The following is a 144,179-nucleotide window of genomic DNA, read 5'->3' as shown; positions in this document are numbered from 1 at the left end:
CAATTTATCCTAAAATGTATTCTGCTATGATCATTTTTTTTTTAAAAAATATGCCATTAACACAGTGAAGGAAATGGATTAATATTTTTATAATCTTGGAGCCTTTCTAAGGATGTCATAAAATCAAAATGCTGCAAAACCTGATGAATTTGCCACATTAAAAAAAATAGATGCATGTAAAGCCAATGTAGCAAAAAAGAACTGGAAGCAATGTTTGCATGTCATATATCAGAAAAAGGCAAATGTCCCTAACATATGATATGCTTTTTAAAATTCAATATAAAAATCATGAATATAAAACAAGCAAAGGATATGAATAGGCAATTTTTTAAAATGATGTAAAAGACCAACCAACATATGGAAACACATTCAACCATGTTCATAACTGAATACACATTAAAATAATGTAGATAAATCGATTTTTTTTGTCCGTTGGCTTGACAAACATTTAAATACTTCTTAAGTTCTCTGACTGAGGTAGGTGTGAATAAATGGGCACTCCATATCCTAACAGAATGCATGCTGATAAAAAGTTGTCAAACTGGCAAGATGCATTAAAATTTACTTATGAATGGAAGTGATTTTCTTTCCAGGAATTTATTTTGCAGATATACTCCCCAAAGTGTACAAAGACACAATCCAATGGGTAAAAATCAATACATCTACATTATTTTAATTTGTAGTCAGTTACGAACATGGTTGAATGTCTTTCCATATGTTAGTTGGTCTTTTACATCATTTTTTCTTTAGCATTGTTTGTACATTTTTCATTGTTTATACATTTTTTACTTTAGCATTGTTCATAATAACAGAAATTTGGAAGTAGGCATAGAGAGCAATACTGTCAGCCATTGAAGAGTTATATTGGACCCACGCAACCGCAATACAGGATGGTTGAGCACGTTCTTAAGTGAAGAAAACGAGTTCCAAGTATACTTCTATACAAGTATAGAAGTATAGGATACTTCCAAGTGAGATTAAGGAAATGATCTATAATATTTAGGAGAGAAAGGGAATGTGTTGCTTAAATGAACTCTTCTTTGTCTCACAATCTTACTTGTAATTTCCAATTGTCCCCCATTCTGGGCTGTTTCAAAACCAATAACAATAAGTGACATGTTTCCCCATGTTCTAAACAGAAGTATCTTATTATCTAATTCAGAATTTGTGAAAAGGTGAACAAAGATCATATCTAATGACTCTTAGCTCATCCCCCACCTTCAATCTTTAAAAGGATATTAGATGTTGGTGAGAGTGAAAAAGAGGAAAAGGTGGTCATCTGTGATGGTGCACACCAGTAATCCCAGCTGCTCAGGAAGCTGAGGCAGGTGGATTGCAAGTTTGAGGTCCGTGTAGGCAACTTAGCAAGAGCCTATCTTAAAATAAAAAAGGTTGGTGATGTGGTAGAGCGTTAGAGTGTCCCAGGATACAATTCCCACCCTGATCCCCCTGCCACCCCAACACAGCCCCCCACCTCCTTCAAAAAAAAAAAAAAAAGAACAAAAGAAGAACTTGGTAAGTGTTGTGGCCTCCTAGCATTAGACCCCCTTGGGCTTGCCCTCCCTGTGAGACAGGCTGAATGGGATGTCAAGAGAGAGGAAAAGAAAGAGAAAACCTTGGAGGGAATGAGTGGCTCATTAGAAAGAAAAGGCATCTTACTCCCAGCCTAAATTCTGGAGTCTGGAAAAACTCAGAACTTATTCCACACTGTTCCTGCTACAGTGTAGTGAGAGAGGTGAGGGTGACCTGTGTTCCTTGGAACTCCGGCACAGAATGAGGTGCAGGCCTCTTACCCCCAAACCTAAAGGCCAAGGGGTGTCTAGAATGACCTGTTATGATGGAGCAAAAAGGCTGTGTTGGAAGCAAGCTGTCCTTCAAAGGTTCTGTGGGACAAAGATGCTGAGTTCTTCCATGGACCATACTATCACCACCCAAGAAGGCAGCCGCTCTCATGCCATCCAGAAAAACCTCACCCCAGAGTGCCGTCTGCTGGGGCAAAACAACCCCAACAGGCACATTTTGTGAGAGTTGGGGAATTGCAAAAATATAATCAAGGGAGAGTCATTAAGAGGCTTGGCTGAGAGATCTCCCACAATAACACTTCAGGGAACTGAGAGCACGGGTCCCTTATAGAGCAGAGGGAGTCTCTAAAAAGCCCACAAAACCATCTCAGGCAAGAAAAATAGAGCATTAGATATCCACCATCCAGAGGGCATAGATATCAGGTTACATGGTACTCATTGAGCAAGACCTTGTCCTTTACTTCTCCTCTTTCCCCCTCCCCCAGTCCTGGATGGACTGGCATTCAGTGGGAAAGAACCAAATACCATGCTCCTCTTTCTTATTGTAGGTTTCTGAACCAAGGCCAGGTCTAAGTTTGGGAATGGGGTAAAACTGTAAATGAGATGTGAGGAAGAAATTTTGATCTTGACAAATTGACCTTTTATATTCGCGTGAAGAGGTTGTCTGTCTTTTTTGTTTTTGTTTTTTAATCTAAACTGGTTTGGAAAAGCTTCAGGATCTGCACAAAATACTGCCCAAAGGCAGAGTGGGTTTAAAAAGCTTAAATAAAAGAAAGAATAAAGCTACATTTCTGAATTCACCCTCATTTAGTCTCACCCATTCAATATACCAGTTACATGTGCATAAAACGCTCTTACAAGGATAAACAAGAAACTCTTAAAGGTGTTTTCTAGAGGTGATGGAGCTAGGACATCACACCAGTGGGGGACTTCTTTATATTCATCCATACTTTTGGCATTTTTTTTTACTATAAACACAATTTACTAAAAACTTAAGCTATTTTAAATATGGAAATTCAACAAAATTTGTAGCCAGGTAAATTTATAAAAACTCTTCCCAAGGTATTTATAGTATCTTTTCCAGAATTCTCTCCTTCACCTTTCACACAGTTAACGACCACCTACTTTGCCTAAATAGCTAGTATTGGGTTGAATTCTCTTTCTAGTTGGCCCTATAGGGCACTAGAACCTTCTGGCAACTATCCATGTAAATGTGCTAAAGAGTGAACAGCCCAGAGAAGAAGACTCCATGGGTCAGTGCTGTGGTCAGTCATTCTTACCTAACGAGGAGCATCCCCCAGTGCATTTCTTAAGCCTTGAAAGTTGTCATCAGGACTGCTGATATATCAGTAAACAGGCTCAGGTCTAGAGAGTTCCATGTCTGTCACTGGGGTATTCATCCATCCATCCATTGTTGTTGACCAACACATTTTGGCACCTGGCATTATAATTGAGTACTATTTACTACATCATGTGGTAGAAAACAATTGATAATGCTAAAAGAAAAAAATAGAGAAATTGCTTTCAATAGTTATTTTTCTTAAGAATTATTTGTTTGAAGTCCGAATAGCAGTCATCATGAATACAAACAATAATAAATGCTGGAGAGGATGTGGCAGAAAAGGAATACTTGAATATTATTTTTGTATAAATTAATACAACCACTATGGAAATCAGTATGGAGGTTCATCAAAAGACTAGGAATAAAGCCTCCATATGACCCATATACCAGTACTCAGTATTTAACCTAAAGAATTACAATCATCATGCTACAGTGATATATGCATATCCATATTTATAGCAGCACAATTCACAATAGCCAAACTATGGAACCAGCCTAGGTGCCCATCAATGGACGAACATATAAACAAAATGTGGTATATTTACACAATAGAGTTTTATTCAGTCATAAAGAAAAATGAAATTATGCATATGTGGGAAAATGGGGGGAACTTGAATACATTATATTAAGTGAAATAAGCCAACATCATAAGGCCAAGGGTCATATTTTTTTCTCTCAGAGAGTAACAAAAAAGAAAATTAAGTTTTGCAGGATCTCTTAAAAAATCAAAGGGAGGTGAGTAGAATAGAGGAAAAGGACCAAAGGAGGGAAAAGGAAAGGGAAAGAGGAAATACTGGGGAATGATGTGGCCAAATTATATTGTTATATTGTGTGTATATACTAATACTAGCAATAAATCCCACCATTATGTACAACTATAATGCACCAATAAAAAAAAATGGGAAAAAAGAATTATTTGGTGTCAAGACAACAATGTAGATGTTCTATGTCCTTATGAACACCCATGAGTGTATAAAGGTAGCTTTTTGTCTTCAGAATAAATGCTCTAGAGTAGGCTGTGCACCTAATGGCACTGTCAAAGACATAAAAGAAATTCAGCAAAGGCCATGTTCTAAGGCCCTGGCTAGAAGGCCTCATGCCTTTGTGTGATAGTAACCAAAAAGAAAAAAAAAAATAGCCTATGTCAGTTTTGAAAACTTTATACCCCCTTTCCCTGGGGGGAATATTTATGTGTATAATTATATTAACTTCTTCAAAAGCTATGTTTAGAGAGCTTCATGTTTCAGGTTCAGGGAAAAACAACTAAGAAACCCTGTCCATGTTATCCAGGGAACCCTGAGGAGAACATGAGGACAAGTAGATCCTGTGTGGTGGCCTTGCCCACCCCTCCCCCATAGCTGTGAGATACCCTTTGGGGCCTTCACCTCAGAGGTGACCCAGGCCTCTCTGCATGTGAACACCACACTGAGATACCTGCCAGATGGGTATCCAGTACTACGGTTTCCAGAGCAAGAACCTTGGAAACCCAAGATATGAGAACAAGTGATGAGAAGGGCCAAATGGGCCACCTGCGAGTGAGCAGTGTAGGGACAGAAAGGCAAATATTATGCACTATTTTTGGCAGTAGCCCAAATTCAGACCCATGATCTGGATGACACAGGTCCCTGAGATCAGTGCAAGGCAACAGAGGAAAAAAGGTTACGGTAAGGGAAGGTAAAGAAAGGAGGGGGTCAAGAATTAGACTGCTTAAAAAACATAGGGAAGAAGAAGAAGGAGAAGGAGGAGAAAAGAAAAAGAAAAAAAACAAAGCAAGAAAGGAAGCAAGGAAGGGAGGGAACTTGAAATAGGCAACTTCTAGTTTGGCCAGGAAGTTGGCCTCTTTTTCCCATAAGGTCTCATAGTACCAAAGGCGTACGACTTGCTGGGTCATGCCATTGAGCCCCTATAGGCAGAGACATGACTAAGACGATCATTCATTAACGTGAATTTTGGAATGTGCATATAAAGACAACGGACAATGTAGATTCTAACAGTAGTTCTCTCTGGCTAGTTAAATATCACCACAAGACTGCCAGGAAGGGAAATTGCACAAGACTGAAATATAACAATTAATTAACAATGCAAAAGAACACACTCTGAAAGGTAAGGACAGGAAGCACTCCATAATCCTATAAATTATTCCTGCTTATTGAGTGCTAAAAGCACAAGTTCCAGACATATATAAATAATATATTCGTATAAATAATTGAAAACACACGGAAAATTACATAAGCAGGAACCAACTCTAAATTTAGCAGGGCCCCTGCCTTTTAGAACCCCTACACATTATGCTTCTCACTTAGCCCTAGCACAAGAGAAAATCAAGGTAAGAAATATTTCACTGTATCATATAGAACTGGCCATAGCATTACCATATCCTTTCTCTGGTTTTCAGTTTCCACACCAATAAATAAATAAATAACTGTGAAAAAATGAACTCTAAAATTTTTTCTAACTCTGACATATTATCTCCTTACTATAATACTCATTAATTTCAAGTCAGGCTTGCTTTTCTGTTTCTATTGAAAGATCCCCAGTGCACATGCTAATGTCCAAGCATCCCAAATACCTCTGAATTTCAGGTTTGTGAAATATGGTTTGACTTATCCCTAAGCAGCTCTTGCTCTAGTGACTTTGGCAATTGTGATTTGGTGCTTTTTAAGCTAAAGAATGACTATCTTCAGTCAAAAGATTATACTGTAAGTACAACTTTAGTTCACAAATTGGCTATTTATTTCTCCTCCTTGGGAAATTCGCTTGTTGTCTATTTCCTACAGAGGAAGATTTTACATGATGCCAAGAGCTCTGGTGTAAATGGGCTTCATTTTCTAAGTTGTGTGAAATGCAGAAGGAGCATGACTCCATGGTGTTCTTTCATCCAGCAAGGAAACAAACTATCAAGTAGCCACCAGAACCCCTGGTTAATAAGAAAAGGAAAAGTTAGGTGCAGTTGGAGTTTGGAAATAGCTTTCTTTCTCTATGCTTCTGTACAGACTCAGAGATAACACCTATTGTTTATCAAATATGGACCATGAGACAGGTACATATATTATCTTTGGTCTTGTGGTCATTAGGCAAAACAGATATTATCAGGAAACTGAATCTCAAAGGTTAAGTAATTGCCTGTGATCACATAAGAGACAGAAATAGGATTTAATCAGGGTCTCATCCGAATCCAAACCCAAAGTTCGTCTCTGGTGTTCTCACACTGGTTCTGAGCTCCTTCTCAAGCAACACACTGCAATGCTTAAGCCTGTGGGGCCTCAGGAACAGTATATCAGGATCTGAATCCTTGATCTAAAACTTGCTAGCTCTGAAGTCTTGCAAAATTTCTTAGCTTCCTTGACCCTTTGTTCTCTCATTTGTTGGTAGTAGCAATACTTACTGCATAAGGTGAAATGATGCTATATGGAATGATATAATATAATAAAGCAAGTACACACACTTGGCATATTCCTTGACAAAAATAAGCACTCAGAGCATGGTAGTTACTATTGTCTGACTGATTGACTGCCTTCCATTTATCTTTCTTTTTTTATATTTATTTTTTTAGTTGTAGTTGGACACAATACCTTTATTTGTCTATTTTTATGTGGTGCTAAGGATCAAACCCAGGGCCTTGCAAATGCTAGGCAAGTGCTCTATTGCTGAGCCACAACCCCAGCCTCCATTTCTCTTTCTCTGTCTCACTTTTCTATTTTATGGGGCGAGGGTTCAACAGGCTCTCACACATGCTGGGCAAGTGCTCTACAGCTGAGTTTCTGTTTTTATATTGTGATCCCTAGAAGCAGAATTACTTCAGATTCTGCACTGGAACAAGAGTCCTTGCAGGTGGTATCTATCAATAGTAGGTGTTTAATAAATGCTTGTTAGTTATCTCTTTCATTTGCCTAAGAATATATTCCCTGTGGACAAAGGGTATATGTGCTTTGCATTTGGGGGCCATGTATACTGGTAGTACCTTTTTTTTTTTTGGCCCCTTTGCCTCTTTGTGTGTGAATGAGTGTACACATGTACATTCAAATATATTTGTGTATATAGTCACAGCTTATCATTGTCCATTCATATCAGTTCTCCAGATATGTTTTATTCCAGGGTATCTCAAGTGATACAAAATAGCATTTTTGCCTTCAAAATTACTTACTAGTCAATTCCTAGCATCACAAAACAAACAAACAAAACTCTTTGAAAATTTCATTTGAACACTTGGTATGAGCACAATATATGTACTGTGAAAGTCATCAACATATAGATCTTGGAGAAAAAATGTCATATAGAGAAAAGAGGTGTGCACACGCATGTTTATGTGTGAGTGTTTAGTCAACTTTGTGTTACTGTGACTAAAACCTGACAAGAACAACTTAGAAGAGGAAATGTCTATTTTGGCTCACAATTTCAGAGGTTCAGTCCATGGTTAGTAGACACTGACTCCATTGCTCTGGGCCTGTGGTGGAGGCACAACATCATGGCGGAAGGGTGGGACAGAGAAAGGCAGCTCAGGACTTGGCACCAGGAAGCAGAGATTGAGCTCCACTCAGCAGGGACAAAATATAAATCCCAGAGGCATATTCCCAGTGACTTCCTTCCTCCAGCCACACCCTACCTGCCTACAGTTACTACTCACTTAATCCATATCAGTGTGTTAATCCACTGACTAAGTTACACCTCTCATAATCTAATCATTTCATCTCTGAAAATTCTTGCTTTGCCTCACACATGAGCTTTTGGGAAACACCTTCTATCTAAACCATAACAGTATCCCATACCATTTTTTTTATTATGTTGTTATGATGCTGTCAAGTTCATTAGTTAAAATTCTGAGAAGATAACAATGTGTTACATGGGGCTGGGGATGTGGCTCAAGCGGTAGCGCGCTCTCCTGGCATGCGTGCGGCCCGGGTTCGATCCTCAGCACCACATACCAACAAAGATGTTGTGTCCGCCGAGAACTAAAAAATAAATATTAAAAATTCTCCCTCTCTCTCTCTCTCTCTCTCTCTCTCTCTCTCCTCTTTCACTCTCTCTTTAAAAAAAAACAACAATGTGTTACAGTGTATCCATCTTATACTTAATACAGTGGTCACTCTGATTCTTAAGTAATATCTCTTCACTTGGGGTTAATGCAATTTAATCTTCACACTGGAACTTTGTCAGTGACTTTTTAAACTGTAGGTCTACAAGTTAAGGGACATTGCCCAAGTACAAATCAAAGCAAAAGTAAGGGCATAGACACAAAATTCAGAGCATTTTCCAAGTATGGAGTAAAACACATGTTCCTCCCACCTCTGACACTTTAAGTTTATGTGAAAATAACTATTTCAGAATCAAAGATGCTTCTCTATTACGTTTGTTTTTACCTGATGCTACAGTCTGGATGTTTTTGTCCCTCCAAATTTCATGTCAAATTTGAATCACTAGTGCAACAGTATTAAAAAGTGGGGCCTTTAGGAGGTTACTGGATCAGAGGGTCCTCTCTCAGGAATAGAATTAAGACCCTTTTAAAAGAGACTTCACACAGTATTGGGCCTTATTTGTTCTTCCATCTTCCACCAATCAAGGACTCAGTATTAAAGAAGCTACCTCAGAAGCAGAAAAACCCTTATCAAACTTGCCAGCACCTTGACTGTGGAATCTTCAGCCTCCAAAACTGTGAGAAATCAGTTTCAAATATTTGTAAATCATTTTGTCTCTGGTATTTTGTAACACCAGCATAAATGGACTAAGATACCTAGTAGAACAATAGTTCTATTCAACCACAATTAAGGATAATGCCTCTGCTATTGTCAAAGTACTTCTACCTTGTAGTGCTAGGTGATACCATACAAAGAGAAGAAATAAATTGTACTATAACTATCATGATTTCAAGCCTTTATTCATCCTTTTCTAATTTTTACATATTCCCCTTAAAGTAGACCAATAGTTTAAATCAATATAGAGCTCTATCATTTGCCATGTAAATTTATAACTATTGAAAACTAGATTGACAGATATGAAATTGAAATGTTTGATCATTTTTAACAAAATATATAGATATAGATATATAGATATAGACTTCAAAACATTTGAAAACTTCTGCTTTAAGATCTCTCTTGGAAAATCAATTGTATTATCTTAATTAGGAAGAATGAAGGTAACCTGGGATGAATGTTAAAATCAAAATGATTTTCAACTTAAATGTATCAAAGACTTAGGAATTAGACCAAACCAGAAGTTTTGCAACTGCTAGAAGAAAACATATGCTCAACACCCCAACATATAAGCATAGGAAATGAGTTTCTCAATAGGACTCCTAAAGCTCGGGAAATAATACCAAGAATTAATACATGGGATAGCATCAAATTAAAAGCTTCTGCACAGAAAAGTAAACAAGAGCCTGAAGCAAGAGCCTACAGAATGGGAAAAAAAATCTTTGCCAGCTACTTTTCCAACAGAGTATTAATATCCAGAATATATTTTTAAAAAACTTAACACCAAAACCCAAATAACTCAATCAATCAATAAGTAAAAGAACTAAACAGACACTTCTCAAGAGAAGAAGTACAAATGGTCAATAAATATATGAAACAATGTTCAATATCTTTAGCAATCAGGGAAATGCAAATCAAAACTACACTGAGATTTTATGCCACTCCAGTTAGAATGGCAACCATTAAGAATACAAACAATAATAATTGCTGGTGAGGATGAGGGAGGAAAAGGAACACTTCTATACTGTTGGTGGGACTGTAAATTAGTACAACCACTAGGGAGGAGAGTAAGGATGTTCCTCAAAAGACTAGAAATGGAACCACCATATGACCCAGCTACGCCACTCCTCAGTATTTATCCCAAAGACCTAAAATCAGCATACTGTACCAATGTTCATAGCAATACAATTCACAATAGTTAATCTATGGAACCAGACTAGGTGTCTGTCAAAAGATAAATAGATTAAAAAAATATGATATATATTCACAATGGAGTTTTGCTGAACTGTAAGAAGAATAAAAATGTGTAATTCGAAGGAAAATGGATGGAACTTGAGAGCATTATGTTAAACAAAATAAACCAGACTCAGTCAATGATCACATTTTTCTCTCATATATGGAAGCTAGAAAGAATAAAGGAAAAAAAGCAGGGAGAATCTTATGAAAATAGAGGGGATACCAGAGAGTAGAAAAAGAGGACAAGGGGGCTACAGGATGGGAGGGACAGGGAAGGTACGGGGAAATGAAATTACCAAATAATGTCCTGTGCATGTAGACACTTAACGATGAATCTCAATTATACAATTATGATGCACTCATAAAATTTTTTTAAAAATCAAATGACATCAAAAAGTGAGTCTAGGGGCTGGGGATGTGGCTCAAGCGGTAGCGCGCTCGCCTGGCATGCGTGCGGCCCGGGTTCGATCCTCAGCACCACATACCAACAAAGATGTTGTGTCCGCCAAGAACTAAAATAAATAAATAAATTCTCTCTCTCTCTCTCTCTCTCTCTCTCTCTCTCTCTCTCTCTGTCTGTCTCTCTCTCTCTCTCTCTCTCCCCCTCCCTTTCCTCTCTCTTAAAAAAAAAAAAAAAGTGAGTCTAACTCAAGTGAAAGTAGATACTTATGCCCTAAACTGACCAAGTTTGGATCTAAAAATCACTGGAAATGTTGAATGTTATAATATGTGGAACTCACTCTTAATACAGAATGACTTTTAGTGTTGAACCATGTCTTTAATACAAGGACAAAAATTTGCTTAAATCTCATGCAAAAGAAAAAGGGTTTAATGTGTTTTTGCTGAATGATATTTTCAGAAAAAAAAATTCTTTAGGAAGAAAACCTCCACTTATATCAAACTATCTAACCCCAATTGGCTACCATCACTGTGATTTCCTGATCTATGACCTCTTTGTCTCCAACTCCATGCTCTGATTGCAACTGTCACTGAGTCACACAGCCTGCTCCAGGCATGGAGCCAATTTGATTACAACAACTGCTTGTGTGACAGAGAAAGGTAGTTTTCAGGGCCCTAGCAAATGGTTCACCCAAGCTCCAGACTCTCGGGCATAAATTTTGCCTGTCATTCACAATATGGAAAATAAATATCCACCTAACCTAATAAACCAACAACCTGGAATACAAATGAACATGGAGTTCTATAACCAGGACACAGAAGGAATAACCAAACTGCTCACACTCTAGATTTCTAAAAAGCAGTCCTAAGTACAACCACTTTCCTCAAAAGCAAAATTTCCACATACTCAACACATTTGCAGTCTTATTTTTTTCCCAAGGTTACAATGTAACTTGCCACTTTTGAATCCCAGGTGTCGAGTCCATTGTATAGGCATAAAAAATATTTGACTGAAGTGGAATAAAAATAATTAAGACACTGAGAAGTAGAAAGTCACCTGCTACATAGCCTTAGTCACTCCAAAAGTTGCTAATTTGGTGGTGGAAAGTAGAAGGAGTGGGGAACCTAAATACCTTTTCAGTTTTGAAGTACCTATTTTAGTTTCATGAAAACTAAACCTGTTATTTTAAAGAATCAAATAACATGGTATTCTACTAATATAGTTAATACAATCAGAAATGGCATATGCAAAAAAAAATACCTTAACCATTATATCAATTATGCAGTATACCACTGTATTTCTTTTGTTTGCAGGGGGGTGGGGGGGGATACTTGTGATTGAACCCAGGGGTGCTTAACCACTGAACCACATCCCCATCCCTTTTTATGTTTTATTTTGAGACAGGGTCTCACAAAGTTGCTCAGTACCTTGCTAAATTCTAAGGTTGTCCTTGAACTTGGCAATCCTGCCTCAGCTTCCCCAGCCACTGGGATTACAGGCATGCACCACCACATCCATCATATTTATTTTCAAGTTTCTGTGTTGCCCTTCTTGGTTTAGATCTAAAACACAATCTGGTACATTAAAAATTATTCAACCTCCTAAAAAGCAGCAAAACTTTTACTACTTTTTTTTTCTTAATAGTTTCTTTGTTTCACTCACATAGTTTGCCCAATAAATCCTTATTAACTGAGAAAATAAGCACTTGTGTGAGAGTAAAAACTAGACAAATAATAATAGTAGCTGCAATATAATGAATACTTCTTAGTCTCCACTTCTATGCTAATGTTTTACATGCATTATTTAATTATCACAACAAAACTATAAGCTGTTATTATTCTTACTCCCTCTTAACAGATGAAGAAAGTCAGAGAGGTTAAGTAATTTGTTCAAGGTTACCTGACTAATAAGTAGTAGGGTAGATGTTCAGCCTAGGGCTCTTTGACCCAAAGGCCCAGTTCTCTCCGGATTCTACACAAGACAGAACCAAAACTCCAAGAGGAGCTTTCTTATTCTAATCAGTAATTTGGGTGGTCATTGAGACTCTCAGGGAGTACAAAAGAAGGATAAGATGGCCTAGACAAAGCCACTCTTTGGTAAATAAGTCAATTACAAAATAAGCAAAGTAGGTCTCTGTAAAGCCCAGCAAATATATCCCAGACCTGAACGAGTGTACTTTTTAGTCTTCACCACAGTCCTCCCTCTGGAATATTCCTCTCCCAGCTCAGCCAGCTTTTTCATGTTTTTGTTTTGCAGCTGGGGTGTCCCCCAGGGCATTCTGCTTTCCATAGATTTCTTGGCCTCTGTAGAAAGTTACTCTTCTTCCCTCTTAGTTAGCTGAGTCAAAGCTGGAATTTTTCAAAAAGTGTTCTAAGAAATGAAGGGAGAAAATGAAGCGGGAGGAGGAAGAAAAAGAGTAGGAAGAAAGGAGAACATATAAAGTTTAGGATGCAGTAAGAAAGAACATTTCAAACTATGCAAATTGTTTATGAATATCATTTTCTTTATTTTTTAGGTTTTTGTTTTGTTGGCTTGTTTTGTTTTCCAGTCCTAAGGAAAATTCTTTAAAAGTCCATTTATGTTTATTTAATTTTGTGGATTCAAAGATGTCTAGTTTCTTTCTTGGCCCTTGCCCCCACTTTCGCCCCACACACTGGGGATTGAACTGAGGGTCTCCTTGTTGAACTTGTAGCTCAGCATCACTGAGCTATACCCTCAGCTGTCTTGCTTTGCCTTTGATTGGCGTGGGGGTAGATGACAGCTAAGGTTTCTCTATGCCTATGATGCATAATTATTTAATTATGATAACACAATTAAAAGTGCTTTATCATCAGCTTTTTATAAAATAGAAAAATGGGATTCAGAAAAATGGAATACCTTTACTGAGAGTCCTGAGCTAGTCAGAGATAAGCAGAATTTCTGACCAAGCTCCCTTTCTCATAGTTGCACTTTGCAACCTCTAGAACTCTCCCTTTTCTTGCCCTAAGGCATCTCCTACCACTCAGTCCTTTTCATTCTTTCATGCCCTCATAATTTCTCTAATGGCTGAAGCAAATCTTAGTCTACCTAAGATCGAAGACTGAAGGTCACTGGAGATCCTCAGGGATTTGTATACATTTAACTGTATGGCCTTCGGCAAGTGCCTTCGCCTTTCTGGGGTAAGGTTTCCTCATCTATAGAAGAGAGATCATAATACTACCACTTTGTAGGGTGAGAATTAAATACATAAACATGAATTAAAGCTTTTAAAGCTATGCTTAGAACAAATAAACATTACATATATGTAAGCCTTTTATTAGGGAAGTTGTTAGTGGGAAGGAATAAGAAATTAGGTCTTCAACCCTCTTCCTAAAACATACCAGTACTTACTGAGTCACTCTTCTACCAATGGATCTGGTCCATGGTTTGGTAAAGGGCAAGGAAAAGCCAGGAAAAAAAAAAAAAAAAGAATACCTTGGAATTTCCAATGTCAATGCACTCTATTGTGTTTGCTTTTTTGAAGTAATATGTCATCTGGAAGAAAATAAATGCTGTGTTGGCTACTTTCTGAGTATGTACATTGCACTGAGCAAAACAGGAACTACAGATAAACAACTATTTATCTTGGGGCTGGGACAACCTCCAGAGATGGAAGTTAAATGCTTTCACAATACTCAGCCACAGTTTTCTGACAACTTTTGAGCCAATACAGATGTTATGAACATGCTCCCAAAGAAGGCATATTGAAATATAGTTCCAATATGAAGTATTATTACTCTAAATGGACTCTTCCTTTTGGAAAATGTTCTTTTTTTAGAGAGGTGATCATAAAGAGATGATAGATGATAGAAATAGATGGATCTATCTATGTAGGAGACAAAAAGAGGATGATACTATTTAGAGGGTGAGGAGACTTTTTAAAATGATATCACTTTTTAAAAACAAAGAGGAAATATAGATATACTCAAGCCTGTTTGCAATGACCTAAAAGATTTAAACGGGTCCTTTGGAAACAGGACTAATTATTTGGGAGATATGAGCTAGTTAAGAAAATTCAGCAAGTCTTTGAATTAAATAACCATACTTGAAGCATATTTCTGCTTAAAATTCACATGAAGCCTAACTTCTTTCTAACCTATAGAGCTTTCCAATTAGTTTTGAAATACTTTAAATGGGTCTGGGCAATTACACTTTTAACAAGTTCCTTTGTATGTAATTCTGATGCATACTAAAATGTGAAAACCATGGCATATCTTTTGGTGACCACTGTGTGTATATTATATTGACATACCTGTTAATGTATTATGTAGACATAATACAATATAGTTAATCAATCTCCTTTTCTTAAACATTTAGGTTCAATCTGAGTTTTTACCATTATAAATAATGATATGATGCACATCTTTAAAATAACAGCTAACAGGGGCTGGGGATGTGGTTCAGTGGCAGAATGCTTGCCTGGCACATACAAGGTCCTGGTTTGATTCCTAGCACTGTAAGAAAAAAAATTAAAATAATGACTTACATTTATTCTTTGTGCTGGCCACTATCCTACATATTATTTCCTTAGGATAAATTTTTAAGGAGAATTACTGAGATAAATTTTGTGGGTTTTTTGAGGGTTTTTGATGCCCTTTGCCAACTTGCTATTCCAGAAGATTTTCTCTGTGGACATTTTTTAGGTTAACTCCCCACTTATGAAATGGGAAAACACTGATGGTTATGTTCCATGGAGACCAGTATTCGGCTATCCACTCAGTAAAGTACTCTCCAACAGTGCCTTTTCCAAGAGACTTAGAAAAGATACAGCACAGTGTCCTGGCTCATGCATCAGATCTTAGCCACTATTGTTGCTAAAAGCAGCAGTCCTGAGTGGTTGTTTCCAGGAATGTCTATCCAGAATCTACCCACAGGGACTGTATGCTGTTTCTGGGAACTGGCACATTTCACATGCTGTCTCTTCTAGGGCCCATCAAGGCATAGCTATCTCTGGTAGTCAAGGGAACACAGGGCAGTATGGAAATGCTGGGTCCAAGATTTTTTTTTTAATAGAATCCAATAAGAAATGTTCTGACATTGGGGAGACACACACACACACACACACACACACACACACATGCAGTGCACTATGTGTCCAGGTAATAAAGTATAGTGCACTGGGTTTATGCAGTGAGCAAAAAGAAATATCTTTTCTTCCCATCCCTCTTTTCTTAGATTTTCACAGAATGAAATGTGTGGGAAACTCTGAACAATATGCATTACATGTTCGGAACATATGTTAGCCTTCTAATATGAGAAGGGACAGAAGAAATCACTTGGAAAGGTGGCATTTACCCATGGAAGGCCAGTGTGAGATGTTTTTTAGCTACCTAAATAGATTTTTAAAAAAATGACAGCAGCAGCCCATTACTATGCTAGTATTCAGAGACAAGCCCGCCTTGTTTTCAAGGAAATCTGGCTGATATAGAGAGTATCACTAGATCTCATAGGATCTGTGTATAAATAGTAAAATGCAGACTACTTACCTATGAACGAAGCACAGTGAAACCATTTGTTATTATGAAAATGTAGAATTTTGAAACTGGGATGAATGTTATATTTAATTGTCTTCTCAAATCTTTTTAAGAACATAGTAAGAGTATGGACTATAAATAATTCTAATGGAGATTGTCTAGTCTCCACTCTTATTTTACAAATTAGGAAGCTAAGTGAACTTCTAGACCTCACTTAACTAGAAAATGGAAAGTGGGATGTCTGACTATAAATCAAAATTCAATTTTCTTTTCTTCTTGGCTTTCCTAAACAACTCCCTAAGAATTTACAGTCTTTAAATACAAATGTTCTTCCTTGAGGCAAAGTAGTAAATACAATATCATAACTACTAAATAAAGGTGTTTATTTTTTTTCTCTCCACTTACAATGTGCCTCCAATGTGGTAAAAATATCTGTATCCCTTCAAAACTCTTGTACATGTTAACTGAATGTCTAGCATAGTAATCCCTTTTCATGTAGATTTTAGAAAAGCTTATGTCAGAATCAACTAGCATGTAGATAGAAATGCAATGAAGAGGCAGAGGGAATGAGATAGTTTCCTCAAGTTTTAAATAAGGAAAATTGGGAGCAATGATTATTAAATAAATAAATAAAAGAAGGAAGGAAGGAAGCTGTTTAGAGTTGGGTGTATAGTTAGTTTGTAGGACACTCACTTAACATGCAGGAGGTCCTGGATTTGATCCCTAGCGCGCGCACACACACAATTGCTTTTTAGAAGACCATCTGTTTGGTCTAAAAAGTAGTTTAGTAAGGATTAAAACTTGGTGCTGATGTTTACTGCAGCAGGCAACTGCAGTAAACATTTTGGGTGTGGCACTTAGTGAATGTGCAGTCAAAGTGTTTTGAATTAAAGCACAGAAGTCGAGCCCTCAGGACACCTGGACTCCAGCTCTGACTTTCTCACTAGCTTTGGTCTATCCACCTTTCTGAGCCTCAGCAGCAGCATCTATTACATGAAGGCCTTGAACTATATCATATCTTTGGTAGATATAGATACTGTTATCTGCCAAGTTCTGGCTTAACAAGGGACCTGCCCTCCTCTAATCTATCATTTATGTCATTACAATGAGACAACATCACTAACTATCACCTTGGTCACAACCTATGCCAGGTCAATAGAAGTGTTTTCCAAGGATTCATGAACTGGAGTTTAAAAGGTAGTGTCCATCTCTTTCTGGTGGCTGAAACTGTAACTGGTTGATAGCTGTTGGGTGTGTGGGAGACTCCCTACTGAAGTTAAGTTTCCATCTGGAGAGAACATCACGGAATCCCTTACCCAAACCCCTCCTCTCCGAAGGGCACCAAGCAGAAGACCGCCAAATTCAAAGGTTTTCTCAAGCAATCCCTGCAGGATACAGTGTCTACTCGAAGTTCCTGAGTCATCCTGCCAATCAGCACCCGCCTCATCGCCTATGCAACCCTTCTTAAGCCCAAACTTGCAAGCTCACGCTCTCTGCCCTTTTCCTCTCTACTCTTTGCCCTCTTCTCTTTCTTTCTCTCCTCTCTCTGCTCTTTCTCTTTCTCTCTGCCCTCCTTATCTTTTCTCTCTGCTCTCCATCTCTCCTTTTCTTCCCCTTCGGGCAGTCCCCCAATAAAATCTATTGGTTCAATATGTCTTGGGTGAGTTACTCGCCTTTCAATAGCCATCTTCTCCAATTTGATATAAGTAATATACATGTCAAAATGAGAAAGAAAGTAGTTACAGGAGAAGAGCAGAAAGGACAACTTTTAGATCCACAACTGGTTTAATCTGAGGCCCAGTATATCACTGTTCTTCATGTAATGAGACAGCAGAATCCTTACATTAAATTCCCCATTTAAAAAATTAAGTTAGTCATTTAGTCAATAAACTATTTACTAATTAAGATGAAAATAGTTATATATAATATATTATAATATCTCTTTCATTTATAAAAATGAAGATTTAAAGAACTGTGAAGGCCAAAGTGATGGTCCGATAGGAACATTTCTCCTTGGCAGGAAGCCATTTAACTGGAATAGAGTTGAAAAATAAAAGATGTTCTGCTGAAAGGAGATTTCCTAGAGTGGAAATCAAAGACATTTTTATTTAGGCCATCAGGGAGTTAAATGAAGTATCATCTTACCTAAATGTGAAAGTAAATCATAGAGAAATCAGACAGAATGGATAATACTTTCATAATCCCAAGAAAACTGAGAAAGACAGGCTCCCTTGTTATTATTTGAAATCTTGATATTTTACGCATCATGGATTTTTTGTATTAATTTTATTTTTTTAAAAATCATTGCATTAAAATATTATATCTTTATTACTGATATATTTGTCCACCATATTCCCCCCTTACACTGAATGTGAGACAAGTTCTACTCACCATTACCTCTGCTCCAGGCCTGAGACAAAAGATTCCATCCACAGAAAGAGTCAGAGCAAGAGTGTTGATAAGGGTTGGGGCTGTGGCTCAGAGGTAGAGCCCTTGCCTACCATGCGTGAGGCACTGGGTTTGATCCCCAGCACTACATACAAATAAAATAAAGATATTGTGTCCACCTATAACTAAAAAGTAAATATATTTTTAAAAAAGTGTTGGTAAGTGCCGCAGTCTTGGCTGGGCACAGAATCACGAGCCACCACACAGCTTTGTAGATTCAAACAGCAATTCTTTATTCCCGAACTCACACCGGCCTCCACACACGTTCTGGGGCAATCCCAGTTCTGCTGCCGCCCAATTCACCTACTCCACGAGGCTTATTTCCCAAAATGCTCTCTGAATCTCACGAGAGTTCAACAGGAGCTTAGGCAGCAGGAACGCCCTAATTCCAGCAGCAATAATCCTCAACATCGAACTTCCCTAAAATCCAAGGTCTTAAACTGGGAACGCCTTGTCTTAAACCGGGAACGCCCTAAACCCAAGGATTGGGATACTTCCTCAAACTGCAGGATACACCCTAATCCTGGATCCACCCTCGTCCTTGGGCAGGGTCACCTAACATGCAATGTCAACAGCGAAATTAACATGGGGTACGCTGGCAAGGAAATTTCCTACTTGGTAATGGCCCTCAGCAGGTAAGTGAAACGGTAGAAAATAATACAAGCTTTAGAAACATTCTAAGCCAAGTTAATCAAATAACTAAATTGTGTGTTTAAGTTTGGCTTCCTGCATGTAATTCATGCCCTCAAGATTCCCTCCTTCTGTAGTACTTTTGCAGTTTCAGTGGGTGACCCCAGTACATATTTTACTGAATAATTGCTATGGACAATGCACTGGGAAAGGATTAGAAACATATTTCCTTGAGACCCTGAGATTAACGCCTTTGTAATGAAATGCTAGGTAGCCTTCAATTTTGTGGTGTACATCTGCCTTGTCACACTGTTTTTTTATCCTGTTGGATGATGAAAGGGCAGAAGCCCCTCCCTCTTGCCACTTTGCACTATCCTGATGGATGAGGATCATATTCTGCAATCATCGTTGGGTCATTTGGTTTTACGTGAGTCTGAAGGAGATTGTCATCTGATACTGATCTGATATGAAGCTACTATTGAGCTACTCTCTGAAGAAGCATGGCCAGGTTTCTGAGTTTGACACATACAGCAAAAAATACTCTATTATTCCATTGGTCTTGGAAGTGGGTAGAAGAATCCCAAGAGGTACACAGAATGCTGATCCATCAAGATATAGGAAGAAATATTAAAATTTTAATTTTCTTTTTTCTTTTTTTGGAGAGAGAGAGAGAGAGAGAGAGAGAGAATCTTTTTTGTAGATGGACACAACACAATGCCCTTATTTTTATGTGGTGCTGAGAATCAAACCCAGGTCGCACCCGTGCTAGGTGAGCGTTTTACCGCTGAGTCACAATCCCAGCCCTCGTTTTTAAAATTTTATTTTGGAGTATTTTATAATGAACATAATGTATTTCCTATAATAATATATTATCATATTTGTACTTTGGCTTTATTTAGGAGAGCATTTTTAAATTGCCAAAAGATTTATTCTATGCTTTGCATGATCTTGTGAGTAAGGATAATGAGATAGGCAGAATCAGATTGTATACATAATATAAATTTGGTCAGGGTCAGAGGACATAAATTCAAATCCTTGTGTGCTTCTTACTAGTTCATATAATCTTGGGAAAATAACTTCACCTTTCTGGGTCTTTAGTTTCCACATTTACTAAGTGGTTATATTGAGGGCTGGGGATGTAACTCAATAGTAGAGTATTCTTGCCTCACATGTGTATCCTGGATTTGAACCCCAGCACTGAAAAACTAAAATAAATAGGTACATGAGATTTGATGAAATAATGCACATAGGATTAAAAAGAGTATGTGGTACATACAATTTTAAATAGCAAATAAATTTCTATTACTATTAAACACTTTGATTTTCTTAGAATACATAAAAATATTGTTATCATTAATCAACATATAAAAGAAACAACATTCAAATATGTTAATTAATTTTTCTTAAGAAAAATTCTAGTTTAATTTTGGGATAATAATTATTCCTGAGGCAGTTACAGTTGAATAAAAGTTTTCCTTTCTTCTATTATTTATCCCAACAACATCTGCTCAATTTCATTTTAATCCATGGCTTTATAAAGACATCCAAATAATATCATTTATAAAATTCTTCTGTAAAATAGTCCCTGACCAGAGAGAAAAAATAAGAAATTGCACCTAAATATATTGGCTTGGACTTTTATACTAGTTCTATTTTGCACAATTTTTTGTTGTTGTTGTTGTTTAAATGAATGCCCTGGCCATATGCCAGACAGGAAGGAGTTGGAAGGAAAAAGTAGAATGTGAATAGAAAACTTTTGCCTGCCCTTGGATATTTGTTAGGGGACAAATCCCCACGTCATTAGAGAGGACCTTCCACTTGAGCCTGGGTACCACTGCCTCATGAAACAGTGTTCTCAACCTTGGCACTACTGGCATTTTCAGATAATTTGTTGTTCTCAGTAGTATCCCTGGCCTCTATCCACCAGATGCCAGAAACATCCCCTCCCAGCAGCACCCCCAGCTATGACAACTAAAAATGTTTCCAGACATCTCTGAATGTCCTCTGGCATCGTAGGGGATAAACTTGACCTAGTTGAGAACCATTTTCATGAAATGATTGCCCATTAAGTTTTCTATATTGCTCAAGATGAAGTGAGTCTAGTGAATTAGGAAGAACCTGAAACCCAAGTCCAAATTTTACACAATGTGTCTTCTTGAAAATTTTAAGGGCATACTTTGGAAATATTTGGCAAGTTGTTTATAATATACCTTAAAGCACAAATCTGACAATGATTTTAGAGTTGGCCCTATCTTTCTTTTTTAGAGTTTACATCTTTTACAGTTTTTGTAAATTGTGGAAGTACAGTACAGGAAGATGCCAGGATGATGTAATCAAGTTGGAAGAAATATGTCTGTATGTGGGTATGAAGGGACAGCTGAGCCAAGGGCTAGGAAGGATGAGGAAGACCAAATCCAAAATCCAGTGCATTGTACTAGTGCTGATATGAGCAAATTATTTAATTGGCCATTGGGTTGGTGGCATGATTAGGGTCAGAGGGTAATTATTTTCACTATTTCTTCCTTTTCTTTCCCTTTGTGGCACAGAGGATTGAACCTGGGGTTTCTTAACCACTGAACCACATACCTAGCCCTTTTTATTTTGAGACAGGGTCTCTCTCACTAAATTTCTGAGGCTGCCCTGGAACTTGGGATCCTCCTGCCTCAGCTTCCCGACTTGCTGTGATTACAGGTGTGCACCATAGCACCCAGCCATCATTTTCCCCTTTCTCTTTCCTTTTCTTTTTGTTCAACTTTATTTTCCTTTATTTCCCTCCCTTTATCCTTCATGTTCTTTTCTCTCTTTGTCCATATCTTTCTTATAGTTCCTTTCCCCTTTGTTACATTTTAGTCCAGTACTCGTCAGGAAAGCTCAGCATCAAGTTTCTGAGTGGGGCTCTCCAACTCCATGGCCTGACTTTGAATCAGAGCTCTGCAACTTTCTTATTGTGAAACCCACTCAAGCCTGTCACTTTCATTTCCTTACTAGTATCACGGAGCTCTCAGCAGTAAGATTAACATTAACATATGTAAAGGAGGTGGGACAGAGCCTGAGGCCTGTGGTAAACATCAAATAAACATGAGCTATTGTGATTATCATCAAGTCCTCTACTAGGGAAGAACATGTACCAATACTTCTATATAAAAGAGTCCAGCAACATTTACCTGTTTGTATTTATCAAGGGAGTTATTCTATATTACTGATTTGGGAAAGGAGAAAGTTAGGTATCTGTTTCATGACACTTTGAGGTTTAATGCTGGTTTAACACATTTGTGCTGGGAAAACACTATAGACAAATGTATATTTTATACAGAGTTTCATTGACTTTTCCCCTTAAGTATGTATGCATGGAAATAAAATTCATACAATATTTCCATGCAACTGGAAAAAAGACAAATTTTAAAATTGCAAACATAAAAATAGAACATCAAATATGGGAAAGAAAACTTTGAAAAGCCTTTCTAAACCATATTTTTATTTATCTATTATTTTGCTTAGAAAAGATAAAGACCTAATAATAGTAGTGCTTAATACATTCATATTTTCTTAGATGTTTGGGTATAGCTCAAGCAGAATGATTGACTCCTATGTACAAGGTCCTAGGTTCCATCCCCAGTGCCTCAAAATGAATAACTAAATAAAATAAAAAAACATAATTAGATGAATCTTTATACTATTTTGTGCTTTTTTAGAATTATTATTTTGAATTAAACTCACATGAGTTTTCTTCAGATTTCTGGGAGGTAACAGATATCACTAGAGGTCAAAGGCATTTCTACCCATTAACATCGTTGAAGATTCAATACTAGGCATTTGGGGAAGATAAAAGAAAGTAAGTCTCCTGATTTCTTGATTTGATATTCAGAACATAACTAGGAACCTAAGAATATTTTTTGGAATAAAATAAACAAACAAAAAGATATGTCTAGTGTAGAATTTTTACAAGCATTCAGAAGAGACAAGAGAAACAGAAGGCCCAGAGAAAACTACATTGGGATAGATAAAATAAGAGGCAAGACACGTAGCCTTGGGCATTTAGAATTAATATAAAAGGCTACTACTGTCAGTTCTAGAGCTGGGAATCAAGACAAAGTACATTATGTAAAAGGTTATTTTCTCAGAGTATTTAGATTCTAAATTAGGGGATTGCTGAGCTAAGCCAAAGAGGACCCATATAATACCTAACTGCCAGAAAAGACAATTGAAAACAAACAAGCCAGCTCTATCAACATCCATTGAGTTGTATCAAACAAATATTCTACCACACCTATCTTCATTCCCCTGGGAGGATACTCTGAAGTTTAGGAGAGTCTTATCCTTAATGGATTCTCATTGGCCGTATTGTATAAAAGCCTATAAGAAAGAAAATCACACATTTGTCTGATCTCTCTTAGCTCCAAATTGGCCCTTGCGAAGTTGAAATTACACAAATCAACAATCTTTAGCATTTTTTTTTCTATTTACATTCTCCTTGAATACACGGGTGATGTCGACTTCAAGGATGATTTTTCATTTCATTGTTTTGGTTATGTTTCATAATAATGCTTTATGGTAACTCATCTACCATTAATTCTCTGTTTTATGTGAAGCAAAATCAGTTGTTCACATGGGACTTTACTCAAAATCCTTACAACACTGACCATGGTAATATTAATTTATTAATATACACCTTCAGTAGACTATAAGCTTCTGGAGGTCAAGGACTGCTTTCATTTTATCTCTAGTACTAAGCATGGTGTGTAAAATAAATATCTCAGTGAATCAATTCTTCTGATACAGATTGCTTTTGTGAACTTATCAAAGATGGATCCCTTGGGCTGGGGATGTGGCTCAAGCAGTAGCGCGCTCACCTGGCATGCGTGCGGCCCGGGTTCGATCCTCAGCACCACGTACAAAGATGTTGTGTCTGCCAAAAACTAAATAATAAATATTAAAATATTAAAAATTCTCTCTCTCTCTCTCTTTAAAAAAAAAAAAAGATGGATCCCTTGAGACTTGAACCAAAACACTACTCCCTAATGAAGTCTAGATGGCTCTATTAGTCTTCAGAAGGTTCTCTATATCCTTTATTGAGTATATTTGGTTTTATAAAATAGAATAAACATCAGAAGTATAAGTCATGAAAAAGAATTAAAAAACTAAACAGAGAAATGTTCAGTGTTAGAATTAAATTAGTTAATTAAATCAAATTAATCAAATCACATTTCAAGTGATTTTTCAAGGAAATTCAATATTTTAGATATATGAAAAGTAAAAAAAAACTGCGATAATATATAGTTTATGAAATTAGATGACAGCATGTCAAAATGTCTAATGTCATTTTTACATTTGAATGGCTAGGAGCTCCAGAGATAAATTCAAAATATAAACTAAAAGTTGTCTTACCGGAATAATACATTATAATTACTGCTATAAAATAACATTTTGTATATATAGCATGACATCTCACCTTACAAGTTGTTATAAATAATTTGATACACATGAATATCAAGATTTTATAAAAACTTGGAAAGGATAAATAACTAAATATAGACATTAAACAAATATAGTTAAGAATAGTACAATAGAACATATCAAGAACAGCTGTATTTCTAAGATGTAGACTAGACCACATAATATAGGATTTTAGAAAGCAATGCTATTTTTCCAAATCAATCCCAAAAGCCTTATGGAAAACCTCAGGAGATAGACTTAAAATACGCAAGAACAATAAGAGAGGTTTTAAAAAAAAAAAAAAAGACTGTTCAAAGTACATGGCATCGCTTGGCAAAGGACCCAGAAGGAAGTCAGGGACACCCAACAAAGGAAGGAAACTTGAAATAAACAAAGATTGGCTAAAACCCAGGAGGCAATAAGGGTGTGAAGTGTTTAGAGCTTTTAGATAAAGAGCTTTAGTTCTGAAAGTGACATTGTCCAGTGAGAAGGAAAGTCAGGGTCTTCTCAGGATTTTAAATCTTACAGAGAATAAAGATATCTTTTTTGGGGCAGATGTCACTGGAACTAAAGTTTTTATCATCTAATAATTTTTTAAATATGGAAGCTTTAATATGGTGTATTTTTTTGTTTTATTACACAACAGTATAATATCATAAGATTCCAAAATGGACACATTTAGATATGGTAATAATATTAGTGTCATTAGAAGAAAACAATTACATTGAATTTCATTATTTGCTAGGTTTTTAGTCATACTGCATCTCATATTATCTGAATGTCTCCCTTTGGTTTCCATGTCTTCTTCCGAGCTAGACTAAAATTCCCAGAAAGTAGGCTTCATCCTTGAGCCTAAAGTGATCCTGCGAATTCTACCACTGACATGTAGTTCTAACTATCCTCTTTGTTGTAGCTCCATGAGTAGTGCCCTAATTTTCCTTGTATAGACTCTCACAACAGCCTTTTTACTGGTCTCCAAAATCTTACAATACAGCTATGGAGACATGGAAAAATAAATGGAAACATTTAGATTATATAAGATTCTATAAAACAGAAAATAAAAGTAACTGTTATTTTTTCCTCAAACACTAATATTTCTTTTATACCTCTCCTCTAGCCTCTACCACCTAAACTTACATATTCTGACTTTGAATTATAATTATTAAACTACACACAGTTACATACACAATTGGGGGGAGGTATTAACATAAAACAATGTCATATGTAAATATAGGTTCTTAAGTTTTGTTTTGCCTTTTAAAATTATAGTAGACCACATGGAAATTACAACAAAATTCAAAGTTTTAAGAACACCTGGGGCTGGGGATATAGCTCAGCTGGTAGAGTGCTTGTCTCACATGTATAAGGCCCTGGGTTCAATCCCCAACACACACACACACACACACACACACACACACACACACACAAAACAAACAAACAAACAAAAACAAACAAACAAAAAAACCTAAACAGGCTTCACATACACCTAATGAAATATGAAAAAATCCAACTCAAATGTGATGGTTACACAGTGGGAAGAAGAGGGAAATTTCAGATAAGCCAGAAACAATTTGAAAAATAAGTTTTTTTTTTTTTTTTTTTGTTTGTTTTAAGTAGGGAGATCTGAGAGACAAAAGGGAAAAGGAGAGCAGTTCTTAAGGGCATAATTCCCTGATAATCCTAGGACTACAGAGAACTAAGACAGAGTAGAGGGCTTAATTCTGAGATGAGAGGAGTGAGTGGTCTAAATCACAGGCCAGGAAAAAGAGGCTAAAAGGAAACAAGAACAAAAGACCTGTTTGAAGGGACTAGAAAAAGGACTGGAAATGGTGACAGAAATATTTTATTTTTGTATACTCCGAGATTGGACAAGCCCAGGTCATATTATACCCAGGCAAGGTGAGGAAGGGACATTCTTATAAAGAGATTATTTAAAGCACAGCTTCTTTTTTCAATTTTTTAATTTGTTCTAATTAGTTATATATGACAGTAGAATGCATTTTGATACATCATACATTGATGGAGTATAACCTCTCATTCTTCTGGTTGCACATGATGCAGAGTTATACCTGTCATATAATCATATATGCACATAGGGAAATAATGTCCAACTCATTTTACTATCCTTCCTATACCCACAAAAGCACAGCTTCTTAAACTTTTAATATACACATGAATCATGTAGCAACATTGTTAAAATATGGATTCTGATTCAGTAAGGCTGGGGTGGAGGCCAAGAGCCCACATTTCTAACAAGCTTCCAGGTGAAGTTTGTAGCTTTGGGTAGCTGACTTACAGTATTTAGACAGGAGCACTTAAAGTATCTTTATAAAATAATCAATGAATTTTGTTCCTTCCAGATAGATATCTTCTGTGGGTTTTTCAAAGACTCTAATTATGAAATTATTATCCTCTCTTTTACCTTTAGTGGATGAACAAATAGATAATCTGAGATCAAAGGAGAGAATTCAGTGCCCTAATTCAAGCCAATAACATTTGAAAGTATAATCATTGTTACATGTCTGCATCAATAACAAGATAACTACCTGCATTGCTTGCAACACATCTGCACATTGAGTGCCAAGAGAACAAAGACTGTCCAAAATGGTAATCACTAGCCACATGTGACTATTGAGGACTCGAAATATGGACAGTATACCTAAGCAATAAATAGTCACACATGACTAGGGAACTCCCAGGATAATTAATGACTGCTAGCATCAACTGGAGGCAACCAGATGTTATTTACCTTCTGATTGAAGTAGTCTTGCTATCAAGGCTTAGATTTGGCTACTAATTTACAAGGAGATCCCAGAGTTCTCCAGAACCTACTCTGACAACTGATGGGATAAGGGATCTTAGATAATGAGAACCATAGGAGGCAGTTGATAACTGTCAAGGTATTTCATTTTCTTTTTGGATAAACTAAAAGTTGGATTTTCCTGCCAAGTCATCCAAAGTAATATTGAATTGAAAAGAAAGTAATATCCCATCTAGGATTCCTTATCTGAAATATTATATACAATATTGAAAAAACCCAAAGACACTTAGATATGTAGTCATACACACTTCTGGGCTCTTGAAGATTTCAGCTTCACCCATACCTTTATTTTTGTGTAACCTCTGGTACATAACCTAACCTGTCTGATCATCAGTTCCCAAGTCTCTCTATAAAAGGAGTTGATAATAATACCTACTGGGCAAGGGTGTTAGGAAGGTAAGCTCCTAAAGGGCATTGTAACTCCTAGACAATGGTTAATTATTACTCACAAAAGGGAAGTCAATGCCATAAAGCAAAATCCAAGAACTGCCTTTTGTTGTCTAAGAATTTTTGTTGTCCTAAATTTGTGTTGTGGGTATATAGCCTTAGAAATCTTTTGTGATGGCTATTTCAATCCTTCCTATTTGTTGTAATGGAACATATTTTTTGAAGAATGAACATGCCAAAGCCATTTGGGAGAATGATGGTAAGGGAGGAGTGCTTTATTTAGTAGCGGAGGGTCTGGTAAGCATCCTCCCTGCTTAGATTATACGGAGCATAAAGGAAGTCACAGACTGCTCATTTCCCTTGTACTCCTCGTAATCTTGTGGAAACTTCCTGTAAAAGGCAGTTATAGCATTAAAAGTAAACTGATTTCACACTCACCGGATACTACCAGACCAACAATTGCAGTCCTTAGGGAGAAAAAGAAAATAGCATACTTATCCTTTATACTTTGTATTAGTTTGGAAGAACATGGAAACTCTAGTGATGGAGAAACAGACTCATGCCAGAGGCAAGGAAACTATTTAGAAACATGGTTACCATTTAGTAATTCTACTGAGAGGCAGAGCTCATTAGCCATGAGACTGGTTACACTTAAAAAAAAAAGAAAAGAAAAATTCATTACACGAACATTAGTATAGCATGAAAATACAGTCCTTTGATAAATAGTTTTCAAATACAAAATTTTAATAACATCTGCTAAGGAATAATGCTAAGGGGAATTTTAGAAATAGAAATGCTCACTTGTATTTTATTAAGAACTTCAATATTGGCATGGTTGTCTCCTATTTAGTGTCCCAAGTGTACAAACATCTGCTGACAGCTAATAGTCCAAGGAACAGTGTGTATGAAATGCTGAACTCTAATAGTATTCTAGTTGCAAGAGGAAGCCATAGGAACTCCTGGTTCTACCAGAGTGTCAGGCAAACAGCTTCATTTGTACACACAGAAAAAGATTTGGCATAATATTATACGAAAAGCTCTATTATTTAAAACCACTGCTGAAATGCAGCCTGTCTTCAAGTCACTTAAAATTGAACTGGGGAAACAAGCATAAACTAATAAAATGTTAATTAGCAGTGTGTGTGTAAGTGTAAACAACAAAGATAAGAGAATCTGAGGTTTTCTTTTCTTTCTTTCTTTTTTCTTTTCTTTTTCTTTTTTTTTTTTTTTTGAGATGGGGTCTCAGGGGTCACGTATTTCCCAGGCTGGTCCAAACTCTTAGGTTTAAGGGATCCTCCTGCCTCAGCCTTGGCCTCTCAAGTGCTGGGACCATAGGCACACACCACTCTACCTAATGCTGAATGATAGATTCTGAGTTCAAAAGAAAGATGGTAACTATGGAGTGAGCAGCCTGGGAAGAGAAATTCTTGCATTGCAGAGCCACATACCATCTACCAGTACCACAGTAAGCACAGTGAGGACAGTACATTTTGCTATCCTTGTGAATCCTTGGACTGATACCTATCTGGAATCTAGAGTCCATGTAGGCCTTCTTAACTTTGTTGATATCCTGGCAATTACTTGACAGTCAAGATGTTCTTCCTTTCTCTTTGATCCATGGGTTGCTATTGATCAGCACCTCTAACAAGGGGCTGTGGCTAATTCTTATATCTGAGTACAATACTACAGAGAGCCACTGTGAGAACCAGCTACTGTTGATGAGGCTTCTCCCGTGGGCTCACCTGAGAAACTACAATCAAGCAAATATATGTGTTCCCTTCCTTGCTGAAGCCTGATATGACCATAGAGTCCCTCTTGACAAGTATCAACTGAATGGAGTTGGAACTTAAGGTGAAATTATGTTCTATATTTAGCTTCTCACAAAGTTATTCATGTCTGGCTGGATCCACCTTTCTTAGCAGAACTCTCTCTCTGTCCTCAAATAGTATCTACATAAGCCTATGATATACCCTGGACTACCCCTTTTCTGTATTTGACTACAATGGAGGCTTTAATTAGGGATGTGCTGGGAGACAGGATGACAAAAATAGTTGCAAAAAAAAGGGGGGGGGAGACTATGAAGGACTTAAAAAGGGTCAAGTACCTGGCATATTTCTGAAAAAGAAGATTTGTTGGTCCCGGTATAGACCTACAGATTTCAATCTGTGGGCTGGAGCCTAGAAAATCTGCATTTTAAAGAAATGCTCACAGTGTATTAAAAAAAAAAGCTGATTATGAGAAAATTTTGATTATATAAAATAATAAAGAGAATATGTTTCTCATTAATCTATAGTTAATCTTGTTTCTTTATCCCTACCCACATTTCTCCCTTTTCACTACACTGAATGATTCTGAAGCAAATCAGATACAATTTTATCTGTGAATATTTGAATATTTATCTTTGAAAGATAAGGACTTAAAAAACATAATCATGAAGCAAAACTTGAAAAATTTTTTATCTCATCAAATTTCCAGATAATGTTCAAAGTCCCCCAGTTGTATCAAATTTTAAAATATTTTTTCAAATCAGAATCTAAATAAAGTCTCACATATTGCCTTTGATTGCCAGGCACTGGGACAGATCGGTTGTGAGACACCTTGAATTTAGGGCAGCTGCTGACTGAACATCAGCTAGAAGATCCCTAGGCTCTGAGCCTCATTGTAGGATCTTTCTGATTGATCGAAGACTATACAATTACCAGACCATGGAAATTTTTTAAAAAGTTGGTAAGATTGTCAACAATTGGCTAAGAGGAATGACAAATGTGTTGTTAAAAAGGGCACAAAAGTGTCCCAAGAATGGCATAGAGACCACCAAAGCAGTGAATGGTTTGGTTATTGTGTCTTGGCCATAGGGGTTCAGTACAATCTAAAAAGGGCCAATTTGAACTGTCAATCACATCTTGACTCTTTAAGTAAGTCATGTGTTTAAAAGTGGCCTACACTGCCTGGCACATGACAACAAAGATGGTTTTCATATCATCTCCTAAAACTGGTATGGATGATTTCCCTGATGTGCCAGAACTTTAAACAGACGTACATCTTCAAAAGTGAAAATTGCTTTTGCAAATGACCAACTTTCTTTACACTTATCCATTACTGTGATAGTTATCTTATCAATAGCTTCTAAAGACCAGGTCATATGTCTAGCAAGGGGAATACACAAAAGATGAACAGTGAATTATTTGTTGAATGAACACCAATAGTGAATCATTTACATTTAGGACTTTCAGAGCAATTGCCATCATTTTACCATGGAGCTTATTATCTCTGTTTTACAAAATAATCATAATAGCTAGGACTTCTCGAGTTCTATGAACTCAATCTTTTCTAAGTGTTTTGTGTGTTTCTACTATCTTATTAGAATTCAGTACCTCAGCTTTATGAGTTAGGTATTACTATCTCCATTATACACAGGCAAAGAGTTCAAGCAACTTGCCTAAAAACAGTGATTATAAGTGTTAGGACTTGATTCAAACCTGAGTGCCCAAAGTGTTTAATGGGTATTGGAAGAAGAGGCCCTTATCAACACTCCCAATTACATGTTCTTCGCAAGGACAAGTTATAAAAGGCAGGTCTTCCTATCATCTTTCCTCATCACTAACATTGTCCTTCCTTGATGAAGAAGGAAGTCAGTTAAATAAAAACCCTCAGAAACCAATAGGATGATTTTGGGGCATACTGACTGCTTTCAGTTCTTCCGTTCATTCTTCAAACATTTATTAAGTGCTACCATGTGCAAAACACTATTAATAGGTTAGTATGCACGCTCATCCAGAGAACAATCCTGAAGCTTCCAGAGACAGAGGAGAAGTGTTGGTTTGGGAAGTTCTCTCACTTTCTTCTTCCTCAGGAATTATTCTACTTCTCAAACTGGCTGGAGCAGCAAGTCTCATTCTCAGGCCACAGAAACCTGAGAATGAAGTGAAAAGCATTGCGCACAGAGCTAGGCTGACACCTGGAGTGATGCGTCAGGAACTTGGGAGCATTTGGGTTTCTGTCCTCCAGGCTGCAGCATGTATAGGCTGGCTTTCTAGGTAGAGAAAAGATAATAGAATTTGCAGAATTAGGAGCTCGAGTCCTCGGTAGGACAGACACTAGGCTCCAGCTCACAATCCCAGTAGGTTTCTTTGCAAAAACCTTTCGAAATGAATGCATACATTGTCCTCTGACAATGCAAACGTGACAGCTGCCTATCCAATAAGCGTTCCACCTCCTTTCAGAGCAGTTGGTGCTACAGAGGCATCTCCTGCGCTACAGTTATGCAACCTCACTCGCAGCGGGAGTTATTTCCTGTGCTTCTGGATGCGCCAGATTCATGTAACACGCCTACCCTGGGTTTCAATGGAAGTCATTCTCCATTAACAACCACTCTGGCTTTCGGAGATGAATGCCCTGCACGGCATATCTCTTGCGCAGTAAGAATCAGGCAGCGAGCTATTAAAACACCCTCCCTCTCCCCACCCCCCTCTCGTTCTCTCTCTTCTAGTGCATGAAGCTAGGGGACTGCAGCAATGCAACCTTATGGACAGCAGGAGGAGCTGTTTTTGCAGTCCCAGCCCGTAACCCCCTCTAACTAACGATGAACTCAAGCCAGTTCCATTCTTCGTTCTGCAAGACACACACACACACACACACACAGCAGAACAGAGCACCATCCAGATTTGCTCCTTGAGCACAATGTCTTTGTAGCTAATTTGTTCAAGCAACCCAGATATTCCAAGCAGAGTAACGAGGGGTAACGCACCGCAACAATGCAACCTCCCAAGCAGCTCCCCTAGCAGCTCACACCCCCGCCCCCTTTCGCAGCGTGCCAAGAGTTTGGAGCGCGCGCACGCACACCAAGCGCGGTGCAGTGACATATCCCTCCGCCTCCCTCCCCCTTTCCCCGCTCAAGTGGCTCGACAACGATTTGGGAAATGAAGGGAGGAACTACTTTCCTGAAACTTGCTATGCTGCACACGACTTCGAGTTGCAGTGATTCGTCCGGGGGCTGCAGTTTTTAGTCCTCCCACCCACAGCCCGCCACGGCCGGGGCACCCCCCGCTTGGCAGCCCCACCCCGCGTCCGCTCTGGCTCCCGGGGGAAGCAGGCGGCCGAGAGAAGTCGCGAGGGACTACTTCTCCTCCTTCTCCCGCGGGCGCCCCCGGTTCGGGCAGCGGCGGCGGCGGAAGGAGCGGGCAGCGTGAGCGCTTCCGCGGCCCCCCTCGCAGCTCCCCTCTGGCGGGCGAGAGGAGCTGGCCCGCGGAGCTGTTGGTGGGCACCGGTTGGTGGGGACCTGCGGCCGCTCTCCTCTGCCGCGGCTTCTCGGGACCCTGTATCTACGAGCTCGCCCGCTCTTCTCCGGCTCGGGTGGGAGCAACCAGCTCGTCTGCCCCTCGCCTCTTACGCTCCTCGCCGCCCCTGCCTCCCCCTTCAGGAGGAGTCCCGGCTGGAGCGTGTCTGGAGGAATCCGCCGCCGCGGGCCCCCGTGTCCGGTTCCGCTCGTGCCTGAGGGCCGACCCCGGCGCCGCCGGTGGCTGAGCGGGCAGCCGGCGGCGGGGCGGGAGATGGTGGGGTGGGCTCCGGCAGGACCGCGCCGCCGCCGCCCGGAGCCTGGGCTTGGCACCCCCCCGCCGGCCCCCACCGAGCGGAGCTCTGCTTCCTCCTCGCCGCATCCCTGAGGGAAGCGCCGCCTCTGCTCCCGGCTTCTCCGCCCGCCCGCTTCTTCCTGGCCGGACCGACCCCGCGGCGCTCCACCCCAGTGGCTGGAGGAGCAGCTCTCCTGCCAGCCTTTGCAGCCCCTCTTCCATTTTCCCTTTTCCACCCGGCCTCTCAGGATCTCCCTGGCCGGGCGCTGAGGCGAGGGAAGAGGCTGGGGTCGCCACGGCAAAGATTCCTGCTGCCACCCCCCTGCGGGGGTGGCCGGGGTTCCCGGCTGGGGGGGCACCGTTCTGGGTGAGGCATCCACCATGGTGAGGCCCCTGAGCCGCTGCCCCCGCGCCCCCCCGGCCGCCGCTGCCTGCTGCCCCTCGGTGCTGCTGCTACTACCCCGCCTGCTGTTGCTCCTCCATCTCCGGATCGGATCACGGTGAGGGAAAGATGAGCGAGGAGACGGCGACTTCTGACAACGAGTAAGCGTCTCATTGATCTTGATTGCTAACTCCCCTCCCCCAGTTCTCCCTCGGCACTTCCCCAGACTTGGTGGAGACTTGGGTGCCGGAAAACTGGCAGCCCTGGAGAGTTGGTGCATCTTGTGTTGGAGATAACCTATTTTTGGGGCCATTTTATTTAATGGCAGCAACCCCCTCCATCTCTTAGATTTAGTTGCTCTCTGCCTGGGAAGGGTATTAAGTGAAGAAGTGGGATGGCAATTGTTGATGGAGAACTGTGGATGGATAGAAGTGGAATAGAAATTGCCCCTCTGCCTCGAAGACCCTAGCCTTGTCCTTCTTTGCGCTGTCATGCCAGGCAACATACCTTGGATATCCATCCTTCTTCCTTTATAGCTATTTCACTTGGAAACTAATGTGTGGGAGCACCTCCTGCAGCAAACTGCTTTTGAATCTTAATTCGATGAGTCAGTGACTCTTAAATACCGATTAAGCCTTTGTCTTCCCCCTTCGTGTCTCCTTTTAAACTTATGACCTGTAAGATTCTTGTAAAAAATAGGGTTAGGGAAACATTTTTGAAATTTAATAGGATTAAGGACACCTGGAGTGTGGGAGATGTTGACCTATTATATTTACCTTTGTAAATATTGGATGTGTCTTCTCGTAAAGAACTCAGAATTAAGAATTTTGAGTGCTGGTTTCTACTTTTCCGGCTCTATTAAGACACATCAATTACGTTGATTTAACAGGATTTCATAATGCTTGAACATGTTGGTGACTTCAACTTCTAGAGTATCCCAGTTTTAAGTTTTTGCTTATTTGGGCTGCCTTTATGTTTTCCAAACGAAATAGTTTGCTTGTTAAATATTTTGTTTCATCGTAGGAGCTGCCTGGGAGAATAATGCTGTGGTGGTAATAGTTTCCTACGGAGAATGGATTTAATTCTGTGCAGAATATTAGTATCCTTTTTCTTGTAGTTGAGTTTTTGTTTATCTTTGGAGGGTTAGAAAGAGTTAAGTGAGTTAGGACTAGTTCTTAGGATGCGTTCCTTTAAACAAAGTGCATTCCTCAAGTCAGACCTTTTGAGGAAACTTTAAAGTCCGGTGCCGAGGCCAGTTTGACATGAAATAACTACAAAAATGACAAGCAGTATTCCCCCTCCTAAAAAAAACCCAACCAAACAAAAAAACAAAACCACCCTTCTGATGAGCGGGTGTAGAAGGAGGTAATTGCTGCAGTGTCAGCGCAGTCTGGAAGCAGAAGTGGCCGCCATGTTCTCTCTCTTTTTGTGAATCGCCCTCATTTGCATAACACACTCTTCATTCATAAAAAAATAATTAAACGTCCATCACCTTGGACACCTTGAAAGAATTTCCCAAGAAAAAATTCGAAGCTTCTTTGTCTATATGTATATTTTTGAATTCAGGAAGTAAGGAGAACTTGAAGTTTTTGATTAAATTTAGAAACATAACGCACACACAAACAACTACCCCAGTTCTCAGAATGTTGACACAGTTATGTGGGAAATATCAGTTCTAGGAGGTGCTGGGATCACGTGATTGCCTCCATTCATAAAATACCTGGCTGTCCATTCACAGTGCAGAACAGTGTCTCACTGCCTTCGGCAGATTAGACCTACTTTGAGGGAGATCAAGAAGTCTGTTTTAGTGCTCAGTTAGGAGAAAAACTGCTGAAAAGCTGTACGGAATAACGGTAACTTTTGGTATTTTTTGAGTAGCTGGGATCAAAATGTTAAGTTTCTATTTTAGAAATGGGAAAATACTTCCTGTCAATTTTTGTTTTAAAGTGTTGAATATCTCCTTGTGGCTGCAGCTGATAGAAAAACAAATGGTGGAATTTGAATTTGACACACGTGTAAAATAGATTGTTTCTAAATGGGCCCTTAAAAAAAAAATACTTACCATCATTGATAGATAAACCGGGAATACAAGTGTCTGTGTAAAGCACTGGATGATATATACCCCAGTTACAATAAGATGAGAAAATATTTTAAGAGGTGTATAATTATCAAGATGTTGATTTTTGGAAATACTGAACTTCATAGATATGATTACTTTTTTCTTTTTAATTCTAAATGTGCTTAGTATGGGACCACTTGGAAATTACCTTACTCATCTAGACTCAAAATTCAGTTTTCTCAAATGTATCCTGCTTTATTATAAATTGTTCTCTACAAACTATATAATACTGTTAAATATTTATTTGGTATTAATATTTTGGTATGAGATATTAACTCTTTATGGGGAAAAATCTTGGTTTCATTTTTAAAAACTATAATAGAAAGTGATGTTCATCTGGTAGTAAATTATGCTTGAGCTGACATTGTTTGCTTGTGCATTAGCTAAACCACAAAGAGTGAACTTCTTTGGAATGTAGCTTTTAATCTGATAATGTATGTCTCATCTTTAATATATGAAGTAATGTTCTCATGAAAATTTATTATTTATAATCACATTATGAAGAAATAAAAGAGATATTACAGCACAAGCTCTTAATGTCTTAGCATAGTTTAAAACTGTACTGTAATAAGGATTTTATTTGGGCTTTTTACTCATATTCTTTTTTAAAGCCACAGTTCATAGGGATTTAATTACATCAAAGAGTGTTCTTAACCCTAGTTATTTTTTTTTAAACCTGATTTCAACAGTATATTTTTGAGGGACACAATTCACTTTAAAAGAAGTGAAAGTCACCCATTTCTTGGGATATTAACTTTTTCTAGATAGCTTTTGTGTTAAAATCTAGTAAGGCCTCTAGAGGTCTTATTGTGAAGTCTTATTATTTGACTTTAGAGTTGTGTGTAGAGAAAAAGATAACTCTTAGAGGATGGTTGTGAATATGTGTTTAAGAATTAGTGAAGAATCTGTTTAAGATTTTGCTTTAAACAGTAAACAAGCTAAATGAGGAAGAAAGGAATTTGAATAACATAAAACATTTGTATCTCAATCTTTCAAATTTGGGTTTAAAATTCTTAACTTTTGAAAATAGGGTAAAATGCTTTCTGTTGTAAATAAATGAAGGGATTAGCTAGACCTTTTTGTCTTACAGAAATTATTAATATTCCAGACAAATGCTTCCATAAACCATTTGTGTGATTGAATAGAATTTAAGTAGAATTGTAAATATTTAAAGGCAAATTTTGTGATACTAAGGGTCTTTGTCCTTTGCTGGTGAGTGAATATAATACTGCATATCCTCTGCCATTTTGGCAAAGTCTTGAAAAGTGAAATAGCTGAAATATTAAACATTTTACTTAGTATGCTCTCATTAGCCAGACATACTTACTATGTCAGTACTAGGTTTTCTAATGGCAAATTGGGATTATATAAGATATTAAAACTAGGTTAACTAGAATTAGGTCACTTGTGATAAACTTGGTGTAATCTGGGTTAGAACCTTTTTATCTCATAAGTAAAACACATTTTTATGATTATATTAGTTGATGCCTTATTAAAAATGTACCTTGTGATGGATTATTCTGAGGATGTATGTGAAAAAATATATATATATTCAATATATATATGTCTTTATGTGTATATGTGCATGCATATATACATGTGTAATTGGAAAGCTCTCTAGATATGAACAGAAGCATTGGAGAGCTGTGTAATATTGTCAAGTAATGTTTATAAATATCGATGTAGTGTATACATAATATAAACATTTGCTTAGAATGTTTGAGTTAAATGAGCTAAATGACTGCCTAATTGCTTCAGCTTTATTTCCTTCTGCTTTCTGACTTAAAACTTTATGACCTTGAATTGTATTTTTTTAAATACAGCATGCCAGCACACCTAAAATAATCTCTCCCCTGCAGAAATTTTCTCTTGACTTTTGGTAGGGTTTTTGTCAAAACAGTACACTAATGATGGATCTTAAGCCAAGGTGTTAAATGACTGTAGACAAAGGTTCTTAAAATTCAGAGTGTTTGTGGGCTTGAATGGGGAAAAGTGACATTTTAATTAACATCAAGATTTGTTTATATTCATAAATGAAGAAAATGCTGACAAGCCATAGTGTATTAGAGATACTTATGATAGCAAATATTAGTTTCCTAGGGCTTCCTTAACAAAGCCCCACAAACTGAGTTTTTTTATAACAAAAGAAATTTATTGCCTCACAATTCTTGAGGGTAAAAGTCCAAAATCAAGTGTTGGTTGTACTATGTTCCTCTGTTCCCTTTGAAATGGGGAGTTGGAGGAGGGGGTACAGCAATCTCTCACACACACACACACACATACACACACACCCCACATGGCACTCCTTCCTTGCTTCTTGGTGGTTGCTGAGAATCCTTGTCATTCAGTGGCTTGCAGCTACATAACTTCAGTCTCTGCCTACATCATCATATGTCCTTTTTCCCATGTGTCTCTATTTTCATCTGATCTTATAAGGATACCAATCATTGGATTAGGAGCCAACCTTACTTCAGAATGACTTCATCTTAATTAATAGATCTGTAACAGCCTTGTTTCTAAGTAAGGTCACATTCGAAGGTATTGGAGATTAGGGACTTCAACAGTATATTTTTGAGGGACACAATTCATCCCATAATACCCACAGAAATTACAGATTTTTTCTTACAGCATAATTTCTGTTCAGTTGTTACAGCTATCCTGACAAATATTTATAGTCATCACACTACCTTGAAATTATTCTAGTTATTAAAACCATTGCTATATCTTATGTTAAATGTATTAAGGAACCACTTTATTACTATATAAAAATGAAAAATACTTAGGTCTTCAGCATTGATCTGAGAAGGGGGCCATAGGCTTCATTGTACTGCAGAAAGTCCATTACACACAAGATTAAAATCTTCTCTTACAGACTATATGGAGGCTCTAAAAGTTGAAATTAAAGATGGAGATATAAAATATAAAGATTGAGAAATATGAAGGAGATGATGAACAATACAATATATAGCTAATTCCCTAAGAATAGAGATGAGGAGAGTGAATATTTAGAGATATTGGTTATGCATTTTCAAAAACTAAAAAAATCAAACCCAATTCAGTTAACTAAATATAAAACAAAATCTCACAGGGTTTATTTTGAGAATGCTGGATAAACATGAAAAAAATCAGTTTATCGCATCTGAAGATTAGAGGAGAGAAATGATAATATGATCTTAATAAATGTCAGAAATGTAATATTGTCTAATTTCTCCCCATAGGAAATGTTCATAAGTATAGATATATTTTTCTGCTCTTTAGAAATCTAGATTTTTAATTTTTCTGATTTAACTTGAGTATTGGATTTGATCAATTTTAGGGTTTCTTTTAATTCTAGAATCCTAATTTTTTTCATACTTCTGAAATTCTTTTTTACTAGATCATATCAGTTACTCATAAATGTAGGATTGACTACTGGAAACTGAAATTTTAAAATTATCTTGCAGAGTGTTAGGGAACAAAGAATAAGCTTTAGTAAACTCAAGAATAATTGGAAATTTCTGTCCATAAGTTTAGTAATTTTATTTTCAAATATTACTTTAGTGTAAATGAATGCTATTATGACTTAGAATGTGGAATGTAATTATTTTCCTGGTAGTATTTAGTGATACTATTACATATGATTAGATATGTCTTGCTTGGAGAGTACACATGGTTATAAAATGTTTTTGCAAATGCATAGTATTTGTTAATATCTTCTCTTTAGGATTATTGTAGTAATACCAAAAATTTAGATGAAATTTAATGAGTTATGGCTTTTCTGGACCTTTTTTTTTTACCTTAACTTTTACCACATTAGAATGTTATATTAACTTCAACACAAAGTCACCATACCTTTTTTGTTTGTTTGTTTGTTTTTACTAGCTTATTGTGTTATTTTTGAGACTGAGATTGGATTAGGAATCAGTTCTGGGTTTTTCTTCTTTATATGTAACAGCATTTTTAGTTACTGGAATACAAACATACATCATACATGTATGTATACATATTTCTTATGCATTAAGGTAAACAGATTTGAACAGACAAAAACGATTTTTTTCTTCAAGGATTTCAGTTTAGTGACATTTGAGTACTTCCCAGGCACTTGACTTTTTCAACTCTGGAGATATAAAGATAAGTAAACTTTTAACTCTTTCACAATTCTCCAAGGAAGATAGATTCTTCAGAAATGTGATGAGCATTCTGCTTATGAAGTTCTTCAAGACCCATGGGGAGGCGATTCTGTCTGGGGGTAGATAGCCTTGGAGGGAATGTGTGAAGAAAGACTTCAGGATAGAGGTAGCATTTTAGGAGTCATTGATGGATAAGGGCATGGAAAGCAGAAAGGGCATTCCAACCAAGAAGTGGTGGGGGGATAGCATAGAATGAGAAAAGGAAAAAGGAGAAAAGCAATAGTTTTTTTGATACTTTTGTTTGGAGGAGTTGTGAGGGAGTAAGTATTGGGGGACAAAATTGTTAGTAGTTTAGATTTGTGCTTAATTGTATATCAGCAGTCTCGAGGCAAAGAGAGGTGACTGAACCTGTAACATAAAGCAAATTTATTTAACTGGTCTGTAATGTCATGAATTTTGAACAGAATTTTCATTAATTTTTCAGATGAAGCACTGAAGAGTTCAAAGAAATTTTTTTCTTCGAAATACTCTCCCAGCACCACAACCCTCTTTAGTCAGTAAGGATACTTAATGAGAAGCACTAGAGGTTTTATTAATGTAGGCATCAACAGGGCGTCATTATTTTAAGTGAGAGAGTAATAGCAAATTTGTGTGGAAAGCAAACAAAACAAATAAATAGACTCACCAATGCCTGAAGTAGTAAAGTATTTGGAAGTATTTGAGATGAATTTGAGGGGCAATTCAGATGTTTAATACATAGGATTACTTGACTGGATGTAAAGAAAGGAATAGGAAAAATGTGGAATCATCTTAAATAAGGTGAAAATATTGGCAGAATAGGTTTTTTTAATATTTATTTTTTAGTTATATGTGGACACAGTGTCTTTATTTTATTTTTATGTGGTGCTGGGGATCGAACCCAGTGCCTCATGCATGCCAGGCAAGCACACTACCACTTGAACCACATCCCCAGCTCCCAGAATAGGTTTTTAATAGGGAAAAAAAGTCCAGTTTTGAACTTTTAAAGTCTGAGTGCTCGCTAGGTATCAAGGTAGAGAATGTCTCATAATGTGTTATAAATATAGGTTTAGTTTCCAAAGAGAAGTTTTAAGAGAGCAGAGTTAGAGGTGATATCTTAGACTGATGTGATAGTTGAATTCAATGCAAAATTGTCCATGGAAAATATGAAGTATGGGAAAATTAGTAGTAAGAAGCATCAATTTTAAGGGAAAGGAGAAGAAAGAAGAAGAACCAAAAGATAGAAAGTGTTTTAGATGGGCTGGGGATGTGGCTCAAGCGGTAGCGCGCTCGCCTGGCATACGTGCGGCCCGGGTTCGATCCTCAGCACCACATACAAACAAAGATGTTGTGTCCGCCGAAAACTAAAAAATAAATATTAAAAAAAGAGAGAGAATTCCTTTATTTAAAAAAAAAAAAGAAAGGAAAGTGTTTTAGAAGCCAAGGGTTAAAGGAATCCAAAGAAGGCCACCAGTGTTAGGATATTGCAGAAAGACTGGTGATACCCAAAAGAAGGATTTAATGTTAGGATGTCACTGACGTACTTTGTGGGAGTAGTAGTGGAAGCAAAAATCAGTTATTGCTGTAGATTGAAGAGAAAATGAGAATTGATCAACTGGTGAAGGCAAAGAGTAGATAGTACTCATTCAGAGGAGGAGTTGAGATTATTTGTTGGCTGAGGTGATGTCAACAGTGGAGAGGAAGAGGGCAAAAAAAATTAAAACGACTAATAATGAGCAAGGCCCAGGAAAGAGGAGTCTCAAACTGTCTTACTACTTGGACAATGTTTGATTTAATCTTTATAAGGACTGTGAATTAAGTATTATTCATAGTTAATAGATTAGATAACTTAAACTCATGAGAGCTTTAGTAACTTTTCTACAGCCACACAAAGGAGTAAGTTGTAGAATTGATATTGGAATTGCATAGTATGAGCAGGGCAATGTGGCACACACCTGTAATCCCAGCAGCTCAGGAGACTAAGGTAGGAGGATCACAGATTCAAGGCTAGCCTTGGCAATTTAGTGAGACTCTATCTCAAAATAGTCTGGGGATGTAGCTCAGTCAGTGGTAGAATGGCCTTGGGTTTTGTACCATGCCAAAAAAAATAGAATTACATTGTATCTGTATCATACTGTATTCCACACACCTAATAAACTATGTTTTTTTTAAAGAGAGAGAATTTTTTTTTTAATATTTATTTTTTAGTTTTCGGTGGACACAGCATCTTTGTTTGTTTGTGGTGCTGAGGATCGAACCCGGGCCGCACACATGCCAGGCAAGCGGGCTACAGCTTGAGCCACATCCCCAGCCCAAATAAGCTATATTTTTAAGATATGCTTGAAGTGATAGGAATGTAGAACTTATGACTGTATTGAAGGTTTAGTAAAGTTACAGCGCATGTGTATTGCAAGTGGGAGAAATTGAAAGATAAAGAAATTTTTGATCAGAGAACAAGTTCTCTAGAGTGACTTGAGGAAAGATTAAAAAGTAGAAAGAGAGATGAAGGTTATCGGAGTAGAGAAGCCAGGATTTGCTAGTGTGTTTTTTAAAAAGTCAATTATACAAGTGTTAAAGTTGCTGGAGTGGCATCAGAAATTGAGGAGGAGAGGTACTCTGAGCCAGTGGCAGCATGTTTGAGTGAGTGTAGGTTGAGTGACTTAGAGTAGAAATATAAATGTTGCCATCTGTCTCTACAATTTAAAGAGGCAGGAGTAAGAATTTTGGAATTGGAAGTTGAAGAGAAGGGTGTTGGTGGTGAAAGAGGTGTTGAAAGTATGTAGTTTTTGTGAACTTCATTCTTTTTTTTTAAAGAGAGAGAGAGGAGAGAGAGAGAATTTTTAATATTTATTTTTTAATTCTCGGCGGACACAACATCCTTGTTGGTATGTGGTGCTGAGGATCGAACCCGGGCCGCACGCATGCCAGGCGAGCGCGCTACCACTTGAGCCACATCCCCAGCCCGTGAACTTCATTCTTAATGGGGTTAGAGCAGCCCTTTCAAAAGAAAATTTAGTAATTTAATTTCTACAGTTAACCTGTAGTTCACAATTAACATGATCCTGGAGTTAACTGCTGATGTTAGCATTAAAACTTTGGCAAATTGTATAACCTGTCCTTGTGTTTGATTCTCCAACTGTAAAACTAGGATAATGTGTGCCTACTTCATAGGGATTTTAAGACAAATGTAAACTCTTCTCCCCAATAATATTTTTTTTTCCATTGGAGATAAAAGAATATTAAAAAGAACTTTTAGTTCTTCAGAAGAGTGGTACTATGTTCATGAAATAATTAGTGCTCATTTTCATTTAGCCTGAAGGTGGGGTTACTTTTTTTTTTAAAGGATTATAACCTGTTTGAAAACCTGATTTCAGTTTAAATGTTAGAAAACAGCTCTTCACAAAAACTTAAAATCTAAAAGTTCCAGTAAACAAAAAAACTAGTTACTAATCTGTACTGTGAATGTTTTCTTCCATGTTCTCATCAGACAGTGCAAAATTAGGTAGATAGGATTAGCGTTGGGCAGAACATTGAGACAATGACTTCATTCTGCACATCTCGTTTTTGTCTTATTTGTCTTTAATTCACCTTGAAGTTTGTATAGCAGGCTAGATTTTATGTCTTCTTAACTCATCTTTTTTAAAGAAAATCCTTACATATTCTTTTTTTTATATACCTTTATTTCACTTATTTATTTTTATGTGGTGCTGTGGAATGAACCCAGGGTCTCGCACATTTGAGGCGAGCACTCTATTGCTAAGCCACCACCCCAACCCCTTCTTAACTCATCTTAGGGTTAAAGATTTGATGTCTGTTAACAACATAGAGAAAAGGACCAAAAGAATATTTTGACCTTAGTCTTTCTATAACTGCTAAATTCACATTTTATGTCTTGTAAATAAAATTTTATTTATATGTATATGCATTATACTTTATTTGCTAGGTGGGATTTTAATACTTTTAAAAAATCAGTTCCTTCACTAACAAGCATTTTGAAATGAATAATTTGTAATTCTATGATAATTAGCCCAATTGGGTTAGGATTTAATATAAGAGCTTAATATGTGTTATTCTATGACATATAGATGGTCCATACAGCCTAGAATTCTGATTGAGAAATGAAGGGGTATTTTAAGTGAAGAACACAGTTGTGATTCCAGACTCCTCAAATAATTTGTCATGAACCTACTAAACTAAATTTCTCTCTCCCATTCCATTCAGTTATTTATACTAAAAAACTGAAGATTGTATGGGTGAGAGGTCAAAGTAGAAATAGTGAAGAGATTATATAAACAATGCTTGACTGTCATTGCTGCTTGCCAAATTTGGTAGTCTTGAGAATTTTTAACTGTTACATACTAGAGTTATCAAAGATAGGTGGCAGGTAAAGTACTTATAAACTAGACCTCCTCGTATTGCTGTGTTCCTTCAAAAAGTTCTTACACTTTAAGGTCCATAGTGAATACCAAGAATGTACAGTGTGTACAAAGAATACACATATCCTCTTCAGGCAGTGTCCAAAATGTTAACATCTTACATCAAGTCAGAAAATTAACAATCTAAACAATATTATTATCTATTGATTTAATTCAGGTTTTCTAGTTGTTCTAGTTAGGATACAATCCATTATCACATATTGCATTAAGTTGTCATCTGTCTTTAATTTTATTTAATCTAAAACAGCTCTTCAGACTTTTTTTTTTTTTTAATAATCTTGACACTTTTGAAGAGTACTGGCTAGGTATTTTGTAGAATGTTTCAAGTTCAAGTTATTTTTATCAAAAGTTTTGTAGTATAGTGAAAGTCTTCTGGTGCATCAGATTAGGAGATTAAAGTTGATCGTACTGACCATTTGTTAAAGATGATATTTGTAGGTTTCTCACATATTAAGCTCTCTTTGTAATAAGCATCTTCTGGGAAAATACTTTGAGACCATGTACATATCCTATTTTCTATCATACATTTGTTTACCATTTTAACATTGTTGATGATTCCTCCCTGCAGTAATTATTGTGATGTTTGCCAAATGATTTTTTTCCTAGTCCCACCATTTCTTCTACTTTTATTAATTGAAATTTTATAAACTTTCCTTTTCACATTTATGTATTTCCATTAGTGTGGATTATAGCCCTTTGTTATAATTTTTTTTAATGCTCAGTAGTCCCAGATTTGACTATTGGGATGCCCCATCAAGTTGGCTTCTGTTCTTTTGACCATCCCTGTATTTGAGCACTTCCTTTCTGGTATCACAAGATGTTCCAGGTTCATTGCATGCTTTCTTTGCCCTAGCTTTTTGGAATCATCCCACTTTCTCCAAGGAGCTCTGGTTCCTGTTATTAGAGAATATGTTAGAATTAGGTGCTAGGTGTGCTTAATTTGCTTTGGGGTGAGGTTTTATATATGCAGAAAAACAAGCTGAAGTTGTCTTATTCATAACACCCAGATAAAGTCATAAGAGTTGGAATGTAAACTTGGGCCTTTTTTGTCCAAAGACTGTATCTCTACTTGCCCATATTAGTCCTTCCTTATATTTTCTTTTCCATTATTTTTCCTGTTTGTCTTTCCTGGCAAGGAAGAGAGAACAACCTACTTAAAATATATTTAAGAAACGTATTTGATAATAATAAGTATGGTTATTTCAAAACAGAAATAGTTACTGTAGTTCCAAAAGTATTTATTACATGCTTGCTAGGAGTAAGGCAGTATTTTAGACATTGGTAATATTTGAGTGTGTATATATTATACTGAGAATGTTTCTGTTTATTGGGACTTTTCCCTAGGTAAACAGTTAAGTAGTGATAGATAATATGGTGATTGTAAATTATTTCAATATCAATGAATTCAAATGGCTTAGAATTTGTATATAAGGTCTAAACATATAATACATAAATATAATACTAGATTTAGTTATTTTTATGTGTGCCTTTTATCACACTGTCATTTCATAATTGTAGTAATTTAATGTACTCTAAATCATAGCTAACTGTTTAACATTTATAGGGACCTTGTTGGTTACATTTATTCTCAGAACATCTTCATGAGTTGGAATTACTTTTCCCATATTCCAAGTGAGTAAACAAACAGTCTATGTGAAGAACTGTTTCAGTTCTTTGATATATTTTGTTCAGGCTTTCACACTGTCCTTTAGTTTTAAGATTGAGAATCTGGTGAGTAAGTAAGTCTTTTCTGTTTAAAAATTATTTTGGCTTGCACATGTTGATCCTGTTCATTCTCAGTTTATACTTGATTCATAAAACAGTGTAGTTTATCCTTAATAATCTTAGCTTAGAGTCACTTTATTAGTTTTTATGGGACGTTCTTATGGTGTATTAAATTTTGCTGGACTAGAGACTGACATGTATAAGTACAAAAAGGGATGTACTTTGTGTAGTTCCAAATTTTAGGCTGATGCTTGTTTGGTAAACTTTTTTTTCATAGGTTTCTGTGATAGTTTGTAGTCCATCTTTGTCAAAAAGAATAATATTCTTAAATCTTATATTTGTGCTTCTGTGTTAAAGGAAAAAAGTGTATTTAAAATTTCTGACCAAGCATGTGGCATGGTCAACACCTTGGGAGGCTGAGGCAGTAAGGTTGCAGGTTCATGGCCAGGCTGGGTGACCCTGCTGCAAAATAAAAAATAAAAAGGGATGCAGAAATAGTTCTGGTAGAGCACCCCTGGATGCTAATTTGCCTCCTTAGAATAGAATAGAATAGAATGTATAATAATAATAATAACAACAACAACAACAACAACAACAACAACAACACAACAACAATAACCTTAACACCATTATTATTATTATTATTATTATTATTATTATTATTATTATTATGGTGTTAAGGTAATATCAGTGGCAAGTAATATGGGATTATATCTTAGCTATTTCAAAGCAGATTGAAAGATGAAAACCTGTATGAAGGAGTGTATGGTAGAACTATGTATGTGCTGTTTTCACTAGTAGTAATGAAAATAGATCTAAAGACAAAAATTCATCTTTTTTTATTAAAACCCTTAGAAATGATTCTTTATGTTTACTTAGCACATATATGTACTCAGTGAATTTGTTTTTTATTGTCTTAGTATAGTTCTTTGAAAGTTGGTGAGTGAACAAGAATTCTACCAGTTTTTAAAATTATATTTTAAATAAGAGTTGATTTATCTGTATAAAGCAATTTCCCAGTGGAAGGCTAAGGCCACTGTTTATGTTGGCTGTGGTTTTTGCAGTTCAGGTTAAGTTTAGTAAGATTTAGTTTTAAGACTAGGTGCAGAATTTTGTTTCTTATTTTCTTAGTGTTATCTTATGAAGTTGTAAGTCGGCCTTGTGACCAGAAGACCATGTGTGTGGTTTTGTGCTATCTTATTTTAATCACAACCTTTGAAATACACTTCTACAGGAAATTTGAGTTCCTTCTAATGACCAGGTTCAAGGCTCCACTATGCCATTTGCCATTTACCAGTTATGTGGTCTTAGACTTCCACAATCCTTAGTTTTCTCATCTCCAAAATGAGGATAATAACCATACCTGTCTGGAAGGTGATTATAAGGATTAAATATAATCCATATAAAGCATTGAACTGTTTCTATACATAGCAAGTACTGAAGTGTTAGCTATCTACTGATGTTACTAGTGGAAGTAATAGAAGCAGAAATTCGTTGCAAAGAAATGTTAAAAGTATCTGCTGTTGGATAAGTGTTGAATAATGCATGCCAAGCATTTATGGGAACCATCTAGCATAAAACCAAGTCTTGGGTGTTTCACAGAATCAAAGAAATTTGGAATTGGAAAGGATTTTGATTAAATAAGATCTTCCTTATTCCTATAGATGAAACCTGGAATTATAAAATAACTTCCCCAAAATATAACAGTTGCATTGTGTCCTTTTAATAGAAAGTATATCTTCAGTGTTTTTTTAACTGAAAATTTCACCTATTGATTTTTCCTACAATATGTCTGTGACCTTATCTCTATGGGGGAAATAATTTGTTTGGAGAACTTACCTTCTTTCTTTATTTTTAGGGATTCTTAATACCAATAATCACTGATTTTAAAATATATATATATATAATTTGCCTCCTTAGAGGGATATGAGGGTATAAAATGCTTTTAATCAGAATTTTTTTTATTAATCCCTGCCATAAGGCAATGAAAAAAAAAAAAACTTTTCTAAAAGGACTGTTCAGATTCTCATGGTAACCAGCTGGGTCTTGCCAAGAAATAAGTTTATTATTTAGCTTATGGGTAAGTTGCTTTTTTATTTTTAAGAAATTTTAAAAGTATGAATGTACAAAGAAGACAGATATTCTATATCCTTGTTAGGCACAATTAGCCACTTTTACTTTTGTCCCAGATTTTTAAAAAAATATATATTGTTTTTGTGGGCGTAATTACAGATTGAATTAGGCTATCAATTTAATCTTGCTTAAAAATGTATGTCATGAAAAATGATATGATTTTTCAGTTTGGGGCATTTTAGAATAAGTAACATACTCATGAAGTTAATGAGTCTGTATGTGAACATGCATACTGCATTTTCTTTGATCATAAGAAACAGTTGTTTGCAAAACCAAATGATTTAGAATGAATCAATACTAATTTATTATCTCTTACAGGTAAAAGAACTACTTAGGTTGTAAGCATATAACCCAGTGCAGTGGGTTTGACTCTTGGTGACTGCAGAGCCTATCAGCTCAACTGGAAAATAAAAAAAGTATAGGTTTATTATTACTTGCAGCAAGTAAGGAGAGCACTTGTAGCTATCAAGATCTATTGACCTTCATTTTGAGCAGAGTTGATAAATGAAAACTATTTCTATAGCCAGATACAAAATCTAGATGTTTTTGTTTAGTAAGAATAAATTTAGACTCTGAGAGAAAAAATTATAGAATAAGTGAATGGGAATTAATCAACTAGAGAGCAGATTTTTGTTCTATGAAAGAGGACTTGCTAATGATGTGATTTGTCTGATAGTGGAATGGATTGTGGTGGAAAGTTAGGAGCTTCTTAGTTACTCTCCAACTACAGAAGATTGATCATCCATGTAGATCATTTCAAAAGAGTGTCATGTTGTGTATTATGTTAGCCTAGATCTTTAAGGTTCCTTATGTCTGCTTAAGTTCCATGCTTTTAATTTTTATACATGCTATTTTTTAGGTTTTTCACCCTCTGAAAATGCATTTTTGTATAAAAATAAAACAAAATGCATAGCTTTAAAGAAGTGTGCCATAATCCCAGCAGCTTTGGAGGCTGAGGCAGGAGGATTGTGAGTTCAAAGCCAGCCTCAGCAAAAAGTGAGGTACTAAGTAACTCAATGAAATCCTGTCCTAAATAAAATACAAAATAGGGTTAGGGATGTGGCTCAGTGGTTGAGTATCTCTGAGTTCAATCCCTAGTACCAAAAAAATAAAATAAGAACAAATTATTGTCAACCTCCCTTAATCCTTTCTTATAAAGAAAAGCACACAGTTTATGCTAAGTTATAAAACTTCCTGAAAATTCTAATTATTAAATTGATTATTAGATTGATTTTACACAACCAGTTCAATATGAGCTTTTACAGGGAAATTACTAAAGAGAGTATCAGATGGGAGTATAGCTCAGTAATAGATGGGGAGAGCCTGAGAATTTTGATAATCTGTCGGACACCAGCATTACTGAGTTCATACGTAGTGAATAATTTTCCATACATAGTACATAAATACATCTTTTTGGGATATATTCCTTGTTATGCTGTAGAAACTGTGGGTAGTATGTTTGATTCACTCCAGCTTTGTTTGATTAAAAAAAAAAGCTACTGAATTGATGGTTGTATTATTCAGGATTCTCTAGAGGAATAGAATCAGCAGGAGGTATGACTGTGAAAAGGGAATTTATTAGATTGGTTTACACAATCAGAAGCTGGATAGTCCATAATGGCCATCTGTAGGCTGGAGAGCTGGAGGAACCAGTAGCTATGCAGTCCAAGATGCTAAAGTCTCACAAGAGGGATCAATGATGCTTACTCTGTGATAGGGTAGACAGTACCCCCGCAGAGCATCTTCCTGCTCATGAGGTGTGAGTTGCCTAGGAAAATAAAAAGTCTTAAATAATCAGTAAGAAATAAGACAAAGCCAAAGATTAGATTTTAAAAGCAGGGTGCCTGATGAGTCTTCTAGACCTGATAGGTTGGAACTGAACACTGAAAAGGCCCCAATTCTTTATTTAAGGGGGAGTACATCAAAGAATAAGATTTCAGTGGGAGGAATCTTGTTTAGGTGCTTGCTTCTTAGTGTGACAGGGGTCTTCAGGTAAACATGTTGATTGGTGTTTAGCAAGCTATGCCCATCTCTGGGAGTCTGTTTGGCTCCAGTGGGTTTCTCCTATCTTGGGAGCTGTGTTTGAACTTGAGCTCTGAACTAGATCAGGATGCAATGTGAATTGGGCATTCTTGCACGAGGGCTTTCCACCTTGGAATTCCCAAGACCTGTCTTCCCTGCCTAATGGCTCCAGTGTGGCTCAGTTCGTGGCTTCCTGCACTACTCCAGTCCAAGACCAAAGGCTTTTTGAAAGTCCCTGGAGCATCACTGGTAGAGTCCACTTGGGAAGAGTGAAGGAGGGAGAATTTGGTGTCCTCAGGCAATTGCAGCAACAATAAAGTATCCATTCAGGAAGAATCAAGCTTGCATCTGCTGCTGCTTCCTTTTCTTCCAACTTTTATTCCATCTAAGCCTCCAACTGATTGGATGGTGCTGCCCATGCTTAGGGAGGGTCTCCACTTCAATTCATTATTCCACACTCAGTCATCTCTAGACACACCCAGAAATCTCTTAATCTTCCACATATCTTAATCTAATCAAGTTGGCAGTTCAGATTGCCCATTATAATGTATAAGTGATATTAGAGTAAACCACTAGTTTGGGGATCTTGCAAGTACTTGAAATTTGTTATCTATGCCCATTTCCCAGTATCAGTAAAAATATATTCTGCATGTCTTTATAGTAATCTTTTGATCATTATAATTTTAGAAATGAAAAGTTTCTAACTTTTTTCTAATGGTTATTTTTATTTTGTCATTATGTGTTTTTTTTCTTCTAAGTAGAACCATGGTTGTTTTTTTTGTTTGTTTGTTTGTTTTTTTTGTAAGTGCCTCACATTTCTATTGCTAGTTTGAATGCCGATTTGAATTCAGTATGGCTTATTGTTAAAAAGTTTCTTGTAAAGCTGAGTGTAGTGGAACATGACTGGAGCCTAGCTACTTGAGAGGCTGAGGCAGGAGGATGGTGAGTCCAACACCAGACTGGACAATTTTGCAAGACCATGACTCAAAACAGGAAAAAAAACTTTTTAATTTCTAGTGTATTTTCATGATGATCTGGATTGTTGAACATTTTAGGGAAGAAGAAGAGTGTTGGGCAAATAAGAAAGAATTTGTAGAAAAGGTGGGCAAGTCTGTGAAATAGGATTACAAATTTGAGACTTGTTTCTTTGTGGCAGTAGGACAGGAACATGATTGTGGAATCCTGTTTTGTTTTTCCTGGTAGATGCTCTGATCTCACATTTAGACTTTTCATTTAGACATTTGACCCAGAATATATTAAGCTAGGTAAATGTTTGCAATTAGGTGTTTACTATTAAATATTAAAGCTCAGATTGCTATTTCATTTTTGGTAGTTTTACTTTTTGTGTGTGTGTGATCATAAAAGAAGAAATTAAGATAATCTCTACTTTTGAGAGATAATCATGATGACTTATACTGTGAGTTTTTCTAGCATCGTTTTTTTTAAAGCAAATTATATACTTTTAAAGTTATTTCTCCAAAACAGATCACACTATTTCATATTGCTTTGCAGTCTGTATTTTTACTGTCAGCCTATACAAAATACACATCCTAATACCTAATGGCTGAAAATTATTTTTGGTATTTTACTAATCCTTAGCCAATTTATAGGTTTTTTAAAATTGTAATAAACAATGCTCTGATGCATAGTTTTATGCATACATTCCCAAATGCACTTCCCTGTTTCTTTACAATAAATTTCTAGATATAAAATTTATGGGTTTAAAGTTATATATATTGTATATTACAAGAATATTTCTAAATGCAGACTTTTAATTGTAGTTTATTTAATTATTTTATTTATTTTTAAGCATCAGAAATTTATTGGTTGCTCAAAACATTACATTAATCTCGACATATCATATATCATACATTTGTTTCAAATGGGGTATAAATTCTTATTATTCCCCTGTGTACAGATTGCAGAATCACGTTGATTATACAGCCACATTTATACATACTGCCAAACAAGTGTCAGTTGTATTCTGCTGCCCTTCCTATCCTCTTTCTATCCCCCCACCCCTCCCCTCCCCTCCCCTCCCCTCCCTCTACCCCCGTCTACCATAACTCATTTCTCTCTCTCTCTCTCTCTCTCTCTCTCTCTCTCTCTCTCTCTCTCATGTATTTATTTATTTATTTATTTTCCTCCCCTTCACCTCACATCCTCTTATATGTATATTTGTATAACAATGCAGGTTTCCTTCCCTCTTCCGTGGAGTTCCCCCCCTCTCTCCCATTCCCTCCCACCTCTTGTCCCTGTTTGATGATAATCTTCTTCTCATGCTCTTCCTCACTGCTCTGTTTTGAGTCACCCCCCTTATATCAAAGAAGACATTTGGCATTTGTTTTTAAGGGATTGGCTGACTTCACTTAGCATAATCAGCTCTAATGCCATCCATTTCCCTGCAAATGCCATGATTTTGTTGTTTTTTATTGCTGAGTAATATTCCATTGTGTATATGTGCCACATTTTTTTAATCCATTCATCTGTTGAAGGGCATCTAGGTTGGTTCTGCAGTCTAGCTGTTGTGAATTGTGCTGCTATGAACATTGATGACGCTGTATCCCTGTAGTATGCTCTTTTTAGGTCTTTTGGGAATAGTCCGAGAAGGGGAATAGCTGGGTCGAATGGTGGTTCCATTCCCAACTTTCCGAGGAATCTCCATACTGATTTCCAAATTGGTTGCACCAGTTTGCAGTCCCAACAGCAGTGCACCAGTGTACCCTTTTCCCCACATCCTCGCCAGCACTTCTTGTTGTTTGACTTCATAATTGCTGCCTTTTTTACTGGAGTGAGGTGGTACCTTAGGGTGGTTTTAATTTGCATTTCTTTGATTGCTAGCGATGGTGAGCATTTTTTCATGTATTTGCTGATTGATTGTATATCCTCCTCCCGGAAGTGTCTGTTCAAATCCTTGGCCCATTTGTTGATTGGGTTGTTTGTTTTCTTATTGTTCAATTTTTTGAGTTCTTTGTATACTCTGGAGATTAGGGCTCTATCTGAGGTGTGAGGGGTAAAAATTTGTTCCCAGGATGTAGGCTCCCTATTTACCTCTCTTATTGTTTCTCTTGCTGAGAAAAAACTCTTTAGTTTGAGTAAGTCCCATTTGTAGATTCTTGATTTTTAACTCTTGAGCTACAGGTGAATTGTAGTTTAATGTAGAGATTCAAGTTCTAATTTGTTGTCAGAAGGCTTGCCTTTTACTTTGACACTATTCTTTGAATAATCTGTCTGTTGTCCATAGATTTGATATACCTTATAGTTATCACATATTAAATATTTTTGAGTCTGGACTCCATTCCTGTGGCATTCATACATATTCTGTATAAGTATCCGTTCATATATTTTTTTTTTAAATAAAGCATCTCCATGGGCCTTACCTTCAGGAAATCTTGATTTAAAACTTCGAGATTTAGGAGTCAATTTTATAATAAATACAGTAGATTATTGTGATGCATGAATTTTATGAACTATAAACTGAGAAACCTTGTTCCATTTCATCCATTCTACACTATTTTAAATACTTTATCTTAATTTTTTGTTCTCCACTACCCCTGCTGCCTGGTTGAAAGAACCTCCTGTCGACTCACTCTTTCAAATACTATATATTTACCATATTCTGTGATAATTACTATGAAAATCTCCTCTCCCTAATTGAAATGTTATTTATTCAGTGGATATTTTATTTAGTGCTGACTCACTGCCAGGTACTCTTCTAGATTAGGGATTATTTAGAGAACAAAACAAAGATCTTTGAGCTTTGCAGTAAGTTAGGGGACAGGTGGGAAGTATCACAGAAAATAGCAGTGAAATATAGCAAATAAGCTGTAGTGTTGTGGTAGTACAGGATATATGGGATGGTTAATAGGTAATGGTGATTATCCCATTAATTCTTTGTTTAAAATACGTAAAAACATCTTTATTTCAGACAATGGAAACAATTGAAAAGGCACAGAAATACATCAGAGAGATCAGAGTTTTGGAAGCACTCTGCATACAATTTTACCTCCAAAGTATGTCTTTAGTCCATTAAATTTTCTGGTCCGTTTTTCCAGTTATCTCATCTTAGTCTTTATTTCTCACCTGGATTAGTAAACTGTTGTTTGTGTTCACTCTTCACTCTCTTTTCTTCTATCATCTTTTCTTTTGATTTCTAAGGCAGTGTGATTTTCCTTTTTAAGTGTAGATTTTATATTATTTTCCTTTTAAAAATCTAGTTTTTCTTGGGCTGGGGATGTGGCTCAAGTGGAAGCGCGCTCGCCTGGCATGCGTGCGGCCCGGGTTCGATCCTCAGCACCACATACAAAGATGTTGTGTCCCCCGAAAAACTAAAAAATAAATATTAAAAAAAAAATTCTCTCCCCCCCCCTTTAAAAAAAATCTAGTTTTTCTTAACATTAAAAGTAGAATCCTTAATATGATTCTGTGTGAGCCGGTCTATATGTCCTATTAGTGCTCCCTTTCTCGTCTTTAATAAAAAAGTCTGTCTGAATCTTTTAGTTTATCATTTTCTCTATTGCTCTTTCTTCCTTTGTGTCTTTTACATAAAATAGTTTTCTATCAGGAAAACTCTTTTTTCCTTTTCCTCTTCTAATTTACCTCTATTCTTCCTTCAACTCTCTTAGGATACAGAGTATACCTGGTTCCTGGAAGGACTTGAAATCACTCTGAGATCTGAAGTAGTCTTGTCTTCTATGAAAATGACATGTAATTGTGAAAAATTCTGTATTTTATGTTTTTTTTCTGGATTGTAAGAATGTACCTATTTCTACCTCTCTATGTCATTAGAGTTGTTATGAAATGTTTTATATTTACCTGACCTAAAGGGCACAGGGTGAATGGTGGCTTCTAGAGAAAAAGAACTCAAAAGATTATGGGAGAGGAGGCTGGGATTTGAAAGTTTCCTACATCATCTTGCTAAAATTTCAAAAAATATTTTGTCTTTATAGAGGATCATAGAAATGGCATATTAATATTGTAAGGAAGGTTGGGAATTTGTATGCCTTTCCATTCATTTACTCAGCATCCACTATATCCCAGATAATGATCTGTTAGATATAGTAGTGAGCAAGGAAAACAAAGATTCTGCACACATGAAACAGAAATCTTATTAATAAGAAACAGATCCAAAGTTCCCCCATTCTTCCCTTGCCCCCCACCCATTATGGATCAGCATTTACTTACCCGAGAAAACATTTGGCCTTTGGTTTTTGGGGATTGGCTTACATCAATTAGCATGGTATTCTCTAACTCTTGTCCATTTACCCATAAATGCCATAATTCCATTCTCCTTTAAGGGTGAGTAGTATTCCATTTTGTATATATACCGCAGTTTCTTTATTCGTTTATCTATTGAAGGGCATCTAGGCTGTTTCCAAAGGTTAGCATTGTGAATTGAGCTGCTATAAACATTGAGGTGGCTGCATCACGTAGCATGCTGCTTTAAGTCCTTTGGGTATAGACCTAGGAGTGGGATAGCTGGGTCAAATGGTGGTTCCATTCTGAGTTTTCTAAGGTATTTCTACTGCTTTCCAAAGTGGTTGTACCGTTTTACAATCCTAGCAATGAATCAGTGTACCTTTTTCCCTACACCTTCATCAGCACTTATTGTTGCTTGATTTTTTTGATAATTGCCATTCTGACTAGAGTGAGATAAAGAGGGGAGGGCAGTGTGAGTGTGTGTGTGTGTGTGTGTGTGTGTGTGTGTGTGTAAGATAATTGAATGAGATGGACAGTGTTACTCCTATGTATGGGTATGATGGCACAAATGGTGAGACCTACATATGTACAATCAGAGAAATGAAAAGTTGTACTCCATTTGTGTAAAAAATCAAAATTATTTTTTTAAAAAAGAAACAATAATTGTTTAAATTGATAAGTAAATAAAATAATTTCAGGAAAATAAAGAGAGAGTAGCCTGGTCCTACTCATTTGAGGATGATTCACATTAGCTGATACTGAAGAAGGAGTAAGCCAATAGAATATCTCAGGGGAGAATCCCAGTAAAGGAAGAAGCAAGTATAGAGGCCTGGGGTAGAAGAGAACTACTTAAGGAGTAGAGAGATGCGGTTGTAGTTGCAGATTAGTGATTGAGCAATAGAAGGGATCATAAAGGCAAGTAGCTTCTGTTAATGCATTGGCTGAGGTCTTGCAAGTTCGGAATTTTATGTTTAGAACCTAAATATATTTAACACTTTGAAGTGAAAAATGCATTAAAGTGATAGTGTAAGTAAGTAAATAGAATACTAATTGTTCCTTGTTGCTAATGAATTATTTGGTAGATCCCAAAGCATGCTCTGTTTATTTGTATAGTTTTTATTATATAGTTGTTTAGTTTTAAAACAGATAAATGCAGTGGTAAAATGGATAAAAACAATTTATATTTCTCTTTGATTAAAAAGTCATTTAAGACAGAAGATGAAAATTTCTTATATGAATCAATGCATAAGAAATCATGAGATTTCAATAGGTACAATTTCCAGCATTTTTAAAAACATCAAACCATTCTCATAATAATGAACTTGCATTTCTACAAGGCAGCTACTGGAGTGGAGTTTGAAGTATCCCTTTAGATAGCTATAGCCTCCACCACTACAAGCTTATAAGCACTCAGAGCCACTTACTTTGCTCATTTGTGTCTGCTTTGAGATCTGTGATACTATTACAAGCACTCTGAATCTAATGTGAAGTAAGAGTAAATTCAAATATTTGAGCTGCTAACTTCGTTCTAAAGGACAGACTGTCTTACTTAAAATGATTTGGCTTAACTAAAGATATCAGAAGCTGAATTTATGACTTAATTTTAAGTGGAGGAATCAGTGTTCTACATTAATTGTACCAATCTGTTAGTACTTTTGCATTTTATTTTTTTAAATTTTTTTTAAAGAGAGAGAGAGAGAGAGAGAGAATTTTTAAATATTTATTTCTTAGTTCTCGGCAGACACAACATCTTTGTTGGTATGTGGTGCTGAGGATCGAACCCGGGCCGCACGCATGCCAGACGAGCGCACTACCGCCTGAGCCACATTCCCAGCCCCCTACTTTTGCATTTTAAGAGAAAAACATTGTTTAGACTTTCATCACACTTTATTTTGCAAGTTTTCCACCTGTCTTAAGTATTCCAACCCCTATCAGTGATCTCTTCTTTAAAAGGAGTATTTCTAGTTTCCTTTTACATAGGCTTTTGATTTACTTCAGAGCTTCCATTACCAGGAAAAAATCACTTTTTCCTCTGAACTTCAGGTAATGTCTAAAAATTATTGCCCGAATTATATTGAAGATAGTTGTTTTGTGAATACTTTGAGAAAAGGGACCTATGTTTATTCATCTTTGGTTATGTTCTGCTTAATATATTGTTTGGCTTATAAAAGAGATCCAATAAATTCATTCATTGTTTTAGCTTTTATGTTGCCATGACCAAAATACTTCACAACAACTTAGAGGAGGAAAAGTTTATTTGGGCTCATGGTTTCAGAGGTTCAGTCCATTGTTGGCTGGCTCCATTTCTCTGGGCCTGAGGTAGGAAACCATCATGGTGGGAGAGCATGGTGGAGGAAAGCTGCTTAGCTTATCATGGCCAGAAAGGGTGGGGGTGCTCGGGGATCATCAGGGTGACAAAATTTAATACCCTAGTGATCCATCTCCTCCATGCCTTACCTGCCTACATTTACCACCTAGTTAGTCCATTCAAATTATTAATTTATCAAATGAACCAATCCACTTATTAAACATAACTTTTGTAATTTAATCATTTCATCTTTAAATATTCCTGCATTAATATAGGAGCTTTGGGGAGACAACTCATATCCAAACCATAGCATGCATGTATACAATTTATTTTTAAATCAAATATCTATATGTGCTAGGTAACTAGTACATAAGATTTCCATGTTTTTTTAGTTACTTTCTTTGAATCTTTTTTACTGTGTGTGTTGGCTTTCCATTGCTGTGACAAAATACCGGAACATATGTATAAAGAGGAAAGTTTTATTTCAGTTCACAGCTTCAGAAGTTTCAGTCAGTGGTTGCTTGACTATGTTGCTTGGGCCTGTAATGTGTTGAGGCAGCACATCATGTCAGGGAGTGAATAATGAAGCAGAGTTTCTCCCCTCTTGGTGGCCTGGAAGCAGAGAGGGAAAAATGGGTTGAGGTTCTAATATCTCCTTGAAGGGCATGCCTCCTGATAACCTAACTTCTGCCTACTAATCCCCACCTCCTGGAGGTTTCACAATCTCTCAGTAGCACCACAGGCTGGCCACCAAGCCTTTTAGTACATGGCCTCTAGAAGACATTTAAGATCCAAACATTAATACCACATTTCTTTTTTTTTTTTTAAGTTTTTTTTTATTGGTTGTTCACAACAATACAAAGCTCTTGACATATCATATTTCATACATTAGATTTGGGGTAAAATTGGGGGTTCATAACCCACTTCAATACCACATTTCTTAAATAAACTGTTGTTCTGAGTTTTTTTTTTTTAACTCCTCCCTAAAAGAATAGGTCCAGGATTCTACATTCTACCTCTGTCTTCAAAGGCATTGCATACCTTGGCTTCTAATCTTTTTAATCTACTTTTCCTGGGGGACTCATTCGTTCTTCACTTTCAGGCCTTTTCCAGGTGTATGATTGGTTCAGAGATTAGCAAATAACCTAAGGCAGACAAATCAGACAGTGAGCCTCAGTTCTAGGAATTTTGAACTCTGAAAAGAGGCACTCTGTTGGGACTATAAGGATTTTTATGTATTTGGAGCTAATAAGAAAAGATCAGTGAGGAATCCTTAACAGTTAAGTTTAAAAATGAACTTCATTTTATATTAAAAACAAAACTTGCCAGATATGGTGGCAAACACCTGTAATCCCAGCAGTTTGGGGGAATGAGACAGGAGGATCATAAGTTCAAGGCTAATCTGGACAATATAATGAGTCCCTGTCTCAAAATAAAAAGTGCTAGGGATGTTGTTGCTCAGTGGTAAAGAGCCCCTGGGTTTAATCCCTAGTAATAAATAAATAAATAAATAGCTTCTAGATTTTAAAGATGTCTTTTTGTGTAGTGTTACCTATTTTTATAATCTTCTCATTAGCTGTCCAGTATTATAATTGTTGAGAGCTAGTCAGAATTGACATATACTACGACATGCGTAAAATGCACATCAAATTTCAAAAACTTAAATGTGAAAATCTTATATTTTTTAATTGAGTGTCATTTTGGATTTACAGATTAAAATAATTAACATTTTACCTGTATTAAGCATTGAGTGAAATTGCATAACATGAATTTAACCATTTTCAAGTAAAAAATTTAGTGGCATTTAGTGTAATCACAATGTTGTACAACATCACCCCTGTCTAGTTTCAAAACATTTTTATCATCCTTAAAGAAAATTCCATATACATTCTATTACCCCTCTTCTCTATCCCTTGGCAACCGCCAAATGGCTTTGTGTTTTGGGGTTTACCTATTCAAAATAATTTAAAATGTGACCTTTTATGTATGGCTTCTTTAATTTGCGACCTTTCACATAAATCAATAGACTGAATGCTTAGTCTTTCGTATGTCTATTTTTATGCCAGTACCACAGTGTTTTGATTACTATAACTTTGTAGTAAGTTTCACAGTTCAGAAGTGTGAGTCCTGAAGTCTCTATTTATTTACCACATGGTCATATTATGATTTGACAGAGATTTCCTTAAGTACCAGAAGTTTAAAAAATAAAGAAAAACCCAGTCTTTGAAGATTGTGCTATATGGCAGCACTATTGCAAAATTTAGCCATGCCATCTACAGTTCTGTCTTACATCCTTTACTTTGTGCTTACACAGAACCTAGAGATCAGCTTTCTAAATCCCCCAGAATGTGAGGTCAGTTTTGATTGTCCTAACCCCTGAAGGACTTTCCCCAACTTTTCCTCCTAGACCTTTTGTGATTATATTGTTGGTGCCAACTGTAATATTTTACCCTTTACCCCTGCCTGGATTCAACTATTCAAGTATGTATTGAATGCTTATTTTGTGGAGATACTTTTAGGACTTCTAATTGTCAGTCATATCCAGAACAATCAGATGTTGGTGGTTTTTAGTCATGTTTTGTAGAAATACTTCCATTTTAAATCAAGTGTAATGGTATATACCTGTAATTCCAGCATCTCAGGAAGCTGAGTCAGGAGGATCCAAGTTTGAGGCCAACCTTGGCAATTTAGCAAGACCCTGTCTCAAAATAAAAAATAAAATGGGCTGGAGATGTAGCCCAGTGGTAGAGTGCCCTTGGGTTTGATTCCTAGTATCGGACCAAACCAAACCAAACAAAAAACTTATTTTCCTTAGGAGATTATTCTGTTGATAAATCTAGGTCCCTGCTACTATCTCCATATATTTTTTTTGTATTTCCAATTTGGTTGTGTATGATCCCTGAAGAATTGTCATCCTAGACATTCAAGGTTGGTGGCTAATCCTTGTTATTCCTTACTTCTTTGACATTAAATGCCAAGATTTTGTGTGTATTCTTAAATTTGGTCTTTTTATGCTATCCCATATTTCTTGAATGTTCTGCTCATAGTTTCTTACCATTTTCACTGTGTGGTCTACATTCTTTTCAAGATTATCTATTTTGTCTTCATTGTCTGAGGTCCTATCTTCCAAGTGGTCTAATCTGTTTGTGATGCTTTCAGTTAAACTTTTAATTTGGTTTATTTAGGGCTTCTATCTCCCTATTGAAGTAATCTTTTGCTTCCTGTAATTGTTTATGTAGCTCTTTGTCAAAATGATCTTTTGCTGCCTGTATTTGCTCTCTTATATCATCCTTTAATTTGAAGAACATTTTAATCATGTACACCATGAACAACTCCTCTGTATTTTCTTCTGCTGTGCTGGCTATGAATTCTAATAATGTGGTGTCTTGATTTGTTTGGGGCACTTTTTTCCCTTGTCTTTTCATATTGCTTGTGTCTTCCCTTCTAGCACCGTGGATCCTCAGTGCTACTGTTTTTACCCTGTAGGCTTATAGTGCCCCTATAGGGATCCAAAGGGTCTCCTATGAGGTGAAGGACAATGTTATCAGATCCCAATGTAAACAGTATACACACTGAAAACAAATGTTTGCTATTAAAACGTTTACAGTTTGGTCACAATGTACAGAAATGGTGAATTCAATTATTATCTACAGTATACTCAGTAGGTTTGTAAAAGGGTTTATAGTTTCTGATGGTGGACAAAGAAGCCGGGTGAGGAGAAGGATGATATGCTGAGGAGGTAGGATGTGAGGATATAGAGTTATGTCTTAGGAAGTATGAAAGAGAAATCTAAAGAGGAAGATAAGTAGCAGAAGGGAGAGGAAGTAATTTGGAGTGGACAAGTAAATGGGAAGACAGTAGAGTACATATAAAACAAACACATATATGTTAAGAAAAATTAAAAATGTTAAAATACTTGAAATTGGTAGGGAAAAAAGAGAGAAAAAAAGAATATACAACACAACTGTAATACACTATTCAGACGTCCCAGTCCTCAAAATCCTAATTCATGCAAAGTACTTGGTTTCACATATGTTGGGGATGTGAGGACAGGAGAATAGAGAGGAAGAAGAAAAAAAAAATCTCTAAGGAAGAAATGGGGATTGTTTTGGTGCATGATCAGTATCTTTCCTGCTTCCCTTCTCATCTAATATGCAGGGTTGTTTGTTGTTAGCTGGTATCTCTGCCCTCAGGATGGTGAAGGTAACCAGGGTGGGAGGGTTGGTCCTGATTGGAGGGCACCTGGAAGTGGGGTGTGGTACCTGCTGATCATGAAGGGAGACTGCACCTCAAGGATCTCTTTTTGGGCCCACTCATGTGATGTGAAAGCCTGATCTTATTTCCATATTTCCCCTGAAGACCTCTCAGTTCCTCATCTCTGTGTTAGTCTCTAAACTGTATCACACTCACCCTCTCCCTTACTACTTCCTAATAAGGGACCTTTCTCTCTGGGGCTCTTGAGCTTGGCGCTTTTGGCATGCTGCGCACCTGCCCCACTGAGAACTGTTTTGTGTTGGGCAGCCACTGTGCTGGGTTAGCTGCTGCTGGGGAGAAGGGGGAGTTAGAAACTGGGAACCTGGCCAGCCAAAGTTCCAAACTGGGAGTTGCCCCCACTAAAGATGGTGATGAAGGTGACCGAAGGTGGTTGCTTTCAGCTATGGGGGTCGGGTCGGGTCGGTGGTCGGGTGGAGGGAGCCAGGCAGTGGCATTGGATTATGAGTTCAGAGACAAGCTGTGAGGCATGTAGTGTGTGGCTTGTCGACCGACTTCAGAGCCTGTGTGAAGTTCTTTGGTGCAGGCAGGCTACTGTGCATAGGGGACTATCTCTGTTGCTACAGAGTCCCAAGATGGAAGCCACCGGGGGAGCCCCACGTTGGTAGATGGGGGTCCACAAGGGAAGGGTGGGCGGCCGGAGTTCCTGCATGTGGGAAGCTGCAGGGTGTCCTTCGTGGGAGCTGCATCTGGGATTTCTGCTTGGGTGGGTGGCCGAAAGTTCTGTGCGCGTGCTGATGCCAATGATCCTGCTTGGGCATCTGGTAGTCCTGTGTGTGGGAGTAGTTGGGAGACCTACTCTGACACTGAGGCCTTGAGCCCTCTTTGAGCACATGGCTCTGATTCCTGTGCGGGAGCAGGAACATCACTGGCAGAGATGCTGTATTCTCACTACTTGAGTCCCAGGTCACAGAGCAATACAGAATGCTGCCTTCCTCTGGCCCTGCCAGCTTGGATCTCCCCTTAGGTGCGTTCTTAACATGGATAAAGCCACACTCTAAATATGTGCCTTTAGGTGCATTTGGAAAAATAGTGCTTTTCACCACTCCTTAATGAAGTTACATGCACAGAATCTTTGAAAAGGAGTTGGCAATGTATTCAGAAGTTTTGGGTATTCGGTGTAACGGATTCTGCTGGCTTCTTTAGTAAAACCCATCTTCAGATGTTGACAATGAAGAAATTACCTTCACTGGAAGGTCACCTGAATCTCCCTGAATGGAGAGAAAAAGATCTCTCACTGAATGCTCTTGCCACTCCCCTAAAGTGGTCAGAAGAATAATACTTTATCCCATGCATAAACCCACAATTGTCATTATAATCTCTGGTAGCACAAATACGACCCAAATATAATTTTACTAAAAACATTAGATACAAGAATAATAAACACCTATGCTTTATTTCTAGCTATTAAAAAGGAACTTCTCATATGACTATATAGTGGTAGACATAAGGTATCACATATTTAATCTAAGCCAGAAAAATGGAATGGTGTCCAACTTTTATTTTAAGTAAGAATCATTGGCTACAATGAACCATCAAAGACATGGTAACCATCAATTATAAGGTAACTATCAATTATATAAGTCTTCCACTCTCACCTTACATGAAGGAAACATTTACAAAAGATAATAACCCATTACTAGCATCAGGGTAGACTTCCTGAAGAATAACATCTATAATTAGATAATGATTTACAAGTTCAAGATCATCCATGTTCACCTTGGAATATGTAGACATACCTCACTTAGACCTATGCTTCCTTTAGAAAGGTAAGAATCTTATTTCTTCTGACATTCAGGAACTCCTCTCAAGTGTATCTTTCTTTCTTGAAATCTAGATCCAAGCGTAATAAGACTAAAATACTTCCCCTGCTTGCCTACCTTGTGAATTCACATCTTCTTTCTTAGGACTTGTCTATTTTTTGTATATGTAATATGAGAACATCCAGCCTTTCTTCAGATGAGATCTTATTTGCTGATTACCCTACAATTCCTATAGAACAATTACTTTAATGATATGATTCCAGCATCTCTAGAAGAATTAAATGCATATGATGTGAATTGTTGGCTACTTTGTAGAAGGAGAAACTGGGTTGCCAAGACTGTATTTGAGCAAGTTAGGGTGTATTGGGGAGAAGTATAAATTTTAAGTAGGTGGGAAAAGAGTTATTGTTAGTTTTCAGAAGTTTTTGGAAAGGGTGCATTGTGTAAGGTACACTAGGTTTTGACATGAGGGAGGGGGTTAATGCTGTTAAAATCAAATCTATCTGTATACCATTGAAAATTCTCAGTTGCATTTTAAAGGGAAAGTATACAAAATTTGCTAATTCCTGTTATAGAGACAAGTACTGTTTTTAATTCATAGCCCTTCAGGGTCTATATACTGTGTGTGTGTGTGTGTACATGTTTAGAAGTGAAGTTTGAAAAACAGATTTTTGAATGGATAATGCCTACACATGATATAAAATTCAAAAAATAGAAAAGAGTATTTAATGAAAAGAAAGTTGCCTTTGTCCTTCTGTCCCATTTTCTCCTATTCATATATAAGACAATGGATTCCCTCCTGCTCCAAGTGGTGACTTTTAAACATATTTATGTACCTTTTGGGGCGGGAGAAAACTGAATAAGTGGAGATTAGCTCCCTTGACCATAGAAGGAGCTTCCTCATTTTTGTCATGGTTGCTTAGTATCCCATTAGATAGATGTTTCATAATTCTCTTTAAACTCTGCTCATAGTGGTATAATTTATACATGGAATAGAAGTTGAATTTGTTACGTCAGAGAATATGTGCATCTTAAATTTTGATGGATATTTTCAAATGACCTTTAAAATTGGTCAGACTAGTTTATTCTTCTATACACCTGAATCAACTCCTTTATTAACAAATGTCTTGATAGTTGCTCATCTCTTTAATTTGTGTTTTTCTTGTAAGTTGTTTATTTTCTTTATATATTTGATGGCATATACATTTTTCTTTTGTGGACTTTATTCATGAGCTCTGCCTGTTTTCCCTCTGTTCCTTCCTTTTTTCTTTCCTCCTGTTTTGAGAGTTATTTTTAAGAGAATATCAATTTTTTCTGTTACGTTTATGGTAGAATAATGTGCCCTCTATTCCTCCCCTCCCCAAAGATGGCCTTGCCCTAATCCCCAGAGCTTGTAAATACACCAGGACTTCGCAGGTATGGTTGCAGTTATGAATTTTGATATAGGGAAGATTAACCTGGATTAACTGCAAGGCTATAGTCTAATCACAAGTGTTTAAAAAAGACTGTGGGACTGTGGACAGAAAGAGAAGTTACTACAGAAGGCTCATAGAGAAGCAGTGTACCTGGCTTGGAAGCAAGAGGGAAGCCAAGGGCCAAAGAATGTGGATGGCCTGTAGGAGCTGTTTTGCTTATAGAACCTCTTGAAAGGGATGCAGTGCTACAAATGCCTTGATTTTACCTCAGTGAAACTGTCTGGACTTCCAGTTCACAGAGTTGTATAAATTTGTAGTGTTTTAAGGTACTAACTTAGTGGCGGAATTTATAGTGGCAATAGAAAACTAATATATGCACGGTGTGCTTATTTTATCTCAGTTTGCTAGTTTTTTTCTTTCTTTTTTCTTCTTCTTTTTTGGGGGTTCTGGGGATTGAAACCAGGGCTTTGCATGTGAGGTAAGCACTCTACCAACTGAGCTATGTCCCCAGCCCCTTGTTGTTTAATCATCATTTATGGAAATTTCTGCATAGATATGAGTTTAATATAGTTGAATTTTCTTATATTTTAATGCATTCTGAAACTCTATTTGTCTATTTTGTATTTATGTTGGTTTTCTTTCTGTAAAATTATTTTTAAATTTTCTGATTTTTATATTCTAATAGTTTTAAGCTCTTCTTTTGTCTGTTCTGATTTCTTGTTGACAGTGAATTCTACTAATAGTTCTTCTGACCCAGACATGGAGAACTTCAATATGAAATCATAGTATCATTGCCGATAACCAAGGAATAATAGTAGTGGTACTAGAAGGCAGGGGAAGTACAAAGTCATTAGAGTGTTGAACTACTCTTTAACAGTGGATAATACTGACAATCAGTACCTAGAATGGCTGATTCTAAAGAGATAGTTTGTTGAATATCTTTTTATTTAACCTTCATGTTTTAGTTTTTATTCCCCCTGGCCCCCTTTCCGGAAAACTTGCCAGATGTAAGTGCTTCCATCCTGTAAGCAGTTTTGGAAGACTTAGAAAGTGGATTATTTAATTCTTAACCATGGTTAGTGATTCTTCTTTAAACTAAAAAGTCCTGAGAAAGGGACTGCCTCCTGGGCTTGTTATGGACAACCATATAAAATGACACAAATTTAGACAGTGTCAGAATACAAGTACTATACCAACATAAAGTTGGCTTAACAAATTAAGTCATTGGAACATTATTTGGCATCTATGAGCCAGGCATAATGCTAACCATTTTACATGCATATCGTCATTAACTTCCTTATAACACTGTAATAGCTAATCTTATTTTATGGAACTGGCAATGGGAGACACACAGCTTATGTAATCCAAATGTGCTACTTGGGGTAGTTACTACACAGGAAATATTTGCTCCAGTTTTTAAAGTTACTAATGCTAAAGGTGTGATTTAGACTTTTTGTTTCTAACCAGTTCATTCCCTAATTTTCTTATCTGTAAGATAGGAAAATGCCTTTTTCATTTAGAGTTGATTCAGCAAAGTTCTTTTAGTTCTTCTATGAAAGATCTTTCAAAACACAAATTGTACTCCTATGTTTATTGCCATTCTTTGTTTTCTTTATTGTAGTAAAATAGATGACTAACCTGAGTGTAATATGCAAGGCCTAATTCAGTAAACTCACTGCTGTCTCACTTTCCTTTTCTTGCTTATGTTCATGATTACCTTTTAAATTTAGTTTTGGTCCTTAGCATGACATACTTGTGTCACACTCCATGAAGTGTCCTGTTTTATAAACTGATACTCAAAATAAACACAAATCAAATGTGAATACTCCTATATTCTCATTATTTATTTTATCTTTGCCCATGAGATGAAGAGTCTCTACAGGAAAGGGACCTTGACTTTTCCATTTTGTTTATGTATGTAGCATATAAATAAGTGCCTATTAGTTAACTGAATAAACAAATGAGTAGTGACATGGTTATCTTCTGAATATCTGCAGTCTATATAGTTTGCAAAGCAAGTACTTATATTGTGAAGTGTTATATCATCTTAAATTACTTCTATTAAATACTTATCTCCTAAACTCAGTCTGTCATAATGTTTACTATATGGATGGTATTTGCTTAAAATGTACTATAGAAAGCAAAGGATATTTTGACGTTATATGGAAAAAATAGCATAAATTTTTGTGCTGACCAGGATTCTTCTCAATTGTGGTATGTGAGAGGGTTGTTTTAGTACTGTTGTAGTTAGAAATTGAAAATAGTTATGTTCATCTCCTTGCATAGAGTGCTTTCATATCCTCAAGAAGGTTTTCCCTTATGTTTTATATTAGTTTTCTGTTGCTGCTGAAATAAATTAACACAAACTTCAGGGGCTTGAAACAATAGAAATTGATCACATTGTAGTTTGGAGGCCAGAAATCCAAATGAATCTTATTGGTCTAAAATCAAGGTGTTAATAAGGTATATTGTGGAGAGGAGAGACAAAAGTAGGGAAAAAACTTGTTTTAGAAATGTTAAGCTTAAGAACAGTCATCCATTGTATTATAAACTATCAGCAGGAAACTAAAATGTATCTGAACTTAGGAAACAGATCTGAGCAAGAACCAGAGCAGTACAAGTCATTTTGTTTGTTTTTTGTTTAAAATTGGTGTGCTAGGGTAATCATTTATGCTATTGAAATTGTGATGAAAACTACGCACTGACTTCTCTAGGAAAATACATATATGTCTAAGAACTCACATTTGAATACAATTTTGGGGATTCACAGTCCCTTCCAAGAGGTGAACAAATGTGAGATTGACTTGGGTCTTGAAAAGTAAGATTGCTCTATAATGGGCTTTTTAGGTCCTTTGATTTATGGCTTTATCAAGATAACATTTCCTTGCAGGTTAGTTAACTTGAGTGTGAGTTAAGTGGAGTCATAGCATTCTCTCAAGTCATAAAATTATTACACTTTGTAAAGAACAAATATATATATATATATATATATATATTAAATGGTTCAAAAATGAAACCAATATATGATCAATTACAATTCTGTACAAGTCAATTCTGTACTATGGTGATTGATAACTTTTTCCAGTTACTTAGTTGAATGAACTGATAGGTGATAGAACCTTAATTTATAAACACCATGGGCAATTTTTTTTTACCTCATAGTAACAAAATCAAACTTATGGTTAATTAATTATTATAAGTTCATGAAAGTATTCAGTGCATTATGCTACCACATATACAAGTCTGCAGTACAGTATAGTAGATAGCTATGTTATCTGGCTTTTATTTATTTATTTATTTATTTATTTATTTATTTATTTATTTAAGAGAGAGTGAGAGAGGAGAGAGAGAGAGAGAGAATTTTTAATATTTATTTTTTAGTTCTCGGCGGACACAACATCTTTGTTGGTATGTGGTGCTGAGGATCGAACCCGGGCCGCACGCATGCCAGGCGAGCGCGCTACCACTTGAGCCACATCCCCAGCCCTTATCTGGCTTTTATATTCTGGTTTCTCTATGGTGAGCAAGTGGGAGAAAATGAAAAGGTGGGAACTTTTGGTAGTCATCAGAAAATGAGAAGAATAAGAATCAGTATTAAAACTGTTCAAATATTCTGTGTACCAAGACATGTCCCAATATGTTACTAGAGTCTGTATATTTTCTAAGGAATTTAATTATTCAACATTCTGTTTTAAACTTGGTTTTTTCAAATATTTTCTTATACGTTTCCAGCAGTTGGGAGGGGTCATAGAATAGGCTCAGTAATCACAAAGCAAGAAGGATTTGCAAGGGAGAAAAGAAACTGAAAAAGAAGGTCACTTTAGACCAAATATACAGTATTTAGCCAGTTAAAACTCTGCAGTGGGAAAATCCAGCATTCCTGTCCTCCAGAAATTGCACCATCTTGGAAGCAGAGAACTACCTTTAACCAGTGAACCTGCTGGTGACTTGATCCCTCCAGAACTGTGTGATATTTCTGTTCTTTGTAAATTACTCAGTCTGGTGTTTTATTATAGATTAAAACAGTAGTTTGATTCCTCTACTACATGTGAAAGGATATATTTAGAATAATTGTTTAAATAAAATCAGAGATTAGAAGTTTAGGTACAATTTAGATTTTAAATTAGAAGAAACTAAGCATCTTTTAAGAGCTTCTTCATTTGCCTTAGAATTGAAGCTATCTCCCCAAAGTGATTATTTATGTAGTAATGCTTCCACAGTCTCAAGATGCATACCATGTTTATTTGTAGTAGAAGTACTTGTTCCATCCTACCCTAGAAGAAAGAGTATAGTTTGATATCTACACCAAGTTAGCCCTTATGCATCCACGCCTCTTCTCACCAGTTCTCTGTGTTGAAGGTTTTCAGTAATTGGGCCCAAATAGGAATCTGATGAGAGCAATGGAGAATTATGGTTTTCCATGTAAATTTTGTTTCCTTATTCTTACCTGGCTTGAGTTACCACATGGCAACTTCTTCTATTTTAAATGTTTTGTAGACATAGTAATAATAATAGTTAATCTTATATTAAATATATGAAAAGATGCTCAACATTATGCATTATCAGGAAAATGAAAAATTTAAACCACAGTAGGATACATCACAATGAGTAAAATCTTAAAAACTGAAAAACCTAAATATTGGCAAGGACACAGAACACATGAAACCACCATACATTATTAATGGAATATATAACAGTACAACCACATAGGAAAACTTTTGGTTTTCTGTATAAACTTGTATCTATCTTATGATCCATTAATTCAATTTCTAGGTAATTATCTAAGAAAAATGAAAACATTTCCACAAAAAGACTTGTACAAAAGCTTTATTCACAAAGCCAGCAACAAGGAAAAGTCCATAAGCTCATCTATGTAAAAAAGAATAAAGAAAAAATTGTGATATATTTATTCAACTGAAAATGACTTGGTAAAAAGAAAAATGAACTTCTGATACACAAAACAACATGAGAAAAAGATGTCATATAAAAAGAATGTATGTTGGTCAGTTTTTTGTTGCTGTGACCAAAAGACACAGAACAATTTGGAGAAAGAAAAGTTTATTTGGGGTTCATAGTTTCAGAGATTCAGTCCATGGCCAGCCCACTCTATTGCTTTAGCAGAGCATCATGATAGAAGGGCATAATGGAGGAAAGCTGCTCAGTTCAGGGCAGCCAGGAAGCCGAGATGGGAGCTCTAGGAGTCAGGGAAAACAGCATAATCCCAAGGGTACACACCCAGTGACGTAATTCCTCCAGTATACCTCACCTGCTTGTAGTTATCACCCAATAATCTATTTTGATGATTAAACCCATCAAATGGTTTAATCCACAGCTCTCACATTTTACCCCTGAAAATTCCTGCATTGTCTAACATGAGCTTTTTTGGGTCAACGCCTCACATCCAAACCCTAACAGGGTATAGAAGTGATAATTATATTTGATTCCATTTAATAACAGCTCAGAATAGGTTGAACTAATCGGTATACAAGAAGTCAAAACAATGGTTACTTGCTTGGCAGAAAGGAGACATAAAGGAATTTTCTAAAGTGATAAAAATGCCTTCCTTATATCTTGATTATTAGGTTGTTCTACATGTCTTAGTCTGTTTGGGCTACCATAACAAAATACCATGTGTATAAGCTACTTATAGCTTATACACAATAGAAATTTCTCAGTTATAGAGGGTAGGAAGTTCAAGATGAAGGTATCAACAGATTTGGTGTCCAGTGAAGACCTACTTTTGATTCTTGAATAGTACCTTCTAGCCATTACTACATGGTGGAAAGAAAGAGGTAGCTTTGGGGGGTTTCTTTTATAATGATTATAACCCAATGATGAGAGCATTACCTTCATGATCTAATCACCTGCCCCCATCTCCCGCCACCTCTGATACCATTACTTTAAGGGTTAGGGATTTCACCATACAAATTTGTGGACTATAGCTGAGATTCAGATAGGACTATCTGTGTGTGTGTGTGTGTGTGTGTGTGTGTGTGTGTGTGTATGTATATGTACACACACATATACATATATACATTTGCTAGCATTCAGTAACTCTAAATTCTGTATTTAAATTGATGCATGTTATTGTATATAAAGTATACCTCAAATATATAAAGTTTTTTTTTTTTTTAAAGCAAGGGGAAGCTTTCAGACAAACAGTGACAATAGACAACTTAGTGCAGTGACACGCTAAAAAGCACAGAACCGTTACATAGGCCCTCAATTCATATTCATAATAACCAAGACATGTTTAAGTTACATTCAATATAATTTTCTAAGAAGTCAGCATAAACATTCAATATAATTTTCTAAGAAGTCAGCAAGGTGTACTGCTCTTAGGATTCTATTACTATGTATTATATTAAAAGTCTCAGAACTAAAAGTCTTAGATGTCGGTTTTGTAGAACATTTAGTATGTTAAACACATTTGCTAGATTTTATGTAAAGACCTTTGTTAACATTGGGAAATGATTCTGAGATGGAACTACACTCCAGTCTCTTACGATAGTCTGCCAGAAAGAAATCATGAAAGCTTTCTACACACCAATTTGCTTAATAACTATGTTAAACAGAACATTATTCTGCATATAGATTTCCATTTGTTAGGAAAAAAAATGTGGCATGTAAGCCTAAGCATGTTTGTTTTAACATTTCATGTATGATGTATTCCAGAATGATTAAGAACTTAGAGATGCTACAGTTAAATGTGCTGAAATATTGCAGTAATTTGTCCTGGCTCTAATGCTGCAACAAATGGACATATATAGAGAGAAGTTTGATGATAGCCAGTGTAGTTTGACAATATTTGTCTGTGGGCCTACTTCACGACCCCCTTTGTGAGGATCAAATATGCTTGGACTACTAAAATGATAAATTAAAATGAGTGTTGTAGCCTTTTATTATAAGGTTAATATTCAAAATAAAGAATAACCTTTAAGTGTAGTTATTTTGTGATTTTTTTTCAAGTACTTTTTTTTTTTTTCCTGTGGACTGTCATAGAAATAGTAAACCTGTCAGTCTGCACATGTTAACTATTTGTGATCTTTGGATTCTTAAGACTGACAGCCCGGCTGATTTTTGTTTATGGAAAAGCTAATTCCCAATCTTTGCTTCTATTTTAGTAATAGTTATGCACGAGTGCGAGCTGTGGTGATGACCCGAGATGACTCAAGTGGTGGATGGTTACCCCTTGGAGGGAGTGGACTAAGCAGCGTCACTGTCTTCAAAGTCCCTCATCAGGAAGAGAATGGCTGTGCTGACTTTTTTATCCGTGGAGAGCGACTCAGGGACAAAATGGTAATGAATAATGTATCTATCACTATAAGTTTAGGATATGTTCTACAAAATGGATTATCTGTTTAAATTTATGATTAGTATATTACTTACAAGAATTATTTTTTCTTGTGACTCTGATTGTGTTCCTGGAGCTATTTTTCTGTTAAAGACAGTGAAATATGACAGTTTTCAGAACTGGAACTGACATACACATTGGATGTGTATGCTGCTTTTCTGTTTAAGCTTAGTGCAAGAACATTAATGAATAGCCCCCCCCTTCCTCCCCCCCAGTTATTAAACCATTTACATGGTGCTTCCCTTCTCTCCACTATTCCCTGTACCAGACATTAGCAAATGGTAGTTCAGGCCTACCACATTTTAAAAATAAGAACTATTAGCTAACAGTGGTTTTATATTTTTAAATGGTTCATAAAAATCAAAGAAGAATCATAATTTTGTGACACATAAAAGTTATGTGAAATTCAGGTTTCCTTGTCCATAAATGAAAGTTTATTAACTATGACTGAAATTGTTCAATTATGTTTATTTGTGACTTTTTTTACTCTATAAAGTCAGAGTTGAGTAATTGAAACAGAGACCATGCATATCTGACCTCCCTTGCTGGAAAATATTGCTGATTCCTGCCCTAGGCTCTTATGTTCTCAGGTTCTCTCTTCATTCCCCATATTAATGTACTTATTTTAGGATCATAAAATTACAAGGTGGCCAGCCTAATTTTTAATGCTATGATATTCCACTCAGATAAATGTTTTCTTACATTTATGTGTTTTTGTAATGTTTGATAATGTAAGTTATTTGCTCTTTCAGTTAGTGTGAAAAGCTCTTCATAATTTGTTTGAGAGCCAAAACCAATCATATATAAAAAGCTGAGTGATGTAGTATCATTTATGCATAAAGGAAAAGGAGAGCATAAACAACCAAAATGAAAAGTACTTGAAATTTTTAAGACCCTTGAAAGTAACTAGAATTCCCTTTAAATATACATTTGTGAACCAGTTTATGAGACTGTTTAACTTATGTGTTGTATTTGTGGAAGTGTGTTTTAATAAACAACTCTTTATCCAAATAATTCTTTCATACATGAACATTTTGAATACAACCTTCTTTTATTGGGGGGTTTTGGTTTCTTGAGTTGTTTAACTTATCTGTGGCCCCGTCACATGGAGAGTTAAAGGGAAAGTTACCTTAAATCATCTTGAAAGTGTTTTAAAATTTTATAATTTACTTCTGTTACACACACAGTGTATCTCAATTAACAAGAGTGGCATTTGGTGTTGTAGAAAATCCAATTGAAGTCAGAAGTGAATATAATAAATTTAACATGTTATCTTTTAAAAAGTTTAAATATTTAAAGGTGCTTTTAGCCTTAGATGAAATGATACGTGACACATGATAATATTTTTTAAAGCTTGAAGACATCTAAGAAAAGGCTTATAGTGACCTGTCTAGAGTATAATGTTTCTGGTATGAGCAAAGATAACTGGAAATGTTGCTGAAAAATAAGTTGTAGATTTTAGAAATTGAGCAAAATAAGATCTAAGGTGTTTTTTTTTTTTTAATGAAACTTTAAAATAATAGAAATTTTTAAAAAGTCAAAAATGGAGTAAGAGTTGGGAGAAAACTTGCTAGGAAAATCATAAGAACAAGGAAAAGATGACTTAGATGTAAAATAGAAAATAAATTACTAAAACAATTTTGGGTATATTAACAGAGATGAACAGTTTATTTTAGAATAATTAAAGGAACAAATCTATATTAGAGTGAGGTTGAGGCTGGTCAAAGATAACTCAGATTAATGGATTCAGTGATGGTTCAGAATGTGGCTTTTACATAAAGCTAATAAAAATAAACATGGGATTCAGAAAGAACATAAATCTATTCCCTGTGAATAGGGCTTAAGAGGGAGAGAGAAACACAGTTAATCTCCTCCTAGAGTATGGAATCATGATATGTTAGCAAGAAAATAGGTTCTTCTGCTAAAAGTACTGACCAGAAATCAGAACACCTGTTGTTTCACCTAGTTAATTCTCCTTGAGGAACCCTGTTATTTGTAAAACAGATAATAAACATCTCAGAGTCGACATAAAGGAAAAAATGGAGGGTTGCCATATTTCTTACAGGGATTAGCTATAGTAAAGCATTCTAGGTTGTGGGGACTTACTTGATCAAAGGCAGAGGTAGTAACATGGCAATCAATTGAAAACAGCAGTGTTGCAGAGTCGGACGAGAAATGAGATGGTAGCATTGAAGTAAGCAGATAATTGGCCTCCTCTGCTTAGTGATAGACTTCCAGCACTATTTCTGAAGAACCCAGTGATGAATTAGAAGTATACATACTTTCACAATCATTACTGTTCGTTTCCATTGGTATTTTTATTGATTAGTGTTCTTCTAGTCTCTCTTTCTGGATTTTGCTTTTTTTCTTTCTTTCTTTTTTCTTTTTTTTTTAAAGAAGTACACTGTAACTACCAGGTTCTTCCCAAATTAATGATAGCTTTCTTTTAAAAGCTTTCTCAGTAATAAAACAGTTCATTTTCACAGTTTTTCCTATGTAATAGTTCATTATATAAAAACTGACAAAAATGATTCTGTACCCATTTGCCTCTTGGTTATATAATTACATGTGAACTTCTTGCCCCAGTGCTCCATGAATAAATTTGTAACCTTTAAGAAATAATAGATAAACAATAAAGGAAAGTGCACTTAGGGGCTGGGGATGTGGCTCAAGCAGTAGTGCACTCGCCTGGCATGCATGCGGCCCAGGTTCGATCTTCAGCACCACATACAAACAAAGATGGTTGTGTCTGCCGGAAACTAAAAAAATAAATATTAAAAAGAAAAAAGAAAAAAAAAGAAAGTGCACATAGTTATTTGTTGGCTAAAAAGACATACTAGATAATATTTTAAAGGATGTTTGTAAGTTAGAATACTAGCAACCATAGTGAAGAAGAAAGAACTTTTCTCAATGATGAGAGAAACAGTGCTATTGCAGAAGACTTTTGCAACCTTTGATTTACAATTATATGTACTAAAAATAATTCTTCTTATTATTTCCTAGAGGGTTATGTTATACAGTTGGTCCTTGGAATCAGTTTCTGCATTTGCAGATTCAACCAACTGAGGAATAATTTTTTTTTTTAAATACTAAAAACATTTACTTTTTTCCTACTCATTATTCCCTATACAACAGAGTATAAAACTACTTTCATAGCATTTGCAATTGTACTAAGTATCATAAGTAATCTAGAGATAATTTAAACTGTATGAGAGGATGTGTGTAGATTGTGGGCAAATACTACACCTTTTTATGTAAGGGCCTTGGGCATCCTCACCTTTTGGTATCTGCTGGGGCCTGGGTGGGGGTTCTGAAACCAACCTCCTTAAATACTGAGGGACAGCTGTACTCTTTTTTTTTTTTTTTTTTTTTTTTTTAAATAACAGAGCCAGTACAAATAAAAAGCAGGGTGCCCAGGAATTTTTTCTAAGAAGGCATCATTCTATGTTGAGTCATTACTCACTCACCCATGCATTTTCTTACTAGAAGTAATCAAAAATTATTTCCTATGATATTTACATATAACTTACTCTCTTTTATGATGCCTGTAGAGGAAGAGGTTATTTTCTAGGTTGTCTTATGATCCTTCCCTAAATTACAGTTTGCCAATGCATTTCACCTTTACTGGATTAAAGTAATCAGAACATCCAGACTGATTGCCTTACAGTTTTTTTTTTTTCCCCCAGTGTGTGCTTGAGGAGAAAAGTATTGGAAAGCACTGAATAATTGTCTTTCATGCTTTAATTTTGATTGACAAAGACTTTGAAAGAAACACCAGGCTTGGTTGTTATAGCATAAGAAAGTAAATGTACTGTCTTTCTTGTAGATACTCTGGGATAGAATGGTCCTCTTTGTAGGAAGGATTTGCAGAATCTCTTTTTTGAGTATGTGTTGCATTCTCCATTTCCTTCTAAATTTGTTCAACCTTGATTTCTTTATTTAATAAAAGTTATTGTTATTTTGGACAACATTTTGTAAGATGCAAACTGAACTTTGACTCAACATGTAACTTAAAAGGAGCTGTACATTCTCATGATAGAAATTTTCTTACATTTAATTTTCATTAGATACAGCTTGTTCTTTAAGTACAACACTCTTATAGATATTTTGTTAAAATATTTACCATTTATACAGGTTGTTATTTGGCCATTTTTAGCTAATTGTATGTAGTATGGAAATATAAAATACTAAATTATAATGTACCTTTAGATTCTTTATAGTTACCTAAATTAACTGTCAATAGTAGCCTATTAAATTTGCTAAAATATTTATTTACTGCCAAACAGTGTTTCATTACCATAGGAATCTAAAATAGTTATTCTTTAAGTTTACATATTAGACAAATACTGTAAATTTACTCATATAATTAAAGTAAGGCTTTTAAAAGCATATCTGCTAAGAGATAACAGAAGACAGGAGAGGATAAATAAATCAGTAGGATGATCTTTAAAAAACTGAATTACTTAAGATGCTCTGTGAAAGCAAGAATAAACAGGGTTAAACCTAGAGTGACAAAGCATATTTTGAAACGGAAAAAGGGAAAACAAGAAGCATTTCTAGTTTAGGAAGTTGCCACGGAGAGTAAGGAATTATTTTTAGGATTAGTAAATTATTAGGTTGTGAATAAAAAGTTGTTTATAAAACTCAAAGTTTCCTCTTGTTTAAAAAAAAAAAAAAAAAAAAAAACCACAGCTTTTGCTGGGGTGCACACCTGTAATTCCATCAACTCATGAAGCCGAAGCAGGAGGGTCCCAAGTTCAAGGTTCAGCAATTTAGCAAGCTCCTAAGATACTTAGTAAGACCTTGTCTCCAAAAAAATACAAGGAATGGGGATGTACCTCGCTGGTAAATTGCCCTTGGATTCAATCCCAAGTACCTAAATAAATAGAAAGAACACTTTTTTTTTTTTTTTTTTCAAAATGGAGTTTCTTGCCGGTTACTAGAGACTAAAATAAAATTGGAATGATTGTTTTCTAGGAAGAAAAATAAAGCATTTATAATATAGCAGTAGCTATATTAAAAATAAAACTCATCCCCTTTCTATCACAAGAAAGTCTCAGAAGACCAGGGAAACATCTTTTTGCCTTGGGTTGAACCTACACAAGTTCAAAACAGGAATTTCCTGCTAAGCTTTTCCACTATGCCTGTGTGAATTATTCCACTGTGAAACTTCAGTCCTGCAGAATTTTTTATCCATTAAAAACTAGTTGCCTTAACTATCATTTCTTAGGATTCAGCCTTCCTAGCAGTTTTTTTTTTTCTCCTGAAAGATAGGTTCTGATATCTAGAATACCACAGTTAGGTAAAGGGTGGGTAGAGGTGGTACAGAATTGTCATTATTCCTCATTGCTCTTTCCGGCTACTACTGTCACCTGTGTACATAAATCTCTTTATTGTTACTCGGTACCATTCCAATCACCATCCTCTAGCTTTCATTCTCATCCACTGACATTAGTAATTGTTTCTCATAAGTAACTTTTCTACACCTGCACCTCATCATCAATCTTTGCTACTATTCTTTGCAGTCTCTTGACCTTCTGGTCTTTATTTCAGGAGGCTACTTTCCTAGATCTGGTGGTTACTGACAACTGTTCCATTTGAGGAATTTTGTAATTTCCTGTCATTTTCTTTTTATTCTTCTCTTCAATTTCATGCCTTTTTTTATTTGTCTCCTATTTTCTCCTGTTACACTAGATTCTCTCTGACTTCGGTATCTTTTATTATTATTATTATTATTTATTTTCATTACAATTCTCTTAATTTTTTTCTGCAGTCTTGTAAACTACTCTTATTCATATCTTAATAGATGATTTGTTGCCAAGTTTTTACCTTTATGCTAAAGAAATTTCATATTCCCTTTTACTACTCCCTTTTTAAAGGTGAGTCAATCATTCATGGAACAAACGTTGAACAGCTACTGTGTGTCAGATACTCTTGTAGGCATTGGGAATATGCAAATGAATACAGGCAGAAATCTCTATTCTTAAGTAGAGTATATATTCTATGAGGGTTAAATAAATCAGTAAAATAAATAATATGCTAGATAGTGCTGGGGGAAGGGAATATAGGGAGTTTTTGGAGGGAGGAGGATTGGTTAATATTTAGGTACAGCATCCAAGGAGGGCCTTCCTGAGAAAGTAGATAACATTTGTTTGAAGATGATTTACATTATGAATAACACCTTCTGTTTTAGTTTGTATGTCCAGATTTCCAAATCTTGACCATTCTTAAAAATAAAATGAATTTATACTCTTTAAGTTTTTAAGCCACACTATATAAAATCTTAGCCTTTTTTTCCTCAGTGGATTATTTGCTTTTTTACTATTGAATTTTGAGAGTTCATTATATAGTCTAGATACTAGTCCTTTGTGGAAATATGTGGCTTGCAAAAGTTCTTTTTTTTCCCCAGCCAGTAGCTTGCCTCTTCATTCTTTTAACATGTGGCATGAAATTGTGCAAGAGCAATAGTGGTAAATCTAGGAATTACCAGCGATTCTCCATTTGTTCAAGCAGGTCTTTATTCTTGGTTTTATTTCGTCTTTTCCATCTCTCCCTCTCTCATAGCCTACTTGTGCTGCTGCAATTAAGCCTCCCAGTTTTCATTGCTCCTTCTAGCCTCTTGGTCATTTACCATAAGGAACTTTTTAAAGCTTGGGTGTAATATTTCTTTAGTATTTCCTAATAATTTCCTAGAGGCAAGCCCATTTTCTTATCTCAACACAAAAAATAGGTTTATGAGCTTGTCCTTACATCATTTGTCTTCAACTGCCTTTTTCTCAAGGAAAAATTTTTGGTATTGCTTTACTGATTTATTCATGGGTAATCAAAAGTATCATGCATTGAACTTAAGAAAAATGTCCTTTCTTCTTTTCCATTAATAAATATGGAACTATAAAGATACTATATTATGAGGAATTTATGTAGAGTAGATAATGTTCCTAGATAGCTCACTAGTTCTCAGTAAACAACAGTGACAGCAAACAATTTTCTTTTTTATGGAAAAAAATGAAAAAGTAGGAAAATTGGGAAGAGAAAGTATTTGGGCAAACCAGTTTTGTTGTAAATAATTGGAATTGGGAGAATTGTTAATCATAATTTTCTACCAATCCAAAATTACCTGTTCAATTCAGGGTCAATCCAAATTGAAAACATAATGAATTGTGCTATTAATATATTTTTCTATAATCATGAATTTTTTTTAAATTTTCTCCCAGCAGTTCTTCTACAACCATTTATTCTTTAACTTTACCAGTATTTCTTGAAGAGGGGAAAAACATCCACCCCCTCTTGTATATTTGTGATAACTGGTTTTCAAAAATAAAGATTTAGAATATTTGCCAGTTTATCTTCCTGGTTGCTTTTATTTTCTCAGACAACCTCAGCTTAATTCTTTCACTTTCCTTCAAGCTACTGTTTACTGTTTTTCACATTTCTTTTCTTTTTTTTTTTAAAGAGAGAGAGAATTTTAATATTTATTTTTTAGTTTTTCGGCGGACACAACATCTTTGTTTGTATGTGATGCTGAGGATCGAACCCAGGCCGCATGCATGCCAGGCGAGCGCGCTACTGCTTGAGGTACATCCCCAGCTGTTTTTCACATTTCATCTTTACTGTTCAGTTATTTGTTTTTAATTAATATAATTCCATTCTTTAGTTATTAACATATATTGGTTTGTATTGATGTTTACTGATTGTTCTGTCAAGTTCATCAGTATTATCTTGGCTTCATCTTTCTCTCATACCTGTTTGTGATATATTTCTGTTACATTCTAATTAGTTAAACTGTTACAATCTCCTTAATAGTTAAATTAAATTCCAGACTTTGACCTCAAATTATTGCATTACATGTTAGCCTTCCCTTTCACTACTTTTGTTGTATTAGAATCTAAATTACAATTTGAATGTACCAGTCTTGTAGTTGCTCATTCAATATTATTCCTTATTAAAAAATCAGCTGCTGTTGGAGAAACTTCTGTGCGCTGGGCTTCCTGTATAGACTGTATAGTCTGTCCAGGCTGCTGTAACAAAACATAGATTGGATAACTTAAACAGAAACTTAATCTTACAGATCTGAAGGCTGTCGAGTCAAAGATAAAGTTATTGACCAATTCTGTTTCTGGTGAGGGCTCTGCCTAGATTGCACACTGTCTCCTTATTGTGTCCTCACGTGGCCTAAAGTGAATTGCTCTGATATTTCTTTTATTACAAGATCACCAGTCTTATATGATTATGCGCCCACCTCTGTGATCTGATTTATCACCTTTTCACAAGTCTTAACTCCAGATAAAGCCACAAGTGGGGTGGGGTGTGTGGCAATGGGTGTCCAGTGTCAACATACAACATTTCAGGGGCCCAATTATTATAACTTTTATATAGAGTTTAGTATCTGCTAAAGTAGTTACTCCTTCATTAATTGTCTTTAGCTCTTCTGAGATGCTGTATTTGTTTGCTTATCTTTCAGAATGCTATAAACAGTTTTTTTTTTAAATTTTTTGGTCCCCCATGGGTACATTCATTTAAATTTTTCATAGCTACATAAGAAATTGGGGAGCTATTGTAAATGATCTCTCTGTCATCTTTTCTGGTATCTGATATTTTTAAAAGCTCTTCCTGTATCTTTTATTTATGGTACTCACTAGAATTTTCAGAATAATGTTAGATAATATTGATGATTGAGGACTTCTATCTTTGTGAATCTAAAGGAATTTATAGTATTATGTGAAGAAGGCTGATGTTGGTTATTTTGAGATATCCTTTATCATGAATGGAAATGTCCTTATAGTCCCCACCAGAATTTCATACATATTTTTATGAAATCTGGTTTTATCAATGTTCCACAGACTTTTAAAATTGATATTTTTATTGAGGAAATTATAGATTATAAATGTCTTGTGAAAGAATAATATAAAGAGATCCTGTGTACCCTCTAACCAGTTTTTTGAATGGTAATATTTTTTATAACTATTATAACATTTCAACCAGGATATTCATGTTGATACCATCTACCATATTTAGATTTTTCATTTTACTATTTTTTTAGTGTATTATACAGTTTTATCATTTGTCAACTCTCACAGACAAGATAAAAACAGTCTAGTGACTGTAAGAACTCCTCCCTTATTACTGTTCTAACCATGTCCATTTCCCTCTTAGACTGGCAGCCCCTAATCTGTTTTCCTGATTATTTCTATAATTTGTCATTTCAAAGATGTTATAAAAGTGAAATCATAAGTATGCAGTCTTTCAGGATTGGCTTTTTTCTTTCAGCATAATTCACCGAGGTTTCATGTAGGTTGAATGTCAAGAGTTTTTCCATTTTTTGTTGAGTTGTATTCTGTCATATGTATATACCACAGTTTGTTTAGCCATTGAAAGACATCTAGGCTGTTTTCATTGAGGGGCTGTTTTACAGATAAGGCTACTATAAGTAATGAAGAGTGTAGTTGCTAGGCTGTATGGTAGTTGCACGTTTAGTTGTATAAGAAAATGCCAAACTTCTGTTCAGAGTGGCTTGCCATAATACATTGCCACCAACATGTATGAGCAAGTAACTGTCCTAATGTTCTTTCAACATTTTTGTTTCTTCAGTGCAAGATCTTATAGCATCAGCTGAATAATTTCTCAGTCTTTCATGACATAGACATATGTAAGAATACTGGACAGTTTTTTTGTAGAAAGTTTGGACTTGCCTAATGTTTCCCCACAATTAGCTTCACTCACATTAAAGCATCCTTGCCCAGAATGTCCTCTATCTTGTGCCACTAAGTAAAGGAGCAAACAAAAGAATCATGTTTAAAAGACAAAAGAATTAGTATGAGAAAGTTCTCTTTGTAAATGATTGTCATACATGGACTAAAATAGGAATCCATGTGATTCGTATCCATAGCTGAACAGGAAAACAAATGAGGTAGAAGGAATTCTTCATTCTTCCTTTTTGTATAACGGGTCTTTTTTTTTGGGGGGGGGAAGGGATTGTTATTATTTTTGTAATTTATATTTCTTTTCTTTGTTTCTTTGGATTTGTTATATTTAGCATTTTACATTTGACATTGAGTTCTTTTGTTTTCAGATTTTCTTTTTTTCTGTTCTTAAATTTTTACTTTATAGATATCTTTTAAAATTCTGGCTTAGTTATGTACATTTCTTTTCTTTTTAATTTATCTTTTCATTTTGTATTTGTGGTTTTGGGGATAAAACTTAAGGCCTCACACATGCTAAGCTACTCACTGAGCTACAACTTCGCCCCCATATGTTTATATGTGGTTATTGCATAATTTTCATGCTGATTTCCTTGATTTTTTTCCTTTAGAAATTGGTAGAAATGTTTTCAAAAAAACAGATTATTTTAAACTAGTTTTGATCTGTGTGCTATTTAAAGAATATAGACTGTGTGATAACAATTCTTCTTTCAAGACATATGTTGTGAGGATATGACTAATTTATTTAAATATTTCGTGTATTTTTGATGAATATTTTTTAGGCATTTATTTTATGCAGGTTTCTAAGTGTCACTAGATCAAATTTTTAATGCTGATGTTTAAATATTCTTTATCTTTCCTAATTTTGTGTCTATTTCATCTACCAGTTATTGAGACAGATATTTAAATATCTTACAGTGATTATATACTTGTCAGTTTATTATGGGTCTCATGGAAAATCTGTGGAAGCATTTATCTATTAAGTAAACTGAACTTTACGTTTCATTGTACTTTTTAAGAGTTCATTTTGTTTGGTTATCATTCAACATTTTTCACTTTTACTTGATATTAGTGATGTCAAATAAGTTTCCAGGTGTACAATTTTTTAGAACCCTGTAGCCATGGGTGTGCACATACAGTTCAGTTTTATTCTTCAATTTGCAATGTATTCTGATTTGTTTTTGAAATATTTTTTTGGTTGTTGATGGACCTTTATTTTTTATTTATTTATATGTGGTACTGAGAATTGAACCCAGTGCCTCATACATGGTAGGCAAGTGCTCTAGCACTGAGCCATGCCCCCAGCCCTGTATTTTGATTTTTATTGTTTGCATAATATGCATATGTTCTTGCCTCTTATGTGTTTAGTTGTTTATTTTAATGAGAACTAGGTCCAAGTGAGTGCTTATTGTAGTTTGGAAACTAAATATTAGTAGTGTTTCATTTACTGTCTTTTTTGAATGGAAGTAAAATTGTGTGAGTGTGTATGGGTTTGATTGTTGAGTATTTCATCTTTTATATGGTTTAGTCCCACAAAAATAATATGTGTTAAAATATGTGCCATAATTATAAAAAAGTAATACTATTTTCCTTCTTCTCTTTTGTGTTAGCTAAACTATTATTATGTGAGAATCACTGCCATTGTTGCTTCTGTTATTTTTTTTTTAATTTTTAAAATCCTAGTCAGAACACAGCACTAAACACATTTTTTTTTACTAATAATTAGTAAAAAAAAGTACTTTTTACAATATAATTTCATATTTAATAAAAATCATAGTATCTTTCCTAAAAGGTAGTACTTTTTATATCATCTAGAAAACTGACATTCGTAATATGAGGCAAGTCTGAGATATTAAATCAGTTTGGGTTATTGAATAAATTTAATTTGAATTTGGAATTTTTATTCCAAAAAACAAAATGATTTTTCATTTGATTCAAAGATACTTCAGAAAGCTACAGTAAAATTGTTACCAACTACACTGCTTCTTGGATAATATTATTTGTAAACATGTAATTAATTGTAGGTAGTAACTATAATAAAGTACATATTACTTTAAAAATATATATTTAATTTTACTTTCCTCTCCCAAATTATTATGTTGTTGTTAGTGAAACAAAAATGCACTTGTATCCATTTTTGGGTTGGTCTATTTTGAAAACTTCTGGCAAACAGTACAGTAGTTTTATGATGGGAGTTTTGCTCTATATTTCCCAAAATAGAACACATCTTTAGAAGATTTAGTTTAATGACCACAGTCCCCCACCCCCCTTATCCCCCTTTTTTCCTTTTATAAATTCTTACCCTGGAATTTCTTTCAAATGAAGGGAAAACTTTGCACATTAAAATATTTTCATTGCTTTTAGAATTGATTAACATAAGCTCTTCAGAATCTATTCACATAAGCTCTTTGAAGTATGGAGTATCTATACTTACCATTCAGAAACTTTCCTGTACTGTACTCAAAAAATATCTCCCCTACAAATCACGACTCCCAGCCTGTCATATCTACTAACTTATCATCGACAAGTGGTATTACCTAGTGACCAACATCATCATCACTACTAGTTATTATTGATAGTTGACTATGAAAGGCATTATTTTGAATAATTCATGTATTACATTAATTAATTCTCAGAAGTGAGCTGGTTAGTAATTGGTGGAGACTAGTTGACCCAATTGGTTTTAGCTAGTGAGCCCACAAACTTAACTAACAACTATACCAAACTCCTCTCAACTATACCAATTCTCCATCCTTGGAATCCTGTCCCTTCTACTTTTCATAGCTGAATCATTTTATTTTGGACACTTTTTACTCATAGATCCATTCTCATTAACCATCTTTTTTCTCCCTCTCTCTTAACCTGGTAGTGTAGGAGGAAGCCTTTTTTTTCTGTCCCTTTAACAAATTAGATTTTAATACATTTTTGCTGAGTAGTTTTCATTTTGTCTTGAATTCCAGAGTTTACTTATTTATCTATATTTTTCATAGTTAGCATATATTTAACCTTTAGCTAGGATTACAATATATGCCACAATTTCAATTTAACATAATTTCTGAAATACTACACTCCTACTATTTATGAATGAATATAGTAAAAACATTGCCGCAATCCCTGATGTAATAGTATATTTCTTGAATTCCAGAACTGATTTAATTATCAATTGAATCATTATTATTGTTTCAAAATGTTTGTTTGTTTTGGTACTGGGGATTTAACCCCAAAGTGCTTTACCACTGAGCAACATCCCTATCCCTTTTTATTTTGAGACAGGGTCTTGCTAAGTTGCTAAGGCTGGCTTTGAACTCATCATCCTTCTGCTTGGCCTCCCAAGTCATTGGAATTACAGGCATGTACCACCACCATGCCCAGCAAAATGTTTTTGTAATAAATCTGTGTTAAAATGCCTTAGCAAAAAACTAATTCATAAAAGCCATGGATATATGTCTATTCTTTTCTAATACATGTAGAGTCATCAAAGTATAGGTAGCAGAACTGTTGAGGAAGTTTCATTACATTGCTTATAAACAGTCACTTTCTTGGTTATTTATTCTGGAATTAATAAAACTTACTATCAAGAATCATTATAGTTAGTGACATACTGATAAAGATTTAACAGTTATGGTTGGAGCTGTACCTCAGTGGCAAAGTGCTTGCCTAGCATATATGAGGCACTGGATTCAATCCTCAGCACCACATAAAAATAAACAAATGAAGGCATTCTGTTCATTTACAACTACAAAAGAAAAAAAAAAGATTTAACAGCTTTGAAGATGGAACAAAGGCAGTGATTTCTAGCATTTGCATAATTGCACATTGGTTGATTTCTGTCAGTATAACCTCACTAAATACATCATTGAATTCAGCATTGGAAAGAAATTAGCAGTAGTACAGCTTATGTAATTTTTTTTACCATGTAGATAGGAGAGAGATAAACTACTGTTTCAAGAACATATGTAATTGTAAAATGCAGTAAATAATTAGGAAAATATGAATTTTAGGTATTTATTACTCTGGTTTTGGTGTAACTTATTTAATTGTAAGGATATATAATTTAGTTTTTAATAATGACCAGCAAAGTTCCTAAAAAAATTAACATTTGGCTCTCAGAAGCCAGTATTAGTAGGCTCTAGCATACCAGTGGTTGTGTTGAACCTGAATCATTCCTAAAGTATCAGAGGTTCTTAATTAATATGATCCATAGGTGAGTTTCAAGGGGAGTACATAAAATCTGATAATTTCTAGAAAAACAGTGTGCATTTTTCTGAGGAGGAATATTTGTTGAGTACTTAATGTATGGTTGCTACTGTATTATAAAGACAGAATATAGTGATGATCAAATGTGGCAGTCTCTGCCCTTACTCAGCTTTTAGATTAATGGCATTGATTAGTCACTCCATTTAAAAAATTATAAATACGGGATAGGGATATAGCTCAATTGGTAAAGTGCTTGCCCTGGCTTCAATCCCCAGCGCCACACACACAAAACAAAATTATAAATACATATAGGAAAGTACACCAGAGACCTTATCAGACCATATCCAATCTAGGGATCAAAAAAGACATTACCTGGGAGGTTAAATGTGAGTTGTTTATTTGAGTTTTAATTTTTGTTTTTGATACTGGAGATTGAACCCAGGGGCACTCTTCTATTAAGCTACATCTCCAGCCTTTTATTTTATTTTATTTTGAGACAGCATCTCTATAAGTTGCTATGGCCCCAAACTTGAGATCCTCCTGCCTCAGCCTCTTGAGTCCCTGGGGATACAGATGTGCACCACTGTATTCAAACTCAAGAGTTAGTATCTTGAGTAGAATGTTTTTATAAGGTTAAGATGAAGGAAGAGTTCCAGAGAGAGACTAGTACTGAGTGGGCACCAAAGGGTGTGAATGGTGGATTTAAGTGATGGGTGAACGTAGATTTAGGAAGAGTGTGGGAATAAGAATGGAGCTTTACTCATGCAGGCCCTAGTACTTCATGATAAGAATTTTGGCTTCAATCTTGAAAACATTGAGAAGACTGAAGACATTGAAGCAAGGGAGAATTGTCTGATAAGGTTTATACTTATTATAAAAGTATTCTGCCTGCGTATTAATAAAACTATCTGATCATATGAGTACTATAAAAAATAAAATAGGATATGGGATCTAGGATTTATTTGGATGGTTTTTAATTCCTCCTGCTTTTTTATAGGATGTTCCCTAAAATAATTAAGATGTGTAGTTTTCGTTTTTCACTAATTAGGCTAATTGCAAGGATTACTACAAATTTACTTTTGTATAGAAATTATGATATTTAATGTTTATTATACTATGAATGTCATGGATATAAAAGGCTAAGAAAAGTGTTCCAGATTGAGAAAGAATGAAGACACATTACAAGTAAATGTAATCTGTCATCCTACAATGGATCCTGCACTAGAAGTTTTTAAAAATGCTATAAAAGTTATTATTAGCACACTGGACAGAATTAGAGTATAGACTATAAATTAGATAAAAGTGTTGTCTCAGTTTTAAATTTTCTGAATATGATCAGTGTACAATGATTACATAAAAGAACAGCATTGCTTTTAAGAAATACACTCAAGTATTAAAGAGCAATGGACATTATATATGTACGCTTTTTGAAATAGTTCAGAATAAAATAAATGCATGTTTATATATAGAGATATTCAGAGAGAAAGAGAGATGGAATGCTAAAAGTAAATGTGATAAATTTGGGTAAAGGGCAGACATGAATTTCTATGTTATTCTTGTTACTTTTCTGTAAATTTTATATCATTTCAAAATAAAAGTGTTGGGGGGGGGGAATCAAACAAAGTCATATTGTTCCACACAGTTCCTGGAGCTTTTTATGTGAATGCTTATTAAGTAATTCCATAATATGAGGTATTTAATATTGCAATTCTTATTTTCAAGATGAAGAAATTATGGCTTTAAAACGTTAAGTAACCTACTTAATATGTATTCTGAGAAAGTGGCAAAACAGGAATTTGATCTGCTGCTATGTCCATTAAATTCTCAAACAAAATATTAATGGATTTTTAAAGAATTTAGGGAGGTGCTTTTAAAGTTTCTGTTATCACCACTACCATCACCACCCCTGCCTCTTTCCCAAAAATAATTCCTGGTTTTTTTTGGAAATATGGGAGTATGTATTTTCTTTAAAATGAGAGTATAATAAACATCCTGTTTACACATTGCATGGTCTTTTTGATTCCCATCTTAAGGCTTTTTTTTTTTTTTTTTTTTTTTTTTTTTTTTTGGTGCCGGAGATTGAACCCAAGGCCTTGTGCATGCAAGGCAAGCACTCTACTGACTGAGCTATATCCCCAGCCCCACCTTCTTGAGCTTTTTATTGAATGATTTTGTGATGTAAATTGAGATCAAGAGCTTATTACTTTTATGGAGATTCCTTGGAAATCTGGGAATGGAATCACCATTTGACCCAGCTGTCCCTCTCCTCTGTCTATACCCAAAGGACTTAAAATCAGTATACTGCAGGGACACAGCCACATCAATGTTTATAGCAGCACAATTCACAATAGCTAAACTGTGGAGCCAACCTAGATACCCTTCAGTAGATGAATGGATAAAAAAATGTAATATATACAGAATGGAATTTTACTCAGCAATAAAAGAGAATAAAATCATGGCATTTGCAGGAAAATGTATGTAACTGGAGAAGATAATGCTAAGTGAAGTTAGCCAATCCCCAAAAAACAAATGCCGAATGTTTTCTCTGATATAAGGAGGCTGATTTATAGTAGGGTAGGGAGGGAGCATGGAAGAAAAAGATGAACTCTAGATAGGGCATAGGGTTGGGAGGGAAAAGGAGTGAGCAGGGGGTCAGCAAGGATGGTGGAATGTGATAGACATTATTATCCAAAGTACATGTATGAAGACATGAATTAGTGCAAAAATACTTCATATACAACCAGAGATATGAAAAATTGTGCTGTATATGTGTAACAAGAATTGTAATGCATTCTGCTGTCATTTATTTTTTAAAAAATCAATAAAAAATAAAATCCTAAATTGAAATTAAAAAAAGAATATTTATTATCTATTATTTATTTAAAAAGATAATTTTTCTCACCTTATTTTGTAACTAAGAGCAACCTTAGATACATTTGAAATACATAAGTTAATGTTGGTATATGACTTTTGACAGGTGGTTTTGGAATGTATGCTTAAAAAAGACCTTATTTATAATAAGGTCACTCCAACATTTCACCACTGGAAGATTGATGACAAGAAATTTGGCCTTACCTTTCAAAGTCCTGCTGATGCTAGGGCTTTTGATAGAGGCATTCGAAGAGCCATCGAGGATATTTCTCAAGGTAGGTTTCCTTGATTATTTATCAGGTTATGTGTTAAATATACAGAGTAGAGGTCATCTTTCTTAAAAGTTAACCCACAGTAGTTCTTACCAGCTTTTACATTGTGTGACAGGCCTGGAAATCTCACAAGATGAAAGATGAAATAATGGACTTCTTAGCCAATTTTATATTTGTCAAATTATAATCTCTACCAATTGCATTTGTTATTTGGCACATATCAGTAGCCTTCAGCTAAGACTAATGTTTTATAAAGAGTTTGAAGAAGAGGGAACCAGTAAGATCTATCAAAATCCTAGGGAGATATTCTGCTGTATGTGTGGTCTGTCAAGGTGATTAATTTCTAAAGCATGTGGATTTTTTAAAATATATTTTTAATTGTTGATACACCTTTATTTTATTTATTTATATGCTGTGCTGAAAATCAAACCCAGCACCTCACACATGCCAGGCAAGTGCGCTACCTCAAGGGCAAGTGCCATAGCCCTAGCCCTTTATTTTTTATTTATTTTTATGTGGTGCTGAGGATCAAACCCAGTGCTTCACGTGTGCTAGGCAAGTGGTGCTACCACCGAGCTACAGTCCCAGCTCCTAAAATGCGGATTTTTAAGGAAGTATTTATTTTCATGTAAAACTGGCTTAATGCTTATTTAAACAAAAAGAAATCACATTAAAACTTTTACATAAAGGGAGAAATAAGTGAGATATACATTTTTTCTAATTAGGAAGGAAAATATATTTATTAATAGATAACTTTCTATGTAAAATAACTGAATCAAAACATGTAAGACCACATTGTGATTTATATATTTTTAAGAGGGCATGTTACAGGGAAATTTGAAGAAATGAACTAATTTATGAGAAAAACAACAGACAGGAACATGTAAATGCTTAGTATAGATATTGTTTTCATAATGCTACTTTAAAAAGATTAGAATTTGAAAAACAATCTAATTTCTACTTCAGGAAAATTACTGTGAAACATTAGTTATTTTCTCTCTATTACAAGACATTATAAATTCTGAAGAGGAAACATCTCTTTAGTAAGTAACTGGAAATTTATCTGTAGATGAAGGAACACCTTTTAACAACAGGATAAGAACCAGTGACCAATATCTAACTGGGTTGCCAGGCAGCCCAGAATAATTTCTGATCAGTCTTCTGAAGGGATTTAATGACACCAGTTAATGAATACTAAAATCTAAGACAGAAATGCTATGCTTAATTAACTTTTACCTGTGTTCTTAGGATGCCCAGCATTGAAAAATGAAGCTGAAGGAGCTGATGACTTACAAGTAAGTACGTTGGCTTGAAAAGAATTTCTAACCATAAAAGATCTAGAGGAAATCACTAGACATAGTATTAACTAACCTATAAATTATTTAAAAATATTCAAAGATGCTATATTTGTCTGTTTTTTTTTTTTCCAGAGAAATAGAATGTGTAGAGGGAGAGTTTTTTATTTTTATTTCTTTAAGGAGTTGGTACACAGGAGTGTGGTGGTTCAAAAGTTTGAAATCCACAGGGCAGGCAGGCAAGCATGCATGCTGGAAATTGGCATGGTGTATCTTCATTTGGATTTCCAGGCAAATCTCGGTCCTTTTCAGCTGTTTGAATGAGGCTATCAGCGCTAAGGGAAATCTCCTTGACTTCATGTCTACTGATTTAAATGTTAGTCGCATCTAAAAAATACCTTCATAGCAACATCTAGACTAAAATATGGGCACTGAGCCTGCCTGGCCAAACTAACACATATTATAGACACCCCATCCCCAGAAAAAAAAAAAAAAATGGGCAAGGTTCTTAACATACTTTTGTATGCACAGAAGAGGAATTGCAGATTACTCATGAGCATATGGATACCATTGTGTTTGGACTAACTTATAATTAAAAGATAATGTAAATTAAAGCAAATTAACAGTTTTAGTTGCCAAATGACTGAAGCTTTTAAAAAAATGATACTGCCCCATGATGCCCCACTGAAGAGAATGCAGATTGGTAAATTTTTTTCTAGAAAGCAGTTTGTCAGTATGTGTTTAAAAACCTCTACTTGTTCACATGTTGACATTTCTAATTTTTTAAAAGAATCTATTTCTTTTGAAATCTCATAAGTTACTGGTGTCAATTGAAGAGTAACTTAAAAAAAGAAACATTTGTGTCTCTTTAGGGAATCAGTTTGTAGCAATGTATATGAAGAAAACATACACAAAAATTTTTATACATGGATTTAATATTGTGTGTATATGTATTTAAATATTTGATGATTAAAAAAGTTAAGGCACTATCTAAATAATAGGATGGTGGGAATGGTTGAATAAGGTATATTTGTCATGCAACTATTAAAATTTTGTTATCAGTTTTCCTCATTACTTAGCCAAAATGTTAAAATGCTTTTGTTGTTTACCTTTAAGGTGGAATTCTAAGCAATTTAGCTTTCTTTTTAATACTCTTCTGTGTTTTTCGTACTTGCTGCTAAAAGTATTAAATTTTTATAAGTTAAAATACCCAAATTCATACATATATGTCATATTGATATATTACTACTCATTATTTTTATAAAATAGTTTTGACATAAAGACATGGCAAAATGTTTTATGTACACAGTTGCTCATTTTAATACTTTTAAAATCTGAAATATGAATGTTTGTTTTAGAAAATTTGAGACATATAGCACCACTTAAAGAGGAAGGAAAAAAAAAAAAGAAGCCAGAATGGTGGTATGTCCCAGCTATTTGGGAGGCTAAAGCAGGATAATCATGAGTTTAAGGCCAGCCTGGGCAATATAGCAAGAACCTGTCAAGAAAAAAGAAAGTTATAAATGTGCTACCATCCTTAAGTGGCCCTGGTTGACCTTGAGAGTGTGATCTTCCTGCCTCAGCTTCCTAAGTCACTGGGATTATAAGTGTGTGCCATCACACCTGTTTTTTTTATTTTAATATCCTTCTGATTTGGTCTCACATAATTTCTATATTTAATTAATATTGTGTGGGGAAATAAATGCTGTAACATAATTGTCAGACTTTATGCAAGTAGCAATTAATTTTGTGAAAAATATTTATTTTCAAAATCATGTTCCCTGATAGTATTATGTGTGTCAAGATTTTGCCACAGAGTAAGAAAAGCAAAAGATATGAACCAGGAGAAGGTTATTATAGAGACATGCAAAGTAATAAAAAATTAGAATCAGGAAAGGGAAGCTGATGAAGAGGGTTATGGTGTAGCAAAAGCAGTAAGAATAATTATTCTGTTTATCTCCATAGGATCCCTGCTTCATAGTACGCTAGTATCTCTAGTGCCCTCAGTCCAACAATTTACACACAGACCACTAAAGGAGTCTCTGTATCTTAGACACTAAAGTACTTGCTTAGTTTCTTTTTCATAATAAAATAGAAGATAGGCATTATCCCTAGAGATACTAGCCTTTCATTTAAATGTCATTTCAGTAAGAACCATTTTTGTATCATGTTTTAATTTGTTTTTTAAAATACTGTGGTGGTGTTAAAGGAGAATCACAGATTTTTAATATTCTTCTTTTTAGTGGAATATAATCCTCCCACCCCTTGAATGTGTACTATTATCGAGTTGTGTTGTTAACAAAGATAATGTTGTAGAAATGACAGTGTATGACTCCAGGGGTAGGTTATTGCTGCTTCTGTCTTTCTCATACACCACTATTTCAGGGAATGCCCACTTGCTATGTTATGGGGACATTCAAGCTACTCTGTGTAGATGTCCATGGGGTGAGGAACTGAAGCCTTGGGACAGTGAACACATTTACATTTGTCAGTCATCTTGGGAGCCGGTTGTTCATCTCCAGACAAGATCTTCAATGACAATAACTTGCCTGGTGTCCTGACTCAAACCTGGTGAGGAATCCTAAGCCAGAACCATCTAGTTAAGAATTATTTTTGTGGGGGGCAGGGATTGAACTCAGGGGCACTTAACCTCTGAGCCATATCCCCATCCCTATTTTGTATACTATTTAGAGACAGAGTCTCACTGAGTTGGTTAGTACCTCGCCATTGCTGAGGCTGGTTTTGAACTCTAGATGCTCCTGCCTCAGCCTCCCAAGCCTCTGGGATTACAGGGGCAAGGTGTTTCTTGAATACCAAAAATATCCAAAGTTCCTTTGTTAAGACCTCAGAAAATTCTAAGGTGCTGCCTCAGAGAACATTTCAGTTAGGATAATAGGGTTTAGAAAAAGTATAAGAATGTGTCCCTTAGCAGAAGTTTAACATAGGTTTCAGAATAATTTATTTTTTGCACCAGGGATTGAACCCAGGGGTGCTTTACCACTAAGCCACATCCTCGGCCCTTTTTATTTTTTATTTTGAGATGGGGTCTCTCTGAGTTGCTCAGGACCTCACTAAGTTGCTGAGCAGGCCCTGAACTTGAGATCCTCCTGCCTCAGCCTCCTGAGTTGCTGGGATTATAGACATTTGCCACCACACCCAGCTCAGAATAATTTATGATCATGCTTTTTATCTAATGGAGAGAGTCAAAATAAGATTTACAAGACCCACAGAGTTTTCTTTTGGAATTCAAGGAATCCTGAGCTAGAATCATCTAGTTAAGATATTTTTTAAATTAAATTATTTATTTATTCTAATTTGTTATACACGATGGCAGAATGCAATTCATTTCATATTATACATATAGGGCACAGTTTTTCAAGTTACTGATTGTACACAAAGTATTTTCACACCATAAGATATTTTTTAAATTAAATTATTTATTCTAATTTGTTATACACGATGGCAGAATGCAATTCATTTCATATTATACATATAGGGCACAGTTTTTCAAGTTACTGATTGTACACAAAGTATTTTCACACCATTCGTGTCTTCATACATGTCCTTAGGGTAATGATATCTAACTTATTCCACCATCATCCCCTTGCCCTCTTCCCTCCCCTCCCTCCCCTCACCTCCTTCCCCTTTGCCCTATCTAAAGTTCCTCCATTCCTCCTATGCCCCGCCCCCACCGCCATTATGAGTCAGCATCCTTATATCAAAGAAAACATTGGGCCTTTGGTTTTTTGGAATTGGCTTGCTTCACTTAGCGTTATATTCTCCAACTCCATCCATTTACCTGCAATTTTTTTTTGCCATGATTTTATTCTCTTAATGCTGAGTAATGTTCCATTGTGTATATATACCAAAGTTTCCCTATCCATTCATCTACTGAAGGGCACCTGGCTTGGTTCCACAATTTAACTATTGTGAATTGTGCTGCAATAAATATTGATATGGCTGTGTCCCTGTAGGATGTTGTTTTTAAGTCCTTTGGGTATAAACTGAGGATTGGGTCATAGCTGGATCAAATGGTGGTTCCATTCCAAGTTTTCCAAAGAATCTCCATACTGCTTTCCATTTTGGCTGCACCAATTTGTAGTCCCACCAGCAGTGTTTGAGTGTGCCTTTTTCCCCACATTCTCGCCAACACTTATTGTTGTTATATTTTTTTAAAAAATATTTTTTGCTGTAGATATACACAGTATCTTTATTAATTTATATGTGGTGCTGAGGATTGAACCCAGTGCCTCACATAAGCTAGCTACATGCTCCACTGATGAACTAACAATCCCAGCCCTAGTTAAGATATCTTGATTGTATCCTAATGATGTCCTAATGAGAAATACTGAACCAGAATCACCTAGTTATATTGCTCCCAACTTTCTGACTCATGGAAGCTGAGATGATATATTTTGGAACTGCTAAATTTTGTGCTAATTTTTTAATGCAGCAATTGAAACTAATGCATGAACAGAAAGGAAGTTTAACTTTTCCTTAAGATAATTAAAACCACAGCAAATGTTTTAGGAGTCAATGCCCAGAATTAAAACTGCAAAAGAAAACGCTTAAATTTACCTTTGTGCTGTACTGTTTATTTCATGATGTGCCGAAGTTTTAACAGAACAGCTCTTCTTTTGAAATATATTGGAGAATATGGTGTATTCTAATTTATTTAACCACTTTACTAGGAATAGAATATATCATCTTAAGTTTCATAATTTATCTTAAATAGGTAAACAGTTATTTCGAATATGAGTTGACTAATTTAAGGTAGTGTTTATATCAGATTGACTTGTAAAGACAACTAAAATGGTTTAAAAGAATGACCCATTATTTAATTTTTTTAACCCAGAGTAATAATTGTGTTCATTCAGATTATAAACATGAAGTCAACAGAAAGAAGCTCACCTTCCCATTTCATGTTTTTCTGTGAAGGGTTTCATAACAGGGTATCATATGGATTTTTGGGGGGGTGTGGGGATAGATATTGGGGATTGAATCCAGGCATGCTCTACCATTGAGCTGCATCCCCAGGCCCTTTTATTTTTATTTTGAGATAGGGTCTCACTAAGTTGCTGAGGGTCTCATTAAATTGCTAAGGCTGGCCTCAAACTTGATGGTCATCCTCAGGTTCTTGAGTTGCTGGGATTACAGGTTTGCACCACCATAGCTGGCTCATTGTTTGGAATTAAAATCCTATCTTGCTCATCTTTTATTCCTTGTGTCTAGGACAGGACTGATCCAGTACATAGTTGGTACTCAAGAAAGTCTTTTTGAAGAAAAGTCTTAAAAATTAGGATTGTTTTTCTGGGCACGGTGGTGCATGCCTATAATCCCAGTGGCTCCAGAGGCTGAAGCAGGAGGATCCCAAGTTCAGAAGCATTCTTAGCAACTTAGTTACATAGGTTTGATACTGTAGTCAAAACCTATCACCATTCTTTAGTCTTACTATCATACAGTTAATTTCTAAAAGCTTGATATTTTTAGATTAAATTTTATTTATTACCTCAAATTTATGTAAATTTTTGTTTACATATTCAAGTGTGACCTTGGAGTACAATCCTAGAAATGTATTTACCAGCTAAAGAAAGGGTAGTATAAAGATTTATATAGTTAGCAAGAACTGAGTAGCTGTTGCTTATTATCCAAAAAATAGATTCAGATGGTAAACAATTTCTACAAACTTATTATCATGTTTAGAGTAAACTAACATTTCAATAGAAAGGTTTAGTTCTTATATAAACCAGGACAGCAGACTTGTTTTCCTTCACTATTATTGCCAGACATTGTGTCTTAACACATTTTTTAATGTTCTTTCCACTTAATTCATCACAGATTACTGTTGTGTTCAGGGTGTTTAAAGAAAATACCATATACTATTAATGTTTCTAGACAAAGCTCATAGACAAATACAAAACTAAAAACTAAGGGATTTGTTTATTATCCTTAAAAATTACTAAAGAAATCTAGTGAACAGAATAGGTGTTGGTTGTGGCCAAAATGAAAATGAATTGATACTGGAAATACTACACCAAAATATTAATAATGATTTAGTTGGGCTTGTAGAATTATGAGGAGTTTCTTCTGCTCTGTGCCTTTAAGCACATACATATAACTGGTTTAATTTCAGCATATAATTTTAAATATCAATTGTATAATTACTAAAATACCAACAGCATAATTATTAAAACTTCTTGTTGGATATGATGTAGTCACACATTTTTTAATCTTGTGACTTGTGATATACAACTATAAGAATGAAGTTCTAAGCAAATGTAGACTATGATATTTTTCAACACTTATTTATTGGAAATTATTTATTAATAAATAAAATCATTTATTCCTCTGTCTCAGAATTAACACTAGAAGAAGGGACAAAAGAATGAGAGAAGCAGAGTCTTTATTTTCTATACAGGTCTTCTATTATGATTTAAGAGATCTGATATTATTTTATTGCTGTACCCTTTTTTTTTAACACACAAAATTACTGTAGTAGTCTTGGGAAAAATAAAAAATGAAACAACCTCTTAGCAAGCATAAGAGACTAATTATTATACCAGCTAAGAGTAAAACATATTTCCCTTGTGCATTAAACATTGGCCTGGGTTACTTTATGTATAATACAGATGAGCTTATGCCAGTACACAATATTAAATGCATTGGATTTGGGTGTATATAACTGCCATACATGATTTTTTTAAAAGCTGGAGACTGAGTGAATTAAGACTTTGTGATATCATATACTAAACTTTTTGCTCTTATGGAAGAATTTTGGCATTTCTCACCTAATTTATGTTCATTTTATTTTATTTATTGCAGTGCTGGTTATTAAACCCAGGGTCTTGTGCATTGTAGGCTACGGAGGTACATCCCTAGCCATTTGTTATATCCAGGTTTCCCTTGTAGCTATTACTTTTCAGGGATTACAGTTGAGCAAAAACAGAAATTTCTTAAAGCTTGAACACTTTTTACTCAATTATATCCCCAAATTAAGAAAGATGTTTGATCTGGGTGTGGTGTTGCACACCTGTAATCCCAGCAGCTTGGGAGGCGGAGGCAGGAGGATTTCAAGTTCAAAGCCAGCTTCAGCAAAAGTGAGGTGCTACGCAACTCAGTGAGACCCTGTCTTTAAGTAAGATACAAAATGGGGCTGGGGATGTGTTCAGTGGCCAATTGCTGGTGAGTTCAATCCCCGATACCCCCCCCCACAAAAAAGAAAGATGTTTGGTTATTATTAATTTTAGTTATAGAAATTATACAGATAATATTTTTGGAAAATAATAAGATATTTTTCTTGGTAGATGGACAAACATTGGTAAAGTGCTAAGGCTTAACACAGGTAGAGATGTAAGGAAACAGTCTCTCATATATTATTGAGGGGTTTTCAATTGATACATACGCTTGCTGGAAGTAGCTTGGTAATATAATTGAATATATGCACATGCTTTACTCAACAATTCCATTTATGGGAATTAATCACAAGGAAATATTATAGATGTGCTAAGATGTGTCTATAAGGAGTTTCATTGGAGTGTATATGTCAAAAATTTGTAGTGTAGGGCTGGGGATGTGGCTCAAGCGGTAGTGCGCTCGCCTGGCATGCGTGCGGCCCGGGTTCAATCCTCAGCACCACATACAAACAAAGATGTTGTGTCCGCCAAAAACTAAAAAAATAAATAAATTCTCTCTCTCTCTCTCTCTCTCTTAAAAAAAAATTTTGTAGTGTAAAGATTTATATAGTTAGCAAGAACTGAGTAGCTGTTGCTTATTATCCAAAAAATAGATTTATAAAAATGTATATAGCAATCTATATGCCCATAATTATACAGATTATTCCATGGGATTTGGATTATAGGAAGGATTTTTTTATTTTTACATAATTTGGATATGTAGCAATTACTAAGAGATGTTTTGTGTGAAAATTTATTGTTGTTTAAGGAGTTCTCTTTCTGCATTTTTTTAAGTCACAACATTTACTCCTGAGGTCTGTAATATAATGTGATCTGATTTGTAGATATTTGCATGGCACAGTTTATTTATAGTATTTTTACTGTGTGTCAGGCTTAGTTATTTCTAAGCTAAAGGGATAAAATATGGTCAGAATTTCTTCTTGTTTAGGCTATCCATGTGTGTGTGTGTGTGTGTGTGTGTGTGTGTGTGTGTGTTTTCCTAGCTGTTTTAACATAGTACCATAGACTGATAGCTTATAAATTACAGAAATTTATTTCTCACAATTTTTGAAGCTGGGAATATCAAAAGCATGGGCAGATTCAATGTTTGATGAGGGCCCACTTTCCAGGTTCCTACATGGCACCTTTTGCTGTGCTTACATGGTGGAAAATACTAGAGGGCTTTCTGGGTCTAATCACATCTAATCGCCTCTGAATGGCCCTACATTCAAATATCACTGTTTTGGTGACTAATATTCCACATGTAGATTTTAGGGGGACAACCATGCAGACCACATAGCACTGGATCATAAGAAAAATGTATATACGAGAACATTTAAGAGTATCAGGTTGTAGATATATGTATTTTTATGGAAATTCAAAGAAGGGTATGAGTAACTCAAGTAGATCTCCACTGAAGAGTCTATGGTTAAAGTTACATATAAAGGGTTTTCTAGTGAAAAATTTGAAGGTAGCCATTGTGGGAAAAGAAAGAGATGTACAAAAAACTTAGAAGTATGAAATGTCAGGTTGTAATTGAGTGAAAAACTATGTAAGTGTTCTTAAACAGAAATAGATGAGAGTAAAAACACAATGAGCCCTGGTAAGGAAGTATCTTGACTTTTTTTTTTTTTTTTTTTTTTTTTTTTTTTTTAAGAAAGAAACCTGTGCATTCTTCTTTTGTTCATTTTCTTTCTTTCTTTTTTTTTCTTTTAATATTTTTTAGTGTTGATGGACCTTTATTTTTTATTCATTTATTTATATATGTGCTGAGAATTAAACCCAGTGCCTCACACATGTGAGGCAAGCACTCTACCACTGAGCCACAACCCCAGCCCCACATTTTCTAAGTTACTTTTTCACCTAAGGGAAGACATTGTAATTTTGAGTAAGACTGATCCATTGTAGAAATTAAATAGCATATTACATTATATGAGTGAACAATGTGATAATGCCTAGTCTTGGTAAGGATAGGGACTGCTGCTCTGGGGGTATGTGAATTTAAAACCATCTTGAAAATAATTTTTATCATGAAAACTGGAACATGTATATATCCTGTAACCTAGCATTTCTATCCCTAGATATGTACCAGAGAAATTGTTGTGCATGTGTACTGTGAGGCCTATACAAGATTGTTCATAGCAACATTTTTGAAATAGCAAAAAATTAAAACAACCCAAATATCCAGAGACAGAGATTTGAGTAGGTGCATTATAGAGTTCTTATTGAGACTCTGCTACATATTAACTTTTATTTTAGGCAAATTACTTAATTCCCTTGAATTTTAGTTTTTTTGAAGTAGGAAGGATATCTATTTTAGAGGACTGTTGTGGGGATTTAATCAGTTAACATAAAGTACTTGGGACAATGTTGCATACATAGAAAATATTCAGTATGTGTTATTTGTCACTGCTACACAGTTGGTACACATCAATATAAATTTTACCCCAAAAAAATTGAGGCAAAAGTTAAGTCTCAGAATGACCCATGTTGGTGTATTAGTCAAATAAAACTCAAAAGCATCTGGAGCAATCTGTTGTTTAGATAATACTTAGGTAGTAAAACTGTAAAGAAGACTAAGAAAATGAAAATAATGACTTCAAGGTAGTTTTAACTACTGAAGCTCTAAGAGATAGAAAGGAAGAAGGTTTACATGGAAAAATCCAAGAGTGTTATTTAGTTGTGTTGATTATATTTACTTTTTAAAGTTGAGTCACAAATATACACATTCATTTCATTATATCATTATAGTGGGTATACCATAATTTTCTTAACCATTCCCTAATTATAGCACAAGTAGCTTGTTTTTTCCATGTAGATTGATTTAAATAATCCTTAGAGAAAATGCTTTATACCTAAAAGCTTTTCATTTTTAATACAAGATATTTTTCTTTTTTAGTTTTAAGAAATAGTAAGCATTTGTAATTTTGGTTGTTTGAAACTCTGTTCATAAATATTTTGTTCTTAAGGCATAGTCTAATATTTGAGCACAGGAATTTTGTTTTGGAATGTATTTGTAGTATATTGAGAAAATCCAAATAAAAATACCTTAATAGGAATTCATAAGTACTATAAAATATAAAATGAGTTCTGAAATGTCTATGCTTTTTAATTTCTCAAATGGCTAAAATGATATAAATGTTTTAAAAGCTGATACATTTATTTAAAATTGCTTTTTAGAAATAGCTGTTACAGATTTGACTTCTGTGTGTATAGAATTAACAATTCTCATGCCCATTTTCCTTATCACTATTTTTAGTATTGTCAATTTAATCTAAATTTTTAGTTTGGTGAAAAAAAGATATAATTAATAACAAAAAATCCATTCCCATTTTCCTTATCACTATTTTTAGCATTGTCAATTTAATCTAAATTTTTAGTTTGGTGAAAAAAAGATATAATTAATAACAAAAAATCCATTTTGCTAATTGAGAATTCTCTAAAATGTTAATTTGATTGTCTCAATTCAATGAAAACTTTGAATAGTTCCCTTTTAAAATAAATAAATATATCTAAATAAAATCTGTGTATATATAACTAGAATAGCCTGAGTTATTACAGTAAAATAGGATGGTTATTTGACCTTTTTATGTTTGTTCTGTTTATTTTAATTTACAATTCTTAAATGACTTTTTAGGCTATAATTCAATAAAAGACACCCTAATGAAAACTGTCTCCCTTTTATAGGCAGGCTTACTTCATGATTATCATTGTTGCTACTGTCACAATTCATACTTGTTTGTGGTTCCCTAATCTCAAGTGTTCCTGTTACCCTGATATAGAAACCAAATTTATAATGAAAAGAAATAGTGATTGAGAGAAGTTAGCTGTTTAAGTTCTGTATCTTAATTGGATGAGGCAGAATTTTTTGACCCTTTCTCTTAGACTTTGTGTTTTTTTTTCAGTGTTTTCTTCTATTCATTTTGTTCATGATTTCTGACAATTGACTCATGTATTTTCAGAAATCTCTAGAATAGAAAGTATATTTCTTGAATTTTTTTCTTTTCCCCAAATTGATTGTACATTTTGAAAGGACGGATACAAGTGTTTAGCCAATTCCTTTTCAATAATTTAGCATTAACTGTCTCAACATATTGGGGCATCTGATATGAAAATAAGGTAAAAATAGTGATTAACTGGTTTTAACATATTTAGTTTTAAGTGAGAGTAAATTCTTTAATATATTGTTTGAAATTTAGTTGCTTATTTCCTGATACAGTAACAGCTTTTAAGAGCATTTTCACTTTTATTATCTCACTAGGTCTTATGACAGCACAATGCCATGAATTAGTGTAGGAATTATAAATATTTTGTAATTGAAAAAATTGTGTGCCAAAGAAATTAAATGGCACAAAGCTGTTTTGTTCTAGAGCAAGAACTTGTATTTATAAGTTTAAAATCTCCTAGGGGCTTGGAGCATAGCTCAGTGGTAGAGCACTTGCCTAGCATTTTGAGGCCCTGAATTCAAATCTCACACCACAAAAGGTGGTAATTAAATAAAAAAATAAAATATCCCAGTCATTTTATGAATTGGTTAATTTTAGAAGTAATACCAACAAAAAAATTTTAAACCCTTTCTTAATTATAAAAAGAAAAGTTTATAAAGGTATGAACCTTTAAATTTGTTAGCCATATATTCTGAATTATTTTAGAATGAGTCTGTAAATATATTTCAGCCTTTTTTACTTGTCTATTGCTGTTTTCTCTCAAATAATTATACAACAGTGGAGAAAATTATAGCAGTTACCCCCCCACCCCCCTCACCCCGCTTTCTTTAAAAAGCTAAATGAATTAAAATAAAACCCTTCTAGGATTTTCTGGTTTGTAGTGTATTAAATTTCCCATTTAACATGTATTTATTTCATAGACAGTATTGTTCATGACCATTTGAAAGTATGTTTTTAGTGCTTGTCTTGTCTAACCATATTCCTCTACCTAAATCTCTTGTGCTGATTTCAACCCTTCTAAGTAAGCAGCAAATTCAGACAAATGGATTGATTCAAAAAGATATGGACTACTACCATCTTCCTTCTTTTTCTCCAGTTCTTGCTACCTAACTGCATACTTTTTATTTTTAACTTGCAAAATAAGACTCTAATTGAATAGTATTTTCTAATAATTTCTTTGGTTTTTTAGATTCAGATCATTATTACTATAACTAAAGGCTTTCTTCTGATTAGATGACTCTTCTACATGGTTACCTTCAATTCTTCCTAAGTTGTTTTCAATAAGAAAGCTTATTTTGCTCAGAAAGTTGATTTATTGTTTTTTTTTTTTTCTATTTCTTATTTATTTTAACATGGCTCCCTAATCATGTACCTTGGAACTTTTGGAATTGCCATTTATAGCAGTGAGGGTGGTATATACTTAATAATTTGCAAAATACTTGTTGTAATTAAAGTATCTTTTAAAGGATCTTCTTTTGTTAGATCTTTTTTTCCCCTGACAACTAATGAGTTGAGGGTTGTTCCCATTAGGCAACTGAAGAGGATACTTCCAGTTCTCTAGTGAAAGATCACCTTTTCCAGCAAGAGACAGTTGTTACCAGTGACCCTTACAGGGGCTCAAATATAAGACCATCTCCCTTTGAAGATTTGAATGCCAGAAGAGTCTACCTGCAAAGCCAAGCCAATCAGGTGAGAAAATAAATATTTTTCAGCATGTATAACATATGTGTAGAAATGGTATGTTTTAGAGAAGGATCTTAAGACCATCTTTCTTTACCAGTTAAAATAAACAAAAAGGCAAGAAAACCAGGAATATGATTTACAGTGAATCAAATCCAGAGTGTGACAGCAAACGTAGATCATATAATCCTATGTCAGTATGTAGTAAATGAAGCCATAAATTTTAAATGTTTTGGTGGCAAAGGTAAAAATGGGAAAAGTATTCAGAGAAATTTTCATTATCCAGAAGGAAAAAGCATCCTAGTCTTTTGAGAAGCAAGTTTCTCTATAAGAAACTTATCAGACATACTATTTTAAAAAAAATGTCATTGGTAAACATACATGTGGCAAATACACTGACACATTTCATAAGGTTGCTTCTTATAGCTTACCTCAAAAACTGCTAATGTATTTCTAAATCAGTTCAATGAAAGCATTTCCACTGGGCATTACATATGCAATCCGATTTTAGACAACCATTAGATCTAAAAGTGAAGCCTCAGTTGTGGAACATAATCCTATTTTTTGCTATTCACAGGTGATATCAAATCTATCAGAATATCTTCAATTCTCTTAGTGAGATAAACAAATATTTTTGTTATTGTTAAATAAGCATTTGAAACTGTTACCTTACGTGAACTCATGGGTTTTAAGTTATACCTGATATCTGTGTACAAAATCAAAGGTCACATATGTTTTTTGTTGTTGTTGTTGTTTTAATTTTTTTGTGGTTGTAGATGAACAGCATGCCTTTATTTTATTTTTGTATTTTTTTCATGTGGTGCTGAGGATCGAACCCAGTGCCTCCCATATCCAAGGCAAGCTCTGCCACTGAGCTACAGCCCCAGCCCCTACATGTGCTTTTAAAAATATTTTAAAATATCTATTCTTCTTGATAGATGATATTGAAAAGATGTACAATCGACCCTGTGAATAACAAAGGGTGAGGCAGTGGCCCCTACACAGTCAAAACTCCATATTTTGGCACAGTGTCACATGCCTATAATCCCAGCTGTTTGGGAACCTAAGGTAGGAGGATTGTGAGTTCAAAGCTAGCCTCAGCAACTTAGCAAAACCCTGTCTCAAAATAAAACACAAAAAGGGTTGGGTCAGGGATGTGGCTCAGTGTTCAAGTGCCCCTGGTTCAATCCCTGGTGCCAAAAAATAAAAACAAACACAAAGAACTCCATGTATACCTTTTTTTGTTTTGAGACAAGTTCTTGTCATGTTGCCTAGGCCAGTCTTGAATTTCTGGGCTCCAGTGATCCTACTGTCTCAGCTCAATACACCTCTCTGGGCTTTTTGAAACATGTTTTCCATTACCAAAAAGAGAGATCTTTAGTAAATGCAGATAGTTCTAGTTATATGGTCGGTTGGCAAAAATGAAGTGCTTAAGTTCTTGAACTTCAGGGTTTTTGTTCTTCCATTTTCTGGAATTTCATATTCATTTCTTCTTGTTGGATCACCAGATGATGGTAGCAGTGGTAAACTGACATTTACTATGTCCTGCCCTACTTAGTCCTGGGAATAAATGAATTCTAATCCCAAGGCTGGGATCAGTTGCTTTTGTCTCTGCCACTTGTGGTTTAAGATTTTTCTGGGTGTTTGTATTGGTGATTGAAGTTGCAGTGATACCATCATTGAGGTGGCTGCTGACCTGGGGTCTCACCTTGATTTTCCTTACCCTCTTCATTATCATCCTTTTCATTGGTGCAGAAAGGCACTATGTAATCATAGTTTATAACCTCGATACATATTCTGTCTCACTGGTTGTTGTTGTCATCCTTTACCTCTCCCTGCACAAGGAGATCCATAGGGTCTCTGTGTGTAGTATGGTGGAAACCTTTGTGTTTGGTGTGGCTGGTATTGTCAGGCCTGACTCAAGAGCATTTTCTAATCTCTCTTATTGCCCACTCTTACTCTTCTGGTAATTCAACTGGTAATTGTATGGAAGACTCCAACTACATGGATAGTGACTATAGTGATTATAGTCTGCTGCATGTTTACTGCCTTCACCTGGAACTCCACCAGATCTTGTAACATTTGCTGTCTCTACTCCCTTTTCTTCTTTGACAAAGTCAGACTCCACGGACTCAATATCTCCTGAACTATGAAGAAAGTTCCTGGGGTAGTCTTCATGGCAGACTGATTATATAACTATATCTTGCTTAGTATCAATTTTGTTAATGAAACCATATTTGTTTCTTACATTAAACTATTTTACTGTTCCCCAAACCTTTCTATGACTTTCTTGCACTGGGAGCAAACCAGCTGGGCCATCATTGTTCGTGGTGATGAACTTGGACTTGGCCAGCACTGAGGGTGGTGCCTGCTGGCTGCTTGGTCTTGGCCTCGCTGCTCATGGTTGCAGTGCTGATGACTAAGGCCATTGATACCGCCACTGTGCAGCAATGCCTTCTAGGGTATGATGTAACTAGGCCAGTGCCAGCAGTGGCAGACTACGTCAGATTCTCTGGGGTCTTCTGTCCACTCCTGCAACTGGTAGAATTCTTGATATAACTTGATTTCCCCCAAATTCAGCTACTAATAGCATGGTCTTGACTGGAAGCCTTACCTATAACATGAATAGTCATTTATACATTTTGTATGTTACATGTATTATATATGGTGAAAAACATGTAAGAATCACAAAGAGGCCACTATTTGCTAAAATATAGAATTTACTGGAGATAAGAGCTGCTTATATGGAAATGATTGGTATCAGAGTTAAGCAGATACTTGAAACACTTGCTCTCAAGGCAGTAGCAGTAAGAGTTAGCCACGAAGTTGTTACAGTAGTACAGTATTAGTACAGTCATTTTATATAGTAATGATTTAATATTGATGTGTCCATGAACTTGTTTACATTTGACGGAATGGTGCTATGCACAGTCCGTAAGTATATAAGTTTTTATAAATTTTGACTTTTTGTAATAGATTTGTGTATACTTAATGGTAGTAAATGATAAAATAGACTATCTTCTTCATACTTTATGTAATAATGACATACCTAACTTTTCCTAACTTTTTGATATTTCTAAAGCTATGGAGTTTATCTGTAAGCTCTTTTAAATTGTCACATCTCAGAAAAAGAAAAAAAAAATCTACGTAAAAGTGGACCCATATAGTTCAAACCCATGTTGTTCACAAGAAGAGTGGAGGATGAGTGTTTTAAATGGGGTGTTTTAGCTTGGACTGCAAAGATACAAACTAGGTGGCTCAAACAAAAAAAAAAAAATGTTTTTCTTTCAGTTTTAGCAGCTAGAAGGCTAAGGTCAGAGTTGCTACCATGGCTCTGTTCTGGTGAGGCTTTTTTTGCCATGTCCTTACTTGTCAGGATAAGAGAACCCAAGTCTGCTGGTGGCTCTCCTTACAAGGACACTGATCCCATCAGACCAGGGCCCTGCCCTCATTATCTATCTCTCAAAGTTGTGTCACCAAACAACCATGACCTTGGGGATTAGAAGTTTAATATCTGAACTTTAGGGAGACCCTTTCTGTCTGTAATAGGGAATCAAAGATGTGAATGCTCTGGTGGAAAGACAACATGGAGCATTAAAAAGGGAAAAAAAAAAAAACAACAGAAAGGACAAGGACCCAATAATTAGATGTTTATGTTGTGCAAAACACCTTAGGCTTTATTTAGGTTGTTTTACAAACCTGGTCTACAGTCATGTGCAAGAAGATACAGGAAACCACAGGCTAAACAAGAACATTTTATGGACTGTTGGTTTTACTCAAAAACAAAAATTCAAATTAGTCTTCCAGTTTACATTCCTACAAGTGGTAGAGGTTTCCCTAAACACATGGTATGGCACCCCACACACACATACCAGTATATCACATGCATCTCTGATTTGGTCTTCTTTATTACTTTGGGTAGAAGCAAAGTTATATTTTATTGTGATTTTTATTTATGTTTTCATAATTTAAATTATGAAATAATATTTATATTTTCATAATTATGAATCGGTTAATATACTTATTTACCACTTAGATACTTTCTCATAAAGTACCTTTTTGGGTCTTTAAGCACATCTTAAATTGAATTTTTGACTTTTTATTATTGATTCATAGGCATTGTTTGTAATTATTAAAGCTAAGTTCTTTGTTGAACATATGTATCACAATCTCTTTGTATCTTTGTATCTTTACCTATACATTGTGATGATATTAGTATCTATCTGCTGAAGTTATTATGAAAGTACAATGATTAAATATATTTATAAAGCACTTAGCAAAAAGTGTTTTGTTAAATAAAACAGTAGTATTCCTAGTCACTTATAATTGATACTTTTCCTTATCTCCCAGATTAATGTGACATAGAGAAACAAGGGTTTTTGTCTTGGTCCCTTTTGTGTTGCTATAACAAAATACCACCAACTAAGTAGTTTATAAAGAAAGGAAATTTATTTCTCATAGTTCTAAAGAATTTTAAATATCAAGGTGCCAGTGTCATGTGAAAGCCTTCTTGCTGTGTCATCCCATGGCAGAAGGCAAGAAGGTGAGAGGGTAAGAGAGAATAAGGGGAAGGAGACCAAATTCATCTTTTAATCAGGAACCTACTCCTGCAATTAAGGCATTCATCCACTTCTAAGATTAGAGCCCTTGTGACCTACTCATCTTTTAAAGGTACTTGTGCTTGTGTTGGGGATTAATTTCTAGCACATGAACTTTGTAGTATGTATTCATTCAAACCATAGCAGTGAAATTATATAAACTAAGTGTTCACACATATCTCAATTTAATAGGACTTAGAATGGAATGGTTTTTCTCTTTTAAAGTTACACATATAAGTAAATAAATAGTGTAGGAATTTCTTAACAGGACTAAAGCGCACTTATATTCAGCAAATACTGTTGGGATTTTATACCAGTCATCCATTTGCATGTGACCCAAAAGACATGAAAAATGAATTTCCATTGTACAGAATCTGGCCCTCAGCTTGCTGGTCAGAAGCTTCATTTTTTTCAAGACTAAAGTCATCTTTCAAAGATTTAAATAATTGATTTTAAGAAAATGATATGCAAAACTCAGAATGTAAAATTTAAACCACTAGTACTGTAGGTACATTTAACACAAGTTTGTACATTCTCTACATAAAATAGATATTCATGACGTACCAGATCATCTCTGAAAGCTAGTTTGGTGGGTATGAATGCTCAACAGAGTTAATTAATATGCCTTGAATATTTAGTTGTACTTTGGGGATAGTTTGATGAGTCCTTTTCTAAAAAAGAGGAACAGCCTTGTCAAAAGAACTAGACTATGGCTTTGCTGAACTATAAAGAGTCTTAACATTTTACCTTGGGTCAGAGACAAAGGATTTTATTACTTATAGCACAATATATAATAGCATGATATTCATGTTTGTGTTGGTCCCCCCACCCTTCCCACCACCACCACCACCACCAAGATCCATGAGAGTGATGCTCAGGAAGATGTTTACACAGTCAAGTCTTTTCTAATAGGCAATAAGACTGCCTGATTTACCTTGTGGAAGGAGATACTGTCTGTTTTTTTGATCACTGAACAAGCCTGTCTTCATAGGGGAATACTGTCTTCCAAAGGTTTCACTATATGCATGTCCTTGAAAAGATAAACTAAAACAAAGGCAGACAATGCCTATGTGCAGTAAGTAGATTTACAGAAATGAAACCTGTGGTGAATTGTTACCTAATGCTAGCTTAGGTTTTTCCTTCTAGTAATATTAATAAAACAATAACATTGTCAATGTTTTGTCTTTGATTATTTTGTATACATTGTGGACTGTTTAAATCCTTTGGATAAATAAATTGATTCAAAATGGTAACAGAGGCAGGTTTTAGTTGCAACGTATAGGGCTGAAAGCCATTATTTTTCTTACTTTCAAGTTTTTGAGGATCATTTCATTATAGACAAATAAGAGTGTGTTTGAGTAAGCTCATAATGAAAAATTTATATCACATTTAATACCTAAGAAACCATCAAAAAACTTATAAAGGAAGATCTCCAATTTATTCCCTTTCCTTCATTCTGAAGGTAACCATTACCTTGAATTTTATTTCTAATGGGCAATAAGACTGCCTGACTGCCTGATTTATCTTTTCTTTTTTTTTTTTAATCACTGAACAAGACTGTCTTCATAGGGAGAACACTATATTCCAACGGTCTCACTATATGCATATCCCTGAAAAGATAATCCTGAGTTTTCTCATGATTTCCACCACTTACATAGTTTTCTTCTGCCAGAGGATAAACCCGCTCTTTCTAGGTTTTTGTTGTTATTAGGCATAGTGCAGGTACAAACTTCTTGTCTATGTGCATGAAATTTCTTCAGGATGTATGGAAGTGAGCTTTTGATGATGTATTATTTTTTAAAAAACGGAAATAAATTAACTATTCAGTTGATTTGTGCCATGTATACAGGGGATAGTGGAAACAGTGGTTGTTTCTTACAAATCAGCTTTAAATACCTACTCTAACCTGATTGCCGAGTAATAAAATTTTCATTATCAACTTCTTGTGTATTTTGAGTACAAATCCTTCTTAAGTTTTATTTGTGGCTAGCATCTCCTAGTTAGTGATTGTTAATTTTACTCTTATGTTCAGTATTTTAGTGAGCAGACATTCTAGTTTAAGCTTTGTCTTTTAATCTAATTTGAACTGATTTTTTTTATGCTAGGGATCCAGTCCTCTCTGTAACTACTTGTTGATTAACAGTGTCATTTGTCATGTATCAAGTCTCCATGTATGTTTGGATCTGTTTCTTGTCTCTCTAAACTGATTGGTTGGTCTCCTGTCTGTCATTGCATTAGTCTTTACTATGCAATTGCTGTAGTTCTATAATAAGTCTTAATATATATGTACAGCAAATGCTCTTACTTTGTTTTTCCTTTGAGGTCTTTATTTGACTGCTTGACCTTTCATAAAATTTAGAATCAGTTTGTCAAGTTTGATGAAAAATATTTTTGTGGTTTATGTTCAAATTACACTGAATTTGTGTATTAGCTTAAGGGAAGCTACAGTTTTATCCATGAGTATGATATATCCCTCTATTTAGTTCTCTCTCTCTTTTAAAAATATTTTTTAATTGTCAACGGATCATTTATTTGTTTATTTGCGGTGCTGAGGATTGAACTCAGGGCCTCACAAATGCCAGGAAAGCACTATACCACTGAGCCACAAACCCAACCCTAGTTCTCTCTTAATAAAACTTTGCATTTTCTTTATGAGGATTTTCCTATTTTAAAAAATCTGTTATCTTTTATAATCTTTTCTTCTTTCATATCATTTTGTTGTCATTTTAAATGGAATCCTTTAATTTTTTTTTTTGTTGTTGTTGTTGTTGTGACCAACTTTGAAGAAGCACCTCCTGTGTATATCTCAGCTGATAAATTCTTCTGAAGACTATAAAATAGTTTTGGTTCTCAGTGCTTTAAAAAGCAATAGTTAGTTGTGTGTATCTTACAACATCTGTGTTTAATAAGTGTATAGACAGCATCCATTTGTCTTATCACTTACGGATCATGTGGGAGGCCTAATAATTATAAACTGTTGACTCAGGTAGATTTCACAGTTAAATCTGTTTAAGTAGTACATGTGACTTTTTTCTGAGACAGTAAAATTTAGGTGATAAGTGAAAAAGTAGACATCCTTGCTTCTTAAAGTATAGGAATGTGTATTTAATATATAAGTTGAAGTCATTAACTTTTATCAGGAAAAAAATTGTTTCTTTTTGGTGGTGGTGGTGGTAGTTGTACTTGACCAAATACTTAACTCATTCTGTGTTTACGTCAAGCCCAGTTTCCTTCATGAAGCCTTTCTACACTATTTAATCCATGGTGAATTTTTTCCATTAATTCCTGAATCCTTATATGTTTTACCTATAAGTATACAAAAGTATCTGTAATGTATCACTAACTGTAAGAAAAATCAAGAAAAGCATTCCATTTGTATTTAAAACTTTTAAAGATGTACATGTTTGTGTGTGTAAATTTGTGGAAGAATTCACTAAAAATTGTTTTTTATAAGTTAACTTCTAGGATGGGGGCCAAACATCTAATATGGAAGATTTTTATTGTATGTACTTCAATACTGTTTGAAAAATTTGCCATGTTACTTGTATTATTTTTTATTTTCAAGGTTATAGTCTTATTAATAGTAGGATTTGGATCAAAATAATCCAGGAAAATAATCAATAAGAGAATAAGATTACTGCAGTATTGATAATTATTGAAGCTAGGTGGTAGATGTGGAAATTCATTTATAATAATTTTTCATTATAAAATTATAAAAATTAAGCTTTGGTAACTTTCAGCTATAAAATCTGGCTCCAATCCCAAAAACCCAAATGCCGAATGTTTTCTTTGATGTAAGGAGGCTGATTCACAGTGGGATAAGGGAGCAAGGGAGGAATAGACAAACTCTAGATAGGACAGAGGGGTTAGAGGGGAAGGGAGGGGGCATGGGGTTAGAAATGATGGTAGAATGTGATGATCATTATTATCCAAAGTACATATATGAAGACACGAATTGGTGTGAATATACTTTGTATACAACCAGAGATATGAAAAATTGTGCTTTATATGTGTAATAAAAATTGTAATGCATTCCACTGTCATATTAAAAAAAAAAAAAAATCTAGCTCCAAAATGGGCTTTGCAATTCAAACAACTAAGAAATGTCCCTATCATTCATATATATATATATATATATATATATATATATATATATATATATATATATTATTCATATATCATTAAGTCATCCTTTTAAATATACAATTTGTTGGTTTTTAGTAAATTCATAAGACTGTGCCACCATCGCCATTATTGAATTCCAGGAAATTTTCATTCCCCCCCCCAAATTTCGTACCAATTAGCAGTCATTGCCACTCCATCTTTTCCTTCAGTCCTTATCAATCACTATTATAACATAATATCAATATTTTATTCCTTTTTTAGCTGAGGAATATTCCACTATATGGATTGCCACATTTTGTTTATACATTCATCAGTTGATAGATATATTTGGGTGATTTCTACTTTTTTGAGTACTTGTTAATTGGTGAATGTAATGCATACATTTTAAAATGTATAGGAAAATAGCTTTTTTAAAAAAAATTAAGGTGAGGGGAATTACAATACCTTTTATAAAACCATTTTGAAAATGTGCACTGTGTATGGTTTCATTAAGAGCAAGAAATTCATTCTGTCATCACTTACATAAGACACTGTTTGTATTTTAGATAACATTTGGGCAGCCAGGCCTAGACATTCAGAGCAGAAGTGTGGAATATGTACAGCGGCAAATACCCAAGGAATGTGGAAGCTTAAAGTCCCAAAACAGGGTAAGTAATATCTTCTGCAATGAAATATAGGCAATTAGCATATAGGTGAAGTTTTCTAGTCATTTGAATTCTCCATATAGTTGAAATAATTTCAATGTATAAATTTGCTTCATATTTACTTACAAACCCTGTTATTTAAACTCCATCCAAAATTTTTCTTTTGAATTTGTATGTATATCGGATAGGACCAATAAGAATAATATAGTGTTAATTTAGTGGACTTCACCCATCAGCCCACCCTTAGCCCAGACTTGGAATTTAATCCCAGTTTCAAATATCTGTAGAATAAAAGATTGCCCCAAACTGGATTAGACACTTGTTTGTACACTAGTCCTTGTATCCTGGAACTAGAACTAGGTAATACAGATTTGACTACTAGAAAACCATCTCCTTTGTGGGTGGTGGGTAGGGTCAAAAGACAGTTTTGTTCCTCAACCCCAAAAAGTCATCTACTCATGAGTTAGATACAAAGAGAAGACAAATGAGAGAAAGAGAGATGGGGTTGGTGTGTAAGTCATTTTTTAGGGATTTTTCTGTATAGCTGAGCTATGTATATTCTTATATTAGTTTGAGGGGGCTGCCAGGGTGAAATACCACAGACAAAGTGGCTAAAATAGTAGTTTTATTTTCTCACAGTTTTTGAGGCTGAATTTCAAGATCAAGGTCAAGGGGTTGGTATGTTTAGTTTCTTCTAAGCCCCTTTTCTTTGACTTATTGATGGTTACCATCTCATGTGGTTTTTCTTCTACACATGCTTCCCTACTATATCTCTCTGTGTGTCCAGATTTCCTCTTACAAGGCCACCAGTAAGACTGGTTAAGCTCTACCCTGATTCCTTATTTTAAGGAATCTCAATATCTCTCTCTCTCTCTCTCTCTCTCTCTCTCTCTCTCTCTCTCTCTCTCTCTCTCTCATTTCTTTAAAAGCCCTGTCTCCAAATATCATATTCTGATGTTAAGGCCTCAACATATGAATTGGGGAAGGATATGATTCAGCCCATAATATGCTTCCCACTGGCTCCAAAGTTCATGCCTTCTTACATACAAAATACACATGCCTTTATTTCTGTGGTCCCACAGTCTTAACAGATTCCAGTATCTACTCTAATTGCCAAATTTCTTCTAAATAGCATCTCTGCCAGTTGTGGGTGTGTTGAGGTATGCTTCATTTTGAGACAGATTTCCCTGCCACCTGTCAGCCTGTGATACTAGACAAGTTATTGCTTCTAAAGTATAGTTGATAGGAAAGGCATAGGGTAGACATTCCCATTCAAAATGAGAGAAACTGAAATGAAGAAAATCGTCATATGAGTCCTAAGCAAGTCTAAACCTGATGGGAAGTTTCATTAGGTTTTAAGACTTGAGATTAATTCTCCTTAGCTTTATGCTCTGTCCTGTAGGCCCACTGGGATGGTGATCCTACACCCAGCCCTAGGTATAAACTTCCCCTCCACGGCCTTGCACTGCTACTGCATGGCCCACTAAAACTCAGAAGTTAGCTTCATCCTCTGGAACTCAGAGGGAACAGTCCTACTTCAGGATCCTCCTTCTCTTTTGAGACATGACATGTCATGAACATGACACTTGTTCACAGCCACATAACTCTTGGCACATTCTGTAGAATCCCACAAGTCCTACAGCCATTCTTTGTTTCATCTTGCTTCTGTCCCTTTACATCCAAATTGGCAACATCTTGCTTTATCCTATGATCATCCAGCCACACCCTTAGTATTCTCTTTAGAACACACCTTGCTTAGAAAGTTCCTCTGCTGAATGTTCATGTATATCTCTCCTACCTTCAAAAAAATACTAAAACACAATTCATCCAGGTTCTTTGTTATTTTATACCAAGGATTGCCTTTCTTCCAATGTCCAGTAATGTGTTCAGTTCCATCTTAAACCCTACCAGATGGACCTTTAAGTCCATGTTTCTACCAGTTGTCTCTTCAAGGCTCTTTCTAACGTCCATCTTAAAATTTTGTCAGCTTCTGGGGCTGGGGATGTGGCTCAAGCGGTAGCGCGCTCGCCTGGCATGCGTGCGGCCCAGGTTCAATCCTCAGCATCACATACAAACAAAGATGTTGTGTCGGCCGAAAAACTAAAAAATAAATATTAAAATTCCCTCTCTCGAAATGAACTACAGTAGATGGGGTAGAGAGAGAAGTTGGGAGGGGAGGGGAGGGGGGATAGTAGGGGATAGGAAAGGTAGCAGAATACAACAATTACTAATAGGGCATTTTGTAAAATTGTGGATGTGTAACCGACGTGATTCTGCAATCTGCATTGGGGGTAAAATTGGGGGTTCATAACCCACTTCAATCTAATATATGAAATATGATATGTCAAAAGCTTTGTAATGTTGTGAACAACCAATAAAAAATTAAAAAAAAAAATAAAATAAAATAAAATTCCCTCTCTCTCTCTCTCTCTTTCAGACTCTCTCCCTCCCTCCCCCGTCTTTAAAAAAAAAATTTAAAAAAAAGAAACAAAATTTTTGTCAGCTTCTACCCATTACTCAGTTCCAAAACCATTTCCACATTTTCAAGATATTTATTATAGTGGCATGTCATTTCCTGGCATGAAAGTCTGTAAGAAGGTTCTCCAGAGAAACAGATTGAGTAGGATTTTGTTTTAATGAATTGGTTCATGCCACTATGGAAATACAGATCTCAAATTTTCAGGGTAAACTATGTCAGGCTGAAGACCCAAGGAAGAGTTGCAATCTGAGTCCAAAGGCAGCCTGCTAGCAGAGTTTTTCTTGTCTGGGGAAAGGAATATTTGTTCTATTAAAGCCTTCAGCTGATTAGATGAGGTCCACCCACATCATAGAAGGTACTGTGCTTAGCTCACAGTCCATCAATGAAAATATTGTTCTTACCCCCCCAAAAATCACTGAAACACTTAGAACAATATTTAAACAAATACCTGGGCATTGTCACTCCATCAAATTGACACCTAAAATTAACTGCTGTAGTCCTTACTGTATTTTTTGTTTTTTAGGTCCCTTTGAAATCAATCAGACATGTCAGCTTTCAAGATGAGGATGAGATTGTCAGAATAAACCCTCGAGATATCTTAATACGTCGGTATGCAGACTACAGACATCCTGACATGTGGAAAAATGATTTGGAGAGAGATGATACTGACTCCAATATTCACTTTCCTAAACCGGACAGTAAAAAGTCAGACTATCTCTACTCTTGTGGGGATGAGACTAAGTTAAGTTCACTCAAAGACTCTGTGGTATTTAAGACACAGCCTTCTTCCTCATTAAAAATTAAGAAGTCAAAACGAAGAAAAGAGGATGGTGAACGTTCTCGCTGCGTATACTGCCAGGAAAGGTTTAATCATGAAGAAAATGGCAGGGGAAAATGTCAGGATGCTCCAGATCCTATTAAAAGATGCATATATCAAGTTAGTTGTATGCTCTGTGCAGAGAGCATGTTGTATCATTGTATGTCAGACTCAGAGGGAGATTTTTCTGATCCCTGTTCATGTGACACTAGTGATGACAAGTTCTGCTTACGATGGTTAGCCCTGGTAGCTTTGTCTTTCATTGTACCATGTATGTGCTGCTACGTCCCTTTGAGAATGTGCCATCGCTGTGGTGAGGCATGTGGGTGCTGTGGTGGGAAACATAAAGCTGCTGGATGAAATGATCCAGTGCCAAAAGGAGCTTAAAATCTTTGTTTCCAGGAATTAGCTAACTTGGTTTTGTGGAAGCTTTTGGCAAGCAATATGGAATCTTGCCTGGTATCACTGGGGCCACATGTGGAAGAAGCAGAACTCGTCAGTTCTTGGCATTTCACAGATGCTAGCCATGCATTTTTTTCCTTGAGTGCATGGCATGTTTCGTTACAGGTTGTATAGTATTTGCAGAAGGAAATCATTTTTGGCTATTGACTATAAAAAGTCAGCATAAATATGATCCAACAAAAAGGGATTAATTTTTGGCATTTTTGTATATTTATGCATTAGGTGATGGGAATTTAAAGGTTTGAATTCATGAACTAAAAATAAAAATGCACTAGGGGACAGTTGATTTCAATCTAAGAAAAGTTAACACTTGGGAATTATAAGAAGTAAAATAAGTGCAACTAAATCATTTATTAGTTGTTTTTCTGAAAGCAGTTTTTATGTATAAATAACAAAATGTTTATATTTAACTAAATGTAAGGTACGAATTATTACATATTAAACCTTTCTTGCCCTTCCTAATTCTGAAGTAGATACACATTTATCTACTGTCACATTCCATATATTTTGAATATTTAACTCATCTAGTTAATAACATTTTTATTCCATGTGAATGATTTGATATTTTCATCCTTGATTATCTTTGGCTACAGTTTATATTGAGTTATATCTGTACATTCTGGTAATCTAAAAACCTTTAAGATATTCTAATAGCCTTGTGTGACCAACATTTTTTTAAAGCACAGATGTAATTGTCTAATGTTCTGATGGGAACTTAACCCTTATTTTTATATAAAAAGAGACTGAGTAAACAGAAAATTTAAGGGTTTTGGTTGTTTTGTTTTGTTTTGTTTTGTTTTGTTTTGTGTGGTATTCAACCAGCAAGTTGTTTTCTTTCAGAGTTTCCTCCTTCAAAAAATAATATTGCAAAAACAAACGTTTTACAAGGCAAAAAGTGTAAATGCATAGTTGGTGTAAAACAGTTTCCTCTTGAAATCTCCATTTATTATTCTGCTACTCCGAAATATGTTCAGCTGCATTACTAATGTTTTAGCTTACTCCTCAGTACTTACTATTCATATAACACTGATCTTTCTCAGCTATATTTTTTTTATTTAAACTGGCCGAAAACAAAATTATTTTGTTAAAATGTATGCTAACGTATCCCAGGAAAGTATTTAATCCAACATCATTGTGAATGAAATATTTTGTAGATATAAATTTTATTTCTTTTGCAGAGCATTGTATTACTGCTGTTTAATTCACAAAGTAGTAGGATATGTGTTCCAACATACCATTTTAAAATACCATGGGGTCACTTTTTTTTTTTTTTAAACATCAAAACTAACCAAATGAGGAATTCTTTAAGAACATTCCCTTACAGGAATAAAATTGAGACGTGTGCCTTTTTTTTTTTTTTTTTAATTAATGGCTCGAAGTACTAGAGGTGATAGAAATTAAAATCACACTACCATTTGAAGCTCATTTTCTATGCAGGTTTTAAATGTCATTTATATCTCATTTGTTTTACATATCAAACTTAAGCTTGTGTTAGCATTCTTCTTTTGCCCCCTATCAAACTGAACAATGTATATAACACTATCTTGTCTGTAAAATACTTTTTTTAAAAAAAAAAAGAAAGCATTTATATTTATATGACAGCTTGAACTGACAACATTGTGTACATAGATCATCTTGAAGTATTATTTCACATTGAAAAGAAGAAAATTATATTGTTAACTGTAGATGTTATGAAGAAGAGGTTATTTCTAGTTTTGTACTAAAAATCAATTGGATGAACTAAATCCAAAACATGACCTTGTAGCAGCAGTTTTAAGTCTTATTTTTACTGTTTATATATTTGAATGCTGCTACACCTGGTGATCTTCATCCCTGAAGTTTTCAGCTAAACTTGGTTTCCTAGAATAGACTGTTAACTTTCAAAATTCCTTTTTATGGATGAAATGGAAATACTGGTTCTCTTTTTGAATGAATTTTCATATTTGTAAGTACTGAGTTTTTAATTCAGGTTTGAGCGAGGTGTGAATGACTGAAGAAAATAACTTGCTGGCTATATAGGAAAATGCTGTGGAAATGAACTATGTATATACTTCTGGGAAGAACAAATTTAATCATTTCTTCTGTTAAGCACTAATCAGTATAGTGCAACTCCTGGTTCTGTACTGTATTTTATATGCAACATATATGCTTTAATATTTTAATGTTTGTGCATTAATATTTTCAATTTGTTTAACCACTTTGCTGCTAAGATTTTGCCGTCCCATCCCCATTTTTTCCTTTACAGTTTTAAACAAGTTTCTTCATTAAAAACTATGGTGATGAAATTGGTTCTTATTTCACCTTGGATCTTTATAACTAACATACTCAGTTTCCAAATCAGTCTAGGAAACAAAAACTGATAATGTAGTGTATCTGTATCCCTATGTGGAAATTTTCTCTTTGGAGTAGTTGAGAATTCCTATGTGCAAACAAATGGATAGTTTAAATCTCTGATTCTCAAATGTGTATAGGTACATTCAGAAACTTGTTTCCATTCTCTATACAGATTTGGCACTGCCGTTTGGCATTTCTTCTAAAACTTTTTTATCTGATTGTATAAGCAAATGGCTCAACAAAACTGTTAAAGTAAACACTAAAAATGAGATCATCTAAGTGGCATGATAAGAAAGAATTTGGCCTGATGAGTTTGTTTTGTTTGGAACTGATAGTTTTCAAATGATAATCTGGATCATTTATTTCCATGTGTGGAACTTCAGCACCACCTACTGGATAATATCCAGACCAGAGAAAAAGATGGCAATAGGCATCTGCAGGGTTCATTCACTACCACCAGTAAAGGGCTAGTCAAGTGGTGGCCACCTCCTACAGGGAAACCAGGAGTAAGAAATATCTCAAAGGAACTGTAAAATGATTCTTTTCTCTAATTAATTTTGTTGGTCACTGAAAGATTTTAAGCACTTTTTTCTTACATATCCTGTTTTAAAATATTTATTGCTATTTGGAGCTGGCAATCAAACTTAATGGATATGCTGAGGCATTTATAGAACCAGTTCCTTTAACTTGGAAGCCATTACCAAAATGGTATTTTTCCCTCCCATTGTCAGTCAGGGAGAATTTTTTTATATATAAATAGATAAACGTAACCACCTGTATTTTATCATGACAACTTTAAAGAAAGTGTGTGCATGTTTCTGAGACAAAGATGGGGCAGGGATTAAAATTTAAAGGGAAAAACTTGAAACTACCTATTTTCATTGGTTATTCAATAGTGCCTAAAATGAGCTTTTGAAGTTATACAAATGCACTTTCAATTCATGTGTATAGTGCCATCTAATATCTTTGGTAAGTCATGCTTTTTTCTTTACTTTTTCCTCTCTCCTTTCCCCTTAATTGAATGGCTCAAAGATATTTCTTAATATCCATGTAAGTATCCAGAGTACAGGAAACATACTGCTTCAGACATGCAGTATAAAGATATTTTAAGGATTTTTCTGTTATTATTACTGAAACTGACTCTAGATTTTGTGATTATACTTGGAATATGTAACTTGGGTTTAAGATTAGGTTTTTAATTGTAGCCCAAAGGTGCATTAAGAAAATACACATTTTTCTACAGAAAAGTTAGAGAACTTTACCTAAAAAACAGGTTTCTCAATGATACAATTCTCATTCTTCATTTGACCTCCATGATCACATTTCTAAGGGAAAGTGCTAGAAACTTGCATTATTGTTGCACTTAAAAATGTCTATAAATCCTAATAGCACCATAAGGTGTTTTGCAGTAAGTCAAACATAGAAAAATATTTTTTTAAAAAAAGAAACACGACCAGAGGTGATTTATATTAAAATGAGAGGGAGAGAGAGGGAGAAAAAGGGCTTTAAAGTACTATTTGCCTAGCAGCCAGGTGGTTATAAAACTTTCATATGCTTTGGTACACTGATAAATGATAGCCATTGTTACTGAAAGCTTAAATTGCATAATTGTTTTGAAATTTTTCAAGAATAATCTAGTTGAAAAGCCTTTGTATTAAAGATACACATAGATTTTTGTGAACATTTCCAGTGTGTAGTATCATTTGCTTTCTATTCTCTTGATCTCAAAAGTGCCTCACTTGTACATTATTTCCATTAAAAGCTTGACTGCATTTTTTCTAATGAGCAATGAAAAATTGTTTAACTCATGTCATAATGTTATCTCCTCAGATATAGTTGACTAGCTTGATAGTTTCGAGTATACAATGTAAATACGAATATATGCGTTTGTAACTTTTTGTTACGATACTCATGTAATTGGACATACCAGATGATATCATAAGAATTTGTTTTAATGGTTCCCTCCCTCTTGGAATTACTTAATTAAACCTATCATGAAATACTAAAGGACTTTTTCTTACTCTTTTAGAGCTATCAAATTATCACATAAGAGATAACAATTACTGGAGGACAATGTTAATGGAAACTTTCCATCAGAATTTTAGTGTTTCATTCTTTTTTTAACTGAAAGTTCACATATAGTTAATCATCTATTTATGCATCCAGTTGTTATGTTTGTTTTTTCCAGTCTGTTACTATATTATGTGTATTGGTTTGGAAATACGTTGCAGTGCTGGGTATGGTGGCACACACCAGTAACACCAGCTACTTGGGAGGCAGAGGCAGAAAGATTGCAAATTCAAGGCCAGCCTGGTCAACTTGGCAAGATCCTGTCTCAAAATTTAGGGGTTGGGGATGTAGCTCAGTAATCAAGTGCTTGCTTAGTATGTGCAAGGCCCCAAGTTCAATTTCCCCCACATTATAGGGGAAAAAGTTCTATCTTGTCTGGAAACATAATGTAGTTAAGTTTGGTTTAAAAACTTTAAAAACCTTAGATGATAGTGGCAGATGTACACAACAGTTGCACTTGTAAACAAAAACAAATGAAACGTTATTATGGCAGTACTACTCAAAAGTCAGTGTATCTCAACACCAGTGTATCTCAACACCAGAATAACTTTGTTTTACTGTTACAGTTGTAGTCAACTGAAAAAGTCAAGAATTAACTGTGCCCTTCTGTGAATTATAAAATATAGTCTCATTAGAACTTGCTCTATATTCTTCATATCAAGATATTATGCACAAGTAAGTTGAATAGTTTTTATATCAGAATTGGAACTAGGATTCCTGCTTGGTTCTCAATACAGTGTCATGCACAGTATTCCTTGAAGGGGAAAAAAATCAATAGTAATGAAAGTTGGAGTCGATTATTTTTAAATTAACTGCTTTAAGATTTGAAGTTTTAGACCCTTGAAGTGATGGCTCCAAAAGTACCTTTTGTAACAAAAGTCTAACAATTATAATTGAAACAATGTTTATTTTTGTTTCATAACATCTTTTTTAAAAAATATTTGTTGTTGTTGTTGTCAATGGACCTTTATTTTATTTATTTATATGTAGTGCTGATAATCGAACCCAGGGCCTCACACAAGCTAAGCAAGCAAGCAAGCACTCCACCACTGAGCCACAATCCCAGCCCCTTAATCACTTTTAATCCTTAGAAAAATTTGTAATATGGTATTATCTTCCTCATTTTACTGAAGAGAAGATTGCGACTTTGAGATTACTTGACAGACCACGAGGGTCTGAACCAAATTCTGACTCCAAAGCCCATGCTTTTAAGTCCCAGTGCAGTTTTGCCTTTATATTATAGGGGTGCGGATATACTTCATAGACCAATCATATTGTTCAAGTGAAATTCTAATGATTATTTTAAGCTATTCACATGTCAGTTATTTCACAGAAAAAATCCTGTCCATGGAACCAGGGTTGTGTTTATTGTCCAGGCTATTTAAATATGTCAGATTGAAAACATTTCTCTTCCCTTGAACTTAAAATTATTGATTCTGCTAATGTGGAAATGATTTAATTTGAAGTTATATTTAAATCAGAAGGAAGGAAGACAGGAGAATCCAGACTATTCAGTGTTGAAATGATTGAGATAATTATGTCTGGACAGGAGACTTGGTATTTCCATTACTTCTTAATTTTGTGTTGCCACACTGCAAGATGCCAATTTAAATGTTTATTTTCTTTTTAAAAAATATATACAGGAAACCTTACAGATTTTGCTTATCCAACCCCTTTTTCATGCCCTTCATATTTTCTGCTCTTCTTTTGCCCTCTTATAGAAATAATGTCCTTTGAACATCCAAGTCTATGAGGGCAAGAATTCATGGAAAAGAATTTGTGTATATACGTGTGTGTATTTGTATAGATCAATATATATATTTATGTGTATGTTCTATCAATAAATTGATTGATTGATTCTATGCTGTATTCTTCCCAAGAAAGGCCAGGAGTCTTAATTTGTGTCTTTAATAAGTAGGGGAAGTCAGTCTTTTTGACTTTCAGTCTTAAAATTTAAAACAAGGTTGTATGAATACTTGAGCTCCCAGATAGTTAATAGTTTTTGTTCAAGTATCAAAGTAAAATGCTCATAGACAGCATGGTACTCCAGAGTTTTAAGATGAGACTGGAAATCCAAACCAAACCAAATTACTTAATGACTAAAGTTGTCAGATTCTCTGAAGTTTTAGGCTGGGAAGTACCAAAGAGATTATCTAGAATAGCATGCTCCTTATAAATGTAGTAACTGAAATTCAAAAGGTTTAGGTGTTAGTGCAAACTCTTTCACTTACATGAGAACAACCTGCACTAAAACTGTATACCCAGCTGTCCAAGTGCATCTCTTGCAAGCACCTCACATTCAGTATGCCGAAACAGATTTCATGATCTCCCCTGTTCATTCTTTTTTTCTCCTCTGCCATGATAGGTGGCATTGACGCCACTGCCCAGCTAATTGCTCTAGACATAAACCTGATCACCATACTTAATTTCTCATTTTCTTCTTGCTTTTCACCATTGATTCTCAATTTCCTATGGTTCTATTTTCTAAATGTCCCTCAAATCTGTCCCACCTTCCTCTATCCCTAGTGTCACTATCCTAGCAGAAGTCAGATCATGCTACTGCCACTGCAAATTAAACAACCAATAAATCACCTGGGTGTCTTTATTAACAAGGGATGGTTTGTATTTTAAATATAATTGGAATATGAAAGTATTTTATACAACAATATAGTGATATAAAGTTATGATCTTCCAATTGAGATATTCCCAGATTAAGAAAAAAATTTTAAATGGTTTATGATGAGCTGGCACAGTGGCACACGCCTGTAATCCCAGTGACTCAGAAGGCTGAGGCAGGAGGACTGCAAGTTCAAAGCCAGCCTCAGCAACATAGTAAGGCCCTAAACAACTTAGAACTTGCCTCTAAATAAAAAATAAAAAGCCCTAGGAATGTGGCTTGGTGGTTAAGTGCCACAAGGTTCACTGTACCCAAAAAAAGTTTTTTTTTTAAGTTGAATCATTGTGACTTGTAAGAGCAGTTCAGCATCCTGGAGGTAATTGAGAGCAAATCAAACTATAGAATGCAAACTTACAGAAATAATGAACTGTAACTTATGTCCCTGTTCTCAAATCCAGTTTTTCTAAGTGATTTTAAGCTTGTTATCTATTGTTATTGTTTTCTGAGAACTTGGGTGAAAGAGGCCATTACTAGAAAGTTTTTGAATCTTATTGTTGATAGCATTATAAGTAAATCAATAGCTGCATAACCAGGTGAACCTATGTCAGAAGTTTACCTTTGCTTTTTTTTTTTTTTTTTACAATTCATTTTTTGCTGAAGCAAGGTCAAAAACACCGTGCCTGGTGCAGTTTTCCTCCCCTTTTGTAGGTCACACCTCTAGGAAAGGCTAACTACTTAAATGATGTTGTGAAGGTACAGGAGAAGGCCATACACATAAGTGAGAAAGGAACCATTCTGGTTAAAGAAAAGCAAACGCAAAGGCTTTGAGTAGGAAAGGTCTTGGCTTATTGAAGGAGGAGCAAGAAGACTAGTATGGCTAAAGGGACTGAATGAGACAGCTTGGGGAAGAAACTAAGGACAGACACAGCAAGTGCCAGATCTTGTAGGAATTTGTAGGGCATGGTAAGTTCAGATTCTATTCTGAGTGTAGAAGAAGTCTACTGAAGGGTTTTCAACAGAGAAATTTTATGGCTATGTAGCTTTAAAAAAAAAAACATAAACCCCATTTCTGGTCTCAGATCTTGTTGGACTGGTATTGCATTACCTCAGGCATTATCTTAGCTGTCAACAAGTTCTACTACTACCTCCACATTTCTGAACTTGGTGGATGTTTTTTTAACCTTCACCTCACTGAGCAGCTTTTGACATATTCTTCACTAGGCTTCCTTGGGAATAAACTGTCCAAATTTCTTCCTCTTTGATTGGTTCTTCCTTTCTGCTGGCTCCTCTTTCCACTCACTACAAGGTGGAATTCCTCAGGTACAGTAATAGATGCTCCCCTCTTGGGGAATTGCATCCATTCTCATAGTTAAATAACATAGGCTAAGGTTATCCACTTTTAGATGTTCTTGATATCTCCACTTGGACATCTCACAGGCATTTCAATTTTATAAGGCCAAAATAGAACTCTTGTTGGTTCTCTGCTCCAAACCTGCTCCACCTATAGTTGCTTCATTTTAAAAAAACGATCATTTACTCAGTTGCTAAAGAGTTAGTCTTTTTGCGTCATGTTTCCAGTCCAGACCATCTGCAAGAGACTCAACTTAAAATAGATTTCAAATCTGAATAGTTCTCACCATATGCACCACTACCATCTCAGTACAAAGTTCAGTTATCTCCAGCCTACAATTTCTGTAACAGCTTCCTGTTTCTATTCTTTCTCCCCGGGGTGGGGGCTTTTATTTTTAGAATGATTCATCACCTCATGTTCATTACATATTAATTTCAGGATTATTACTACCTTTTCTCTGGATTTGACAGTTATTCGCTTTATCCTATTCCTTTCCTTCTGCCTGCACCTGTAATGAGGAAAAATAACTTAGTGTTTATTGGCTGCCTGTCAGGAACCAGGCACTGTGTTGAACATACGCAATAACTTTGTGAAGTCAGCATAATTACTTCCATTTCAGAGATAAGGAAACTGGGCATAGAGAAATTTAAAAACTAAACTAGATTCTTAATTAAGTGGGGGAACTGAAATCCAAACCTTTCTGTTCCTGACTCCCACATTTTCTTGACTTACATTTTGCCTCTGTGGGGTGTGTCTCCTTTGTCCCCCTCTTTAAGTCTCCAACGTCTCCCCTGCTTTTATGCTAACGCTCCATCTGCATTATCTCCTTTTCTCCCCCTTCAAATTCTTGCCTCAGTGTTCTCTCATTCTGCATTTTCTTTCACACTCACAGGCCTGTCTTACCCACAGTTGAGAGTCAGGTAATACTGAAATTTCAAAAGACAATCTGGGATTAACTTCATGATTCCCATGAATAGTGAAGCCATGAAAAGATGTTAAGTCTATGCTTTGAAATTTTAGAAAGAAAATGACTCATTAGAAGGTCAGGGTGAGCCTCTATAGCATGCTTCTGCAATGCCTAGATTCTAACAAAGACGTCTTTATTTGCTCTCTGGTAATGGTGCAGCATTAAGTCCACTGTACTTCAGCAAATGTGGGCACCTATCCGTTACTTCCTGTATTTTGCTCTGCAATTGATTAATCACTTTCCTTTTTTTTTTTTAATTTGTCACTGGGAATGGAACTCAGAGCCTCATACATGCCAAGTGTGTGCTTTCTACCTGCCACTGAGTCACATCCCCACCCCAGACATCTCACCTTCTGATGACACAGGTTTGACCAGGGTATATCTTAATAGAGAATATCTACTCTTCTGCATTTAAAAATCTTTTTCTTCTACATGAATGATACTTTCCTTAGGCTTTCCATTTCTCCACTTAATTTTTAGTAAAAGTGAACCTGTTTTATTCAGCTTTTTCACTGCTATGACTGAAAGACCCAATCAGGACAACTGTAGAGGAGAAAAGGTTTATTTAGGTGCTCACAGTTTCAGAGGTCTCAGTCCATAAGTCCATAAGCTGGCTCCATTCCTTGGGGCTCAAAGTGAGGTAGGACATCATGGAGAAAGAAGCAGCTCATATGATGATCAGGCAGCTAGAGACTCCACTCACCAGATACAAAATATATACCTCAAAGCCATGCCCCCAATGACCACCTCCTCCAGCCACACCCCACCTGCCTCCAGTTACTACTCAATTAATCCCATCGGGGTATAATTCACTGATTCTGTTAAGGCTCTCACAATCCAGTCATTTCCCCTCTGAATCCATTGTCTCACACGTGAGCCTTTGAGGGATTTCTCAAATCCAATCCATAACACCTAATGATACATGATAATGTTTTTAATATGAAATAAAATCATTAGCAGTAGGTTTATCTAATTTTTGCACTCCTCTATGTCTCTCAAGAAGTTGTTTGGCTCAGAAAATCATAAAAGAAAATGGAATAAAGAATAATAACTCTGGAAAAATGGTGTTAAGGCATAAGACCACTCTTGTTTCACTAAAATTCTATCAGCCCCAGAAACAGGTAAGAAATTCACAACCTCAAAAGGCCTATTCAAATATAGTCATAGAGGATAATAAACAAAGAATTACTTCCTATTAGGTACTGCATAATGACACTGAAAGATAGCAGGTCCTAATTCCTCAGAATCTGCAGATATTATACTGGAAAATTGTCTTCTCAGTGTGATGAAGAATCTTGAGATGGGGAGATTTTCCAGATTATCCGGGTGTACGCTAAATGTGTCCTCATAAGAAAGAGGTAGAGAAGGGAACAACATACTCAGGAGAAGGTGAAGTAAAGAGAGCAGAGCTATGTGAAGATTGCACTTGTGTAGATGTAGCCACAAGCTAAGGAATGCTGGTGGCCAACAAAAGTTGAAATAAGCAGAGAACAGATTCTCCCCTACCTAGAGCCTCCAGATGACTATCTTTATTTCAGTCCAGCAATTTTAATTTCAAAACAATGGCATCTGGAACTGTAGTAACTTAAAAATGTGATTTCTTATAACAGTCATGGAAAACTAATACACTTTCCAAAAGCATCAGATCACAGAGAATAGTGTTTTTTGTTTTGCTTTGTTTTGTTTTGTTTTTATCAGAAGAATCAGGGACTCAAAAGGGATTTATTTGTAAGGCAGAAGACCATTCTAGATCCCCCTGAGTGAGATCTTAAAATTGCTATGGGCTATTGATTTATATTTACTATTCCCATTCTTTTCAAATGAGAATGTTTATTGCAATTATCCTGTTCTTGCTTCTTATATACTGCATGTGTTGGAGGAATAAGCAACTATATTGATTCCTGGTTCATAAACCTGTGGAGAAGAACCATAAAGAAGAGAATGCACAGATCACCTGGAGATCCAGGACAGCTAGATGCAGCAAGAAGACGGAACTTTACATCATCAACCGCAAGAAAGGATTGAGTGTGTTCTTTGGATTTAAAGATAATCATTCAGATGATCGTTAAAACAGAAGAACAAAAGGGCAGACTTTATTCAGGACTATTGTGATAGATGTGGGGACTACAGCAATTGGAGGTTTTGTAGTCAGGAAGAAAGATTGGTCTCAATTGAATACAATAAGGACAAGTGAGGATTAATAGTTAAGGAGAAGAGTAGGTACCAGTTGATGTAAATTACTAAGAGGAAATAGGATAGGTTAAGGGGGATTTTTCCTAAATGAACTTAACAATATCCTTTCTGAAGGCAAGCTAGAGTGATATCAAGAGGGGTGGGTGAGGACTTGGATCCAATATAAAGAATAGGGGTTGGGACTAAACTGACCCAGCAGGATTCTTGCTAGAATTTTAGTTAGTGAGCTGAGGAGAGAGCCCAAATTTGGAACCTGGTCAAGCAATGGGCTCACAAGCTGCACTCCAGTCATTCGGAGAATCTTTCTCAGTGGATAGAAAGGGTCAGAGGAATAACTGATGGCCTGATTAAGACAGAGTTAGTGTTTTTCCAGTATCCATTTGCTTTTCTATCTCTCCAAGTTTACCAGAGAGATGGGTTGAGGCTAACCTAATTTAAATTAAGGGACGTGTGACATGAGTCACATGCAGGGCAGGGCAGTTAAGAACTTTGTGCTTTTGTCTCTTTTGCTTAGCTACAGTGATCTTGGAGGTCATGTGTCCTTTGCTGTAGCTACAAAGTGGAAGAAAGCAGCCTGAACTTCATTGGAGTCTGCTAGTTTGACCTAACCTATTGTAATACAGGCCCTGAGGTGAGAGTGAGCTTTATGGGTTACAAGAGAGAGAAGAACAGAACAGGAACTGAGTGAGCAAGGGAGAGAGAGAAGTCAGATTCTATAGGCTTCGTAAACCAAGGTAAGAAGTTTTGATTTTATTCCAAGTATGAAGAAATAATTGAAGGGTTTTACATGGAAAATGGCACTTTATCATTATAATAGACTATTCTGAGAACTCTATGGAGAATTGATTGAGGAAGAAGGAGGAAAAGAGAATGCAAGAAGACTAATTAGAAGCTATTATAGTGGTCTGAATGAGAGTTATTTTTGTTTGGACCAGGGTAGCAGTTGTAAAGTTGAAAAGAAATAGGCAGATACTACATATGTTTTAATGATAGCACCAACAAGATTTCCTAATGGATTAAATGGGGTAGGAGGAGGGAATCAATGAAAGAAGCTTTTTGCTTTTTGTTTTGTTTTGTTTTTTTGGTACTAGGGATGCTTACCCACGGAGCCACATCCCCAGTCCTTTCTGTGTTTTATTTTGAGACAGGGTCTTGCTAAGTTGCTTAGGGCCTCACTAAGTTTCTGAGGCTGGCTTTGAAGTCACCATCCTCTTGCCTCAGACTTCCAAGTTGTTCCACTATGCCCAGTGGAAGAGAATAATCTTTGGTTGCAAATCTGGAACATTAGAAAAACACTGAGAAAAAAATTCTTAGTTCAAAGAGGGACTTATGATAAGAATTTAATATAATTTAAACCAGAACAATAGTAACCAGTATCAAATATCAAAACTTGTAAGCTGTGGCCAAAGCAGTACTTAGAGAGAAATTTATAGATATAAATTAAATTTTAATTTTAAAAAAAGAAGGAAGTCTTAATGAGTTACTAAAGAGTTAACATAAGAAGTCAGAAAAGGAGGAGCTCAATAAGGTCAAAGAAAGTAATGGAAGGGAGGAAATATATAAGATTAGAACTTAATAAACTAGAAAATAAGCACAGAGTACAGATCAACAGAGCCAAAAGGTGGTTTTTGAAAAGACTGATAAAGGTGATAAACCTCTGGCAAGATTGATCAAATAACCAAGGGACAAATAAACAAGATCAGGATTTTATATCCACCAAAATATATTTCAGAAACAAAGGTGAAAGAAAGACTTGTTCAGATATACAAAAGCTGGATGGATCCCTCACCACCAGACCCATGTGCACAAAGTGTAAAAGGAGGCCTTTCAGCCAGAGTGAGGCGACACCAGATGAAATCTAGACCTTCACAGTGAGAGTGCCAGAGGGAGGAGCCTCCTGATCACATAAAGACTTTATTCATATTTACTTCTTTTAAGGAGAATATTGGCTATTTAACCACAAATAAAACCAATATAGAATGATCTTTAATGTAGAAAACATTTGACAATAGCACAAAGGCTAGGAGGGGAGAAGCGGCATCATTGAGCTCTGCCTAGATGTGAAACATTATGCCATCACTTGAAGATAGATTGTTAAATGTTTATACTAGAAACTCTGAAGGAATCACCACAATAGCAAAACAGAGCTATGCAAAGATTTCCTCTGTCTACCGGACAGAGCCTCTTACATTATTAGAATGGGAAGACTTGGCTCTCCTCAGGGATCTCAAGACCTAACTTTATATTACACATAAACACACACCCGCACACACACACACACACATACACACACACCACTCATTAAGGTGTTTTCTGAAACAGAGATGCTAGTCTCACTCCTGATCATTGGCTATCATCAATATAAGCAAACCAGGCTTGGAAATGATAAGTTTTCTTAGGCAGGGCTTCTATCCACACAAGTTTTGGTAAAAGGAAGGAGTGCAATAGAAAGATTTCCAGTCCACACCACAGATGCCTTTTTATGTACATATCAAATCTTCTGTTAAAAAATACAATTTTCCCTTGGGCAGGGACCAAATGTTATTTAAATGTCTTTTTTTTTAAAATCTTTCAGTACTATAGGGTGCTCTTCATTTTGATTTGTTCCTTTTCTTAGAAGTTCACCGAATATTTGCAGAATAAAGGAATGACTGGCCACAGACTATACAAGCCCATGAGGAAGGAGAAGAAATGAATCCTAGAGATGGGAGGGGATTTTAGAGATGGGGGGGTCCCTGCCTTCCCACCTGGCCACTCCAATGTCTATGTGCTGAGAATGTGTCAGTGATGGGACTGTTCTTGCCATCCTTTGGAACTGCATCATGACACTGCACTACTTCTGTGCTTCTGCCATGATTATCCTGGCCTCAAGTCACAAGATCACCTGTACACACTTCTAATTAGCTTGGTCATCAAGCTTGTTCTGCAATGACCTTTTATGGACCAAAAGAGCAATCGTTTTCCACTCCCAACACTGAATAAACTGCATTTATTCTCTACATTCTGTATCCAGTGTTAGAGTCTTTTGAAAACTTAAGAGTTAGAGGAAATAGAGTTAACACAACTCTCAGTCTTTTTCTAAAAGACTTCTATTTAATGCCATCTCTAGAAAAGTTTATTTTCCTTCCCAGGAAAAATGTTTGCAAATACTAATTCATAGAGTTTGATTTATTGGTCTCTTTCTCCCTTTGCTAAATTATCATGGCTTATTAATATTAATGATGCCAGCACTCCTTAAGAAACTCTTTATATGCAATAATGCCACCTGGTATTTAAATAACATGAGATTTGACAAAGTTATCATAGTTTTTATATGAAAGAATTGGACAGAAAGGAGTGTGAAGAGTTACACATTTCAGAGTTACATGCCTTTATCTCTACCTGTAACTTTGGAAATAGTACCTGGGGTGTGGAAAGTTGGGGTTGGGGGGCAGGAATGAAAGTAGGGACAAGAGGTTGAGGTTTCAAGTGGAGAAAGCTGGTGGAGGAGGGCTGGATTGTGGTTCCTCTAACCTCTCTTCACTAGCTCCTCATCTCTAACTGCTGGAGCACCTAAGATTCCATTCCAGGATCCTTTACTTCCAATCAATGCCTACTGCTGGGGAAATTTCACTGGCTTTAGGGAATTCAAACACCAACCAAATGCCAGTGACACTTGCCTCTATGAAGTTAGCTCAGATATTTCTCAACTGTGTAAAAATAAAGTTCCAATTAACTTTGCAGTACAGCAGGACTTGGAAAACTATAGCCTGGGGACTAAGCTGGGCCTGCCACCTGGTCTTATTCAGCCTATAATCTAAGAATGGGTTTTACACCTTTAAGTGTTTGAAAAAAAGGTGACACTCAGGAGGCTGAGGTAGGAGGTCTGCAAGTTAGAGGCCAGCCTCAGCAATTCAGTGAGACCCTGTCTCCAAATTTAAAAAGGGCTGAAGGTGTAGCTCAGTGGTAAAGTGCCCCTGAGTTCAAGCCCCAGTACTAAAAACAGACAAATAACAACAACAAAACACACACACACACACACACACACACACACAGCCTTACTACTCTGTATTGACTGGGGCTGCTTTTGTGTTTTAGTGGTTGTTATGGTTTGGATGTGAGATGTCTTCCAAAAGCTCATATGTGAGACAATGCAAGAAAGCTTGAGGTAAAATAATTGGGTTATGAGAGTCTTAAACCAATCAGTGAATTAATCCCCTGATAGTAATTAACTGGGTGGTAATTTAAGGCAGGTAGGGTATGGCCCAAAGAGGCCTGTTATTGCAAGCCTGTCTTTTGGGGTATTTATTTTTGTATCTGGAAGTGGAGTCAGTCTCTCTCTCTCTCTCTCTCTCTCTCTCTCTCTCTCTCTCTCTCTGCTTTATGATCATGTCCTGAGCCACTTTCCTCTGTCACACCTTTCCACCATGATGTTCTGCCTCATCTTTAGCCCCAAGGAATGGAACTGACCTTCTCTGGCCACTGAGACCTCTGAAACCATGAGCCCCCCCAAAAAAAACTCTTCCTTCTCTAAAATTGTTCTTGTCAGGTCTTTTGGTCCCAGCAGTGAAAAAGCTGACTAAATAGTGGTCGAATTGAGTAGTTGTGACAGAGTCCTTATAGCCTACAAAGTCTAGGACATGCACTAGCTGGATTTTTACAGGAAAAAAATATTGTCCCACTCTAGAGTACAACTGGAGTGATGCTTTGTGATTTCCAAGACTAGACCATAAAAGGTGACGGAATTCCTGCCTTGCCAACTGGAATGCTCAACTTTGAAGCCTTTAGTCTCCAAGAAGCAGCCTGACGCCCTGGGCTCACCATATTGTAAGAGTGGACCACAGCTGACCTGCAGAGTCCCTGAGACTACCCAAGAGAGAGCTGCTCCTGTCCCCTGCCCAGAGCCCCCGACCACACTGCTCCTGTCCCCTGCCCAGATCCCCCCCGACCACACTGCAAGTTCAGTGTGGACTCCCAAGCCAGAGCTGCTCAGCTGAGCCTTCCCTGAACTCTAGACCCACAGAAACCATTAGCAACAATAAAATTGCTGTTCCTTTGAATCACTTTGGGAGTGATTTGTTAGGCCACAACAGGCAACAAGAATGCTGCCATACTTTTTTTCTGGGCTATGACGACAGCTTTTTGCTCATTCCTCCTAAAGCCATCTGTACTATATTGTGTTGTCATTTCCAATCATCTGTTCCCACCTCTGAAAGAGCATTTTACTTACGTATTCATCCTTGCCGTCCCTTCCTATAGGTGGAGTGTGTGCTCTATTCCCCTTGGTGTAGCCATGTAGTTTGCTTAGCCCAATGGACATGTGAGTGACTTCCAAGCAGATGCATTATGGGAAGTTCCCTTCTTGCCTTCTGCGTGAGAAGGGAGCCCCTCAGAGAAGGGCTGCTCCTTAACCTGAGGCCCTATAATGAGCATCTGTGCAGGGCTGGCACGCAATCCACTTGCCACCTAGAGCAGAACTTCGGAATCACAGAGCTGCTGAACCTGACCAGATCCATTGATGACAGGTGACATGAATGATAAATAACATTTGTTTTTGCAAATGCTGAGATTTTGAAGTCATTTGTTCCTCAGCACAATGGTGCTTGTACTGTGCAAAATCAGCTTATACTGTGCCAAAACCCTGGGCAGAAATATAGCACACTACTCACTACTGTGCGTCACTTCTACTCTTTAGCATGGCTTAGGAATCCTTCATGATGATCTGATCTCTCATCTCCCGCCATAACCTGACCATCTCTTCCCAGCAGTTCCATGTTCATATGCCCTTGGAACACACTACTCCCTCTTCCTGGAATGCTCTTGACTGCCTACCAAATTATATGTACTCTTCAAAACTTCACTGAAGTATCATCTCCTTTTTGAAGTCTCCTCCAGTGGCCCCTAACAGACTCCTAGTACCTTCTTTAGCATTTGTTTACATGCCAGTGAACACCTGTCTTTATTAGTGATATTTGCTCACCAGTCCAAGTGCCCTGCTAGACTCCCTGCTAGACTCCTTTGCAGATAGAGTGTCTTTGCATGTTTGCATCACATGCCCCAGTCCTAGCACAAGGCCTGGCACTGAAAACTTCTCAAGGAACGTTATTTGAACAAATGGTCCAAATAGAAGGAGTCCTGATGGTGAGGGATAGGATTTAAGTTTGGGCTAAATCCTGTTTAGAACATTTCTTATCTCCAACATTCTCCTACAGAACAAATCAAATTGAAGTAAATTTCAAGCACAAGCTTTAATGATAAAGGAGTCACACACAAAAATTTGTCTCAAACATCATTTTGGTCTTAGGAATTCTAGGTTGATTTTATGTATATAAAGCTTGTTCTGTTTGTTTAAGCACAACTATTCATTCTGTCATCTACTCCTCTCCGTTTAACTATCTTTTTTTTTTTTCCATTGCTGGGGATCCAACCCAGGGATAAGCTAGATAAGCACTCTCCACTGAGCTACACTCCCAGCCTATTTAAGAGTCTTCTTGTCCTCACCATTTCCACAACCAAATTCCACAACCATTAAATTTCAGGCAGCCAATTTGCAATATTGTAGCACACCTTCAAAGAATTGCCCTAGCTTCCTGCCAGAGGAGACATTTATGAATCACCTGCTCACTTAAACCCTTTGGGAGTTGCTGACTGCAGCTTTGGAGAGAAGGCCATTGAAGAAAATGTCTGGTGTGGATCAGTCCCTTCCTAGGAGGGGTAGAGATGAGTAAGGCTTTTCCATTTACCAGTGCCAACAGCATCACTGCATGGAGCCACAGGCCATTTGCTGATTGATGGGACTGCTTGTCAACAGATCTGGGTTGTTCTTTTAGCACATTCATTTCTTTAAAAAACCCTACATGAAAATAATATATCAACTATCAGAGATTGTGAGTGTTAATTGGATGTGTACTTGTTTTATTTGACTACAATCCTGGTTCTTCCTCTGGCTATCTCTTTGGGCCTCAGAAAAATAAGTGGTTTGGGAGTAACTGAGAGCTAATGTTCCCTTAAACCTCAGAGAGTCTAAGATTTCATAATGGATTTAGCAGCTGCAGGTTTTTGATGATGTGCCCAGAAATACACATCATAATTGGACCAAGATTGTGAATGCACTGATCTTTCAATAAGGACGGGTAGGAGAAGCGATGAAATTTTGGTGAGGATAAAGTAAAAGGCTGGATGTGAACATGCTTTGAAAATGTCTATGTATTTTATGCAAGGTCCCACCCATACTGAAGAGTGAAGTACCACATTCAATAGTTTCACCCTCCAATAGTGAGGGTGGTTATTTTGTACGAATGGGAGTCCAAAGAAGAGAAAAGAGCTGAAAACAAGTTATTTTAGGAGACAGAGGCTCCTCATGTTATTCACAGTCTTCCGCCCCTTTGCTCCGGTTTTCGTCACTGTCCATCGCCATCTGACCAGTCTACAAACTAGAAACCCAGAGTCCTTCTGGACCCACCCTCTCCTGCATTCCTGTACCTTGGCCACTGCTCAGCACCAGCCCTCTAGTCCAAGCTGCCACCAGACTTTGGCATTAGACTGTTTCACCTACATCCATAGGTACTCCACCCACCTCTTCAACTCCTTCCCTATACTTCAAATAGGCTGGGATGCCTTCCAGTTTCCATTTGGCCTTACTACTGCTGTGTGAACTCCACAGCCCCCTTGTCCTTTTTTTTTTTTTTTTTTTTAAGAGAGAGAGAGAGAATTTTAATATTTATTTATTTATTTACTTTTAGTTTTTGGCAGACACAACATCTTTGTTTGTATGTGGTGCTGAGGATCGAACCCAGGGCGCACGCATGCCAGGTGAGCGCCATAACGCTTAGCGCCACTTCCTCAGCCCCCCTCCCTTAGTCCTTCTTTCGGTGTTTCAGTCCATTCTCCCTCCCACCACAGGGCCTTCACTTATGCAAGCTTCACCCTGGCAGCTCCCATCATATCTCCTCTTCTAACCAACCTCTGAACCTTTCAAGCAGCCCTAGCATCATTTCATCAGGAAAGTACTCTGGAATCCCAAACAGTTATGCCTTTTTCACAGTTCCATGACCACACTTGACCTTTATTTGTGTGACTGTCTCACATGCAATAAATTACAATTCCCATGAGACCAGGTGCCATGTTTTTTTTGTTGTTGTTGTTGTTGTTGTTGTTGTTCATTCATCAGCACCCAGCAGTCTAGGAGCTCAACATTTTTGAAGGAATGAATAGTGTTAGGCATTTTCCTCTTTCCCTCAACTTCTCTTAAGGCACAAGTACCCTAGAGTGAGAACTCCCCAGTTATCAGGTCTATTTTCTTTCCTTTTTTAATATTTATTTTTGAGTTGTAGTGGGACACATTACATTTATTTATTTATTTATTTATTTTTATGTGGTGCTGAGGATTGAACCCAGGGCTTCACATGTGCTAGGCGAGCACTCTAATTCTTTTTTTTTTTTTTAATTTTTAATATTTATTTTTTAGTTCTCGGCGGACACAACATCTTTGTTTGTATGTGGTGCTGAGGATCGAACCCGGGCCGCACGCATGCCAGGCGAGCGCGCTACCGCTTGAGCCACATTCGGAGCCCTAGGCGAGTGCTCTACTGCTGAGACCCAGCCCAAGCCCAAGGTCTGTTTTCTTCAGTGGCAATAACCATCAAGAAGCCAATGAGATCATTTGATACCTTTGCTTAGCTCCTCCTCCTCTATCAAGCAGCTAGCTATTCCTCAACTCTTTAATATGGTTAATTAAACACTCATTATCTGAGTGTTTTCATCCTGAAACGTGACTTTAAGTACCACTTATTAACGGAATAGCTCCCAAATGTCTATCTTCACTTATGCCTCTTCCCTGACTCTCAGGCTTGTATAACCCAAAAACCCTTTTTACCATCTGCATTAGTGTGGTAGTGGATGTTTCCATTTACCCTCCAGATTAAATCTCCAGCCATCTCCTTCCTATCCTGTGCCCTGGGAGGCTAGCCTGTGTGCTGCATCACCAGGCTCTCTGGGCCTGTTGCTGCCAGTTGAGTTTGCCCCATGGGAGGTGCTAGCTATCCCAGAGAAGGCAGGAGAAGAGTGAGGGGAGGGTATGCATCTCCTTGTCTTCCCTGTTGCCTACTCACCATGGGTTAGGTATTCTCCTCTACTGAAGTCAGCCCTCAGCAGCGACAGCTACTTCCTGGTTTCTGGTCAGTCCAACCTTTCTCCCATTGTCCCTAAAAGCTAGAGGTAGTAATCATTCTGTGCTATGACTTGTGCCAGAGCAGTTCACCACCCCCTTGTTGATTTCTTTGTCCGTGTTTCTTGTATCAGTTCCTTTATTTAACTCTTGTTGATTTTCTAGTTTGAGAATACATCTGGTTCTTGCTTTATCCTGACAGAGAATGGACACCTACAAGATCCCTCAAATTCAACATGGCCAAAGTAAAACCTATCTCCTTCCTAGAGCATCCAGTCCTCATTATCACAATAAACACCAGCGTGTATCTCTTGTTTCAGCTAAAAAATTAAAACTCAATTTTATTATAAAATATAATTTTTCTGGGTTCTCAGCATTTTTAGAAAGATCTATTTATCTGTGACTCTCCATTTGTACCAATGACAATGTATAATTAGAAGATTGGGACTTGTTCTGAATGTTGTTTTGTCCATGTGCAAAAAGGATTTCCTAGCATTTCTCACCACACTTTGAATTCTCAATAGCATAATAACCTTATTCATCTTTGTATCATTATGTAGCTCAGAATTTGAAATACAGTAAAAGCCCCCAAAGTGTATGTTAGGTTTATGAGTTAAGGTTTGTTAGATAATGGTCTAGTTATTGGAACCCTTTTTGTTCTCATGCATTTGAACTTTTAATAAAGGATAAATCTTTTATCTAATAGTGCTATACATTTTGTATGATCTTAACTTGCGTGGAGATAATTCTTTCTTAGTCTTAATATTCTATGACTCTTAGTTTGATTTCTTTTAAAGTGCAGGACATGAAGATTAAGTAGGAATGTTTTTGGCTTTTGAGATGTTTTTCAGCTGAATGAAGTTTGCAAAACTACTGAGAGATTTTTACATGCACATCTGTTATGTGACCCGGTAGACGGAAATGTGCATTAAAGAAAAAAAAAAAGAGGGGGCAAAGTATAAATAATAAACATGCTGGGAGGTCAAATTGAGAAGAGGAAGAGGAAGGCTGGGAATGGGAGGACTGAGAAAAGGGAATATTTCACATTAGCTCTGAAGGAGCTAAGCATTTTTCCTGATGTCTTTAAAAGAAGTTTTAACCATTTTTGGAGAAGAGATGATTGTGGCTATTTATGAACATCGCGTTGCTAGGTGACACCATGGGATGAGCACCATGCTAACCTATCACTCACTGACTTCCAGAACTAGCAATGAGGGGCTGCACGGGGTGGGGACAGAATCCAGGGAGGCATGCAGGAGCCTCATGCAGGAAGGCATAAATGTCCTGGTTGGTTGAATCAGTTTTAGAAAGACCTTCATTTCTCTCTCTCCAATCCAGTAAAATGATCTGTTCAGGATCTTAGGTCCAGCTTTTCTCCTGCTCTCTCATTAGGGCCCCCTTGCTGCTTAGCAGCCTTTTTCTCTATTATGACATTTGGCCTCCTTTGGGAGAAAAGCAGATCTGCTTCCTACAGAAGCCAAGTGGGGAAGTCACCAGGGAGGAAACGGAGAAGCCAGGCTCCCCGTGCAGCAAGTCTGAGAACAGGCATTTCCTTCTCAGTCAGTGCACACACATCGTGGGAATGTGTGGGAGGCCGTGCATCTGCCCTTGAGTGTAAGTCCGGGCTTCAAGTATGGGCTGTGTGGCAAGATCCACTTCCAATCAGCTGCCTGCCTGCCAGAAGCCAGAGTCTTAGCAACAATTCAAATATATTTTTTAGCCATTTTGAAATAATAGTGACAGTAATTTAAATACATTTTAATATTCTGAAATAATAGTGACCTGAGGCAAAGTCAATCACCATTTTGAAATACACCAGGTGAAAACCAGGCTCCTGATGTACATTTGCCTAATCACCTGGACTTGCACTGGGAGTCCCCAGGTTCACAACTAGCTAGAATCCGTGAATGGCCACTTGCAGAGTATTAACCAGCATCCTGAGGGTATTGAGGATATATGAATGCTTTGGAGCAGGATGGTATGTGGGCATGTGTTACATAGCCTGTTTCCTAAAGCTACTCCCACCTTAGGGACAAGAGCTGGCACAAAATTGCAAGATAGACACTTTGAGCCCCATTCAAAGCACTCCTAAAATCAGAATGCCTTTTCACCCCACCTGTCACGGAGGCCACAGTGAGTCTAATGCACCTCCTAGTGGCCATAACTTTGCTCTGTCCTGGTCCCTTCCTCTCTGTGCTGTTGTTCTGCTGCTCCTTGAAGAACTAGGCTTGTTTTGTTCTCCCTCCTGGGCTCTCCCCCTCACTTCTGCTGCTGATGTCTCTACCACTGACACAGTTCTTTGGCAGTTTTCTGAATTAGAGAAGAGGTTTTCTTAATGAGATTGGTTTTTGAATGCCACTGCTGTTTAGAGCCCCTGCGTCACCTTAGGCAAAAATTGTAAAGGCTATTTCTCAGAAATAGGAAATAGATGACTGCTCTGAATAGACCATTTGGGGGGGGGGGGACATGTCCCTTCTTGCTGACACCACTGCCCAACAAGGCAAATGGCTTGGCAAGAGAAGTCAGGGCTGGGCTTCTGCCCCTACATATCCTGTCAACTTGGTGGGTGCCCTGTGAACACCATATGTGGTAGCCTTGTGTTTAACTGAGATCAGATGCTCATTTTTTTTTTAAATGTTCTATTGTGGAAAAAAATTCAAATCTATACAGAGTAGGTGGAATGAACTGAGATGCTTCCATAAAGGGAAAGCTCTCAAAAGCTATTAAGTTGCCCTGAAGTTTAAGAAATACAAGAAAGTCAGGATAAACCCTCCATTCTTTCCCTTCAGATGCCAGTTTTCAAAATAGTGAAGTGGTTCCCTACGGTCCTTCAAAAGCAGCCAAGGAGATTTGAGGGGTTTGATGTGTTTCAATATCTTACAGATATTACCTTTATTAATGTTCAAATTGTCCTATCTTTGATCAGTAGAAACTCATATGGTTTGGCTTCCCCAGGATTGTCTCTGTGTTATTATTGCTGCTGCTGCTCTACTTTCATTTATTTATTCATTCATCAGTCTTCAAACCTTCTCCTGTTCATTTTAACATATATTTCCACATATATTATTGTTATTCTACTATAAAGCGAAGCTTCCCTTTTTAAACATTTATTATTTATTTCATTTTATAAGTGTGGACTCATATATTCTCAAAAGGTTAGAGCATATTATTATTACTATTATTTATTTGATTATTATTATTATTACTATTATTTATTTGATTATCTGTTGTCCCAAATTTGGCCTGTGTGATTCCCTTCTAATGGCTTCTCTCGTCTGTCCATTGTTCTTTGAGGGTCTTCTTACTTTCTGGAATCACAGATGTTCCGGTCTCATTTTGAACATTCCTGTCCCAGTCCTGAGACCAGCCATTTCTCCAGTGAGCTTGAGTGAAGGAAAGCATTCAGGAATCAAGATCTAGGCACTAGGTGCTTGGCTGTTGTGAGGTGTTACTTCTGCCAGAACTTCTCAATGGACAGATCAGGAATAAATGTATACATAATACATATTGTGTGTGAGTTATGTGCATTTGAGCACATAAGGGGACTTGACTGACATTGCTGCTCTAACTGGGCTGGGCGAATATGTGTCCTTTTCTCTCGCTCTGCCTTTGATCCCACATAGCACCTGAGTGGCTGTGGCTTTCCAAGATGTCAGTCAATCTGCTGACTGCAAGACATCACCAAGCAACCCCCTGAAATCCAACCCCTTGCCTTATTTGGGTTGAACTTTCTCAATAAATATAATAGTCTCAGGCATGCTTCTCTCTCTCTTTTGTCTGCCTCTTTTACCTCCCTTGTGGGAGCTGGGGCAGAAGAGCTGTCACTGAACCCTAAGGAAAAGGTACTTTCTGTGTCTGTGTGATTATTTAGTGCCAGCCCAATTCACCTGGAGTGATCCCAACTGATTTAGTCGCATGTGGTGGCATTCACACATTTACATCTCTGTCCATCTCTTTAATAAACAATGAGTTCACTCTGATGTCTCTACTTCCAATCCACTACCACAGGGTTCATCCTAGTCTTCTCCCTTCTCATGTTTGTAAGTGTATTCTTCAAGAATGAGAAACTTGTTATCCTCCAAATGTCCTTATTTGTTCATTCTTTCTCCGTCCAACATAGCCATATTCCTGTGTGGGCCCTGTACCCTCCACTGACATGCTACTACTGTCACTGGCTTAACTTCCTTGCATGAGTGTCCAGCAACCTCAGGAATACCAGGCACATCTTACTCAACTCCCTGGCCTTCAAGAATTTTTGAACTGAACTAGAAAGGAAGAGAGGGAGAAAAGGTGATGTGATGGAGGGAGGAAAGATTAGGCAAATACAGAAATGAAGGAATGAAGGAAGGATTAGTGTTCTTCTTCTTTTTTTTTTTTTTCAAGAAGGATTCTATAGAAATAATCAAACTCTCCAAAGAATCCATGAAAATGGCCAAGAGCTCTCACTTACATAGCTTGTGGCAACATAGTTAAATGTTTCGGAGTTCTCAGATGAGAAAAGTACAGATACTTCCCAACTTGTGATAGGGATAAATTCATTGTAAGTGGGAAATATCTCAAATTGTTAATGCAACTTCTATCTACTGAACCTACCTGGCTCAGCCTACCTTAAATGTGCTCAGGACTCTTATTAGCCTACACCTAGGCAAACTCATCTTCACAAAGCCTACTTTAAAATAAAGCATTGAAAATAGCTCTTGTAATTTACTGAATTTTGTATTGAAAGTGAAGCACAGAATGGTTTTTTGAGGACTCAAAGTACTGTTTCTATGGAACACATTTTGATTTCACAACAACGTAAAATTAAAAAAATCTTATATCAAACCATGGGAAATCATGAAGAAAAATCTTATATCAAGCCATCTGAATTTTAAAAGAGTGGGGTATTATAGTTTCAGATGTTCTTTAATTTTTAGAGCCATGATTAAAGTAGTAACCATGTAGTAAGGTGGTTCTCTATGGTCCTTCAGAAGCAGCCAAAGAGATTTGAGGAGCTTTGATGTGTTTCAATACATTACAGATACAAATCTTTATTAATGTTCAAATTGTCCTATTTTTGGTCAGTAGAAAAATCACACAGTTTGGCTGTAGTAAGGTAGTAAGTAATGATTTGAAGTGATATAGAAAAAAAAATGATAAAACTTCTTCACATATTTATTTTTAATTTAAAAATTTGAAAGAAATTAAACTGTACAAATACTATGCACTGAAATCTTTATGTCAGTCCATCATGCTACACAGATGCTAACCAAGGTGAAGTGAGACAAGCCTAGAAACTCACATTTCAGAGGCCTGTCCTGTTGGCAATGAACTGCTGTTTTTATACACCTAGTTAAAAGAACTAAGAGATGATATTCTTTCATTTCAAACAAAGAAACTATGTTGAAATAGAGAAAAAGATTTTTTGCAGATTCTTGCAAAGAAACTTGGGATTTCAGATAACACTGTTAATATAAGCACATGCTTACACACAGCAAACCTTGGTACAGTAGAAGCTCTGTGACAGCACCATGAGACTCAAACAATGACGCCTTAAAGTCCGTCCAGAGAATCAAAGGATGTCAAAAACGCCCTTTCTTGTGTAAATTTTTATCCCCTACCCTCAATACTGACTCTTATTGTTATTTAAAACATTAGCCAGCAAGCATTCAATAAATTAAAAAAAAAAGAAAGAAAGAAAGAAACAGATGATCCAAATGTGAAGACAAACCTCTATATTTTCTCCAGGAGTGTTTAAATTTATGTACCGTAATACTCAGTCCAGTACCATATATACCTTTTCTAAACTCTGTTATAGGAGTTTAGAAGATTCTTTTCTTTGCTATTAAATAAAGAGTTTTTAAAATTATCGTTGGAAAACATTTTCTGGGTTAAAATGACTGAAATGATGTATAGGAACTGACCTGGCCATGACGTAAACTGCACACTGATGTTAGAAGATTCTGTTGGAAGACACAGAAATCATTGCTGATAAAATGCAGATATAAAAATAAGAAAAACTTATGTAGAGTGGACGTTTGCCAAGGATGGGTGAACTGTGGCCCATTTTGTGAAACTGGGCCGTCACTGATTTCTGTAAATACAGTGTCGCTGGAACACAGCCACACTCACTTGCTTACCCACCGTCTGTGGTTACTTCCCTCCTACAGTGGCAGAGTTAGTAATTATGACACAGGGCACAAGTGGACTGCAAGGCTCAAATATTTACTATCTAGCCTTTTACAGAAATGTCTGCTGACCCCTGAGTAAGATGAAAAGAAAATGGCCCTAATATTTTATTTCCTGAAATGTTTTAATTATGAAATATGCAAAAGTCTTTTTGCATGCATCTCTATGTAAAAGTGTGTTAGAAACTATATAATTTCAGTAGTAATTAAGTTAACAAACACCAGTGTGCATTGGAGGTTTGTGTCCATGGAACCACTGAAAGGAGTGGCTGCTTTGACCCAAATAAATAAAGGAGTCTGGAGTTACAAATATAGCACCATAGAAAACTCATTCTCCACATGATTCATAGGCAATCTATTGCTTCAAAAATGAGTGAGGCTAGGAATTTACAGAGAGTCACCAGATGTGATCAATAAGGTAAATATATAAACAAAACTATTTGTGATTATTTGTGCCACAAAATTTTTTGTCACTTACCTGTTCAAAAGTACCTGACTGTACTTTCCAGTCTATCAGCAAGTATGGAAAATTCTCAGTCATTATCTCTTCAAATGTTTCTTTAGCCCCAATTTTC

At 35.9% G+C, this 144,179-nt stretch overlaps 1 protein-coding gene across 3 annotated transcripts; it reads left to right on the top strand.

Annotated features, from left to right (window-relative positions):
• Positions 1 to 33,661: 33,661 nt before the first annotated feature.
• SPRED1 (sprouty related EVH1 domain containing 1) lies at positions 33,662 to 118,131 on the top strand (the record flags this gene model as incomplete). 3 transcript variants are annotated; one of them, XM_081291298.1, is made up of 7 exons in its annotated part: positions 33,662 to 33,791; positions 72,274 to 72,448; positions 89,376 to 89,544; positions 90,790 to 90,836; positions 103,486 to 103,644; positions 112,904 to 113,005; positions 116,005 to 118,131. In XM_081291298.1, 7 exons carry the CDS (start codon positions 33,760 to 33,762, stop codon positions 116,656 to 116,658), a joined length of 1,338 nt encoding a protein of 445 aa, XP_081147424.1. In that variant the 3' UTR covers positions 116,659 to 118,131. The 3 variants fall into 3 exon arrangements, with proteins under 3 accessions (XP_081147424.1, XP_081147425.1, XP_081147423.1); XM_081291297.1 differs by lacking the exon at positions 33,662 to 33,791 and having other exon boundaries at positions 72,236 to 72,448; XM_081291299.1 differs by lacking the exons at positions 89,376 to 89,544; positions 90,790 to 90,836.
• Between the last annotated feature and the right edge of the window lie 26,048 nt (positions 118,132 to 144,179).

The sequence above is a fragment of the Spermophilus citellus genome, assembly GCF_964194105.1.
Source record: "Spermophilus citellus genome assembly, chromosome: 4".
Lineage (NCBI taxonomy): Eukaryota > Metazoa > Chordata > Mammalia > Rodentia > Sciuridae > Spermophilus > Spermophilus citellus.
Note: the sequence above shows the minus strand (reverse complement) of the source record. Positions and strands in the feature narration are given on the sequence as shown.